The sequence below is a fragment of the Diospyros lotus genome, chromosome 13 (genome assembly GCF_014633365.1).
Source record: "Diospyros lotus cultivar Yz01 chromosome 13, ASM1463336v1, whole genome shotgun sequence".
NCBI classification, from domain to species: domain Eukaryota; kingdom Viridiplantae; phylum Streptophyta; class Magnoliopsida; order Ericales; family Ebenaceae; genus Diospyros; species Diospyros lotus.
In genome coordinates, this window is record NC_068350.1 from 7,065,318 (window position 1) to 7,171,764 (window position 106,447).

Below are 106,447 nucleotides of genomic sequence, written 5' to 3' on the forward strand. Positions count from 1 at the left end.
TATCAAATGATAAAAGCTAAATGAGCCATCCAAATGCGCCTTAAGGCCTAAGCTAATGAGTTATTCGTAAAACCTTGTTAACAAAATTTAATAATAATAATTGTTTGTTACCTAAAATAGTTTTAAATGATGCAAACATCCAAATTAACAAAAATAATTAAAGTGTTATGTGTAGGTTCTTAGGAGTGGATTTTATTTTATTATCTTTTTTTTTTTTCCTATTGCTTTTGGAGGTCTTTATCAATACATAACAAAAGTTTAAAAATAGTTTTTATTTATATAAATATTTCCAATGTAACGAGAATTTTATTCATTTTATTAGAGAATGATTAAGAAAATAAAATATTAGAGAATGAAATCGATATTTTAAGGGTAATCAAAGTTGTTAAAATCAATATTTTAAGTGAGATTAAGGAATGATCCATAAAATTGAATTGTAAACTCAAATAGTAAAATTGTAAGATTTTAGAGATAATTAAAAATACTCTTTAATGTATATAAATATATAATCAGAATGACATAATTTTATAAGAAAAATAATTAATATTATTTAATATGATTATCACAATTTGTAACTATATTATTTATAAATAAAATACATGTATGTACTTATTTTAAAATAACCTAATCTATTGATTTTAAAAAATATTAAATAATATAAAATTTATAAATATTAAGTTGATCATTTATCATTATTCATCCCTAATCAAAATTTTAAATATTAATTTACATATAATGTAAATTTCAAAATTTACCACTAAATTTACATTATTAAATCAACTCCTTTTATATGTAAATTTACAGTATTAAATTTACGGTATTAAATCACGAATTAACTCCTTTTATATGTAATCCAAGTTTATAAACAAATTAATTCATTTAAAATTACTTGACTCGTAAGCTCATACGAGTTGACTTTGACAACAATAAATATAATATATGAGAGTATGATTAATTAGCTAAAATTTTTATACAAGGCAGTAGGATTAAAGCTTAATATTTTTTCATACCTTGAAATGTGTACAACTGCTAATTTTGCAATTGTGTATCATACATTGAAATAACCACAATTACATATAGTTGAGGATACTTTAGCAAAATATTTAACCTTATTTGTGCATAAAATATTTTTATATAAAAAAATAATTAAACACCAGAAGATTGATAGTGATTTATGTGAATATGTGTGATTTTTTAATAAAAATAATATAGTTTTTTTTTTTCTCAATACCAACAATGAAACCCCCAAAAAAATACATTTAAACACAAAAAGACTTTCAAAATATTTTTCTTCATTTTTCCTGCTATCTAAACACACACAAAAAAAAAAAGAAAAAAAAAAAAAAAAAGAAAGAAGTAATCTGACAAAGCTCAAAAAAAGAATATTTTACCAGAAAAACATCTTACCTTTGAAACAAACAAAACCTTAATGTAAGAAACATAGAACATAATATTCTTTTCTTTTTTAACTGCCAAGTCAACATCTGAAGAACAACACATGGCAGTACCCTTTGCTCAACTTCAGCCACCGCGCAGTGTATTATTTGTGCAAGAAACAGAGAAAACTAACAAACAAACATAGAACTTCACCACCTACACTGAAGTGACTGAACAAAGCACATCAAAGCACCAAATCCAAGTTCTTTTACCTAGCAGCCCTAAGCACTAAATCCAAATTATTGCTGGATACTGTTGAGAGAGAGAGAGAGAGAGAGAGTACAGAACAGGGGCATAACCAGTTCAAATTAATCTGCAGCACAAATTATTTTGCTGCGGGAATTTTGATAGATGCGCCAGAATGAAAAAAGGATGTCCATATGCACGAAGCTTCCAGCCGCTTTGCAAGGGTCGGAAGAGGGGTTATCTTTGAGATGGCTTTATGCGCAACTGTAATTTCTTGAAATTAAAGTAACCGGTGGAACCAAAAAAACCAAAATATAAGGAAAAATTACATGTTATAATCATGAAGAAAGAGAGAGAGCTACACTTTAAAGCCACCATGCGGGATACAACTCAGCTCAAAGCCTCAAACTACACTATTGACAACACCAAGCTTGATCTTCCAATTACAGAAACAAGACCAAGTAAATAAATAAATGAAGGTTTGAATTTAGAAGATGAGATATTGAAAACCCAACAAAGCAATTAAAACACGGGCACCTCAACAAGTCCGCGATATAAAGTCAGTGTGACTACAGAATAAGCATATATTACCAAATTGTGTTGTTAATGTGCAGAAATTGAGCTACTCAACTTTCGACATAATGTGGTATAAACAAAATGTGTATATAGTGAGTAACATAACTCACAGCTCTCCCATAAAGCTTTCCCTTTTTCCTTGCAAAAGCAAATATATCTATATATATAATATAAAAGCTCCACCATTTTTGGCATAATAATAACAGCAGCAATATGGATGAGTGATGAGGCAGTAAAAATTTCCGTTAATAGAAAAGAAAATAAACCAGATACATTGTTCAAGGAGGGTTAGAATTAATTGGAGAGAACATCCACTTGAGTAAAAATACAAGATCCTACAGTAATGAAAAATAAAACATGGACAGCAGTGAACATATAAGCAGACTACAAGGCAGGAACCGAAGGGCTCTAATGCAGTCTTCATGTCGATGTGTTCATATACTTGTTCATTAAAAATTCCCCACCATACAAAACATAGAGTGATTACTATAGTTGCTATAAAATTATTCGGCCAATATTTCAGGTAAGCAATGAAATCAAGTTAATATATAACAAAGACCATTGGAATATAGTCATAAATGGTTAATCAAGCGACCAAACATGCCACTCTTCTTGTTTCCTAATTAAGAATTCCATACCATGCAACTGCATGACACCTGCTAAATTCAAAATACATCTATATCCAGCCTAACTTATGACCATAAACTGAACCTTTTTTCTTATAGGTAATGCTAATTGGACTCTAAACTCATATTGACTTTGGAAAATAACCTAAACCGCTCGGTATCCCATAAACCAGACTATATAAGCATTTCATCACAGAAAAAGAATGCATGCAGAAAGTCACCCCACTTTCTTTCTTATTCTGACGATCTGTGTTGCAACTGCCACATAAAAATGCACATAAACAAAATGGAAATTTCATAACTACTTCTTAAATATAAATTTTAAACGAATAAATTTCTAGAACGTTTACACAAAAAAAAGAAAGAAAAAAAGTCAGCAATATTATTGAGTCAGTGTTCTAGGGAGCTCTGAGCAGATCAGTAAAATTGAATGCACTCCTACTTGGACATATTTGCAAGCAGATGTTCAACTAATCCACCCAAGATAACAATGGGTTTATAAAAAACTATAACCACTGAATTATGTATAACTTTTCAAATACCTAAACAGAGGTGCATCAGTTATCAAGCAACACTTCCTTCCACAGATGTTGTGGCCTTCCTGCATTTCTTTGTTGCAGAATTAGAAGTTTTAAGCACAGGTGAGTAATCAAGGCGGTAACTGACCAATGAAGGCCCAAACATGCTGTATTTTCCAGTACTGCTGAAAGCAGTTTCAGCATCGGCACACCTCTTGAAGACCACCTTAACGAGGTGGAGTTTGCTCTTCTTCAGCACCACAGTCTCTGATTCCTCTAAAGGTCCATAACGGCTAAATATCTGGTTGAGATTTGGTATTGGAGGAACAGTATCCAAGTTTGTAAAGTTCAGAATTAATGCAGTTGGAATGCATTGTTCCTTACATTTCTCATCCACTGGACTGGTTGGTTTTGCCGCCAATCCAGAGTTCACAACAGCACTTTCCTGTTTCAAATTCAATTTTGAGTCCAACTCAAGAGCTGCTTCTGGTTCAATGATAGCGCTCCCCTTTCCATTTGAGGTCTCAAGTTCAAGTGATGCTTGCCCTTCAGTGTTGCTCCCCAATGTAGATAACTTTTTCCCAGTCTGCTTACCAGACACTTCTCTCATTGACTTTTCACGTTTTAACAAGGTTGAGTCCTCCAGGCAAAATGAATTCCTGAACTCAGAGAGAAAATCAACACTAGTACTCAATAAATGTTTCACTCCAATTGGATCTTTGGCAACAAGAAAGAGTCGTGAAAGCATCTCATTTGGAGGAGGACACTCTGCTAAAATGACCTGTCTTCTATTGGAAGATGTTTTGTTGCTTCCACCATAACCTGTTTTTCTATAAGTATTCTTTAGAATTGGAGTTGACACGGCTAGTTTCCGTGCAACCCTGGTTATGCTTTCTCCAATCCTTGAAGCATGTCTCGTGATCAATGGTGACAAAGAAGTTTTTCCGATCTTCGCCTTTGAGTCGTCAGGTATAATATCACCCGACTTGCGTTTCTTAACAGAAGAGTAAGTCAACTTCCTGCTAGCTTTCCTCCCAGGCTCACTCTCTTCATCTGACAAATTTTTGTGACTCTCAGACAGCAAGTCAGATATGCGCCTCTCTTTTTTGCTTGGGGACACACCATTTTTGGATATTTTTTTACGTTTCCTAAAAGAACTGTCTTGAGCAGTCAACTTTCCTTTTCCCATTGGAACTTGCTTGTTGCATGTGGGTGCACAAATTTCATTCCTATCCAGTCCCTCAGAACACTTCGTTTCACCTGTTAAAAGGGCGTTCGCTTCATCCTCCAATAAATCACCAAGCATTTTGAACTTGGGCAGCTGATAAAAACCCTTCCAACGGTTGAAAGCCAAGAGTTGGGCTCGTGCTGTGACAAATTTCAATTGATCAGTTCCATCAGATGGAGACTGTGCTAAAGCTTTCAAATAGTGGACAAGGTCAGTGGGGATAAAGGAGCCTGCACTTGAATTTTCATCCCCTCCATCTCTTCTACTTGATTCTTTCCGAACTCCAGCATTAACAATAATTTGTGTTTTGATGGATTTATACACCTCCTCTGACAAGCATAAACAAGCCAGGCCAAACTCAACCCGCCTCGAAACCTCTTCCAATGCACAATGCACAGCATGACAGAAAGCTTCCATACTGCTCTGTTTCTCCATTTTAGAAAAATGCTCATAGAATGGCTTGATCCGTGATGCTTCATTCCAAGCAAATGTCTCGTCCCCAAAATACGCTATCAAATAACGCTCCTTTTTGCAGTATCTCATTGCCTTTTCTGATGAATCAGCAGGATCAAAAATCTGTCCAGGCCACCATGGATGGCTCCTCACTTTGCCCCATACTAGGTCAGACGCATGAATCTGATTTTCATTTTCAGTCCAACATTCTTTCCCTTGAGTCTCCAGCAAACCATTATGTTTCAAGTGTCTTATCCCAACATATTGTGGCTGGTGAATGCCTCTTGTTGGTGCTTTAGTTACAACCTGTTGGTTTCCATCTGAACCAAACCCATTAATGTGAGGAGCTGCATCATCCACTAAATGAACTAATCTACTTGAGTCTCCTTTAATCTCAGTTCCTTCATTTTCTATGCTGCCACCATACTTCAAGTCCCCATCTGCCACTGCCAAAGACAGACTTCCATGTGGAAGTTGGTCAGAAAATTCTAAAACCCTGGAATTATCAGCTTTAACTCCACCATGTAAAGGCATCCTGGAAGAAACTGCCATGGGAACAGGGATCAAGCCCTCATACTCTAGATCGGAAAGTGCCACGCATCCAGCTCTCACGTTCATTTTCTCTTCAACAAGCTGAGAACCCTCATTCCTATCCCCTCCCTCCTCGGCAAAACTTGTTCCCCCCATTGCACCTTCTTTCCGTTCTACCTCAGAAAATGCACCAACATTCTTGCTCTCACGTTCTCTTTTCTCTGCTAAAGTCACATCCCCATCATCATTCCCCTCGAGGTCACTTTCAATCGATATATCAACCGCTTTAGCACCATTCACGCTATCTACATGTCTCGTTTCTGCTTCTTCCTCATAAAATGTACCAACATTCTTGCTCTCGCCTTCACTTTTCTCCGCTGAATTCGCATCCCCACCATCATCCCCCTCAAGTTCACTTTCAATCAACATATCAACCGCTTTAGCACCATCCACGCTATCTACACGCCCCGTTTCTGCCTCTGCTCCGTTCCGCCTATCTACAGACCCCAAGCCCTCGTCCACCGAACCCAATCCCGACGACCGGTCCGCTAGGGTTTCTGAAACGCCAGGTCCAACTGGTAATTCTGAAACGTTAGTCCCATTCATCTCGTCGTCCCGTCCAAGCGAAACGACGGCGGAGCTGAGGTCCATGCCTTCCTATCTCGCAAACCCTAACAAATACCATATACAATCACAACTCACTTCTACATCCAAGCTATCTAGATATGAATATCTGCATGCGTTTTCTACATAAATATTTACACAGCAAATATACGTTTTTGCGTGATGCAAATTAATGAATATCAGAAAACACAATTCGAAGAAGGAAAGGGAAGATGGATACCTGGTTTAATGAGCGATATCTTGCAGGAGATTTCGTTCGAGCTCAGAGCAATTGAGAAATAAATTGGGTTCTCTCTCGTTCCTTGCGAGAGAGAGAGAGAGGGAGAGAAAGAGAGAGAGAAGTTGCTGGTTTTGAACTCTTCAATTAGCTGCCCATCAATAAAAACCAACTGATGTTGGACGACACGTGTGTGAATCAATCAAGCTGGCTTTATATACCTGCTATATAAGCAGAATGTGATAAATTATTATTTTATCTTATGAAAATTTTAATAGATTTTTCTAGCCAGATTTCCATTCTTTTAATAGTACATAATAGCACTAAAATCAAACCATATATCTAGTTTTCATTTTTCATTGTGGAAACTAACAAAAAATTTATGAAATGCCTTGCAAATTGAAGGTTGTGTTAATGTTTGGATAATCTTAAATCAATTTATAAGTTTAAATGCATAATTTAGTGAATTAGCAACAGAATTCAAGTGGTGCGTGAGGTTAATCATTGCGTTAGAATGGAATATAAAGACTTATCGATAATATTACAAATATAACGTATTATGATATATCGTTAAATTTTGTTCACTCCTTTCCCCTTCTTTCTCTTGCTTTATAATTTTTTCGTCGCCACCTCACCTATCACTACCGCTGCATAGAGGGAAGGATGTGAAATGGCAACGATAAAGAGAATGTAATGGTAAAAGGCGAATGCTAAAGCACGAGACGAGAAGAAAGGGATATTTTGCAATTGAGTTAAGGGTATTTTTGTTATTTGAGTTATGTTTGTGCCAACCTATTAATTAGTCTTTATGTGTAATTAACAAAATTTTAATATTATTAGTTTTGTATTATTTTTTAATAAGTTAATATTTAGTCAACTTTAAACCGTTATTTAATAATTAATAGACAAAAGTAAAGTTAATTTTGGTATGTAGCAGTAAACACTGAAAATTAATGTACAGGTTTACATGATAAGAAAAATTATTGATGTGCAAACAGTTTCACTGTACGACCCAAGTGTTTAACTGACATCACATATTATTATTACTTTCGACGTTGAACCAAAAATAATTAAGTCCTTGTAAGGGGAACGTGTCGTGAACTCGTGATAAAGGGGGAAACTGAGGAAGGGGAATAATTACGATTGACAATAAATGGCAAATAAGTAATTTTGCGTCATGCATTAAAGGGTTGATGGTTAAATTCGATGTAAGCATTGCATCGGTACGATTAAGACATTATATATATGCGGTTGCATGGTGGATTTATTGAGACGCGAGAGGACAAATGATGATGTAAGTGCCACGCGTGCACTGTGGCAGTGTACGGGGATATAAGGGGGACACTGCACGTTCACATGATTTTGTAATTCCATCACTTATCTTCCAAAGGTGAAATCCTGGAGCTCACAGCTCCAACTCAAAAATTTTTGTAGGAGGAATTAATCACATAACTCAGTAGTAAGATTCGAATATTAAATTTTAATCAATTATATAGCTGTTATAGTCTAATGACTTTTAAGTTTCAACTCATGTTCGCCCTCAATAACTGAATCACGTGAGAGATTATAATTCATTATCTTAACTTATCAAAAATTTTACATGATATTATAACATATGTATTTTGATGACTCGCATCAATACATATAACAGTATCGATAGTTGACTTAATACCAATAATTATTTGATTTAAGTTAAGAGTTTGTAATCGACTCATGAATGTTGGATTGGATTTTATTTGTGTTAATCTCAACCTATATTTATGTATTTTTCTTTTTAATTTTTATTTTTTTTAATCAGCCTTGTTTTCTTAAATTTCAATTCAAATATGTTGCTTCAAATCAAATCTATAATTTAGTCCTAATTAAATTTATTTTAGTTGATCCAATACTAAAACTCACTAGATCCTTTATATTCTTTTTCTTTCTCTTCGCGTCACATATACCGTTCATGACTTCCTTCATGACCAAAGTTCATGCCTTCACCATCTCCATTTTTTTTGTTCAATTTATCATTCTCTATCATCCCCCAAATTCCCATCCCTCCAAAGGCATCGACGATTAGTGAGGGTTTTCAAATAATTATATAAAATAATTTTTGTTATATATAAATTCATTACATTAATTTTCTTAATTTATAACTTATACGCTCTAAATTATTGGATCTGCCTTTAATTAAACAATCAAGTAATGATAAAAATACTTGATTGTCAAATGAGATAAACTATTTGTTTTGGTAGTTTTAAACCGTTTCGAACATAAATTTAATCACATTTTGGGCACCACAACAAATATAATAAAACACTATTTACCATGCTAAAATTGAATAACAGTCAATTTTAGTTAATTTTAAAGGTAAAGTTTATTTGATAGGTTTTGATAATAATATTTATTTTTTTAATTTATTAAGTAAAAAGGATTTGGTGTTTGAAAAATTAATTATTATTTACAAATTATAAATTCAAATATTATTAATATAATTAATTTGCATGTTATAACCAAGATACATAGAAAATATTTTAAAAAAACACTTTATTAGTAAATTTCCATAATACAAGAACTTCATGTTTGTTTATATAAAAGTACAGATAATAATAAAAATAAATAATATAGAGATATAAGATATTTTACTTAAATTTAACGGGGACTCTAAAAATTAATAAATATGAAATAATTATAAAAAATAATATAAATTTATAATGCAACTACAATGAGACATAAGTGTTAATTTAGCTATGCAGTGTTTATTAATTAAAATATATATTAAAACAAATAAGATATGAAAAATATGTTAGGTAAAAATACTTTTAATTATGTTTGTTAAACTTATCTAAAAAAAAGTCATGTAACTTATTATCTTGAATTTTTCAGATAAATTGATATTTTCTTTAATTCAGATAAGTTATTTTAAATCTTATAAATAAATTATTTTGATATAATTTTATCTTGTTTAAATTAATAAATGTTATATTAAAATATAAATTTATAGGAGAGGCCTTGCGCGCATGTTAGTAATAACCAAGGTCGCTTCATAGAATACGCACGCGCTGGAGCATTACGCCTCACTTCTTTTCCTCGCAGCAATTCACTTCCTTCAGTTCCTTCCCGCCAAACAAGAGATCAATTTCAAGGGCATTTCTGAGACGGTGATTTTCCGCACCGATCGAGATGTACGGAACTCCAGGAGACAGCTTGATGAGTTCCCACTTGAACTCCAAGCATCGATCGAATCACACAAGCGACGTTGCGAGCATATTGGCTACGTACTTTCCGGATGTTGATCTATCAGCCGATGAATCGAAATCCAAGTTGAAGGTCACGTCCGATCTTGTTAGCCTCTTATCTACCCAAGCGGGACAACGTCTACTATCTCAGGTTATGTATCTATCTATATTTATGTTTATGCTTTATAAATCATTTCCTGTGGTTTGATGTCTTCAGAAGGGAAATTTCGGGTTTCTGAGTGTACAAACTTGTTGAATGATATTTGGTGGAAATTAAGTATTACCAAGGATTTCATGTTTGGAAATTTAGCCTGCGGACAAACTTGTTGAGTTGGATCAAATTAAGATCCTTTTATTGCATTGCTTAAAATGTACCAGCGTAGCTACATAGGAAACACATGCTTAACAAGCCTGTCTTCATGCTGCATTAGCTTGCATCCACTGTGTTTGTTCTTATTTTGCCACTATGTGCAGAATTTTAATTAATTTGTAGCGATGCATTCAATAATAGTTTTGTTTATCAGTGTCACATTCTGTTTTGTTAGACTTGATAATGTTGTGCCTCAAATGCATCAATTCAAGACCAGGGGGTGGGGGGACGTAAATGTACTATGGGGAAGAAAACAATAATCCACTGTTGATATATTGGATTACTTATGAAAAGGATACAATTTCTCATTGCCTCTTTCAATTTTTTCACAAAGATTTTGAGCCATGTGATTAAGACAAGCTAAATTGATCAAACCACTTTCAAGACATTCATCTATTGACATAATTTTCATTTAATGCACCAAATATATCAAAGTGGTAATTGCATATAATCAAACAACCATGAAATGGTGCTACCGTGAATACGTAAAAAGAGTAGGGGTTCCAACATGTTTTTATCATGAAACCACTTGCAAATTAGAGAAAAGTGTTAAGAATGGCATTTCACAATGATAGCTGTTGTTAGTGCAAGCAACAAGTATGCTGCTTGCTAAATTCTAAAATCTGTCACAATAGAAAACTTAGACGATGGTGGCTTCGCTTGATAGCAGACACCTACAAAGTATGACTTCTAGACTTCTAGATGTGGAATCACTTTACTTAAGACTTAATTCACTATCACTTTACTTAAGATTTAATTCACCCCCACTAAACCAAAAACTAAATTGGTGTGCATTGGGGTATCCTTAAATGGCCTTTAGCACAAGCCTATGTTTGAATGTGTTATGCACAAAATGTATTTCAAACCACTTGAGCGTTCACTAGTGACAACTTGACTATATAACGCTTGAAGATTATTTTCTACATTAAACAAAATTTAAGGATGATTTAGAAGTATCAAAATTTCTCTATATCTTTTGAACTAAGTGCAAACTCTATTTATAGGGTTTTTTTTTTGTTTTTATGTCGTTTTAGAAAGATTGTGACTTTTTGAATCATCACAAAATTAGCTATTGTAAGAAGTTAATAGTTGTGACTTTTTAAATGGTCACACTTCCCAACTACCAAATCTAGATAGTCCTAGAATATTGTGCATAAATGAGAATATCTATTTGATTTGAACTTCTGCATGGTGAAATTTAGCTCTTGTTGTTACTCAGAATTAATTGGTAGACCAAGCTTTGAACCAACCATCCTGTATTGACAAACATACACAATTCACACAAGATTGTTTGCACTAAAGATTGCTTAGGTAATCTGATGGTATTCTGGACTTGCGTCCATGTCCTTCTCATGCATGTTTAGAAGCTGAGTTTTAACTCTTTGAAGCGACATCACTTCACATTCACATAGGTAGACTTTATCAAAAGTTGCCCATGATTCAACACTCCACAGAATAATATTATAATGTCTATTAAGAGCATTACACTCACTCATCTTTTAACATCTGGATACCAAGTTTTTTTTTCCCACCTAGGGATGGAACTTATTTTATTCTAAGTGCTTGCATTCATTGTAACGATATACTTTAACTCATTGAAATCAGGGCTTGATGCTGTATCAAGTGCTGAGTTGAGGTTTCAGCATCGCTGGTCAGATTTTATGGGCTTGAGACCCATCCCTATGGATATGTTTAACATCACATCCTTGGCTAATCCTTTTGGCAAAGGATCTGCCAAATTCTTACACAACTTGACAAAGTCCATAGGGATCACTTGAGTTATGAGTATGAGTTGCTTTGCATAATATATTTAAGTTCAATGTCCATAGACTTCTTATTGTAGACCTAATGTCACAACCCAAGGGTTGGTATGTAATTAGATGGATATTAGAGGGGTATGGCCAGCTATTACAGGCTGTTATAACTGTAATAACCCACTTGGCATGGCAGCCTAGTTGGCACATGGCCACTTGGAGGTTCTAGAAAGTTAGTTAGAAGGAGCCTCTATTGTAACCAACTCCTATAAATAAGAAGCTGCTCATGAGGATGGGGATATGTGAAGATTATTCCACAAGTCCTTTCCTTCCAATCCTATCTCAATTCTCCAACTCTCCCTCTCTCTTTCTCTCTCTATTGCTCACATTTCCTTTCCCGCTACCTGTCTTTTCCTAAAATTCTAGAAATACAACTGGTCAGATCCATAGATCTGACATTTGGTATCAGAGCTAGCGACCTAGTGGAGGGTAGCATGGTCGACGGAACGCGAGCAAAGCAGGCGGAGGCGCGGGTGGATGCTATGGAAGCCGAGTTGCGCCAGAACCAGGCGCAAGTGGAGAATCGCTTGGAAACCTTGGAGTTGGGAATACAGAATACTCAGGAAGAGATCAATCGAAGTATATCGGAATACACGACCAATTTGGACCTGGTAGCGGGCGGAATTAGATCGGAATTCACTGGATACGCGACCAACTTCGATAGAGCCATTAACGGAATCAGGGAAGAGTTCGCCGGCTTAAGCCAACAGCTAAGCCAGCAGGTTAGTGCGGCTTTGGGTATATTTGCTCGGCAACCCCAGACCAATTTGCCGACTGACTTTCCCTCGAGGGCCTCTTCGGCGCCAATTTTGACTACACCGTGAGCTAGGCAAGGAATGGATGACCCAGTGGAGGTCAAGGATCGGGAGGAAACAAAGGATGATGTAACGAACCGAGGAGGGCGAATCAACCACTCCAATCCTCAAGGGCCGAGGATGGACATTCCCCTGTTTGAGCGTGATCGACCTCAATGGTGGGTACGACGTTGTGAAAGAGTCTTCTACCAATATCGAGTGGCGGAGGGGGATAAGGTAAATATGGCTGCGACTTACTTGGATGATGTGGCTGATGCCTGGTTCCAAAATTGGAGCAGGGGCAGAGAAGAGTTGAGTTGGCCTAGATTTGTGAACGACATATGCAATCGGTTTGGAGAGAAGACAAGGACTAACGTCATAGAAGAATTCAATAAACTCAAGCAGAAGGGATCGGTGGAGGAATACTTAGTGAAATTTGAGGAGCTGCGATCATTGTTATCATTAGCTCACCCCTCTTTGGACGAAGCTTATTTCGTGTCTAGCTTCATTAGCGGGTTGGACGAACAAATCCGTCCCACGGTTAAGATGCTCTATCCTACTTCGGTGGGTCAAGCCGCTAAACAAGTGTATTTGCATGAAATGGCGTTGGACGCCTTTGTCAAGAGGCATTGATTATTTCCTAAAGGGAGTCGGGAGGAGAATCCATATGGGACTCCCAGTAAGGGTAGCAATCCACCATGGCAGAAGAATGGGATGACAGGAAGACCTCAGCTAGCGCCAAACCTGACTAAAGATCTCACGCTAGATCAGAAGCGGCAACTGAGATTATGTTTTCGTTGTGGCGAGAAGTTCGGCCCAGGACACCAATGCAAGCGTATGTTACTTACGATGGAAGGCCTCCAGAGTGACGAGACGGAACAAGATGGGGGGGAGGACCTTCGGGCACCAGAGGAAGAAGACGAAGGAGGGGAAATCTCAATGCATGCATTGCAAGGTCATGCATCAGGCAGAGTACTAAAGGTAAGGGGAACAGCACGAAAGAGGAGTCTGGTGGTACTCATTGATAGCGGTAGCACCCACAGTTTCCTTGATGAGGAAACAACCTCCACCCTCCAGTGTGAACTGCTGGCAACTACCCCTTTGTCAATGATGATTGCAAATGGAAGCAAAATGGTAAGCCACTACAAATGCAGGGAGTTCAAATGGAAGATGGGGGGTCATGAGTTTGCAGTAGATTTAAGGATTCTCCGACTTGGGGGATGCCACATTGTGTTGGGTGTAGATTGGATGATGACGGTAAGCCCTTTGGTATTTGACTTCAACACCCTAGAGGTCACCTTTGACAAGGAGGGCCGCAAAATCACTTTAAAAGGATGTCAGGAGACAGGGGAGTGCAAGGCAGTATCAGGCAAACGATTACAGAAGCTGCTGGATCAAGGGGGAACACTGGTAGGGCAGCTACATTCCTTATACGCCCTGGAGAAGGGCAACTACTGCGGAGAGAGCATACTAAGAACCAGAGGCCAACCTACAGTCCACTCAACTGAGCTCAGCCATGACCAGGTACATTTTCTTGATCCTATTCACACATTGTTGATGGAGTTTGAGGATTTGTTTGCCATTCCTACTAGCCTACCCCCACATCGATTCCTTGACCACTCCATCTATCTCAAACCCAATGTTGAACCAGTTAACCTAAGAACCTACCGTTATTCACCTGTCCAAAAAGTAGAAATTGAGAAACTCATCAAAGACATGTTGAACAAATCCCTCATTCAACCCAGCCAGAGTCCCTTTGCTTCTCCAGTCTTGTTAGTAAAGAAAAAAGACGGAACATGGAGGTTTTGTGTCGACTATCGGCAACTAAACACACTCACCATCAAGAATAAATTTTCCATTCCCATCATTGAGGACCTCTTAGATGAGCTAACTGGAGCAACCATCTTTTTGAAGTTAGATCTCACCTCAGGTTACCACCAAATCCGAATGAACCCAAAAGACTACTACAAAACAGCCTTTAGGACACACCAAGGACACTATGAGTTCTTGGTAATGCCTTTTGGTCTTACTAATGCACCAGCCACCTTCCAAGCTCTCATGAATCACATTTTTGCTCCCTACCTTCGAAAATTTGTGCTGGTTTTCTTTGATGACATATTGATCTACAGCCCCAGCCTGCACCAGCATGTCAACCACCTAAGAACGGCATTTGAAATCCTCAAAAACCATCAACTCTTTGTGAAAAAGTCTAAATGTACCTTTGCAGAGCCAAGAGTGGAATACCTAGGCCATATAATTATCGGCCAGGGGGTCAGTACAGACCCACAGAAGGTGGCAACCATGGAGAACTGGCCTAAACCAAAATCACTGAAAGAATTGAGGGGTTTCTTGGGGCTCACTGGCTATTTTCGGCGTTTCATCAGGGGCTATGGGGTACTAAGCAAACCTCTAACTGTTTTACTTAAAAAGAATAATTTCCATTGGGGCTATGAGGCAGACAAGGCTTTTGAAGCATTAAAGGGTGCCATGACTCAAGCTCCAGTATTGGCCCTTCCCGATTTTTCGAAGGAATTTGTGCTGGAGACGGATGCCTGCGATGTGAGAGTAGGTGCTGTCCTAAGTCAAGAGGGTAGATTGATATCGTACTTGAGCCAAGCCCTTGCACCCAGGCATTTAGGCCTCAGCATATACGACAAAGAACTATTGGTGGTACTAATGGCAGTGGATAAGTGGAGGTATTATCTAGAAGGCAGGCGGTTCGTCATAAGGATAGACCATGAAAGCTTGAAGTTCTTGTCTCAGCAAAGGGCGAACAATCAACTGCAACGTAAAGGGATTACTAAATTGATGGGTTATGACTATCTCATCCAATACAGAAGGGGAAAGGAAAACTTGGTGGCGGATGCGTTATCCAGGAAGGAAGAACTGGACGTTTGCCACGCCATTTCAGCTTTGGTACCCGATTGGGTGCAGGAGATATCTAATAGCTATGAGAACACGACTTGGATTAAGGACAAAATCACCGGGCTGGCAGTACAACCTCAAGGAGACACGAGATACACCTTTCAGGGCGGCTTGTTGAAGTATCAAGGCCGAGTGGTCATAGGTGACAACGAGCAGTTGAGGGGCAGAATATTGCAAGCACTGCATGACTCTCCCATAGGGGGCCATTCAGGGTTACATGTTACATACCGCCGGGTAAGACAGTTATTCTATTGGCCAGGTCTCAAGAAGGACACCACTCAATATGTGCTGCAATGCCCCACCTGCCAAAGGTGCAAGCATGAGCAAGTTCCATATCTCGGCCTTTTACAACCATTGGAGATTCCCACCCAAGCTTGGGAACAGATCTCAATGGATTTCATTGAGGCCCTACCTAAATCGGAAGGATTTGACACCATCCTGGTCGTCGTCGATCGTCTAACTAAGTTCGGCTACTTCATCCTCCTTGCTCACCCCTTCACAGCCACTGAAGTAGCCAGGAAATTGATGGATAACGTCTTTAAGGTTCACGGGGTACCGAAAGCTATGGTTTCAGATCGAGATAAAATATTTACATGCTAATTTTGGAAAACATTGTGCCAGGGGCTCAACATAGGGCTGCAAATGTCATCAGCTTACCATCCGGAGACCGATGGGCAAACTGAATGCGTCAACTAGTGTTTGGAGACTTACCTAAGGTGCCTCTGTTTTACCAAACCCCGAAGTTGGAGCCGTTGGTTATCATTGGCCCAATGGTGGTATAACACCAACTTCCATACAACCTACAAAAGAACCCCATTTGAGGCTTTATTTGGCTATCCTCCTCCTATCATTCCTACACTCTAGTAGAAGTATCAGCTGACCACTACCTACAGGCAAGATAGGATGCTCTTCTGGTGATAAGGAGGGAACTCAGCATGGCCCAGCAAAAGATGAAACAACAGGCCGACAAACACCGCACTGATCGGACCTTTAAGGTAGGCGACGAAGTATTTCTGAAGGTCAAAAGGTTCCAACGACACTTATTTCACAAGGGACCTATCTCTAAAATTAGCCCCAAGTACTATGGTCCCTTCAAAATATTGGCTAAGATCGGCACTGTCGCCTATAAGTTGCAATTACCTGACGGTGTGGGGTTACATCCAATATTTCATGTGTCTCTTCTCAAGAAGGTAGTGGGAACTGCGGTTGATGCTAGCCAGGATCTACCAGAGCTATAGGATGATGCGGTTATGGAAGGTGAACCGAAGGTAGTGATCGATTGACGGGTCATTTACAGGGATTCCCTGCCCATCACCCAGGTCCTAGTCCAATGGACACACCTACATCCGGGCAATCCCACCTGGGAATACCTGCTGGCGCTCCTTCAGCGTTACCCCCAGATGATCGGCCTTCTCTAATTTCTTGAGGGCAAGAAATATTTTAAGGGGTGGGGAGTGTCACAACCCAAGGGTTGGTATATAATTAGATGGATATTAGAGGGGTATGGTCGGCTATTACAGGCTATTATAACTGTAATAACCCACTCGGCATGGCAGCCTAGTTGGCACATGGCCACTTGGAGGTTCTTGAAAGTTAGTTAGAAGGAGCCTCTATTGTAACCAACTCCTATAAATAAGAAGCTGCTCATGATGGGGATATGTGAAGATTATTCCACAAGTCCTTTCCCTCCAATCCTATCTCAATTCTCCAACTCTCCCTCTCTCTTTCTCTCTCTATCGCTCACATTTCCTTTCCCGCCACTGTCTTTTCCTAAAATTCCAGAAATACAACCGGTCAGATCCATAGATCTGACACCTAACTATACGCATTTGACAATGCCCATTACTATCAAAATGAATTGATATCAGTGACATTGATTTTGGCCACAAAAGAATTTCATACAACAAATCCTCAAGCCTTTATGCTTTTCTTTTTCTTTTATTGGGTAAAAGAAAACCATCATGCTTATTTACTTGCTAATCCAATGCTACAAATTCTGCAGCTACGGTGGAATATATTATACATGATTGTTTCTTGGATCCTCAAGAAACAATACCTCCATCAAACATGAAGATCTACCTGCTTGTTGAAGCATGATCTTTCAAAAGTTATGACTTTTTGATTAGTCACAATATTAACTACCTTGAATAGTTAGTAGTTGTGACTTCTGAAATAGTCACAAAATTAACTACTTTTAGTATGTTTCTAGCAATAGAGGTGTCTCTTAGGAAGGTTTTAGAAATTAACAACTTCTTAGTAATTTTGAAAATGTTCTAACAGCAGCCATTTTTTGCACTTCATGATACTTACATTAACTGACCTTTATCTTATTAGTTAATCCAACTGGCAGTCTGGCACCTGACTACTCTGATTATGACATTGTTAATCTTTCCCCTCTCAAACAATGGCTTCCTCTACTTTTGGATTGATCTCCTGCTGAAATCATCATTGAGAATCTTGTTTGAGGAATACTAAATTATGCTTACAAGATAATACATTGCATTCAAGTCAATTATTTCACTATAAACTGCCCCTGCCACTCCTTAAACCAAATTCAGACTAAGAACTTGCTAAATATGTAGAGAGGTACTTCTCAAATAGGTATAGTTTTTTTTTCTTTGCATTATATTGTGATAGCTGTCTCCATACCTTATTTGGAGTTCTATAAATACTGGCCAGCCCATGGATTGACCTGTGAACAAGGTAAACCCAATGGAACCAAAAACTGGGTTACCACGCTGGGTGGAAGATGATCCAAAAAGCAAAGGCTTGTCCAGCTAAAGGCAATACCTTTGGAAGATTACCTTATTATTATGAAATATTGCAATTGGTATATTTCAGTTTGGCCAACTTGGCCACTTAGGATCTTTCTTCCAAGTTCCTGCATAATCCTTCTCAAAGAATAATGAAGTGCTTAAAGATTAAAACAAGGATGCTTCTTGGAACTACCTACCAATCACCTAGCTGTAACTATAAATTACTAGTGGACAACAATTTTTTGTTGCTAAGGAATTATGATGTTTTTTCCCTTTAGATGGGCAATGTATGCTGTTGCTATTGAAGCCAAGGGAATCACTTTAGTGGTGTTCGTTCACTGAAGTATTTGTGTTTCTCATTTCCTTGCTAGTTTTCTAGTCTCCACTGCCCATGGTTTGTATTGTTGATATAGTCTCACTTATAGTTATTCTTCTTGTAATATAAAACCAAATGGAGGACATTAATGTTTACACCAATTTAACAGGTAAAGGATAATGATGGCATATGTTTTCTGCCCTTAGACTTCCAGCACTTCCAAAAAATATGTGAGCAGCAGGAATTGTATACAATGTTTGCGGAAAAGCCTAAGGAAGCTTTGTCATGCATGAGTGCTGCAGTTCACAAGGTACAAAGTGAAAATCGGAGGTTTTAATTAGCATTTCACACACTTCATCAGCACTATTCCTGCCTTGGTTGTTACTAACTCTGTACTGGAAGTAGGTCCTGTCTATTAAATTGGGGGATAACATGTTGGATGAAGACTCAAAGATAAATATCCGTCTCCACAACTACCCTGAATCAAGTATTACTTTGAGGAACTTAAAAGCAGCTTATATTGGTAATTCTGTTTTTTGGTTAGATTGTAGTTTTTTTCTTAAATTTGATGCTAGCTTCAACACAAGGAACTTAAAGTTGAAGAAATGAGGATATTTTTTGATCTGCTCGTATGACAGGCAGGCTTGTATCAGTGCGTGGTACTGTAGTAAAAGTTAGCACTGTGAGGCCTCTGGTCATACAAATGAGTTTTTCCTGCACGAAATGTGGAACCAACATTATACGTAACTTTCCTGATGGAAAATTTTCACCACCACCGACTTGTGTCATGCTTGGCTGCAAGAGCAGAACTTTTAATCCAGATAGATCTACTGCTCGAACCATAGACTTTCAGAAAATAAGGCAAGCATATTAATGCCATCTTTAATGTTTGCTATTCCTGCATTTTCCTTTCATTCAGTCTTTTTAATTTAATATAACAACTCATATTCTCTCTCTGTGTCTCTGTCTGTCTGTCTGTCTCTCTCTCTATATATGTATTTATATATTATAGGCTTCAGGAGTTGCTGAAGCCTGAACATCATGAAGAAGGCCGGGTGCCTCGAACTGTAGAATGTGAATTGACTGAAGATCTCGTGGATGCATGCATTCCTGGAGATGTAGTTACTGTTACTGGTATCATAAGAGTGATAAACAATTACATGGATATTGGAGGAGGTATAGAAAAATTATTTCTTCAATATTGATTTTTGCTGGCACATTGTAATGAACATTTATTTCAATTTACCTTCTAGGCTTTTATCCCCTAAGCAATGTGTTGACTTTAGTATTTGTATAATCTACTTTCTGCACCACAAGCAAATTATGTAGTCAACATTAATATACATGTCCTTAATGGTTTTGGCAAGACAACAGAGTATATTGATATGGAAATTGTTAGAGAATCCTGAATTAATGGAACCCAAAATTAATGGGATTGATATCAGTATTTTTGGTAGTTATCTTCTGGTTTATCTTGCCTATTGTATCCATTTATAAGTTAGGAATTATTTCCATTTTTCTTATAGTCAATATCCTAGATTAGGAAATGTCTTCTGTATATATTACAGCATCCTAGAGAATAATGAAATCAGTGTGAGTGTTATTCACCCTAAACCCTATCTTGTTCAGAAATTATTGCATTGCAAGATTGAGCAAAGAGAAGAACAGACTGCACCTTTCATCTCTTGCCTCTGTGCCATTGGGCTTGAGTGTTATGTCTGTTGCCATGGTACAGAAAAATATTTTGAGTCCCTATTATAGCTGGATGCATCTTTCACAATCCCATTGATTTATAATTTGATTTAAACTTCTGAATTGAAAATTATAAGCTGTAGTAAAAGTAACTTCAACAATGGTTGAATATTTCAGGAAAATCAAAAAGCAAGAATCAAGGATTATACTATTTGTACCTGGAAGTAGTTTCAATTAAAAATTCCAAGTCACAACATCTGCCTGGGGATTTCCAAGACGCCAATGCTGATGCTAGAGCTACAGAGCTGTTGGATTTATTTACATTTTCTCCAAGAGATCTGGAATTTGTTGTTAAGTTCTCAGAAGAGCATGGACCAGATATCTTCCGCCAAATTCTTCAATCTATTTGCCCCTCCATTTATGGACACGAGCTCGTCAAAGGTAATATATATAAAGTGTTTTTCTCTTATTGAATGCGTCCTCAAGCATTCATTTTTTCCTTACCATTTTTCTTGGTAATTGGTACAAACAAAAACATTGAAAATCAATCCTCTAACCCCTGCAACTTACTTTCTATGCCATACCTGTAATGTAGGATTGATGCTATTTCTAAAATCCATTGATACTTTCTGCTTTACAAAAGTCAAAATATAAACCATGTGGTGTTCAACTCTGTATAAGCCATTGTTCAATCAGCTGAAAAAAGATGATCTGATGCATTGATGCCAGCTTACTATTTTTCTTAACAGCTGGAATAACATTAGCACTATTTGGAGGTGTGAGAAAACATTCAATGGATCTGAACAAGGTCCCTGTCAGAGGAGACATCCATGTCATAATCGTAGGTATGCAAACTTCTTTTTCTTGTAAGATAATTGTTTCTTGACAACTACTTTACCTTCTATGCCAGTATGAGATAAATATCTCCATTCGTTCAGAAGTCAGCAACAACAGTGTAACTCTTCAACTGTGGTACTGTAGACAACACAAACTAATTTAATGATAAAATTTGCAATGCTAGGTGATCCTGGACTGGGCAAGAGCCAAATACTGCAAGCAGCTGCTGCCATTTCTCCACGTGGCATTTATGTGTGTGGCAATGCCACAACCAATGCTGGCCTTACTGTTGCTGTGGTGAAAGATCCTATGACAAGTGACTTTGCTTTTGAGGCTGGTAGTTGCTCCTTGGCTCTCTTTTCTTCTTTGATCAAATCATGATGCTTTGCCATCTTACTTCATATGAACTTTTCTGTTTGGGAAGAAATTGGTCTACTTGTGATTCCAATCATAATTGATTGGTGAATGTAGCAAGGAAACATTAAGAATAACAAAAAGGGCATCCCTAGTACATGAGGCTGGGGTTGGCAACAGGGCGGGGCAGGGGCGGGGGCGGGGGCGGGGGCGGGTGGGCCTACCTTGTCCCCAACAAACCGTGGGGCAAGGGTTTTCACCTCATTCCCCGCCTTAGTAGGGTGTGGGGAGGGGTCGGGGCACCTTGAACCCATTTTTCCACAAGATTTGGTAAGGGCTGGGTGGGGTGCTCCAAAGCCAAATCTATATATTCACATATAAAATATATTTATATATAGAAAATATATAGAATGGATAATATTTTTTTATATTTTTTCTATGTTAAATATAATAGATGAACAAAAACAAATAAAACCTAAGTGTAACTGCTAGAGAAAAGAGAAGTCTAATGGTTGGAGCTTTAACTATCGGGCTAAACATTTCAGCATAATCCACACCCGGAGTTTGAAGAAATCCCTTGGCAACCGGCCTAGTTTTGTACTTAAGTATAGATCCATCAGCATTATACTTCACCCAAAAAACCCATTTACAACCAATTAAGTTCATATTAGGAGAAAAAGAAACCAGCTCCCAGGTATCAGTCTTCTACAGGGCAGTGTACTCTTGTTCCATAGCCTTAGCCCATCGCGAGTCTAAAAGAGCCTCACGAATTGAACTAGGTTCAATGGAACCTGTTGGTGGAAAAAGATTTAAAAGAAGATAAAGGACCAGCCGAAGCCAGTCCTAAAAAATAGGAAAGGATCTAGTTGCATTATCTCCTAATTTTTAGGAGAAGATTTCAGAGAAAAATTCTCCAACTTAATTTGTTGTATTTTGTATTTCTAATTCCTAGTTTTTAGGAGATAGATGATAGAATTCTCTTGTATTTAAAGACAAATTCATAGAAGTATTGAATCCATTTGTAAAGTTTTCTACCATTATAGAAAACTTAGAAATCCCATTCTTTCAAGGATTTCTTCATCCTAGTTTTTAGGAGATAGATGATAGAATTCTCTTGTATTTAAAGACATGTTGTATTCATAGAAGTATTGAATCCGTTTGTAAGTTTTCTACCATTATAGAAAACTTAGAAATCCCATTCCTTCAAGGATTTCTTCAGAACCCACTAAGGCATTTGGCGAATGGGCAACTAGTTGTTTGGATTTAGATCTTGTGATCATAGGGTGAACAGAGGGTGCTGGGATAGGTTTAGTTTTTGGTAAAGAAACTGAAGGTGCTGGTAACTGATTAACAAATGGTTGGAGATCTGGTGAGACATTAGTGGGTGAAGCCAAATTGTCACATGTATCACTGGAAACAACACGAGATTGTGCTTGAACTGGAAACTGTGCTACTTGAGGACACCTTGATTAGGTTTATTTGTATTTTTCTTTATTGTAATGTAGTCCTATAAAATAGGAATGTAATATCTAAAATCTAGGAGAATTCTTAGGAAACTCTTGTATAAATATTTTTCGTTCGTATCAATAAAATATATGGGAATATCGCTTCCCTTTCTCCTTTTTCTATAGAAGGAGGAGGAGTAGAAAACAGAGTATGATAAGGAAACTCACTAGGATTGAACTGAACATGCCTAGATACATACAATCTCCCTGATGGATGCAAGCACTTATAACTAGATTGGGTGTGATTATAACCAAGAAAAACACACTTGGCAGAATGGAAGTCAAATTTATGCTTGTGATAGGGACGAAAGTAAGGAAAGCAAGCACAACCAAAGGGTTGAAGAATTGAATAGTTAGGTTGTTTGTGGTAGAACAATTCAAATGGTATACCAGACTTTAAAGCCGAGGAAGGGAGCAGATTAATAAGATGCACTGCTATTTGGAATGATTCAACCCAAAATTTAAGAGGAATATTAGCATGAGATAACAAAGTTAAACCCATCTCAGCTATATGTCTATGTTTCCTTTCTGCCACACCATTCTGTTGATGTGTATGTGGACAAGTAAACTGAGGTTGAATACCATTTTCATGAAGATAAGGCAAGAAAGCTTTAAATTTCCCTCCATTGTTAGTTTGTAATGCTTTGAGTTTAGTTTGGTACTGAAGTTCAACAAACTTGTGGAAAGTGATAAAGATTCTCAAGGCATCTGATTAAGTTTAAGGGGATAAAACCAAGTGTACTAGTGCATGCTTCACAAAGATTATGTAGTATCTAAATCCTTCCAGTGTTATTAAAGGCGCAAGGCGCACTAAAGCGCACAAGGGTCTTGGAGCCTGAGGGGCAAGGCGAGGCACGAGCCTGGTGGAACTAGGCGCAAGTTAATAAAAAAAAATAAAAAAATAGTTGAAGAAAAAGGTATAAAATAGGTCATAACTTCTAATAATATTTTAATAAGCATGTTATAAAAAAAACCACTCTAAAGACCAAACATTTCTATATTTTCATCATTAGAAGCATCATCTCTAATATCTTCTTTCACATCATCTACTCCTCTTGTTGGATGATTTCTATGGTTTAGAAGTGTGATGATAGTTCCATACATTTTTTTGGTAGGTAATATACTAGACTTGAATTTGCATCTTTCTTCGTTTTGGTGACTTAATATTGCATTTTGTTATTACATGCCTTGAATTTGTTCAATTCTCCCTATCCATCTTCATCTAGTTCAAATTCAATTGGAGCATTTGAAGTAGTAGCCTTTTTCTTTATTGTCAAATTTGTAGTTGAAGCAATAAATTTAAACCCTAAACAGTAAAAAATTAAATAAAGTAACAAACAGTGAAATAAAAAGCTTGAAAAACAGCTAAAAAGCCCAAGGCGCACGCCTTTGCCTAAGGCGCCTTGGGTTGAGGCGCGCCTTTTGGTCTGCGCCCTCCTGGAAGGCTTTCAGGCGCCCAAGGTGCGCCTTGAGCCTAGGCGCGCGCCTAGGCGGGCCTTTAATAACACTGAATCCTTCAACGGATTAACAGGGGTAGGACCCCATAGCTCAGAATAAACCAACTCTAGAGGTTTAATAACAGTGATTTCATGTCTAGGAAAAGGAAGCTGACTCAACTTTCCAATCTTAATAGAATCACAAAAAGATAGATCTGAAACAAAACAAGAAATATCAATTTTCTTCAACAGAAATTTGAGTACATTCAATGAAAGATGTCCAAGTTATTATGCCATTGCTGACAAATACTAATATTTTGGACTGCATTTACATCTCTTGGCAGCTCATGACAAAATGAGTTTTGCCATTTACATGAATCATGTTTATTACACGTAGTTAATGAAGGAAAAGCTGAAGGAACAAACGAAGATGATAGGGATTGAGCAGAGGTGCTATCAACAGTAGAACAAGGTGCTGGTGTCAGCCTATAGAGCCCATCCTTAAGATGCCCCTGAAGTAGCACCAGTCCGGAAGCTTTGTCCTTAATCAAACAAACATCCAAATGAAATTCAACCACAACATTATAATCATGAGTAAGTTGTGACACACGAATTAAATTTTTCTTCGTACTTGGGACATGAAGAACTTTAGGTAAGGAAAGAACTAAATTTGAATTAGGCTTGGCTTGTAAGTAACTAGTACCAATATGTGTAATAAGTAGTTGCTTACCATTACCTATCGCAACTTTGTCTCCACCGGTACAAGGAGAATGCAAGGAGAGATTGTTTAAGTTTGAAGTAATGTGATTAGTTGCCCCAGAATCAACAAACCAAGCTGGATCTGAAAAATTAGGTTGAGAAACAAAGTTATTTGGCATGTAAGGGTTAGGGTTAGAAGGACTACCATAGTGAGATCCTTGTATTGAACTCGTATCATTCATATAAGCTCCATTAGAATCACTAAAGGAGGTCATGTAAGCTCTAGATTCTGACTGACTTCCATTACTTGCTCTGCCAAAACCTTGATTAGGCATACGTTGAAAATTCCTATCAAATCGATGATAGCATTGATCCACAAAATGTCTTGGTTTTCCACATAACTGACAATAAACTCTCTTGTTAGATGCTCTCTTGCGACCTCTTCCTCCTCCTCTATTAACAAATTCACTCCCTCTTTGATTATATCCTCTTCTATTATTATTTCTAAAGCTGTTATTCTATGTAGTAGGAACTGACGCCACATTTACATGCATAGTAGACACATAATCAAAATTTATAGTAGTAATAGGTGAATTCTTGACCAACAATCTTTGTTCATGCATTAACAGTAAGAATTGCACCTTTTCTAGATCTATATCATCCATTTGGTAGGTTATAAGACTCACAATTGTGTCCATTGAGGATAGCGAGTAATAAATCCTTGTCATTTAACGATTCTCCAATGGTTGCCAAAGCATGCCCTATAATTTTAATCTTTAGTATATAGTCATTGACAGAAAGTGAATCCTTCTTTATAGATCTTAATTGTTGTTTCAACTGGAATGATTTTGCCGTTGTTTGACGAGAATACAAACTTTCTAAAGAAATCCATACCTCGGCAAATAATTCACAGTGAATCACCTATGCAAGCACTTCCCTATCAATGGTGGAAAAGAGCCATCCCAGTAGAAGCTGGTTTGATCGAATCCAGTTCAGATATTTTGGATTGACTACAGCTTCTTCTCCTTCGAATTAGGTAGAAACTTTAACGGAGGAGATGACTTATTGAGGAACGACACAAGATCAAAAGCTCGAACTGTGGCGAGAATTTTTGCTTTCCAGAAAATGTAATTACTGGAATCGAGCTTGATCAGGATGTAATTAAAGGCTTCGACTATCGCTGAAAATTCCGATTGAGTAGCGGTTGATAAGGAGGAGGAAGATCGAGCAGGAGAGAAGGAAGATGAGGCCATTAGGTTAGAGCAGATGGCTCTGATATCGTGTAAACGTAACCCTAGGGTTTAAGCAATGATAGAAATGAAATTGGAGAGAGAGACATAAGAGAGATTGTAATCTGAACTGATAATATTAAAACTGAATCAATGAGAAAGAGTACATGAGCTGCTTAAATAGGTAGCTTAGCACATTCAAAGGAGGCACTGCCTCATTACAACAATAACTAATTAAACAACAACAACATATAACAACTGAAAACATAAGATATAAAGACAAAAACAACAAGCAAACATTATAACAAAACTTTAGATGCTTCCACAGGAATCAATCAAAACTCATTGTTTGTATTGAATAAAGTCCTATATATACAGGTGAAGTCTATAACTTTTAACTCCTAATCCTATGAGATATAGACAAAGTTTGAATAAGTTACAGATAAACTAGGATATAAAAGACTTAATCTTCAAATCAGACTTATCTTCTTCTTTATCAGCTTCAGATTTATTAGGCATCTTGATTGGTTGTTTTATCCTTTTGTAATTCAAACACCAACACTCCTAATCCAACCCGGATCTCCAACACCCCTCTTCAAGTTGGTGAATAGATATCTCTTATTCCTAACTTTCCAATTAGTAACTCAAATCCAGGTCTTGACATAGCCTTTGTAAATATATCAACTCCTTGACTTGCTGTAGGTAGATAGGTTAGTTTTATGCCTCCTTTCTCAATCTCCCTTTGAATAAAATTCCTATCAATCTGAACATGCCTCATCCTATCATGCTGGATAAGATTGTTTACAATACTTATAGCTGACTTGCTGTCACTATAAAGTTTGGTTGGTAGTGTTATAGGCATTCGTAGGTCTTCCATCAACCTTGTTAACCAAACCAGTTCACAAATCCCTTGGTCAATTGCCATAAACTCTGCTTCAGCACTACTCCTTGCCACAACTGACTGTTTCTTGCTTTTTCATGTGACTAAGTTGCCCCAAAGTTTAGTGCAAAACCCGAATGTCGATCTACTGTCCATTATGGATCCTGCCCAATCAGCATCAGCAAATCCTTTAGCTCCTTTGTTATCATTCTTTTGAAATAGTAAGCCTTTTCCTGGTGCCCCCTTTAGGTATCTCAAGATATGGTAGACTGCATTCATATGTTGTTGAGTAGATGAGTGCGTAAATTGACTCACAATGCTCACGGCATATGCAATATCCGGGCGAGTGAGTGATAGGTAGATTGTTGATAATTATGCTTTAGTTGCTGAGTCATCCATGAGTTTAGGAGGTTGTTATTTTTTCTTCTGTTGCAGATTTTTTAGGAGTTTGTTATGTGCTTATCAAGTCAAGTTTAGTTGATTAAATTTAGCTTTCTGTTGAAAGACTATAGCTGATTATGGGAGAATTTGTAGCAGGTTTTCAGGATTAGCAGCTGATTTAGTTACAAATCTCTTGTATTTAAGCTTCTGTGCATTTAATAAAAAATGTGTATGAGTGATTTCAGCTTCTCATCAGTTTCAACAGTGGTATCAGAGCCGTCATATCTTGAGGGACCTTGTGAGTGTAAAAATGCAATCTGAGACATCCTTTACAGCTGCAACACCTCCTGTGTTTGGTGGAGAAAACTATCAAATGTGGGCAGTGAGGATGGAAGCCTACTTGGAAGCCAATGATCTTTGGGAAGCAATGGAAGAGGACTACGAAGTTCCACCTTTACCAGATAATCCAACAATAGCACAGATCATAAATTACAAAGAGAAGAAGCAGAAGAAATCCAAGGGAAAAGCCTGCCTTTTTATAGCAGTTTCATCAACTATCTTTACCAGGATTATGACTCTCAAGTCAGCATAGGCAATTTGGAATTTTCTCAAGAAAGAGTATGAGGGAAATGAGAAGATCAAAGGGATGCAAATGCTGAACCTAATCAGAGAGTTTGAGATGCAAAGAATGAAAGACTTAGAAACTGTGAAAGAGTATTCTGATAAGCTTCTTTGCATAGCAAATAAGATAAGGATACTTGGTGGTGAGTTTCTTGACTCTAGAATAGTTCAAAAGATTCTGGTTACTCTTCTAGAACGTTTTGAATCAACAATTTCTGCTTTGGAGAACTCAAAGGATTTGTCCAGCATCTCTTTGGCAGAATTGTTGAATGCTCTTCAGGCACAAGAGCAGAGAAGACTTATGAGGCAAGAAGGAGCTGTTGAAGGGGCTTTACAGGCTAAATTACAGATCAAGGGCAAGAAGAAGGAGGGGAAGAAAGGAAGTGCTGATCAGCCTTGCAATTCAATCACACCTGGGGGAGCAGACAAATCATCCTCCATGCCAGCACTGTGGAAAAAAAGGTCATTCTCCTTTTAAGTGTTGGAGGAGACTTGATGTGAAGTGCCACAAATGCCAACAATTAGGTCATATTGCTAAGATCTTCAAGAACAAAACTCAACAGCAGCAGGCAGGTGCACAAGTAGCAGATCAACAAGAGCAAGAGCAGGAACAATTGTTTGTAGCTACCTGTTTTTCCACTATCAGTTCTGGAGAAAGTTAGTTGGTGGACAGTGGTTGTACTAATCACATGACAAATGATGAGGAGCTGTTTCAGGAACTAAGCAAGTCAACTACCACTAAAGTCAGAATTGGAAATGGAGAGTGTATTGAAGTCAAAGGAAAAGGAACAGTTTCCATTGAAACCTATTCAAGTACCAAGCTTATACCTGATGTTTATTATGTTCCTGACATTAATCAAAATCTTTTAAGTGTTGGACAGCTGCTTGAAAAAGGATACAAAGTCCTATTTGAAAATAGGATGTGTTTGATTAAGGATGCAGAGGGAAACGAACTATTTCGAGTAAAGATGAAGAACAAAAGTTTCTCTTTGGATCTTATGAAAGAGGAACATGATGCCTATAATATTTCAGAACAGACAACTGAGTTATGGCACAAGAGGTTGGGACATTTCAATCAAGTAGCACTATTGCTGATGAGGACAAAAGAAATGGTGCAGGGATTGCCACCTCTGGTTGAGCATTTACCAAATTGTAGAGCTTGCCAATTTGGTAAGCAAACAAGGTTGTCGTTTCCACAACAGGCTTGGAGGGCAATGGAAAAATTGCAGCTCATTCACACTGATTTGAGTGGACCAAAGATAGAACCATCACTGAAAGGGAGTAGATATTATATAGCTTTCATTGATGATTTTACAAGGATGAGCTGGATTTATTTTCTCAGGTTTAAGTCTGAAGTTGCAGGTATTTTTTGGAGATTCAAGGCTTGGATTGAGAATCAAAGTGGATACAAGATCAAAGCCACAATGGGACAGAGTACATCTCAAACCAGTTTACTCAGTTTTGTGAAGAGGCTGGTATAGAGCATCAATTCACTGCTCCTTACTCTCCACAGAAGAATGGAGTAAGTGAAAGGAAAAACAGATCTATTGGTGAGATGGTGAGGTGCCTCCTTCATGAGAAGGATCTTCCTAAAAGTTTTTGGGCAGAGGTAGCTAGCACTGCTATATTTCTCCTCAACAGACTGCCTACAAACGCAGTAGAAGGAAAAACACCATATGAGGCTTGGTTTGGCAGTAAGCCTCAAGTTATGGATCTTAAGGTGTTTGGTTGTCTTTGTTTTACTTATATTCCACAGGCAAAGAGGGATAAACTGGATAGGAAGGCAGAACCTGGTATTTTCATTGGCTACAGCTCACAATCAAAGGCATATAGAGTCTTTCAACCTGAGACTGGAAAGATTCTAATAAGCAGGGATGTTCATTTTGTTGAGGATGAGAAATGGTGTTGGAAAAAAAAGGAAGCAAAGCAAACTATTCTACCTGAGCTAATTCCGGATGAAATTGTGGATGATCCACTAGTTAGAGGAACCAGATTGCTCACTGATATTTACCAAAGATGCAGTGTTGCAATACCAGTACCAGCAACTTTCAGTGAAGTGGAAAATGACCCCAAATGGAAGGCTGCAATGAAGGAGGAGATGTCAATGATAGAGAAAAATCAAACTTGGGAGCTGGTAGACAGACCTCAAAATAGAAATGTTATTGGTGTGAAGTGGGTTTTTAGAACCAAGTTGAATGTAGATGGCTCCATCAATAAACATAAGGCCAGGTTAGTAGTTAAAGGCTTTGCACAAGTACCAGGAGTTGATTTTTCAGAAACTTTTGCTCCTGTTGCAAGGCTAGACACCATTAGATTGCTTTTGGCCATGGCAGCTCAGAAACAATGGAAGGTATGCCAATTAGATGTCAAATCTGCCTTCCTAAATGGCTACCTGCAGGAGGAGATTTTCGTTGAACAACCAGAAGGCTTTGCAAAGAACGGGCAGGAGGATAAAGTATGTCTACTGAAAAGGGCATTGTATGGTTTAAAACAGGCCCCTAGGGCTTGGTACAGCAGAATTGATGACTATCTCAAAGAGCTTGGGTTTGCTAAAAGTCTAAGTGAATCCACATTATATGTTAAGAGTTCAAATGCTGGCATCTTGATTGTGTCCCTATATGTTGATGATCTTTTAGTAACAGGAAGCAATGTCAAGCTTGTTGAAGAGTTCAAAGAAGATATGAGGAAGGTTTTTGAGATGACAGACCTTGGAATGATGACCTACTTCCTTGGAATGGAGGTTAAACAAGATCAGCAAGGAATCTTTGTGAGCCAACAAAAATATGCTAAGGAGATTCTAAGGAAGTTTAAGTTGGAAGATTGCAAACCCATGGCCACTCCTATGAATCAAAAGGAAAAGTTATGCAAAGAAGATGGAGCTGAGAAAGCTGATGAACATAGCTACAGAAGTCTAATAGGCTGCCTAATGTACTTGTCTGTAACACGTCTTGATATTCTTCAGGCGGTTAATGTTTTATCCAGGTTCCTACATTGTGCAAAAGAGTCTCATCTCGAGGCTACAAAGCGTGTGCTAAGGTATGTCAAGGGAGCTCTAGATTATGGAATTCAATACAGTCATAATCAGGAGCTCAAGCTGCTAGGGTATACTGATTCAGATTGGGGAGGATCTGTGGATGACATGAAGAGTACTTCAGGGTACTGTTTCACACTTGGCTCGGGGATTTTCTCATGGTGCTCAAAGAAGCAAGATATAGTTGCACAGTCTACTGCTGAAGCTGAGTTCATAACAGCTACAACAGCAGTGAATCAAGCTTTGCGGCTAAGAAAGCTTCTAGTTGATTTACAGCTGGAACAAAAGGAGAGGACAGAGATTTATGTTGACAATCAAGCAGCCATATCTATCTCAAACAACCCAGTGTTTCATGGAAAGGCAAAACATTTCAATATTAACCTTTATTTCATTCGAGAAGTGCAGAAGCTAGAAGAAGTTATTCTGCTACATTGCAGAACCAATGATCAGTTAGCTGATATCTTCACTAAAGCTTTGCCCAGGGACAGATTTGAAACTCTAAGGACTAGGCTTGGTGTGTGCAGCCACCAAAGCAAGGAGTGTTGATAATTATGCTTTAGTTACTGAGTCATCCATGAGTTTAAGAGGTTGTTATTTTTTCTTCTGTTGCAGATTTTTTAGGAGTTTGTTATGTGCTTATCAAGTCAAGTTTAGTTGCTTAAATTTAGCTTTCTGTTGAAAGACTATAGCTGATTATGGGAGAATTTGTAGCAGGTTTTCAGGATTAGCAGCTGATTTAGTTACAAATCTCTTGTATTTAAGCTTCTGTGGATTTAATAAAAAGTGTGCGAGTGATTTCAGCTTCTCATCAGTTTCAACATAGATTAACCTCTCGACTAGCCTTTGATACCTTCCTTTATCAACAAAAGGATCCTTATCAGTTACTGCACACTTCCAATTTCTTTCAAGAGGTGTATAAGTGGGCTTACTCCCTAACATTCCAGTATCTCTTAGAAGATCAAGAGTATACTTCATTTGAGAGATTAAAATTCCTTGTTTGCTCCTTGCAACTTCCATCCCGAGAAAGTATTTCATTGTTCCCAAATCTTTAACTAACCTCAAATTCCTCCCTTAATCTGTGTTTAAGTGCAGTAATCTCCTGAATATCATCTCTAGCGATAATAATATCATCTACATACACAATCAAAATAACCCTCTTTCCATCTGCTCCATGTTTAGTAAATAAAGTATGATATGCCTCCCCTTGTTTGTACCCAAATTTGATAAGAGTAGAACTAAACTTCTTAAACTATGCTTTTGGTGATTGTTTTAATCCATAGAGCAATCAATACAGTTTGCAAACCTTGCCCACGTTCTCTCCTTTCTCAAATTTGGGTGGAATCTTCATATAGATTTCTTCCTCTAACTCTCCATTTAGGAAGGCATTTTTTATATCTAACTGAAACAATTCCCAATCAAGATTAACAACAAGAGATAACAATACTCTTATGGAATTTAGTTTTGCCACAGGAGCAAATGTCTTTTCATAATCTATTCCATAGGTTTGAGAGAACCCTTGTGCCACCAACCTTGCTTTATACTTGTCTATGCTTCCATCTGACCTATATTTGATAGAAAAAACCCACTTACAACCAACAATCTTCTTATTCTTTGGAGTTTCAACAATATCCCATGTATGATTTCCAATGAGGGCCTTCATTTCTTCTATAATAGCTTCCTTCCATGTGGAGTCTTTCATGGCTTCTTGAATATTCTGTGGGATTGCCACTTCATCAATTGTTGTGGTGAATGCCCTGAATTGGGGTGACAATCTAGAGTATGTTAAGTAGTAAGAGATAGGATACACAACACAAGATCTTACTCCCTTTCGAATAGCAATAGGAACATCTAGCAGGTCACTGTCAGCTTTGGTGCTCTCTTCACTTGTTGGACCATCATTCGGTTCCAATAATTGGCTTAGTTGAGGAGCAGGACCTTTTGGCCTTCTAGAATAGACCTTTATAAGTTTATTTGGGAGAGCTTCTTCTTCCAGATCAGAAACCACAGGTTCAGTTGGTTGAGTGATAGACTGGTCGAAAGAATAATTAGAAGAAGAGGTAGGTTCTGGACTATCTAATTGTTCGACTGTAACTGATGGAGGTAAATCAGCTACATCAAGGGTTAGATCAGCACCTAAGGAGGGTGAGAGAGAGGAAGGAAGAGATATATGCATAGAGACGGTGGGATCCCAATGGCCTCCCTCCATTGCTGTTTCCCTTTGAATGGATACACTTGAGTAATAGGGTTCATGATTAATAAATGTTACATCACAAGAGACAAAGAACCTTTGTGATAGAGGGTAATAGCATTTGTACCCCTTTTGGGTTAGTGAGTAACCAAGGAAGATACATTTAATAGCTTTTGGTTCAAGTTTATGATGGTTAGGCTTGATGTGATGAACATATATCGTGCAACCAAATCTTTTTGGAGGAAGGGGGCTTAGGATTCGAGCATGAGGAAAGATGCTTAGCAAATTATTTAGAGGGGTCTGAAAATTGAGTATTTTAGATGGCAACTGGTTTATCAAATAGGAGGCAGTTAGAATGGCTTCTCGCCAATACCTATTAGGAATGGAACTAGTGAACATCAAGGAATGGGCAACCTCAACTAGATGTCGATTTTTCCTCTTAGCCACCCCATTTTGTTGAGGGGTACTATAGGGGCAGGTACTTTGATGAAAAATTCCATATGTGGTAAGGTATTAGGTAAATGAATGAGAAAAGTACTCCCGACCGTTATCAGTTCTAAGAATGCTAATAGAAGACTGAAATATATTAAGAATCAGCTTGTGAAAGCTTTGAAACACAGCACACACCTCAGATTTTTCTTTCATAAGGTATACCTAACAAACCCTAGTGTGGTCATCAATGAAAGTAACAAATCAACGGGCACCAGACAAGCTTGAAACTCTTGTTGGTCCCCATATGACACTGTGGATCAATTAAAAGGGTTTGGATGGTGTGTGTGGATGAAGTAGATAGGTGTTATGTGTTTGTTTAGCAAGAATACAATGTTCACATTGAAGAACTAGCTTTTCTTTATTGATAAATAAACTTGGATACAAACGTCTTAGATATGAAAAGCTTGGATGGCCAAGGCGTTTGTGCCATAACAAAATTTCAGAATTAGAACTAACAGTAGTAAAAGAAGACTTATGTAGTAATTGATCTGTAGTAGAAGCCTTGTTCTTTAGAACCCAATAGAGCCCATCATTTTCCTCAGCACTACCAATCACCTTCCCTGAAGATCAGTTCTGAAAAACACAATGAGAGGAGGAAAATATTATGCTGCAATTCATGTCCTTGGTTAATTTGCTAACTGACAACAAATTACACTTTAAATTTGGCACATATAGGACAGATTTAAGTTGCAAACCAGACACATATATATCCCCTTTCCCCCTAATTGAAGTTGTTAAAAGAGAGTTTTAGGAAGAATAAAACTTGTATTTACCCATGTATGTTGCCGCCTATATATATTCAAGAGACATCCTAATAATTCTCCTAAAAACTAGGAAAAGATTACAACCCTAATTAACAGGACTAGATTACAATATTATCTCTATATTTTACAGATTTACATAGGAGATAAACAATAGTATAATCTTGACTTATATTTAGAATTATCTTCGGCTTCTTATCCCCTTATCTCAATCCTTTACTCGTTGACACTCCCCCTCAAGATTGAGAATGGACATCATCCACTCCAAGCTTGCTGGTTATCTTCTGAAATACGGTTGCGAGCAATCCTTTAGTGAGAACATTTGCAAGCTGTTCACAAGATGATATATATGGAGTACAAATTAAACCACCGTCAAGCTTTTCTTTAATGAAATGTCTGTCTACTTCAACATACTTGGTTCTATGATGTTGAACTGGGTTATGGGCAATGCTTATTGCTGACTTGTTGTCACAATAGAGTCTCATAGGTGTCACCAAGGCGATCTTCAAGTCATCTAGCAAAATCTTTAGCCAGAGCAACTCACAAACTCCTAGAGCCATAGATCTGAATTCTGCCTCTGCACTTGACTGGGCCACCACACTTTGTTTTTTGCTTCTCAAGTTATAAGATTACTTCCTAGGAAAGTACAATAATCGGACGTAGATCTTCTGTCCACCACTGATCCTGCATAATCTGCATCAGTATAAGCTTCAAGTGTCATTCTTTGTCCCTTTTTAAACATAATTCCTTTTTCCGGTGTTCCTTTCAAGTAATGTAGGACTATGGACTGCCCTTAGGTGAGATTCTTTTGGGCTATGATTGAATTGGCTAACCACACCCACTGCATATGCAATATCTGGCCAAGTGTGGGCTAGGTAAATTAGCTTCCCTACCAGCCTTTGGTAGGCCCCTTTATCCACCTTTTTATCCCTTGGAACTTCCCCTAACTTGTGGTTAGGGTCAATTGGAGTTTTAGCAACCTTACACCCTAGCAATCCTGTTTCTGTTAGCAAGTCCAAAACATACTTTTGTTGAGAGATAAAGATGCCTTCTTGTGAGTGTGCAACTTCTATGCTCAAGAAATATTTTAATCGTCCCAATTCCTTAATTTCAAACTCCTTGATTAGATATTCTTTGAGTTTAGTCATACCTTCTTCATCATTTTCGGTCACAACAATATCATCCACATATACAAGTAATACCGTTACTCCCCTTGTGGCCGAGTGATGAATGAAGAGGGTATGGTCTCATTGACTTTGTTTATACCCTAAAGTGAGCATCACATGAGAAAATTGACCAAACCAAGCCCTAGGGGATTGTTTAAGGCCATATAAGGCATTCTTCAATCGACACACGGACTGCCCTCGGGCAATGGGACTATAACCAGATGGTAGGTCCATGTAAACTTCCTTTTCTAGGTCCCCATGTAAGAAAACATTTTTTACATCATATTGAAGTAGTGGCCCGCCTAAGGTAGCAGCTAGGGATAAGAGAACCCGGACTGTATTTAGCTTTGCAACAGGAGCAAAAGTGTCTAGGTAGTCAATGTCATAGACTTGAGTGTTTCCCTTAGCCACTAGCCGTGCCTTATACCAATCTAGGGCCCCATCAGATTTGTACTTAATGGTGTACACCCACTTGCATCCTACCAATTGTTTTCCTTTTGGTAATTGAACTAGCTCCCATGTTTTATTTTTTTCCAAGGCTACAATCTCGACTTCCATAGCATTCCGCCAGTTCTCATCCCTTACAGCTTCGGAAAAATGGTGGGGAAGGGGAATGGCATGAAGGTTGGTTAGGAAGGCTTTGTGGGAGGTAGATAGTTTTGAATATGAGAGGACCAGGTGCAAAGGGTGTTGGGTGCAGGTCCTAGTTCCCTTTCTGAGGGCGATAGGCCATTCAAGGTCACTAGGGGAAAATGAAGGATCACTCTTAGCTTCAATGGGTTCTATTGTAGATGTAAAAGAATCAAAAGAAGGTGTACCTGTTGGATTGGCAAGAGGTCTGGCAGTGCTGGTAGTAGGTTCATGAGAGGAATTGGACTCCTGGTCGTGCATAGGGCTAGGAAGCAGCGTCTGCCTCTTGGAGTAGACCTTGAGAGGAGAAAGACTTGGGGGGATCTCCTCTGGAATCTTGTCTGATGCAGTCTGTGTGTGAACCAGATCCGAAGTGGATGTAGAATAAGGTGGAAATTCTAGATTAGAGAGACACACAGATGGCTCCCTATTAGAAATGACTTGGTGATTAGAAGATTGATCAAAATAAGGAGAATTTTCCACAAAGATGACATCAGTTGAGACTAGAAATTTCTTGGAAGGAGGGTGATAACACCTATAGCCTTTTTGGGTGGAGGAATAACCCACAAAGATGCACTTGAGAGCTCTAGGGTCTAGTTTGCCTCTATGAGGATTATGAACATGCACAAAGGAGACTGTTAGAGTTATGCCCCACAAGCCAATCATGTTTTATGTAATTGATCATACTTTACATTGGGATTCTTTATCTTCAATCAATTGTTATTGCAAGGCATTATGTTTTTATTTGTCATTGATGGTTGTCGTCATTATTTATTGCAATCCATACTTGACAAAGTCCATAGATCAAATAGGCTCATGGAATATGGCCGTGCATAGAGATGACGATCATGAAACATATTCCTTATAAGCCTTGATCTTAAATGTTCCTAGTCATAGAGTTATTAGGATTGGACACTAATAACTCAGATAGACTAACACATACGATGCATGCTCAATCAGGAGAATGTCTTGTTTCATGGACATCGGTGTGAGGACACTAGTGCTTATATGTGGGTGCTTATTATAAGAATAAGTACATTGAACTGACTCGCTATAGAATTCCTAATGGTTATTGTTTAATGTCGAATTGGAATTCCTGTGTTGCAATTATGCAGATTGATCCTTAGACTTGAGACATCATGGTAGTCTTATATTTGACTGGTTATGCTTTGGTGTTTTTTTGGATTCTAATGGAGTCATTGACAAACTATCACTGGGCGTGGCCTTATCACATATGAAGGCTTGTGAATGTCAAAATAGGATTCATCACTTATCGTTAAGATGAGAGGATGTCCTATGTATTCCGACGATTTCATGACTGAGGAAATCCTTGGCCAAGGAGAGGTGGAAATCAAAAGGTGTTTTGATTTCACCTATCAAGTCATAAATCAGGAATGGATACATAGTTATTGAATGATTAGGGTTTCGTCATAAAACCAAACCCTAAATTCAATCGGGACATAGATCAATGAAAGGATTTTACTGCACGGTAATTGCAATTGAAAAGGTTCGTGTTTTTTCATTGTTGGCTAGGTATTTATGACATGTTGCTAGACGTTAACCATGATATGTAGGGTTTAGAATTAATTTGATTAATTCTAAAACTATTAATTAAAGAGTTTAATTAAGAAGCCTATGAGATGTGTTAATTAAGAAGCCTATGAGTTTAATTAATCTAATAAGTTCGACCTTGATATAGCCCAATAGAATTGGCCCTACATCTAATCTAATGGTGGACCTAAGGGGTCACACATTTAGATCGAGCCCATTCTACAATTAAAAAAGAGAGAGTCGGCCCAATGTGATTAAGGGCCGGGCCTAAAGTGTTTAGGGTTTTTCCAAGGCACGATTAGGGTTCTTAAACTCTATTTATATGCCGCTTAAGAAGCTGGAAAAAAGGAAGAAAAATTTCGTATCTCTCAAAAGGCGCCTAGGGTTGCTAGCACGACCGAGGCGTCCGTGGAAGGATCGATTGTGTGGACCAACTTAGAGGAGATCGCGCTTGCGTCTCTACGGATTGAAATTGGGCAGAATTGAAGCCTACATGGTTGTGGTTTCCTAACAGAGACACACCCAAAAATCTTTGGTTTCCAGTCACTAGAGATTTGAGTTTAAGGAAAATGTTTGTTTAGGAGTTGAATAAGGCTATAGGACCCGAGATTTTGTGAAGGTAGTCTATTGATAAGAGTAGTGGTAGTCAAAATAGCTTCTCCCCAATAATTTTTTGGAACATTATGGTGGAAAAGTAGTGCCCTAATCATAGCCAATAGATGTCCATTTTTTCTCTCGGCCACTCCATTTTGTTGAGGGGTATATGGACAAGATGATTCATGGATGATCCCTTTTTGTTGACAAAATTGTGTGAGGGAATGGTTGAATTTTTTTTTGGCATTATCATATCTTAGCCTCTTGATTGGCACCCCAAATTGAGTACTAATCATGTTATAGAAGTTAGGAAAAATAGTGCTTACTTTAGATTTATTTTTCAAAAGAAACAACCACATTACCCTAATGCAATCATCTACAAATGTTATGAACCACCGTGCCCTAGAAATATTGGGAATAGGTGCAGGGCCCCAAATATTACTATGAATAAGAGTCAACGGAAGAGAGGTTCTTTTATTAGATGAAGAATAAGTCACCCTTTTGTGTTTAGCAAATTCAGAAATAGAGCAATGAAAATCCCTAATATCAACACTCCTAAATAAGGCTGGAAACATGATTCTAAGGGTAAAAAATGAAGGATGACCAAGACGATGGTGATGTAACCAGATCTGATTTTTATCGGATTGCACCAAACAAGACACGAGATTCACCTTGCCCTTGTTTTCCTGCTCACTTGATCCATCAAGGTAGTATAGGCCAACCCTAGCTTTAGCAAGCCCAATCATCTTCTTCGACTCTTGTTCCTGAATTTTAGTATTTTACAAAAGGTGGAGGAGAAGTTAGCACTGTAATTATTGTCTAGGATAAGTTTTTGAATGGAAATAAGGTTGGTGAATAGCTTAGGGACATGGAGAACATCCTTAAGAGTAAGATGTTTATTAAGAATAATGTCTCCTTGGCCAGCAACAGAGGTTAAGGACCCATCGGCCAAGGTTATCTTTCTAGAACTTGAACAAGGGCTATAGGTAATGAAATAATGGGGTAAAGGGGTCATATGATCTGTTGCCCCAGAATCAAGGATCCAAGAGTTAGATTGAGTTCCCGAAGCATGTACAATAAGAGAATGAGGGGATATACCCGTAAGTGCAAGTGAACATGTACCTTTTTCTTTCTTGTCAAGGGAATTTAGAAAATTCCTTAACTTCTCAATTTCTGCCCGATTAAACTCCAAGCCATCTCCTTGTTCCTTGTGTTCTACTAGTTTCTGCTCTCCTTGCTATTGGTTGCTGGCCATATAGGCTTGATTCTAGCTTCCCAGCTGTCTTCCTTTAGATGGTTTCCCATGTAGCTTCCAACATCTCTCTATGGTATGCCTTGGTTTTTTGCAAAAGGTACACCATAGAGTCTTGAGGATCTTTATCGCTTGCAACCTTATCCCCGGCAACCTTCTTTTCTTCTTGAGGACCTCGGTTAGGACCCTTCAATGGCACTAATGCTGATCTTTCCATAGGGACAGTGTCCAGCATTACTCCTCTTTGCCCTTCTTCAGCCCGAATTAGAGAGATTACCTCATTTAGGGAAGGTAGCTCCTCTTTACCAAGTATTTGAACTCTTATTGCATCAAACTTCATATTAAGACCAGCCAAGAAATTGTAGGTTCTTTCTTTCTCCACAAATCTTTTATGTAAGGCTGCATCTTCACTGTATCTCATCTTTAGGCATTGATAATGGTCCAATTCTTGCCATAGAGTTTGCAGCACATTAAAGTATTCAGTGATAGATCTTACCCCTTGTTTAGTTGCTACAATTTTAGTTCGAACCTCATAGATCTGTGCTGCATCTTTCACCTTAGAATAGGTAAGGTTGACAGCCTCCCAAATATCTTTAGCAGTTGTTAAGAACATCACAATATCACTTATCTCCGATACCATTGAATTCCATAGTTAAGACACCACTAAGGAATCCTCCTCATCCCATGCAGCAAACATGTGATCTCCTTCCTTGGGGCCAGTTCCTAAGAGGTGGCTTATCTTCCCTTTTCCCTTGAGAAAGGTTCGGATGAGCTGAGACCACTTTAGATAGTTTCTTCCGTTCAACTGGTAGGCCGCTTGAAGATATTGTAACTCTCCCCACTACTTGTACTGCTGGTTCCAGAGAATGGAACTTCTGAAGGGCTGCTCGTGTCAACTGCTTCTGGTATAGGACTATTGTTAGAGACGGTAGACATCTTAGGAAGATCTTGGAAACACTAATCGGGTAAAGAAAGAGGGCCAAAAACTGGCTGTAATCGTTCAAAAAACGGAACAGGAAAAACGGAATGGCACTGATTGCTGAAGTAGAAAAAAATGGCAATGAAGGCCGAGAAAAAGAAGCCTTTTAGATGGCTGGTGACATGATCCTAGGGCTTAACCTAGGATCAGTTTGGGAATCGGAAGAATCCGATTCAGCTAAGCCTAGAACAGAAGGGAATTAGGGAGGAAATGGGAAGAATGAGGGAGAGATTAGAGGAAGTTTTAGGGAGATTAGAGAACAGAAAAAGAGGGAGATGAAGATCAAGAAAGGGGAGAGAATTTGGAAGAGGAGAAAATCAGATTCACTTCATTAATTTCTTGGATAACAAAACAAACCATTACAGCGATCTTTTATAGGCATATTTGCCTTCTAACAGCCTAGCACATGCTTCCATGTGCTTCTAACCACTTGCTAAAATATCCCTAACAAACTATTTTATCCTATTACAATAATACCCTTTTATTGTTCATAGGGTCATGACAATTCCCCCCTCCTTAAGAGAGTTCTTGTCCCCAAGAACTTGCAACAAGTAGTCATGTCTCTTCATCCAATTCCAGCCTTTTCCATTTGGTTCATCCTTCTTTCCTTCTTCCTCCTTCTAGGTCTCTTCTTCTTCATTTTTAGGTTCTCAATTGAAACAAAAATGATAATCATTGCAGACAAGGCTGCATCTTCCTCCAAAAAGTAACATACTATTTCCCTTGGGTTTGTAATAGCTATCAAATTAAGATTGCTAGTACTCATAGTCTAGGGATCCAATATAATGCCAAAACCTGTCAAAGTGTCCACATCAAATGCCTTCAATGAATTTAGCCGCTCCTTGTCGCAGGTAGCAGCTGAAATCTGCAACCCTACAGCTTTCAAATGTCGATCATTCTGAAACTCTAACCGACCAACTACCACATATGTTCCCCTCTTCTTATCATCTCCAAAATTGGCAGCAATATGGTGGCATTGTTTAGGATCAGCAAGTCTTCCTTCTACTGGGGCTGTCTCCCTCTTATCGTTTGATAAAAATCCCTCCACATTATCTAATCCTTCAGCCTTCAATTGTTGTTGCTCCTCAACCTCAAAATTTACAGCAACATTGTGGCACATTTTAGGATCAGTTCTACACACCTTCACAACATTGGAAGATATTTCAGCTTCAAGTAGGCCATCTTCATAGCAGTTTTGCTTCTGGTTCCGCCTTTCCTTCACTTCTGATTCATGCTCCAACTCTTCCATAAAATGATCAATGCTCCTTGCTTCCTTGTTTGCTCTTTCTTTCAGCTTCTCCTCCTGCTGCTCCATTCCAAGGAATTCCTCCTTGTTAAAGTTTCCATGATAATCATCAAAATATTCCACTGGAAAGTTGTAATGATACTTCTTAATAAGTATCATTGCAAACTCTTGTAGCTTCTCGCGGAACATTCGACCGAATTCCTTGCACTCTTCATCAAACCCACTGCTAGTTCCTTTGTCCAATTGGCTGATCCCCTTCTTATGTTCCTTGTTGCTGCCAACTGAAAATGCAGCCTTCTTTGGCTGCCATTGAGGCTCCATTCCAACTGAAAATGCAGCCTTCTTTGGCTGCCATTGATGCTCCATTCCAACTGAAAAGGAAGAATTCTTCTGCTGCAACTGAGACTCCAATGGTCTCAGATATGCACTGCTACCCCTGGCTGAATTTTCACCAACAACATACTTCGATGGTGAAGGAATAGGAGTTCTATACATTCTGGATCCAACCCCTCTGCAAGCTAATCGGTTCTGAATTTGAATTGCCTCAAACTACACGGAATTACCGTCGGAAGCACTGGCCTACTCTCCTCCAAAAATTAGACAGAAATTCTGATCACTGGACCCTTACAGCCACGAAGATAACCTGGCTCTGCTGCACCTACCCGTTCACAATCGCTTGGCCTCGAATTCGCTTCAGCTTATGGCAAGTCAGTCATAGCACTTGCAAGCACCAGTCGGAAGCCTCACTGTCTGTCCACTCCAGTCACAATCACCACTATCACCCTCCCAAATCAGGTTGGAGTCGCTGGTGGTGCTCGCTAATAAACATCGAGGCCCTAGAAATTGTTGGAACTCCAGAGTTCGTTGGAATTAGCTGTTGGGAGTTGCTGAATTCACAACCAGGAAGCGTGGGTCACTGGACTATAGTGACCTAACTTAGATCAACTCCACTTATGCCTCCAATCCTCGCCCAATCGAATTGAACCCACAGAATTCCGAACGGGATGGCCGATCAAAACTGCAACACCATAGCCGCACTTGTAGGAAGCTTATCAGTCTGGGTCGGAATGGTCTTCCAACCTGGTCGCAACTCGCTGGGCCGTCCGCTTCACCTCCGACGGACTCACTCTCCCCTTGGACAATCGCACCCCTCTGGTCACCCACTCTAGTCACGACTTCCTGGCCTGTCCGCGTCAACCTTTGACAGACTGTCGCTTCTGGAATCGTCTGGGTTGCTCGCCTTCCTTGAGAGAATGCGATGCAACCAACGAAATTATGCAGAATTGAGAATTCGGTGGTTGCAGTAGCTTACGACTTGGCTTCCAAGTCCGTTGAAGCTGCGTTCCCTTCCACTTCGAGCAAGACTCACTGAAATTCGTGGCCAAGCGTCAATGGTCGGCTTCGTCTTCAAGACTCGAACACACTTTCGGAATTCTCAAGCCGAGAGTCACTCCTCTGTCGGTCTCACGGGAAGCTGAATTCGCTTAGCTTTGCTTCATCGTTCAAACAAGTCGGATCGGAATGACTGAAATGGTCTCCTCGTTTGATCGATGCTAATCTGGCTCGCTGAAAATCACTCGAGGCTTTGCTTCGATCACGCCTTCCTTCTCGCTATCAACTCACAATCAAAGTGACTTCAATATTACCAGTGGAGTTCCCACCCAATCACCGACCACTGGTTGGAATTCACCTGAATTCTTGAATCGGTCTTGATTCCTTTCGAATGTTTGCACTCGCCTATCACATCTTAACCAAGGAAACTCGTTGGAGTCCTTGTATTCACTGAAATCACTTAACAGGAAGAACTGCCGAGAAATGGTGGCTCTGATACCAATTTGACATGATCCTAGGGCTTAACCTAGGATCAGTTTGGGAATCGGAAGAATCCGATTCAGCTAAGCCAAGAACAGAAGGGAATTAGGGAGGAAATGGGAAGAATGAGGGAGAGATTAGAAGAAGTTTTAGGGAGATTAGAGAACAGAAAAAGAGGGAGATGAAGATCAAGAAAGGGGAGAGAATTTGGAAGAGGAGAAAATCAGATTCACTTCATTAATTTCTTGGATAACAAAACAAACCATTACAGCAATCTTTTATAGGTATATTTGCCTTCTAACAGCCTAGCACATGCTTCCATGTGCTTCTAACCACTTGCTAAAATATCCCTAACAAACTATTTTATCCTATTACAATAATACCCTTTTATTGTTCATAGGGTCATGACAGCTGGCTCTGATTCCATGTTAAAAGAGAGTTTTAGGAAGAATAAAACTTGTATTTGTTGGACCGGGAGGTGCTATGGCACACACTAAGAGGGGGGGTGAATTGGTTATTTTAAAAACTTGATAGAACTTTGAAATCCTTTTGATTGAAAATAAAAATTCAATGCAAGTGAGGATAATGAAATGCTAGTAATGATAAACAAATCAAATAACATAAACAAGAGAGAACATAAAGATTTATAGTGGTTCGACTTAACCCAAGCCTAACCACTACCTTAGCTCCTCACTAAGGATTTTTTAAACCATCCACTAAAACCCCCTACTTAAACCAAGTAGGTCCTCTAGTCCGAGACTAGGAAATTACAAAACCTCCCACTCAAATGGGCCCTCTAGCTACACAAGCTAGGAAAATAAAAATGATACAATCAAAGAGAGAAGCTAAGAGTTAACACTCTTAGTTACAAGATCTCTCACAATGAAAACAAGGCTTAAGAATATATTAACAATCATAGAACGAAGCCTTTGAGAGAAAAATATAACAATGAAAGCACAGAACATTGTAAGCTCGAATAAAATGATTTGTAATATTTAGATCATCTCGTTTCCGTCCATTTGTCGTCTCTTGATCCTCCTTGAGTTGTATATATAGGCTTCCCAAAAGATTGAAGAGAAATGTAGCTGTTTGTGACCGTTAGGATTTGAAAAACTAGCCGTTGGAAGCTTTCTACGAAAAGAGATAGTCGACAGATTCATAAATAAAACAAGGCATAGTCGACAGACAATAAGGCATAGTCGACTATTGTCTAACAAAAACTATTCATAGTCGACTATCACATTCACATAGTCGATAGATTCGAAAATATGAAGAAAATTTTGAATATCATATACAAACATAGTCGACAGAAGAAATAGTATAGTCGATTATCCTTACACAATAGTCGACAGAATGAAATATAGTCGACATAAGCCATACATAGTCGACAGAACAATAGACATAGTCGACTATTCTTAAGCACATAGTTGACTATTTATGGGCATAGTCAACAGATTGAAGCACAAAGTCGACAGATGAAAAAGATAGTCAATAGAATGAAGCTTGAAAACATTACAACATATTTACATTTTGTTTAATTTATATTTTACCTTCCATTTACTTTAATACATAAATGTAAATAAGAAAGTACCCCCCATTTGGATTCAATAAAAATATCTAAAAAATCAAAATCCATAAGAATAAGAAAGTAGAATTTGAGTTTTAGTACAAACTTAGGATTTTGCAATTTTACCACTCCAAGATATACACTTTCTATTTCTTGAAAAATTCGTTAAAAATCATTTTATCACTAATGAATGTTAGCTATTGAATTACTGGGAGTTAGTTTTCTAAAAAGAAAACATTTTCATATATATCTCCTTATAAGGTGCTAACCTTCTAGACTTAGAAAAATATGACTTTGAAATCTGGATACTTGAAATTCATTTGATTTTCATTCTCACAAAATAATACTTGATATTGAAATTGATTTATGTTGAAAACTAGAACCTTGATTAATGACTTAGGGATTAAATAAAATATTATTTTTCATCATCAAAACTAAGTATACAAAAGTAAAACAACAGTATTTACCCATGTATGCTGCCGCCTATATATATACAAGAGACGTCCTAATAATTCTCCTAAAAACTAGGAAAAGATTACAACCCTAATTAATAGGACTAGATTACAATATTATCTCTATATTTTAAAGATTTACATTGGAGATAAACAATAGTATAATCTTGACTTATCTTTAGAATTATCTTTGGCTTCTTATCCCCTCATCTCAATCCTTTACTCGTTGACAGAAGTCATAGCACCATCTGCCATTAGAACTTTCAATTCCTTATCATTGAGCTGGAGTTGATTGACTGTTTGTAGACCCGGTCATATGATCGGATGTACCTGTGTCTACCACCCAACAACTTCCCTTTAGTTGCTAGACCACAAAGAGTATGTTAGATTACCTTTTTGGGCCACTGATGCTGTAGGGTTGTTGGCTGAGGTATCTAACTCTTTTGCAATCTAGGAATTGCTTAGAAGATTCTGCAAAAAATCCACCTGTTCAGTAGTTAGGTTTAGATTTATACCTTTATTCATGTTAGGGGCTATTGCTGAGACATAAGCTGGTTTTTCCTTCTCCTTTTTACTCTTTGGCTTCCAGTTTTCTAGCTTCCCTTGCAATTTCCAGCATGTATCTTTAGTGTGGTAGGGCCTATTACAGTGTTCACACCACTGTTTTTCCTTAGGAGGATCTTCACGCTTGGTTGAAATCAGTGCTGAACTTGCTCCTGGTTCAATTGCTGCTTGGAGCATCACTCGCTTCCTACTTTCCTCCCTTCTAACTTCAGCAAACACTTCCTGGAGAGATGGAAGTGGTTTAGTACCCAGTAACCAGCCCTGGCCTTCATCTAGGTCAGCATTAAGGTCTTGGAGGAAGTCTAAAATCCTCTCATTTTCCAGCATCTTGCTGTATTTTAGGTTGTCTGTAGAACATGCCCAACTTAGATCATAAAAGAGATCCATCTCCTGCCATAATTCCATCAATGTAATATAGTATTTTTTAACCCCAAGAGTACCTTGTTTAGTGGCCCTTATGGCTGATCTGATCTCAAAACACTGGACTGTGTTTTCAAGATCAGAATAAATCTTTTGGATAGCATCCCATATTTCTTTGGCAGCCTGGTAGAATAGATAAGTGCAACCAATCTTTGGCTCCATTGAGTTTATAAGCCATTCCATGATGATCGAGTTTTCTGCCTCCCATCTTTGATATTCAACCGTATCTTTTAGTGGAGAACCCCTGATAGATAGCTAAACTTGCCTTTGCCTTAATCACCAGCTTAACAGATTGAAACCATTCTTGGAAGTTTCTTCTATTCAATCTGTGTTGTGTGATTTGCAGGCTGTGACTATCTGTTGATAGAGGAATAGCTGAAATTGTAGTTGCAGCTGGAACTGCTACAGGTTGTGGGTTTGGAGTAAGGGAGGATTCTGCAGTTGCATGAACTTCATCCTCAGGATTGGAAGAAGCCACAATATCTTGATTCTTGGCTAATAGAAACCGAGCTCTGATGCCATGAACAAAAACAAATAAAACCCAAGTGTAACAGCCTTAGGTATGGAAGGAGGATGGAATCAATCAAAACTCATTGTTTGTATTGAATAAAGTCCTATATATGCAGGTGAAGTCTACGGCCTTTAACTCCTAATCGTATGAGATATAGACAAGGTTTGAATAAGTTTCAGATAAACTAGGATATACAAGACTTAATCTTCAAATCAGACTTATCTTCTTCTTTATCAGCTTCCGATTTATTAGGCATCTTGATCGGCTGCTTTATCCTTCTTTTATTCAAACACCAACACTCCTAATCCAACCCGGATCTCCAACATTAGATAATATATTTATGTATAAATATAATATACACACACATATATAGAGAGAGGCTAGTGCAGGGTGGATTGAGCCAGGGTGCAGGGTGAGGTGCCGCCCCAATTGAAACTTAACTGAAGATTCCCCAAATCTGACCTGACCTCAGTCAAACGACCTTTGACCTCGCCCTGGGTTGGGGTATTTTGCCAACACTACATGAGGGTTTCTGCTTTGCGAGGGTCAAGGGAGAGATGTATTTATATGCAACCTTCCTTTCCTTTTTTGCAAAGAGGTTATTTCAACAGTGCCAACCAATGACCTTCCTGTAACAAAGGAACAACCATACTATTGCTATCAAGACTCATGCTCAAACATTAGGACATTGCTAACAACTTCTAAAGACATACAAGATGTGTCCTAAATTGGTTTTAAACCCAAGCATTACTCTGGATATTTTGGATGCAGAAAGGCCCCGCTGGGAACTTTATTCAGCTTAATTTTGATGTTTTGTACATCAAGGGTATTTTTGTCATTCTGTAAATGTCTCCTAAGGTTCTTTTGGTAACTCTAATTATGTGTTAGGGTTTTATTTATAGTGTTTAGGTTTTATTTATAGTCTTTTCAGTCTTGTTATTAATAATTTTAGATTTTGTTTAGCTTTCTAGTAGGAAAAGGATTTCCTAATCCTAGTAGGAATAGGATTACTAGAACTCCACAGCAATCACTGTTCTCTCTTTTCTCATTAGTGAATAGAACAATTCTTGGCAATTTTCTCGAAACATGTTATGCTTTCTGTGAATTGTGTGATGCAATTCTAAGTCTGATGCCCATGGAACCCTAGGTGTGACACCTAGAAGATATTTCTCTTTCCTCCCTAATCTTTCAGTTCCCACTTCTTATTTTCGTAGCCCTACTTCCAGCCCTGTTCTCAGCCCCCAAATTTCATCCTTTCGGTCATAATTCTACCTCTAAATTGCCTACCAACCTGTTAAATGCATATCCCTAGCCTTTTCAACAATTTCCCATAGCCAAAAAAAAAAAAGGGGGAAAAATAAAAGCCTAACCATGTTTCCATGGCACTAATGCTAAAGCGATTTTATTTTTTTCAAATTTACTTTATTTGCTTAAAGTGGAAGCTGCCTTTTGACATGACAATACAAATTAATTGCAATTTTTTTTGGGCCTTGGAAAAAGTTCAGATAGTATATCTGGTTCAGGTTGGGATATTTTCTGATCTGAGGTATTGACAGAACTATTTAATGGGCTAACAAACCAATAACCCAATAGGATCAGCTTTAAATTAAGCTAATCTGGTAATTGTGATTTGTGAACTACTTGAAATCTATGACTCCAATGATCCAACTTGGCTTTTAGGAGAAGCCTACGTGGCCTGTTCTCTACTTAACAATATTAATGATGCTCCAGTTGTTCTTTTCTTCTTTATAAATGCAAATACAATTCCTTAACAGTTTGTGTGAGAAACTGGAAAAACATACCGATAGAAAATTTTAATTTCTCCTGCACAGGACTATTTCTGACAAAATGATGATATATAATGGATTACCATGTTAGGAAATATGAAAAGAAACACCTGTTACCAATTTTCTGTTGATAGTCTATTTCTCATTTAGCACAATTTTTAACCACCAGGGAAAAGCATTATTCATCGAGCAATGGTTAATGACAAGTTTCTAATTTGAGAATATTTAGCTAATTTGAGATGAACATGCTTGTATTTGGATACTTAGGTTGCTTCCAGGGATGAGCCTATGCTTTGTCAATATTTCTAGAAAGTGCTGCATGCTGCTCTTATCTCCAAATTGATGTTTACATGCTCAAGAACCAATTCTGAATAGTGTGGTTGGACCGAGTCATTGCCTTTAATGAGCTTCAAATGTGTGTTAAACAACTCTAACCAAGTTGAGATAAAATAACTTGGTCATTTATGTAGTATGCTCTGGGATTGTTAGCTCCATGGAACCATGATTTGGATAGCATGATGCAAAACAATATGAAGCTAGGATTATGAAATTAGTGCTAGGTAAATAAAAAATGTTGAATTGTATTGTTTCAAAAATATTTGGAGAAAAATTCCTCATCATTTACATGGGTATTGACCCCTATACATACACATCATGTACAAGCCTAAATAGGCAAAGAGAGTAAAATGTGGATCTAAATAGGAGGAAATCAAGAGAGAGGATGGTGGATCTAGATAGGAGGAAATTAGGGGGAGAGAATGGTGGATCTAGGTAGGATAGTTGTAGATCTTAACACTTCTCCTCAAGATGGGGCGTAGTACATGCCCATCTTGTTTACAATACCATAAAACACTTTTCCCCTGAGACCCTTTGTAAGAACATCAACCAATTGGTTGGAAGATTTGACATATGATAGGCAAATTATTCCTCTATTGAGCTTTTCTTTGATGAGGTGTTGATCCACTTCGATGTGTTTTGTTCAATCATGTTGTACTAGGTTATTGGCTATATTGATAGTTGCTTTATTGTCGTAGTAGAGCATGAGAGGATGTTATGGCATAAGCCCTAACTCGATAAGAAGTCTTTGTGCCAAAGAGCCTCACATACTCCTTGTGCCATTGCCTTATATTCAGCCTTTGTGTTGGAGCATGCAGGCGATATTTTGATTCTTGTTACACTATGTCACTAGGTTACCCTTGACAAGGGTGTAGTGCCTAGAGGTTGACCTCCTATGATAAGGACATCAGACCCAATCTACATTAGTGAACGCTTCAATGCTTAGATGATTGTTGTAGGCAAACAACAAACCTTTACTTGGATAACTCTTTAGATACTGCAAGATACTATGCATAGCTTCTAGATGTAAAGTTCCGGGATCATGCATATATTGATTGATCACACACTCACAACATAAGCAATATGTAGATGAGTGTGATAAATATTTTAGTCTCCTAACCATCATTGATATCACTCCTTGTCAACTTGATCACTTGTATTAACCTGGAGTCTAATTTTGATTGATTGGGGTGTTAGCTAGCTGACAACTAGGCATGCATGTATCTCACAAAAGGTCAAGCACATACTTTTGTTGAGAGAGGACAATCCCCTTTGATGATTGCGCTACCTCAATGCCTAGAAAGTACCATAAATTCCTAAGATCCTTGATCTTGAACTCACATACTAGGCATCCCTTCAAGTGTGTCATTTCTGCCTTCTTGTTGCTTGTCACCTGTCAACACAACGTCATCAACATAAACAATTCAGTATTGTTACTCTTACCACTTCGGTACACATAGTGTGATCTCAATTGCTTTGTCTATAGCCTTGATTTAGCATTGCCCTTCGAAATCCATCGAACCATGCATGGGGGGACTGTTTTAACCCATATAAAGATCTCTTTAGTTATAAACTTTCTTGTAGGTTCTTTCATTTGTGTACCCAGGGGGCACATCTGTATATACTTCCTCCTTCAAATCATTGTGAAAGAATGGATTATTCACATCCAACTGCCATAGTTCCTTTGTAGCACATGAAATCAGTGTTCGAATTGTGTTCATTTTTAGCTACGAGAGCAAAAGTTTCACCGTTGTTAATGTCGTATGTTTGTGTGTACCTTGGGCTACTAACCTGTGAAGCACGGAAACGACTCGGAGGCGCTGTTTTGGCGTTTCCGAACCGTTTCCCGTTTCGAAAATGGGAAAAACAGCCCAAAACGTTATTTGGGTCGTTTGTGTAATTATTGAAAACTTTCGGGCCATTTCAGAATTTAATAAACGTAGCCGGAAACGCGTTTCCAGCGAGCTGCCCAGCGATTTCTTCTCTTCCAGCGATTTCTTCTTCGATTTCTGCCAGCAATTTCCTTCTTCTTCCAACGCTGTTAGATTGATATTATTCTTTGAATTGATTCTCTCTCTCTCTCTTTTGGTGACTTGTTCCAAATTCAAAATACAGGACAACCATGTTGGTGAATTGATTCCCTTTCTCTCTCTGTATGTATATTTATGTATTTATATATATATGCAAATTAACAGTATATGCAAGATATATATATGTGAAGTTATATTTATCATTATATATATGTCTCTCTCTCTATATATATTTCTATATATATTTTTAATACATTATAAAATTTATGTTTATTATTTATATATAAATATTTTTTATTTTTTATATTAAAAATTATATTTATAAAAAAACCCCTATATTTTTTAAATTTACAGTTTACCCCGAGTTTCCATTTCCTACTTGTTTAGAAAAATGCTGTTTTTGCGTTTCCGTTTCCTACTTTTTTAGAAAAATGCCGTTTTCGCGTTTCCGTTTCCTATTGGAAACGTCTTCCGTTTCCGTTTCCGTGCAACCTAGCCACTAACTTGCCCTTTAGGCCCTCCACTTTGCCTTTTGGTGTGTGGTTGATAGTAAACACCCATTTGTAGCCAATTGGGTGCTTTCCTATAGGAAGTGGAACTAGTTCCTGAGTTGCATTTTTGACCAAAGGTCTCATCTCCTTAACCATGGCTTCCTTTCACTTAGATTCTTGTATAGCTTCATTCCAGTCACTAGGAACAGTAATAGATGCCAAGGATCTAGAAAAAACTCTAAATGTAGGAGATGATGACTCAAAGAGACAATTAGTGATAAGATGATGAGTGTTGTAAGGGTTATTCTTATAATGAGTTGGTATTTCCACATTGCAAGAAGGTTTTCGTAAAGCTACAAGAATATCAAGGTGGAAGAGGCAACTTAGAGCTGTCGACAAGATTAGGTAATGGGGTATTAGTAGGATGTATGATGGTCTCATTGAACCTCCTTGTCTCACATATATCTTCAAAACTTGTCGTAAGGGTGCATGTTCTGTTGAATGTTGTCCATCCTCAACTATATTAACATCACCACCACCTTCATCATCTTCATTTGGGATGCCATCTATATCATCATTGTCAACATCTTCATTTGGGATGCCATCTGTATCATCATTGTCAACATCTTCATTTGGGCTGCGACCTAGTATCATTATTGGTGACATTATCACTCTCCCCCCCTCGACCAATGCCACTAAGGAAGGGCATGGGAGGGGTAGAGGGGACATCGAGCAACTGCTGTATTAGGGGTGCAAGATAATATGGCTTGGATTCCCTAAAGGCGACATTTGCTCTAATGTATATCTTCTTATCCGCTGGATAGTAACACTTGTAACCTTTCTCATCGAAGGCATACCCCACAAAAACACAATTATGAGCTCGTGGATCAAGCTTTTGGACACCCAAGCTTTGGTTTTGCACAAAGTATATGCACCCAAATACTTTCAGTGGGACCATAAAGGAAGTGGATCCCTGAAGTATTTTGAGTGTGAAATTGTAGGGTGTAACATGTGATTAATCAATTGAACAATAGTGCACATAGCTTATCCCCACAAAAACTTAGGTGCATGCATAGAAAAGAGTAAAGAGCGTGCTACCTTTAGAAACTACCTATTTCTTCGCTTAGCTACGCCATTCTGGGTAGGAGTATTGACACGTGTAGTTTGACGTTGTATCCCATGGTTCACCAAGTACCTTTAAAAGTCACCAATGGTATACTCTGTTCCATTATCCAAATGCAACGCCTTGATCTTCACTCCAAATCTTGTTTCCACGATTTTGTGAAACCGCTTGAAATAGGAGAAGACTTCACTCTTAGCTTGCATTAGGAACACCCAAGTGACTGCTAAAACAGTCTATAAATGTCACAAACCAACGACACCCAGAAGTTGAGGTAATTTTGGTAGGACCTCACACATCGGAATGAACTAAGGCAAAAGCACTAGAAGTTTTATTACAAATACTAGGAAAAACAAGTCTTGGTTGCTCACTGCCTGAGCATCCTTTTCCAAATAATAGAGCTTATCATGCATCTTACTGTACCCACTCACCTTTCTCGTCTTCAGCTCTTGAAAAATACAATATGTAAGATAAAAAGGTGAGTTTTCACTGTAAGCCATTTACTAGAAAAATTTGGAACATGCAGGACAGAACATAAGTTTAATAATGATGAGCACTGGATCTCTCCTTTCTTGAGATGGGAGAGAAAGAGTCATCTCCAATGCGAATCTTTTCTGTACCAGATAATGGAGTATAGGATGTGAAGGAGGTTGATTGGCCAGTCATATGACTAGAGGCCCTTGAATCTAATATCCAGGACTCAAGATGCCTAAAGGATAAATTAGAGGCATGTAAGAAAATGCTGGACTGTGCAAATAAAGAAGTAGGAGAGAAACATGAACCAGAAGAGTCAACAGAAGCCTGTGGTTTAGAAGTATTGAGCACGGCCTATCTCCAGACTTCCTCGGCTGAGAGATGCACAACCTTGAATGTTCCTTAAGAAAGATTTGCCTGAGGCCTCTCAATACCTTTGCCATTCTTGACTCCTCCATGAACCTTACCAGGCTTCCCTTGGAGTTTCCACAGGTCTCCTGTGTATGATGGGGCTTCTGATAGAAGTCACACCATTGTGCATGCTTTCCAACTGCCGGGGGGGGGGGGGGCTTTTCCTCCAATGAAGGGATCTGACTAATCATGACCAACCTAACTTGAACAAGCACATCATCACACACTGTTGATCTGCGTCTTGTTGTACCAAGGCAAAAGCCTCAGGATTTGGTGTTGGGGATCTCCCCAGTATTTGGACTAGAATTTGATCAAAATCTTGATTGAGCCTGACCAAGAACTTATATATGTGATCACACTCCGTGTGCGTGGCATATATTACTGCATTGTCTGTGCACTTTGCTGAAAAAGGGTCATAGAAGTCCAAATGCCGCCATATGCTACTCAACCCTCGTAGTAGCTAGTGGTAGTCAACTCCCCCTGACAAAGGTCCCATGCCTTCTGTTGCAGCTGGTACACCTGAGCATAATTACTGGACGGCGAGTATGTCTTGGAGAGTGCAGTCCAGACGTTCTCCACGTTATCAAGCAAAATATACATGGGAGTTAGGGCAACATCCGTAGAACCAAGGAGCCAGGACATCACTAAGGAGTTCATTTTTGTCCATCAGATGAGTGCAGAGTCACCCTTTGTTGGCTTGCCTGCAACTTCGATGAGAAACCCATCCAGTCCTTGTGCCTGTGTGTAGAGAAGGCACTGTCGAGACCAGACCAGATAGCTAGAAGGGCCATCTAACTTGACTGAGCTAATCTGGACAGAGGAGCTCGTGAACATTTAACTATCACAAGAGGAACTAGTCATGGGGAGAACTCCCACTAGTTGTTATTACCAAAAAAACTTGTGAACTGTGTTGGAATAGCAGCAGCAAAATCGTGACAGCTGCAAACAGTGAGTAGCAAGCCATAGTAGAACAGCTGCAATTCTTGATGGCTGGCAGTGTTTTCTGGTGGCAAAGCAGCAGTCATCGATAGTGTGCTCTCCAGCATGAAAGTGGCAGCAGCAGTGGCGTAAGATGGGCTAACAATGACTGAACTAAGCAGGATAATGTGGCTCTGATACCATGTTGAATTGATTGTTTCAGAAATATTTGGAGAAAAATTCCTCATCATTTACATGGATATTGACCCCTATATATATACATCCTGTACAAACCTAAATAGGTAAAGAGAGTAAAACGAGGATCTAGACAAGAGGAAATCAAGGGAGAGAATGGTGGATCTAGATAGGGTAGTTGTAGATCTTAACAAAAATTCTCACCAATTTGTTTTCATTCTAATTATTTTGAAATCATCTTTTAAAGTACATATGTATATATATAATGGCCTGCTTCCAGTCTAACAATGACCCCATGTGCTATAACTAAGCCTACCCTCTACATAGCAGGTATTGCGTCTCCATACCAATACCCATTCTGTGTACTAGAACAAACTGTGAACCGGTCACATTGGTTCAAAATTCATGTGTTTAGATACTAAGCCATGTTTGGACGAGCTATTGATGAGCTGAATATCAGTCGAGCTTGATTAGCTTGTGTTGCTTTATAGCCCTAATTAGAAATTTTTATGCAGTTGTTCTATGTTCATGAAAAATAAAATATCAATTTTTGATATTATATGTCCAAACAGGTGCCATGGTGCTTGCAGACCGTGGACTATGCTGTATTGATGAGTTTGATAAAATGTCTGCAGAACACCAGGTTTTTCCAGACAAATCGATGAATTTGCCAATTATCCTTTCTAAGTTCCAAGACTAAGTTTTACTAATTTCTGTATTATGCAGGCTCTACTGGAAGCTATGGAGCAACAGTGTGTCTCCGTTGCAAAAGCTGGATTGGTGGCAAGTTTATCAGCTCGAACTTCTGTTTTAGCGGCAGCAAACCCTGTTGGTGGTCATTACAAGTACTGTTTCAGTTTTTTATTCAATTGCTTTATTTCTATTATACATGGCCTCCCTAATAATCATTGTTCAATTCCTTTGCAGCCGTGCAAAAACTGTCAATGAGAATTTGAAAATGAGCTCTGCTCTTCTCTCACGATTTGATTTGGTTTTCATATTGCTTGACAAACCTGATGAGTTACTGGATAAGCAGGTCTCTGAGCACATTATGTCAGTAAGTCATCATCCCTTGCCACTTTCAATTGGTAAACATACTCTTAGGCATGTCTGATGCGTCAAGCTGGTACTTGCTTCAGATTAGCAACAAGATTGTAAATGTATGTATAAACAGTTACTGAGAACGCTTGCCTAACAGTTATTGTAACAAAATTGTGGGCTTAAGAGTTATTTGCAACTGATCTGCATTGTGGGCTACTTTACTGGAAAAATCACTAGCAGATCTTGCATGAATACGATTGATACATCTTTTATGAACTATGGGTGTTCTTTAAAAAGTTGGACAACCTCATGACTGCACTAGGAATAGGACCTCGTTCTTTACCACCCCATATGCTTACCATCATGGGGTTATATAATAATGGCATGATTCTGCATCTTGTAGTATATTTCTCCAAATGGATGAACAGTTGACATGTATTTAATTTTCTCATTTCTTTTGGTTCAAGTATTTTCCCTGGTTTATGAAAAAGGTGCGCCATTCTCTGGCCTATGTGCATTTGATATAACCATGTATGTAAGCATTTCAAGCTTATATCAAGGACATGGCAAACATGTAACTGGGGCATTTTATTTACAGCTTCATGCTGGGTCTGGAGATCATTCACCAGCTACAAAAAAGTTGTGTACAGGTGCTTTTTTACTCTTGGAGAATCAATTCTGAATTGCTTGAGGAGTCTGTAACAAATGGACCTTTAACTTACACAATGCAGCATCGTCAAATGGTCGAGACACTCGCACTAGCATACAAAGTGATTCTTTAGTGTCAAAATTGAGACTTGACCCTAAGAAGGATGTTGATTTTGCTCCATTACCCGGTTCGCTACTTCGGAAATATATTGCTTATGCAAGAACTTTTGTTTTTCCCAGGTGATTTGGTTGGCTATTAAGATCCAATGTCAATTCTCAGCAACTTTAGTTTGATTTACCACCCATATATTGTCTTTGTTGTGTCAGGATGTCAAGGCCAGCAGCAGAAATTCTACAGAAATTTTACTTGCGATTGAGGGACCATAGCACATCTGCTGATGGTACACCAATAACAGCAAGACAACTAGAAAGTCTAGTAAGGCTGGCTGAAGCTCGAGCTAGGCTGGACTTAAGGGAAGAAATAACTGCCCAAGATGCTCTGGTTAGTTATTCTTGCTATATTTGGGACTAATATTACTTTAAAAGAAATTAATCTCCTATTTTCAGCCTTCAACATTTACAACACCAGCCTATTAATAACCTGTGTTAATGTCCTGCAATTTTGGAGCTGGTAAGAATTGATGCAAATGCAACATTCGTATGTCTAAGCATGCTTAGATGGATTTTCAAAGATAATTCCTTTCAAACCTACTATTGTTCAATACCCTTGAAAAAAATTACATCATTTATTTTATATCGTTGAGTTCTCTTAACATGACTGATAATTTCTTGGCAGAATTCTGATTTCTGCAAAATTAGTTTATCAAAATTACTTTATCTGTATGGTCAGGATTACGTAGTCTCATTCATGTACATATTGTTTTGAAGAAGAGCCAAAAAGTGTTCATATTTTATTCATGTATATGACTTAGGAAAGCTAATAATTAAGTACAAGGCTAAGCATGCACAACACTGTAAAGCTAACACTCCCCTTAAGCAGGAGTATATATATCATATGTGCCTAGCTTGGTACAAATTAGTCAAGTCGTGGACCCTGTAATGCCTTTATGTGAAGATCAACCAGTTGGCGATTAGAGCCAACAAATTAGGTACTAATTTCTCCAAAAATCAACTTTTGTCTCACAAAGTGACAATTTTTGTGTTTAGTTCACTCATGAAAAATTGAATTAGAGGCAATATGAAAGGCTACCTAATTATCACAAATAAGCTGCATAGGTCTTGAATCTTCTAATCTTAACTTCTTAAGAAGTTGTTTGAGCCAAACCAACTCACATCTGGCTAAAACCATGGCTTAATACTTTGCTTTTGCGCTATATCTAATTAAACATTTTGTTTCTTACTCTTTTAAGACACTAAATTACATCCAACCATGACGAAATAACCCCAGATAGAGCACCTATATGTAGGACAACCAACCAAATATGCATTAGTATGTCCAACAATCTATTGGTTTTTTTTTTTTTTTCTCAAACAAGTCTCTACTTGGAGCACTCTTAATGTATCTCAAGATAAGCACTCCACTGGCTATCAAAAGGGGTGTCCAAGAATTGACTCACCGCACTAATAACAAAAGAGATGTCGGGTCATGTAATGGTTAGGTAATTAAGCTTCCCAACTAGTCTCCTATATCGCTAAGGATCCTCTAATAGCTCCCCTTGTCCTAGTACAAGCTTAACATTAGGAACCATAGGAGTACCTAGGCCAAGAATCAAACATACTAGTCTCCTCCAAAATATTCAAGGCATACTTTCGTTGAGAGATGCACACACCATGTATGGATTGAGCTACCCCCATGCCAAGGAAATACTTTAGCCTGTCCAAATTCTTGTTTTGAAATGAGAGTGCAAGTAAGTCTTTAATTGCTCAATGCCAACCTCATCATCACTTGTAATAACTATATCATCTATATACACCACCAAGAATATTATACTCCACCAATAGAACGATGATATAACGCAAAATGATCAACTTCACTTTTAGTCATACTAAAGGACTGGATGACAAAATTGAAGCGACCAGACCAACATCAAGGAGACTGCTTTAGACCATATAAGGATTTTCGTATGCCACATACCAATCTTGACTCCCCCCTTAGCAACGAACTTGGGTGGTTGCTCCATATAGAGCTCCTCTTGAAGGTCACCATGGAGAAAAACATTCTTGATATCCAATTGATAAAGAGGCTATTGCTAAATAGCTGCCATAGCAAGGAAGACATTAATAGAAGTAGTCTTAGCCACCGGGGAGAATGTATCACCATAATCAAGGCCAAAAATCTGAGTATAGCCTTTTCTAACCAACTGGGTTTTCAAATGATCAATAGTGCCATCCATACCAACCTTCAAGTAAATACCCACCGACAACCAATAGTAGACTTTTTTGGAGGGAGAGGAACAAGATCCCATGCTGCGTTAGCGAACAAGATCCCATGTTGCGTTTGCTAGCAAGGTAGACATATCCTTCTCCATAGCATTGTGCCACCTAGGGTGAGAGAGAGCCTTTGCATCTGTCTTAGGAATAGAAATAGAAGAAAGAGCAAAGACAAAATCATAATAAATAGGTGACAAACGATGATAACTCACAAAAGTACAATTGGGATGAGGATTTTGAGGGGGTCATGTATGGCGACTAACAGGAGCATAGATAGAAGAACTAGAGGGGATTGAAGAATGACACTATTTGGAGGAACATCATCATCTGCAATAATAGTGGTGGAGGGCCTATAGAAGACGCAGATGATGGCTTAGAATGACATTGATAAGTTTAAAGAGGAGAATGAACAATAGGAATAGGAATAGGAATAGGGAGTGGGACTAGAGAAGGAAAAGATGGGAGGAAGAACCTCATGAAGAGATGAGGAAAAGACATTAGATAAAGAAAAGAAGAGGGGGTAGACTCAAAAAAGGTGATATTAGAAGAGAGTATCTATCAAGATCAAGTGAATAACACTTGTGTTAGAATTATTAGTATATATTATAATTATTATATGTGTGTTTGTAATTAGATTAAGCCCATAGGTTTAAGGCCCATTATGCTAATTATAAATAACAAGTTAAGAGAGGCTAGTCTCTTAGATTTTTTCTCTCCTAATTATTTTCTCACATGGTATCAGAGCCATCGATGAGATAAAAAACCCTAGCCATCGCTGTGTATCGTTTCCAGCTATTTTTAAACCCTAACCGTCACTGACCAGACCAAAACCCCACTGTTCGGCCACCACCTCACCACACCGCCACCACCCTTGAGTTTGTCGCCTCCAGATCGGCCGACCACCGAAGAATCGCCGCCGCCGGACCAGCCACGCACTGCCTTCGCCTCCACGCGCCGGAGCGTGACAGCGCGTCCATTGGTTTTCTTTCGCTAGATTCTCCAGATCTGACCGCCTTTGACCCCTAAAGCTATTTTTGGTGTCAAAGTCTTCGTCATGTCTGACTTCAGTGACGCGGTTTCTGCCGGTACTACTCCCGCTTCGGTTTTTGCTGTTGCCCCTATTGTCTCTCAATCCTTTGTTGTCTCTAATCTTGGGACAACCAATATTACCACTATCAAGTTGATAGGGTCTGCCAATTGTCTCTCATGGGTAGCCTTTGTCAAAATGTGGTTCAAAGGGCAAGGTCAAGCGGATCATCTTACCATGAAGGCTGAAAGTGTGCCAGAAGCTAATCGGGCGAGATGGGAACAAGTTGATGCCTAGTTATGTAGCCTCATATGGCAGTCTATTGATCCATCCATCATGCAACTCTTTCGCCCATTTGAAACTTGTGTTGATGTGTGGAAGGAAGTTGAAGAGTGTCAAGTTTTGATGTGTGGAAGGAAGCTGAAGAGTGTTATACAAACGACATCTAACGTTTGTACACTGTGGTCTCTAATATCAAGAATCTCAAGCAGGAGTCGTCCATGGAATCTTATCTAGGGCAGGTTCGGGCTCTCATGCAAGAATTTGGTGCTCTTCTTCCTCTTACTACAATCCGCACCGAGCAGATTGCTCAACGAGAGAAGTTTTTTATGGTTATTGCTCTCTCCGATCTGAAACCAGAGTTTGATGCCATCAGACATCAAATCTTGACCAGCTCCGCTAACCCTACCATGAATGACTCTTTCAAAAGGTTGTTGAATATGACAGGTGCACATGGTATGTCTTCTTCTTCTCATGTTGTTCCTCCAACCGAATCTTCAGCTCTTGTATCTCAGGCTTCCACTGTTGGAGGAAATAGAGGACGCAATAATAATCACTCACATCCACAGTGTAATACCCCGAGAAGTTAGTATATATCGAGGATAGTGTAAGAAAGGAAACAATACCAGCTAGATACCTTTTGGGCTGAATGTTGGCAAAGAACTCCCAAGTTAAGCGTGCTTGCCCTGGGGTAATCCAAGGATGGGTGATCCTCCTGGGAAGTTCGCGTAGGCTCATCAGGGTAAGTTATCCCGGACCTTCCTATGGTTCAATGCAGGATGTTATAGGTGGTATCAAAGCCGACCCCAGAGCCTCTGAGCACGATGGTGGGGCAAACCTCAGCGAGAATGCTGAGTCCCCAAGGGGGGGTGCGTGTAGGCACCTTAGGCGAATCCCACATCGACCATGCAAAGGGGGGAGATCTGGGACCAGTTGTAAAGTCGCATGACGAGGACGTCATGTGCTTAAAGGGGGGAGAATGTAATACCTCGAGAGCCCAGAGAGGTTAGTATATATCGAGGATATTGTAAGAAAGGAAACAACACCAGCTGGATACCTTTTGAGCTGAATGTTGGCAAAAAACTCCCAGGTTAAGCGTGCTTGACCTGGGGTAATCCAAGGATGGGTGACCCTCCTGGGAAGTTCGTGTAGGCCTATCAGGGTAAGTTATCCCAGACCTTCCTATCGCTCGATGCGGGATGTTACACACAGTGTACCTTTTGTAAGAAACTGGGTCATCTTGAGGACAAATGCTGGAAGAAACATGGTCGGCCAGCTGCTCCACCTGCATCATCTACTAGTGCAGCTCATGTATTTCAGAGTGATCCTAGTCTTACTCAATCTCCACCAGGTTCGCAATTGGTACCTATGTCTGTAGTTGAGTATGATGCCTTCCTGAAGTTCCAGGCCACCTAGCCTTCTTATCCTGGTAATCCCGTTGCTTGTGTTGCTCAATGCTCATTTGTTAGTCCTTGGATTATAGATTCTGGCGCCACTGACCATATGTGTGGTAATGGGCTTCTTTTCTCCTCACTTACCTATTCTGATACTTTACCTACTGTTACTCTGGCTGATGGTACCAAAACTGCAGTTAAAGGGATCGGCCAAATCACACCCACCTCTTCTTTCTCATTAAATTTTGTTTTATATGTTCCTGATAGTCCTTTTAATTTGATTTCAGTTAGCTAACTCACCAAAACTCTTAACTGTTATGTTCTCTTTACTCCTACACCTGTTTGTGTTCAGTAGGGGTGTGCAATCAGTTATAACTGAACCGAATCGCCCAAAAATTACTAACCGAACCGACCAACCCCACTAACCGAACAAACCAAAAACTAAAACATGGTAATCGAATCGAACCGAAAACCAAACTAACCTAGAATACCGAAGAGACTGAACATCTGTTGTCACTGGCCACCAGGTGGCCGACCGGTGATTCCAATGATCGGAACTGATCATTGGATTCCCCCTAACCACAGTGATTCATATATCCAAAAATAAGTTTGATTGGACGATTGATTTTTTGTAGATCTAAAAATCTATAGTTAAAAAACTCTCACGTTTCTGGAAAAATAGAAGTTGCAGAGCAGAAAACTTATCGAAGGGCGACTGGCGAGCACGGTGGTGCAAATCGGAGAGAGAGATGCACTCGTAGGCGTTGAAGTCGGCGTTCTTGTGTTGGCGTCGACGTTAGAGCAGAAGCGTCAGAGGTGGTTGCTTCGACGGAAACAACAGTCGGCGTCAGAGACGATGGGGGCCGAGCAAACGGAAGGACCAAGGATCGGTTCGATCCTTCTGCCTTCTGGGTCTTCTCAGTCTTCTCTCTGATCTACCGTCTACGAAGCCTTGAAGTCGAAGAGCCTTCGTCTTCGTCTTCGCTAATGGTGACGGCGAGGGATGGTGGAGGGAGATCTTCAGAGAGAGAGAGAGAAGGACGAAGAGCGAAGGAGAGATGAAGAGGGAAGGAGAGAACTCAGAGAAGGACGAAGGCGATGGTGGAGGGAGATCTGGGGACCTGGGGTGCCATGCCCGCGTGCGCTAGGGAGGGGGGGTTCATGGTTCGGTTTGAGTGCGAGGGGGGGGGGGTTATTAGCCTCCACGGTTCGGTTCGGTTTTCAGTTATTTTTACCAAAATAACCGAACCGAACCGACTAACCGATTTTTTGCTAAATAAGTAACCGAAACCGAACTGAACGACCGAACCGATCGGTTTGGTTAAATCGGTTTACCCGATTTTTTGCACACTCCTAGTGTTCAGGACTAGGGTACGGGGCGAACGATTGGCGTCGGGCATGAGTCACAGGGTCACTATCATCTTGCTGTGCCTAGTTCACCGGTAGCTTGCACTAGTGCCGCTTCCCCAGATCTTCTCCATTATCGTCTCGATCATCCCAACCTCTCTAAATTAAAGAAATTAGTTCCTAGTTTGTCGTCATTGTCCATATTTAATTGTGAGTCGTGTCAGCATGGTAAATATGCTCGTCATTCTTTTTCTCGTTGGGTCAATAATAGGGCTGAGGCTCCCTTTTCCCTTGTGCACTCTAATGTATGGGGGCCCAACCGCGTCCATTCTACTCTTGGTTTTTCATATTTCATTACTTTCATTGATGACTTTTCTCGTTGCACTTGGTTATTTCTTATGAAGAGTCGGTCCGAGTTGTTTTCTATTTTTCAGACATTTATTGCTGAAATAAAAACACAGTTTGGAGTTTCTATACGTACTTTACGTAGTGATAATGTCCCTGAGTATTTTTCTTCTCCATTTACTACCTTTATGACTTCTAATGGCATCTTGCATCAATCATCTTGTCTTACACACCTCAACAAAATGGTGTTGCTGAGCATAAGAATCACCATCTTATTGAGACTGCACGGACACTTCTTTTACATGTCAATCTTCCCACCAAATTTTGGGGCGATGCTGTTCTAACTGCATGTTATCTCATCAATCGCATGCCATCCTCAGCATTACAGGAGCAAATTCCTCATTCCTTTTTGTTCCCTACTCAACCACTTTATTCTGTTCCTCTTCGTGTTTTTGGATGTATCTGTTTTGTGCATTCTTTTTCACCTGGACAGGATAAGCTTGCTGCAAAATCTCTCAAGTGTATCTTCCTTGGCTATTCCCGGTTGCAAAAAGGTTATAAGTGTTACTCTACTAAGCTGAATCGCTATTTTTGTCTGCTAATGTCACATTCTTTGAACATCAGTCCTTTTTTTCGATTGCTCAGCCTGATTCACAGCGTCTTCACTTGGTTTTGCCTGTTCCTTTTTCTTTTCTTCCGCTATCCTCCTTGGATCCGCCTGTCTCCTTTGTGGTGCCCACCCTACCGTTTTCCGGTCCACCTACCACGGCTCCTCCACTTCTTACCTATCACCATCGTCCTCATCTCGCTACCGGTGCCGGCATTCCTTTAGCCCAGGACTCTCTTGACTCGCTCTCTCCATATGTTGTCCCTTCTGCCCCGAACCCTGAGCCCGACAATCTCCTTGTTGCTCTTCGCAAAGGTACACAGTCTACTCGTAATCCCCATCCTATTTATAACTTCTTATGCTATGACCGTTTGTCTCCTTCTTATAGTGTTTTTGTTTCGAGTCTTTCCTCTGTTTCTATTCCTACAACCACAGGTGAAGCTCTATCCCATCCTAGTTGGCGCCATGCTACGTTCGATGAGATTGACGCCTTACATTCAAATGATACTTGGGATTTGGTGTCTTTACCACCAGGAAAGACTCCCGTTGGTTGTCGTTGGGTATTCACACCCAAAGTGGGTCTTGATGGCCAAGTGGAACATCTTAAGGCCCGCTTGGTTGCCAAAGGCTTTACACAGATCTATGGCCTAGATTATAGCGATACTTTCTCTCCTGTTGCGAAAATAGCCTCTGTTCGCCTCTTTCTCTCTCTGGCTGCTACGCGTCATTGGCCACTCTATTAGCTTGATATTAAAAATGCCTTTCTTCATGGTGATTTGCAAGAAGAGGTATATATGGAGCAACCACTTGGTTTTGTTGCTTAGGGGGAGTCCAATGTAGTCTGCAAACTCAAGAAGTCTCTCTATGGTCTGAAACAATCTCCACGAGCATAGTTTGACAGGTTCAACACTGTGGTTCAAGTCTTTGGTCTCACTCGAGGTGAGGCTGATCATTCGGTTTTCTATCACCATTCTTCTTCCTTACGTATCTACCTTGTAATTTATGTAGATGACATTGTTATCACAAGGAGTGATCAGGTTGGAATACAGAAGCTGAAGGAACATCTACATTAGCACTTTCAGACAAAGACTTAGGCCGACTTCAGTATTTCTTAGGTATTGAAGTTGCTCAATCAGGAGATGATATCTCAATTTTTCAGAGGAAGTATGCACTGGACATCTTAGAAGAAACTGGTATGGTGAATTGCAAACCAGTTGACACCCCAGTGGATTCGAATGTCCGACTCTTGCCAGGACAGGGGGAGCTTTATTCAGATCCTGGAAGGTATAGGAGACTGGTAGGCAAGTTGAACTATCTCATAGTCACTCGTCCTGACATTGCTTTTGCTATGAGTGTAGTTAGCCAGTTTCTTAGTTCACCATATGGTTCACACTGGGATGCTTTTATTCGGATTTTGAGATATATCAAAAGAGCACCAGGTAAAGGTCTACTCTATGAGGATAAGGGTTACACAGATATTTGTTGTTATGCAGATGTAGATTGGGTAGAATCTCCTTTTGATCATCGGTCAATTTCTAGGTATTGTGTTCTTGTGGGAGGAAATCTGGTTTCTTAGAAAAGTAAGAAACAAAATGTAGTAGCTAGATCTAGTGTAGAGGCAAAGTATCGAGCTATGGCTAATGCAACTCGTGAGCTCATCTGGTTTAAACAACTCCTGCAGGAACTCAAGCTTTGTGAAGTGTCTCCTATGAAGCTTATTTGTGATAATCAGGCTGCCTTGCACATTGCTTCCAATCCAGTGCTCCATGAGTGGACTAAGCATATTGAAATCGACTGTCATTTTGTTAGAGAAAAACTTGTTGAAGGTATTATTGTTACAGAGTTTGTTAACTCCAATGATCAACTTGTAGATGTCTTCATCAAGTTTCTAAAGGATACTCGAGTGGAATATATTTGTAACAAGTTTGGTGCATGCGATATCTATGCTCCAGCTTGAGGGAGAGTGTTAGAATTATTAGTATATATTATAATTATTATGTGTGTTTGTAATTAGATTAAGCCCATAGGTTTAAGGCCCATTATGCTAATTATAAATAACAAGCTAAGAGAGGTTAGTCTCTTAGGTTTTTTCTCTCCTAATTATTTTCTCACAACTTGTAACCCTTCTGAAAATGAGAGTAGCGCATGAACACACATTTGATTGAGCAAGGAGACAACTTGTCACGACTAGGGGAAAGAAAATGGACAAAAAAAATGGATCCAAAGACATGAGGGGGGATAAGATAGATGGGATCACGAGAAAAAAGTAAAGTATGTGGAGTGACCCCATTCAAAACAGAGGATGGCATATGGCTAATTAAATAATTGGAGGTGAGAATAGTTACATCTCAGAAGGAAACAAGAACATGCATGTGAAGAAACATCCAAGCAATCTCAATTTGATGATGATTTTTATGTTCTGCCACCTCATTTTGCTGCAGGATATAAGGTAAGAGAATTGATGAATAATAACCTAAGATGAGAGGAAAACCTAAAATATGGTAGAACAATATTCTTTAGCATTATCACTTTGAAGAATCCAAATTGGATGACCAAATTGAGTAGAAATTTCGTTGTAGAAAGAAGTGAACAAAGATTGCAATTCAGTTCGATCTTTCATTAAGTAAAGCCAAGTCCAACAAGAATGATCATCAATGGATGTAACAAAATAGAAGAAACCCGCTTGAGTCGATTCTACTAGGACCCCAAATGTCGAAGTGTACAAGATCAAAAAGAGCGCCAACTCATTTATTAAGATGACTCGAATAAGAAGTGCGGACATATTTTCCTAATTGACAAGACTCACATTCTAGAATAGTCAATAAGGACAATGAAGGGAGCATCTTACACAGAGTGGATAGGTGAGGATGACCAAGTCTAGAATGAATTTGGAGAGAAGCCCTCGTAGTAGAACAAGTTGATGTTGTAGATGATGGCAAAGCAAGATAGTAAAGTTCCTTGAACTCACGTCCCGTGCCAATCATTTGTGTTGTACCCTGGGCTTGCACAAAAAGGGAATCAAAATCAATAATGACATGACAATTCAAGGATTGAGTGAGACAGTGGATAGAAATAAGACTATACGAACAACTAGGAGCATGTAAAACATAATTAAGAGAAATAGATGGAAGGGGATCAACCCTACCAGATCTTATGGGAATGGTTTTAGAACCATTAACTATAGTTATAAGCAAGAAGGAGGCAGATGAATAAAAAATGAGAAAATAAAAATTTATTACTAGAAATATGTTCTAAAGGGGCATAATCAAGAATCCAAGGACTAAGTGGAGCATGAGTAAGGCATATATGAGGATTACCAGTAGATGACTTAGCAGAAGGAAAAGATACTTGGGCTATAGAAGCTATAGGAGAAGAAGCTTGTGGTGTTGCCTGCTACTGATGATAATCTGCTAACTCCTTTGCAAATATCATGTATGTAGGAGTTGGTTTCTCAGTATGAGAAGAAGTATTAGGTCCCACTAACTGTGCTTCTGTATCCCTAGGAGCTGCAACATTAGCCTTAAGAGGTTAACCATGGAGTGCGTAGCAAATATCCTCATTAATGAGCAGTGTGACGATAGTAGTTACAGTAGGGTTGCTTACCTTGGCCACACCCAACACCCTTATCACGACCACCTCCAGATTCAATTTGGAAAGAAAATCCATGAGTTTAAGAGGCAAGTATGGATCACTAACCAAAACATCAGGAGAAGTCTGTGTGCTACGTAGAATTCGAGCAAACCCCTTTTCCATAGTAGGTATAGTTGGACTACTCAAAATATGGGTATGAACACCCTTCATATCAGCCCCAAGACCTGTTAGGGTAAGCACCGTAAATAGTTCGCCCCCTTATTTCTTTTGCTCTATAAGATCAGTTGTAACGGGGAGCATTGCATTAAAATCTACCACAATGGACTAAGTATGACCCAAGTATGTAGCCACATCTAATTTTCCTTTCTGAAGATAGAATAAATTACTAATGATATTGTATAAGTGTATAATATCATTAGTTAACAATTGTTGAGCACGAGATATGTCAAAACAATTCTTAAAAACACGAAATAATGAGATTAACACATTTATTCACTGCCACAACAATATAACCAACTGAGCATCCACATGATCCGCACAATTCTATTAAACTCAGTGATGTCAGAGAGCTTCATGGTCAGATGGTCACTTGCACCATGCCCTCGAAACCACATGTGAACAGAGCCTGACCATGATAAATAGTTCTTACCATTCAATTTTTCAGTGGTAATGGCTGGAGTACCAGAAAACGACAACACAGTCACAGGAAGATCTACAGGTGAAGTTGAACTCACCACTCTAGGATTTGATGCACCAGGATTGGACAATGTCACATCTCACAAACTGTAGCAACCATAATAACTAACCAAAAACAAACTCGAACTAGATACGAAGGAAAAACGACCCGAGACCATGATTGACTGAGCCAAATTTGAAGGTTGCAGACAGAGAAAAAGGGATGAAACGAATCACAGGTTGTAGATCTAGAAGTCACAGATTTGGTTGATGGGTCGCCAGATAACACAGTACAAGGGGTCGTTGAGTTAGAAGAGGATATTTGGTGTGTAATATGGCTTGAGAATAACTCACAGCCTTCTTAATTATATATATTTACAAGAAACTCAATCAAGTCCCTTAATTTTAGGGATTAATTGATCTAAATACAAGTAGTATCATCTAAATACGACAAGTAATCAGCTAATTACAAGGAATATTTATAGGAAATATTAACGCATATCAACACTCTTCCTCAAGTTGGTGCATATATGTCATATGCATCTAGCTTGTTACATATATATGACACTCTCGATCCCCTAAGAGATTTAGTAAAAATATCCGCCAATTGATCACTAGAGTTCACAAAGGAAGTAGTGACTTCTCCAGATAAAATTTTCTCACGAATGAAGTGACAATCAATCTCTATATGTTTGGTCTGCTCATGAAATACTGGATTGAAAGTAATGTGTAAGGTTGCTTGATTATCACAAATGAGCATAGGGTCTATTTTGCAGAACTTTAATTAACAGTTGTTTCAACCAAACAAGCTCACACATGGCAAGGGGCATGGCTCGATATTCTGCTTCTGCACTTGACCTGGCGACCACACTCTGTTTTTTGTGTTTCCAAGATATGAGATTCCCCCCAATGAGAACACAATACCTAGAAGTTGATCTCTTATCACTCAGAGGGCCTACCCAATCTACATCTATATATGCCATAATATCAGTACGGCCCATATCTACATAAACTAAGCCTTTGCTAAGGGAGCCCTTAATATACCTCAGGATTCGAATTACTGCATCCCAATGATTGTCACAGGGAGAATTAAGAAACTGACTTACAGTGCTAACAACAAAAGATATATCTAGCTTGGTCATAGTGAGGTAATCTAGCTTTCCCACCAGCCTCTGATATCTGCCAGGGTCTGAATAGGGCTCCCCTTGATTCGGTAGAAGTTTAACATTCGGATCCATGGGAGTATCGACTGGTTTGCAATCTAGCATCCCAGTTTCTTCCAAGATATCAAGAACATATTCCTTTGAGTAATGGCAATGCTTGTTTTTGATTGGGTTACTTCAATCCCAAGAAAATAACGCAATCGTCCCAAGTCCTTAGTTTGAAAATGTTAAAATAAGTGTTGTTTAAGACATTTGATGCCTTCATGATCATCTCTTGTAATAACAATATCGTCCACATAGACCACAAGATAGATACAGTGATTTGAAAACGAGTGTTTGTAAAACATAGAGTGATCTGCCTCAATACGAATCATACCAAATTGTTGCTTAACTTTATTGAACCAACCAAACCATACCCGGGGGGACTATTTAAGACCATAAAGAGACTTATGCAATCGACAAACAAGACCTAACTCCTCCTGAGCAACAAACCCAAGTGGTTGCTCCATGTAGACTTCTTCCTCCAAGTGACCATGTAAGAAGGCATTTTTAATATCCAATTGATGAAGAGGCCAATGATGCATGGCAGTCATAGAGAGGAAAAGATGAACAAACGCCATCTTGGCAACCGGGGAGAAGGTATCACCATAATCAAGGCCAAAGATTTGTGTATAGCCTTCAGCCACAAGGCGAGCTTTAAGGCGGTCGATCTGGCCATCAGGGCCCACTTTGGCTGTAAATACCTAGCAACAACCAATTGTAGACTTCCCAAGAAGGGATGGAACAAGAGTCCATGTATGATTGGAATCCAAGGCCACCATCTCATCAATCATAGCCTGTTGCCAACCTGGATGAGAAAGTGCTTCTTGGACAGTTTTAGGAATAGTGAAGGACGACAAGGCAAACACAAAGGCATAATGGGATGATGATAAACGATGATAGCTAAGGAAATTATAGATGGGATGATGATTACGAGTACAGCATGTACCTTTACGAAGAGCAATGGGCAGGTCAACGAAAGGCTCAGGCAGGTCCAGAGCAAGTGGAGATGCTAGAGCATAAGATGAATTAGGTGGATCTGGAGAAAGAATAGCCTCTGGACGTGGATGTTGTGATCGACGTTGATAGGTGATAATTAGGCAGGGTGAGGACTATCTTGGTGGAGTCGAGGATTCAGGTAAATGGGGACTTGAAAGAGTAGAGACAAGTAGACTAAGGCAAGGAATTGGTAAGAGTTGAGAGACGAAGTCAGGTTCCACTAGTGAGGTGAGGTAGGGAGTACTCTCAAAGAAGGTGACATCTGCAAACATGTAAAATCGATGCGTGGAAGGAGAATAACATCGATACCCTTTCTGAACCCGAGAATACCCAAGAAAGACGCACTTGATAGCACAAGCCGACAATTTATCAAGACCTGGTGAGAGATTATGTACAAAACATGTAGAACCAAAAATACGAGGGGGAACAATGTAAAGGGGCTCCTGAGGAAACAAAAGAGAATAAGGTACTTTGTTATTTAACACAGAGGATGGCATGCGATTTATTAAGTAGTCAGCAATGAGGACAACATCACCCCAAAACTTTAAAGGAGCATTAGCATGTAATAAAAGAGTGCTAGCGGTTTCAATAAGAGAAACAAAGTACCGATAACTTAAGACTGAACTGACACGACTAGGACCCCAAACATCAGTATGAACAATGTCAAAGGGTGCTTTACTAGACTAACCTTTGCTTGGAAACGATGCCCGAACATGTTTTCCACGCTGACACGACTCACACTTTAAGGACTGTAAATGAGAGAGATGAGGGACCACTTCTTTAGCTTATCTAGACTCGGATGACCCAGACGATGGTGGAGCAGATTAGGAGACTCTATGAGAGCACATATGGCAGAGGATGGAAGTTGTAGATAATAAAGTCCACGTGATTCAGATCAGTGTTCTAAAAGGCGGCCTAGGTGGCCGCTTAGGAGTTAGGCTGCCCCTGGCCATTGCGATTAATTGCTGATCGGCACCCTTAGGCGTTGGGCCGATTACTTTGGCCAAATTGGCGCCTAGGCGATGCCTAGCCGCAGGCGTTGTTTGCAGCCGCCTATCTACCTGGGTCACAAGCCACCTGGGCCACCTGGGTCGTCTCTCGTCGCACACAGCCTGACTCGTCGCTTGCTCTCTCCTTGTCGTCGCCGCCGCCACTGCAAATCGTCTCCCTACCATTCTCGATCTTCTTCCTCCGGTATGTACGACCATCATTTGGGTTTGAAGTTCCTCCGTTCTCGATCGTCTCTTGTAGTAGCTGTTGTAGCAGCTGCTGGTTCTCGATCTTCTTCCTTGGCTAAGTGTTTTTGTTGCAGCTGCTTGTATTTTGTTGCGTTCTTCTTCCTCCGCCAAGTGTTGTATTTTGTTATTATGTCTTTATTTGATTCTATTATTTCTAATGCCTATAAGTTGTGTTTCACAAAGTCAAGAGTCTAAATGCTAAACTTAATAATCTATATTAATATTTCATAATCTTTGTTTAATTTATGTGTATTTGGAATAATATGAATTTTAATTTGTATGTACATTTAGAATAATATGAATTTTAATTTAAAAAATAACAGTTTTTCTAGGCTTCGCCTAGTCCCTGCCTAGGCGGCCTAGGCGCCCCAGCCTAGCGCCTAGCGCGTTTTAGAACACTGATTCAGATCTTGCGCCAATCATTTGTCTCGTATTTTGGTCCTGTATAAGAAAGGAATCAGCAGTAAAAGTTATGGAGCAGTTAAAGAGTGCGAGTAAGTTGACTAACATAAATTAAATTAAAGGGACAACCAGGTATAAAAAGAACATAATTTAAGGATAGAGATGAGATAGGTTTGGCTTAACCAACACCAGTGGCCTTAGCTTTAGAGCCATCGGCAAGGGTGATGTGATGTGGTGTCTTGGGAGATAATAAATTTGAGAAAAGGGAAGGATTACAGGCTATGTGATCAGAAGCACTAGAGTTCAAAATCCAGGAACCAACAGACGAAGAATGAGATAGACAAATCGTAGAATTACCAATATGAGCTACAGTAGCCAAGGGAGAAGCTTGATGTGTTGCCTTAAGTTGAAGGTATTCCTTAAATTCAGTGTTTGTTAAAACATTTTGACCATCATTCCCAGTCTTAGTCTTCTTCTCATTACCCAACGCTTGAGATTTAATCACATTAGCTGATTTTTCTGGGAAGCCATGCAAAGAATAACACCGGTCTTGAGTGTGACCCATCCGTTTACAATAGGAACATTGTGGACGATTACCAGTGCCACGACCACCTCTACCATTACTGGGACCACGACCTCAACTTCCACGTTCAACCAAATTAGAGACAAAGGTTGAGGATTTTGAAACTGTTTGAGAACCAAATCCCGATGTTGCCTTCGGAGAAGGAACTCGAAATAACCAATCAATGAGGTCCTCCACCATAGGGATATTAGGATTAGTCAAAACTTGGTTTTGAACAGATTCAAAATCTTTTTGAAGACCGTGGAGAACAAAGACCATATACATTTTGTCAAGCTTGTCTAACACCTTTTTTAGGGTATCTTCTGTCAATCTCAATTTGATCTCTTCAATAATAGATTGTGCTTTGTTCAGATATGAAGGTAAGTCATGGTTTGTCATCTGAAGCGTTGTTAGGTTATGAATTGAGTCATACAGACGCTGTATGTCATTAGAGTAGACGCTTTGAGCTTTCTTTCATATATCATAGCATGTATTATAAGACTGGAAGTGAACCAACAGTTTGGGATCAATGGATTGCCATAATAAAGAGACTAACTGATAATCAACCCGCTGCCATTGTTCTCTCTCATAATCAGGAATGTCTTCCGCTTGCTTAGTATGGTGTTCAAAGAGTCCTTGGCCCAAAAACTAAATATCAATAGCAGCATGCCAATCCAAGAAATTCTTTCCATTGAGTTTTTCTGACGTTGTAGTGGGATTACTAGAGAAGGCAAAGGAAATGAGTCCCTTCTTTGGTGTTTCAGAAGTGACTGATGAAGTTTCTGATGCGGAAGCCATGGGAGGAGATGATGGAGATCTGACCCACGAAAATGGAGACCTACGATTGGAGATCTAACCCTTGGAAGATGACCAGGAGGTGCCGACGAGTCAGACGGGACCAACGGTGTGGAGTTCCGGCAACGGGAAGGCAACGCGTGGCTCTCATGTGCCGACAAGAGAGGAGGCACGTGACGGTGTGTGGAGGGTTTTTCGGCGATGGAACTTTGGTGGGTCGATCGAAATCACTAGGGTAGATGACCGAGACCTTCACTTGGACAATTGAAAGTGTTTGGGTAGCAGATCTAGCCTTGGACAGAGGTTAGTCGTGCATGAGAGATGAGGGAGACTGGCTGTTGGGGATTTTGCAGCCCCAATACGAACTAGCTCTGATACCAAGTTAGAAGAGGATATTTGGTGCGTAATATGGCTTGAGAATAACTCATAGCCTTCTTGATTATATATATTTACAAGAAACTCAATCAACTCCCTTAATTTTAGGGATTGACTGATCTAAATACAACAAGTAGTATCATCTAAACACGGTAAGTAGTCAGCTAATTACAAGGAATATTTACAGAAAATATTAACGCATATCAACACGTTGGACAGGTCACTGTTGTAGATTCAATCGCCAGATAGATTGTCGTTGCAAATGGGTGCCATTGTTGTAGATCTAGTTGCCGGATGGGTGTCGCAAATCTGGTCACGATTGACGGCAAAAGAGAGAGCGCAAGGTGCAACATAGACGTGATTGGTCGGAGAGATATGGATGATTGATGATGGATAGTGGTGGCGGTGGCGCGATGATGATTGACTAAGGATTAAGGTCTGGTCATTAGCGGGGAATGGTGGCTGCGGCAGTGGCTGCTTAAGAATTGGGGTTAGGATTCTTCTAGCTTTAGTGGCTCTGATAATATGTTTTGAAAAGAGGTAAAAAGTGTTCAATATTTTATTCATATTTTAGGTCTATATACAACTCTAAAAGGTACAATTTAGGAAAGCTAATAATTTTGCAGGATTTTGTTCTGTTGCCCAATGCGGGCAAAATGAGAGGGGGGCGTGGACCCCATGGGGGGTGTGGGATCCACACACGGGCAAAATGAGAGGGGGCGTGGGCCTATGGGCTATGTGGGACCCATCCACCCACCCCCCTGCAAGCTGCATTAGGCAACATAAGAGTTGCCCGACATGGGCAACATAACGGGGCCCTAACTATGTATGTATAAGGCTAAGCATATACAACACTATAAAGCTAACATAGATAATTCAATGATTAAATGTCAAAATCACTACACCTTTAAATTTTATTGAACAAAGCTGGTTCTGATTGGTGATCTTTCTCAATTCTCTGTTTCTCTTTATGCAAGTAGATTTCTTCCAAAAAAAATCTGAAGTTTCTCCTACATTTTGGATGACCAATGAGCATATGAGGTTGTTAAACTAATGGAAGAATTAACAACCTATCAACATTATCAATCTGCCCTTCTCTCATGGGATGCAGGTTATGCCAATCAAAAGCAATAGGGAAATTATTTAAATCCCACAGAATGTAGGTTATAACAATCAAAACCAATGGGGAACTAATTGTGTCAATGAATTAGCAAGAACACGACTAGATAGCATGGCTGTAACTTGTACGCTCAGTAATCTTACGCAATATTTAGAACTGAAATTTTTATTCAACTTGCTGAGATAACCCAAAGACATTCTCAAGAGCGTCTGATTTTCTCCATTTCACATGCCATGATTAGTACAGACCTTTAGTTATGCAGATACAAAATGCACTTTTTTCACTGAGCTACAAGCTTGACAGTTAATGGTGACTACTCCTTTCATGTTTGGGTGATTTCGTTTACCTAATCCAGTAATTCACATTGCATGGGTACAGGATGTTGTTGAAATAATGAAGGAATCCTTGTACGACAAGTACGTAGATGAGCATGGTTTTGTGGATTTTGGTCGGAGTGGCGGAATGAGCCAACAGAAGGAAGCAAAACGATTTTTAAGTGCCCTGAATAAACAATCAGAGTTGCAGCAAAAGGATTGTTTTTCAATTTCTGTAAGCATACTTGCTTTTTCTCTAATTTTTCTGAGTTGATATCACAGCCAAAGCACTAAATTCATCTCAAATTGTCCCCCCAGGAAATTTACAGTTTGGCAGATAGGATTGGCTTGAGAGTTCCCGATATTGATACATTTGTGGATAATCTAAACAGCGTTGGTTATCTGCTTAAAAAGGGGCCAAGGACTTATCAGGTACTGTGACATGTTACTTTTTGACTCCCTGACAGAGCTTAAGTGCAACCAACCAACCCTGACTGAGCATGCCAATAATATGGTATTCATGATTACACGCATATTTGCAACTACACCTATTGTTATTCTAAAATTCTAAATGCATCTTGTTTCTTTTTGTTCTGAACTTTTCTCATAATATATGTGAAGATAATATTACTTTTGGTTGTGCTTATTGAACTTATAATAAAGCCATGATACTTTATAATTGTACCTATCATGATGGGATTGCCATTGCTATTATTTTTCAACTGACTGAAGTGATGGCTCTATGAAATCACTCAAAAGCAGAAAAGAAAGGAATTATGAGACTGGTAATCTTATGTTTATGGTTAAAATTAGAACATTGTAATTTATGAAACATTTTACTGTCTTTTTTTCTTTCTTTTTTACTTTTTTTTTTTCTGTCAACTTTTCCATAGTCTTTGTAAAACGTACTCTGCGGACAACTATGTGATTATAGACCTATTCTGTTTCTTAGTTTGGAAGCAGATCTGTCCGTTAAAATTTGTTGACAGTTCTTTTGCAATATAAAAAGATCTTTGATGACATGCTGGCTTGCAGTTTTCAAATACAAAATGCTGATGAAAACAGCTTCAATTTTAATTCCTGGAGTTGCGAATTTTGAAGTTCTTTTTCATGAGGGGTTAAGTATATCCTTGCAAATCATTTTATGTCAGTGTCAGGATTTTTCATTAATCGTACATGTGTAGGAATCAACCAATTATACAACTGGATGCTAATATGAACCATCTCTTTGAGCCTAGAAATGATTGATAAAATGACAGCAATGTTTATAAGAGAAGTCGGCTCTTTTCAAGCCTATATCAGTTAGATTATGAAAATTTTCTCGTGCAGGTGCTATCATCTTCTTATTCAAGGAGCCAGTCTTTAAGGTGAAGGGGCTAATTTCGCCGCACTGGAGAGTTGGTATGGCATGGTTTAAATGGCTTCTCCTCTTTTCCTTAGTATGTTTATAGGTTCATAGTCACATAAATTCCCTACTCTTACCAATTAATTACATTTCTCCACGTTGGATAAAACCAAGCATCTCTGCAGTCATTTGAATAATCTGATGTAAGATATCGTACCCTTCTACCTTGGCTAAAGAATTATAGCATGTATGCGGGGAAATTGATCTGAAATTTTTTTTGCTGTAAGTAATTTGAAGGTTAGCTAAAGATTTATATGTTTTCTCCCTTCATTCCGTTCCTTCTCACTTGCTTGACGTGAGGCATTCATGGTAGGGCGCATTCTTAATGTCCACCAACAGTAATGTGGTGGTTTAATAATGTCCTCCTCACAAGTCAAAACAAAGGCTTTCCTTTCAAAGAAAGTAGCTCTGAAACTTATTTGTTGTAGGATTCAGTGTTATTAAAGGCGTGCTTAGGCCCACTAGGCCTTTAGGCGTAACCTTTGGCCTAGGTTCTCTCGGCTTTTTTTTTAATTGTTTTAGGGGTTATATTTACTATCTATTATTTTATTTAATTTTTAACTGTTTAGGATTTATATTTATTGCTGTAACTTTTTTAAAAATTAATTATATCTAATAAAATCTTAAAGGGAAAATGGCTACTACTTCAAATGCTCCAATTGAACTTGATGAAGATGGAGAGGGAGATGATGTGGAAGAAAAGGATATTGGAGATGATGCTTCTAATAATGAAAATATGAGAATATTTGATCTTGATGATGAAAATGATTTTTAGATTATTTAAAATGCGTAATTAGTTAATCTTAATTAGGATTTAAAATCTATAAATTGTTTACGATTTAATTTAAATTGACATAAAGACTTTTAAATTGCATCTTTTGATATTTTTTTATTGTTCTTTTCATTATATATATATATATGTCAACAATAGATTTTAAAATTTCTTACAAATCTCTTAACTTTTGTGATGCTTACATTCGGGTTGTTGAAATATGATGGCATGTGTTTTTCTGAAATTTATAGGCATATAACTTATTTTAGTATTTTTTTATTTAGTATATGTTGAATTTTTTAATTTTCTTGATAACATGCTTGCGAATATGTTATTAGGAATTAAAATTATTTTATATCTTATTTTTCAACTAAGATATATATATATATATATATTTTAGTTAGCATGCACCTAAAGCTCCAATACCCTTTGCGTCTTAATGTGTTTTGTGCCTTTAATAACACTTATAGGATCAACCAACACTTTGCCCAGCTCCAGTAGTAGGTGAGAATTGTACATGTTTTCATTTTCACCAGATAGCTTCCCTGCTGTCCGAAAAGCAATCTGGCAAGGAAGCCAGAGTTAACACAATTCCTCTCTCTCCTGGAATATGGCCTGTGAGAAGCGGGAATATTGATACATCCCCTTCTTAGAGTTATTACAAGAAAAAGATGTACATCGTTTGGGGGGGGGGGGGGGAATCAAGCAAGGCATACGGCTTTTAGTGTTGTACATTTGACACGATCTTTTATCATTTACTCAAACATACGTTGGGTTGTGCAGGTTCCTCTTTCATTCTGATGCTAGGTGCCATCTAGTTTCTGAAATGAATAATTGTCATCAGGAACTGTAGCCGCACCCCACTAGAAAATGTCTGCTGTTTACATCTTTTCCTTTTCCTTGTTAATTTCTGCTATATTCATACCGCTTAGTTCTGCTGCACTAAACAAATCCTTCATCTTTGGTTTTGCAGATTTCAGGAATCAACCTACCGATCCAGTTGTTGATACATGTTTTGTGAGTATAATCCATCACATGTACTTGCAGCTTAGAGAACCTTAAAAATGTAGCATTGCATGTGGGCATTTTGGAAATATAATGCTCATGATAATAGGTTGCTTTCTTTCCTGTTTTTGTAATATAGGTGTTTATTTTCTGATGGCCAGCCATCCTTTGTATTATAGGTGTTTATTTTTGGATGGGTCAAAAACTCTAGCAACTGGTCTCTGATTGTCACCAAATTTGGGGAATGTGAAGTGACCTCTACATGCAAAGACCACGCTAGTGGTGCAATCAGATTTAAGTTTTGACGAGTTCGAAAATACGCACTTGCGCGCGTCAAGTTGAACTCCCAACTCCTAAATGATGTGGCAAGAATAGATAGGGGAGTTTGGGGTGAAGGTTAGTAAGGTTTTAAGAGAAAATGGGACAATCTATTGGAAGGATTAGAAAAAAGTACAAAAAGATTCCGTTGCCAGTTATAGTAAATTCTTTTGTCTGGGACTTACCCAAAATGATAAAAACTAGGAACAAATGGGATTATCCTGGTTTTTTAGGGAAGTAACGAGAGGTGAATTTGGTCCAATTATGGCTCAAAAGTGGGAAAATGCACTAAATGGGGTGAGGAACCTCAAACCATCCTTCAAACCATTGGATGATAGCTGTCTCCAAATCAAAGAAATTTAGTGGACAAGAGGGGGGCTCCTATTTGATAGACGCACGCCCATGAAGAAAATGAAGAAAAAGGTGGATGCTTCTTAACAAGGTTGGAAAATGCTATTGATATACCAATTTTGTATATCTTAAGAAATATAAGGGAGTATTATGAAAAAAAAAATTCCTCGTGAGACGTATAGAAACGCTCAGGATTTTTTTATCATAATACTCTCTTATATAGTCCAAGATGTACAAAATGAGTGTACATCTAGCATGATTCAACAAGGTTTATACATTTTTGGCATGCAGAAGAGATATGGGAAGACATTGTAAATTATGAAAAAAAAGTCACAAAATTTGTCAAGTAGATATCAGAATATAAACCCTTGATTGAAAAAATAGCATTGATGGGAGAATGACAAATTCATGATTTATGGAAAAAATAGGCATATAAAAGGATTTAAGAAAGTTTGGAAAGAAATGAGAATTAAATAGTCAAGAAGGTTTAAGAAATGATGCCTTTCTTAAACCCTAAAAAAAAAATGTGTAATTGTCCTCCTGGAGTGTTTTGAACGGGGTAAGGTCCTTACCAGTTACCGTTAAAAGACTTATAGTGGCGATAATTTTAGGCCATTTGGACTTGATTGCTAAAAGGCAGGGCTTGGGTTTAGTCTTTAATGTTTTGTGTATAGAAACTAACATTAAAAATGCATTTGGGCTTAAAATCTCCCCACTTGGTCTGGCAGTTAACTGGAGATGAAAATTGGATAATCCAAGTGAGCAACCCAAGGTTGGAAGAAACCTATCCTAGAGTTATGTATATTATAGAATCAGGGTACATATCTTGAGCTAATCACTAGAACTAGCAGAGTTAGCTTGTTTGATTTTCATGCTTAATTTTTTGATTTCGTTTCACTGCCCCTTCCCCCTTTTTTCGTCGCAAAAAATGAAAGAAAACACGGTTAGGTGAATTATTTTTGTTTCAAAATGAAAAACACAACTTTCATTTTGAAGAAAATGGTCATGTTCATATTTTCACTTTCGTTGGATTGAGTCGTGAGGGAAATCTTTGCAACTGTAAAATAAATTATACTTTTGAAGTTTAATGTGGTATTAATTGATCTCTTTCATGACTTCATGACCGGCAGCTATCCTTAATGGCAGTCGAGACCCATTCTGCATGAAGCAGACTCGCCAGCCAACCAAACTGCTTTAACATAGAAGCGTATTTGGTATCTTGGTCTCCTGATCATTTGTGTTTTGTGGAACAAGGCTTGATTTAATAAGATTATTATCTTGAACAACATATGCTTGTGTTTTATAATATAGTCCTACAAAAAGGTGAGAAATGGTTTTTGTATACGTGGCATTTATATAGCATTACTCTTTTCAGTAATCACCTTGGATAAAATTGAACCTTAGAGCGAACTCAAGCCCGTGACCCAATCACCGTGCATGCACATCCATTCGAGGGTCTTGAGTCCAATCACCTTGCACGGCAATACACATCGATTCAAGGTTTCAAGGATACCTAGGTCCAAAATTTACTCACTAAAGGGGCTGTTTAATATAATATATACCATATATTGCCACTAAAGGAATAAATAAAATGCCCACATGGACAACCACATAAAAAGGGGGGAGGGAGGGGCAGATATTATGCAATCAGTTTCACATTCATTAACACATTTGCATAGACTAGGATGCTGAGGAGAGGAGAGGAGAGGATATCTAGCAACTAAAGCCCTGTACCCAACTCTGTACAAGCAAAGAGTTCCAGGGAAGGCCTCATCTATCAGAAAATGATCTATTTCTTTTTCCTGTACATTTCATCTCCATAAGCTTAACCATTTCATATTTGCCTGTTATTTACACCCCCCCCCCCCCCCCCACCCACCGCCCTACGGTCAGCTTTAACAGGAGGTTACTTCTGTTCCACCTGAGTCGACTCCTCTTTCCGATAGTATGCACATGGTCATGGCAGTCACCAAAGCCCCCAGTCAGTTACCTACACCACCACCACCTAGTCTGAAAACTACGTATTATGTTTATGTACCTGCTGTCTGTTCAGATCAAATAACTCAGGAGAGATGGAATGATCCTTGTCCTTCTGTGATGGCATACAAAAGCTTCTCTTTCATCGTCTCCTGCAGAATCACAATTGCGAAAAAGTATAGGTTACACCTGTGTTTCTATTTGAAAAATAACTTTAATCATAAAAAATTAGCATATAGGCAAAAGGGGGGCCACTTTTGAAGAGTAAGGCGGCAGCTTCAGATAGTTAGCACAAGTCATCACGCTGGGCAGGTCAGCATCGGCGCATCTACTACAATGCTGTCCAAACATCCAGAAAACAGCCGGCAACAAAGTGAGTATAAAACAGCCGGTAGCAACCATAAGGTCGCGCAAAAAAGCAAAGGTAAGACTGCACATAGATATGGCTTCCCCTAACTCTCACAAAAAGGGAGTCTTGTGTGCTGAAGATGCCCTCCTTTAAAAGAAAATGATGGAAAATTGTAGTTCATACCTTGCGGACAATTGTCAATTTTGGATTCAAAGATGCCAAACCACCAGGAGGAAGCCTAGGCGCCCCAGTCACAAACTGCAAGAATGCTCGTTGTTGTTCTCGATCAAACTCCCGAATAATTTGCAGTAGCTGAAGCATGTAAAGTGTAAGGGAACAAATAGAGATTTCATTGGGTATGTTAACATTGCAAAGAAATATGAATAAGACTGACATTGATGATGGGAGGACTGCTAGCCGTGTATCCATGATCAAACTTGATATGATCCAACATCTCATTTGACTGCTAAAAGGATGATATCAATGAAGCTTAGTTAGATAGTTGGATCCATTCTATTCAGATTAATCACTAGATAACATGGACACATACACTGCAAAATTCACGTTCTCCACACAACAGTCGCTCTAATTCCTCTTCAGTGAACACCTGGAGATGTTGGATGGAGAAAACCTGAAGAATCAAAGAATAAGTGTACTAGTTATGGAAAAGCAAACTCTAACTGACTGTATTAGTTATGAGTACTAGCTAGTAGCTTCTATAAAATTGAGACAGACAACTCGTTAGACAGATTCAAAAATCTTACAATAACAAGCAACTCTGTTCCTTGGCATTGGATATTTTAGTAACCAAGGTAATGACAATCACAAGAAAAAAACAGCTCAATCAATGGTTAAACATGGAAAGAAAGGACAATATTCAAATCCTTCAAAAAAAGAACAAAGACAAATTCTTCAGTGACGCATCCTACCTTACATCACTGTTTGTCACACAGCCTCCGAGAAGGAAAGCATATTGCTAATGATCAATTTCATGCTATTACATTCTTTATCCCTTGTAGAAAAATTGTAAATTATCGAGTAAATAATTATATAGCAAAGTAATACTTCTTGCTGGCAATACATAAAAAGTCTTCAGAGAAGAAAAAGCAACCAATATTCTCTCCAGTCTCCATTCAAGGTATTTGTTTGTTTGACATATCCATTCAGTTAGGAGAAGATCAACAAACACATTAGCAGGGTACATAGGGAGAACAGACCTGGTTAAACCCTGATTTGAAAGCTTCTACTTGTCTGCATATTCCAACATTTATAGTTGCATCCACAGTGGCTAAAACATATTCCTCCAAGTTTTCCATAGTTACCTAGAAGGGATTAAATGAAATAACTTCCACATGTACTTAGACTGGATGGTAGATCTCTGTGGGTGGAAGAAAACAAAAGGTAAAAGACGAGGACTACTTACCAACTTTTCCTCTGGTACAACAGTAAGAACATAATCAGGATATCCAGGAAGAGAAAAATCAAGGTAAAGATCTTCAATTGTGGCATTCCGGAAGCATGGGTCAAATTTAAACGTTGAATTTTCTCCTCCAGCTGATTCCAAAACTCTTTTTCTTTCAACAACTGCCTGAAACTCTAGCAGCACCCTAGCAAGCTCAGGATCAAATGAGTGGATGTCATACACAGTGAGTTCCTAAGGAAATGAAGAAAGAACATAACAGCAACACCAAAATTAACATTAGATAGATGAAAAGATGAATGCACAGCTCATTCTACCTAATTTAATAGTGTGGGAACCATACCTGCCCAATCATCAGTTTGTAGAAAGCTTTGGAGAAGGGGATATCCAAAACTCTTCCATCTTGAAGGGCCTTTGCTACTACCTGTCCCAGAAGAACAAATTTTTTCTTAACTTCAGAGAATTCTGTGCCACATAATGTACTCACTGTAGACAACCATGGGCGAGGGAAAAGCCCACAAGGTGACCTCACAAATTCAGAATCTCCAGCCTGCATGCCTGTTTTATGTAATAAGGTGTGATCTTCCCTCCACATGCTGAGACCAGTTTTCTGAAATTCATGACTAACTAGGGTGTAAAATTCCAGAGTTGGTCCAAGACCAGTACCGACTTCTTCATTATATTCCACTTCAAGGATAGCTTTTTGACGGGCATATAGGTCCATCATCTGGGTGGCAGACTCCAGAATGTGATTCCGGCATACTGAAAATCTCTTACGTGGCAATCCACTAGCATTCTGCCTCCTTCCATTTAGGCCTCCTGAATCATTATGAGATATAGGATGTGGTGGAGATTGCTGCTGGCTGAATGCTGCCAACCGGAAGTACTTGCATCTGACCTCAAAAGCAAATAAGAATGGGCATGAAGTCATTAACTGGCTACACCACAAAGGCAAGCTCCCCATGGAGATCGCCAAAGGATCCCGCATCTGCTGTTCTAGTTTTTCGGTCAATTTACTGCTCACAAACTCATTTTGTGGGACCCCCAAGACTGAAACTTGTAAGTCATCCAAGTTATCAGTTCTCCCTTCTGCAAAGGCATGCATCCTTTGACGAGTCATCAGATGAAATGCAAATCTGTTCATGCATTCCAAACTCTTGAGGAAAAATAATACATCATGAACAGGAGTTGAAGTTTCCAACCCAGATGCAATCTTGGAAACAAACGTGTCAGAGAAAAATGGTGTACACTGCCAATATCTCCCCATAATGTCTGACACGGAAGAATCACAAGCTTGATGCTGATGATCCTGAGAGCAACTTTCTGTAGATTTAACATCTCTTCTATATGTTATTTTGTACACTTCCCTCCATAGCTTTGCACTGTCAACAATTTCACGTCCAACATTGAATTGTTGTTGGAGAATTGCTTGATAAAGTGATGATGCTTGGTCCAGCTGTTGCCCTTCTAGGAAAAATAGCAATTTCGGTGAGATGTCTTCATTGCTGGAGTATCCAGAACTCTCAGAAGTCTCAGAACTCGTGCTACCATCCTCATGAGAAGAAGTATGTTGCCTGTTCTCCATGTGGCCCTGCACAGGGTCCCAAAAAGTCAAACACAATATACCAAAAACTCCACAGCAATAATCACATTGAACTTAGCATCACCAGAGTTACCCAGCCCCAAGCCAGAAAAAAAAAAAAAAAAGATTGGGCTTAATACCCCATCAATTTCAAAATAACACAAGAATAAACAAATATTACTAGTGCAGGAAGAACAAGGGATAGTATATATTTGGATTAAATGAAACTTGTTAGTAAAATTTAAAGGAATATTTTCTGATGATAGGAACCTGGCCTGGTTCTGCTATTTCACTGGTGGTTTGTCTTAAACTGTTCCCTTCTTCAGGTGCAGAACGTAAGATGTCAGGTTTGTCCTGCATAAAACAGAGCTAGGAGTAAATTAACTAGTATGTCAAGGAGATGAAGCAGCAAAAATATTTATTTTTGTTGTTCCTTAATAAACGTAGATTTTGTAGTTCAATATTTTAAGTGAACTGCACAAGAATAACCTCAAGTTCCTTCACATCTGAAGATATGATTTTAGATTCCATATGATCTGGACTTCTGCATCCAGGAGAGCTCTTATCTGATGGTAATTGAGAAGAACTTTCCAATCCACACAGAGCTTGAATAGCTGCTGGTTTTATGTTTCCTGTTCTGTTTTTGCTAACTTTTGGCCACAAATATACTCCAATAGCGTCCATAGAAGAAAATGGGTCTACAGTCAGAACATCTTCAGAGTAATCAGATAGGCATGTTTCCCCTTCTCCCCTCATGAACTGAGCTCTGAGACAAGGATATGGTGTGCATCGGATATGTGGAACAATAGCATATGAGTTCCTTTTCTTGTAAGAATGGTTCAGAATAATAGGAAAATTTTCTACAGAGGACAGTGCAGTTAGCAGTTTCCGAGCTAATGCTAATAGAGGGAGATCCTCCAAAGGTGCATCAATGGAAGATAAAAGTAATCTTCCAAACAACAGAAATCTTCTTTCTACATTGTAACTGCAATCAAATCCACTGCTAAGTTCAGTATTTTCCCTCAGATATTCTCCATTTGATAAGTATTTCACTATTGCTTTCACAATTCCACTTTCTATAAATTCAAAAGTTGAAATGGGATCTTTTCCATTAAGCTTTGCCATGATTTCATGCAATATAGTATAGAACTCTTCATGCAGCTCAGTACCATCTTTACCCATGGACATATTAATCAAATCTGTTAGCGCAGCAGCCAAAGTTCTGAGTTTCTGAAGTACATCTGTTAATCCTTCCTCAGTCTTTAGTACTTCGGTAGCAAAGTAATTGGTGCTAATCTGCTTTGCAAGACTGTGAACAGAATCTTTTTCAAGCCGGCAGGTCCCCGTTTCTGAAGCTGATGACAGACCAGAATCAAAAGCATAACACAAGCATCTAAGATTTCTTGTGGCACATTTTTTATTTGAATCATCTGAGAGCTGGATGCCACCAAACAATGGAAACAAAAACTGAGAGCACTTCTCTGGTGTTAGAAGTGCATCAACGGCAAAATAGACACCTTCCTTTAAGAAAGAGTTCAAGAAATTATCAGAAAGCTTTGAAAGGATAGTAGCAGCAATTTGTAGGGCTAATATCAGCACATGGTGATCCTTCCGAGTGAATACTCCAGCCAAGAAGCTGCCATAAGATCAAATGAAAATAGATACTCAAAAGTACACTCTATGGCTATAATTTCTCTAAGGAAAGGAAGCCCGCTCACCTTGAAATGTTGGTTTCCTTGAGCAACTCAAGCAGCATTACTGATTTGCTGAAATAAATGAATTTGTTGATAACAGACAGACTGCCATAACAATCATATAAATTTGCACCAGAATTAACCACCTGCTAGAGAATAGAGAGCAAATATTATAAAGCTGTGAAAGATTTCGAAGCAATTCAGCAGGTACAAAGAAGAAAACCAACCTGGATCAAGACGGACAGCAAATCCATCCCAAACTTCTGCAGATTATCAGGTTTATTGACAAGAAAAGCTTCCTTTTCCGTGTTCAATGGACCACTGTGATCTTCAGTTATATTAGGGAGAAGCTGATTTAGCAACTTTAAAATTTCGTGCATCTGAGATGAAGCATAGGGCAGTTAGAATATAGTCAATTAATCTTTAAATCTGTTCTTAAGCTTCTTCTTTTTTTAAGAAAAAAAAAATTTACATCTGGTGGCTTATTTTTTCTTATTCACGAGGATGCATAAATCTGAGAAGCTAAAGAGGCTGATAAACAATACCATTGTTGAAATATATTAGTGGATGGATGGGTGGTGCAAACAGGTAAGCTTTCAGAACTAATTCTACTGACAAGCACATAGCCTAGCCAGTAACTCATGGCCAATGTGATGTATCCAGCCTCAGATTTTTCTGTGAGACAACAACATTTATATACAAATCCTATAAGTGGACAAGGTGGAGTTCATAGCAATCTACAAAGTTCTTGACTTTTGCAGAAACCAATCCTGAAGAACAACCCCCCTTCCACCATAGTACTAACCTTCAGAAATCTAATGCCATAGTCCATACTCTATTTGTCTGCAGAGCTTCATCTCGGGCTGCACACTTCATATCACCTATGTGAACCTTCTTTCTTTATAGTGGCAAGTAGCAATGGTATCAAAAGTCATCATGTCTCAGAACCACCTCAACTTGCAGTGAGGTACACCCTCTAAACTTACATACCAAGCTATAGGACGCCTTTATGACCATAAGCATCAGCCAGTATATCATATTATACAATGTTCAACGTGTCTCAAGAAATAAAGATCCACAATCCATAGAATCATCATTAGCAAAAAAAAAACACTAACAAGTTCAATATAATTGTATCAGAAAAAATCAAACAAAAAATTCCAGATCCTTACATAATTGCATTTCTTTAGAATAAGTGGGGCAGTACAATAAAGGGTACATACCTGATTACAATGTCCATCAACCATCATATTAGGAGAGACCATTCCTTGAGATAGATCATAGGTAGACAAGACAGCCTTCAATATGCTGCTTACTCTGAGCTCAAAAAGAGTCCTGAAAGCTAAAATTGAACCAGAAGCAAGTTTGACAAGCAGCCCAATCAAGCCCTGAGAAACCATCATTGAGAACACACAAAAAATAGAAACAGTCAGCACATGGAGGACATTTCATGCATAAAACTAAATAAAAGAAACTGCATACAGTGTAAAGGGGTTGGCATAAGGTGGTTCGACACTTCACGTCTATAAGATGTACGGCGTGATGGACCAACTCATGTTTACAAAGTTCATCCAGCATATCAGAGTTGTCTTGTACTCGTTCAGCAATTTTTATCAAGCTAGTTGCTACATTTTCAACAAGCTGAGGAATCACATGAAAATTTACTGTCAAACAAATATTCCAGTGAAGTAAGTCTATGCTTGCAAAACACACTGCATACCTGCCTATCTTCATACCGAAGAAGATTACACAATATTGGAACTGCCTCCATGAAAGGTGAAGGGCATTCGGAAGGAAGTTTCTTACAGATGTTGACCACACTTGAAAGTGCAACTCTCTAAGGCATGTTAAAGGAAAAAAAATAGCAACATTTAGTCTGTTGACTCTTTTAACACCAAATATAAGTAAATAAAACATGACATGGAACTTGAATAGATAGTAATTCCCTCAGTTCCTAAACTAAAACCAAACTCTATTATCATACCTGGATACTAGTTGAGAAAAAATCAATATGAGTTAAAACAGCCATAATTGCTCCAGACTGTAAGCACGCAAGTGGTTCCTCATGTGATATTTTCTCTAATGCTTGCAAACACTATTATAAACAGAAAATAGAATTGGATCAGTAACTAATAAATAATTTGTGCTACTAAAACACAAAATCATGCATGCTAAAACATGCTTATATGCACAGGGGCAAATGTACTTATTCCAGCTTTCAGCATACTTGTTCAGCTACATCAAGGTACTCGACAGCAATTAATCTCTGACAAAGAGCAGGAACTGCATCGTGCCGAACAAGAAAACCCGAGGACCGAGGATGCACATCGCATAAGTAAGTTATAGCCCTTATAGCTAGAAGCATTATATCAGGATTGCTCTCATGCCGTGCCAATTTTACAAGAATTGGAGATAGTGAGTCTGCCATCAAGCTTGACAATGCACCATCAGCACAAAAGGATAATAGTTCACAAAGCTCGGTAAGGGTGGCCAACGTCTCAGATTCATCAACCACTTGGCCTAAACTCGTCAAAACCTGATTGAACTTCCCTTGATCACTTGAGGATCGCCGCCTCTGGTAGTCATGTAGGATGTTTTGCCTCTGTTCCCCGTCTGAATCACATGATCCATACGCAGAATCCTTATCACCTTCACCCTCTGATCGAGTGGACCCCGAGGCAGACGATGAAGTGTCCATGTCCCCATCAAGGCCTTCAGGCATCGAATTTCTGGAGTTCATTGGGTTTGATGAACTAGCTCTGAACTCCAATGAGCTACATGCTCGCTTATCAGCTGGAAATTCGTCAACCATTTCAGGTCGTTTCTGGCCTCGATTCCCCATCTAAAAATGAAATACTATTTTATAATCTCCTGCATACATAAAAAGAGACTTCAAGTTAGCACTCCTATCATTCAAAACAGTCTTAAAAAGACCAAATAAATCGATCGACGCAAGAACTAGAAGTACCGACCAATACTTGAAAAAACAAAAGATGAAAACGATTCAAAATCGGATGATATTAACCGGTTCATCGGTCAAAACCAGTCACTGTAACAAAAAACAAAATACGAAATGAATTTGATCAGCTTCAAAGCTAAAACAAAGAGCATCACAATAGTCACACGAAGATGTACACATACTGAACACCACCAAGATACGCATTAAAGAGGATAATCAAAACACGCCGTCACAAAATCACCTCGAAAGGAAAACCTCAACAAAATCACGAGGAAAAAACGGAAAAGAACATCGCAAAAAGCTCCCGAAATCAACAAACAAACTAATTGATTATTAAGTTGCAGACTCATATTAAAAGAACAATCAATTGCGTCCGACTTTTGTACCTAACAGTGGTATCGTTCAGCGATCTTCGAGAGATTCGAAGAGCGAAATATGTACAGATAACCTAGGGCTTTTTCAGTTGCTTCCTTTTGATTGCTATATGCTCATTGAGCATATATACATAGATGCGCATTTGATTTGTGGATGTAGAGAGAGAGAGAGAGAGAGAGAGAGAGCAAAGAGAAGAAAATTATATACAGAGACGGCAATCTAGAGAGAGAATTTCGTAGAATTTGCGTGCGTAGGCTTCTCGTACTATAGTCGTAAATCTTGTATTAATAAGGATGATTATGCAGCATCTACGGTGATGCGTTCGCTTTAGATAACTCAAGCGGTGCGGGGCGGTGATGATGATAAGGAGATTATTTCTGATCGAGACGTTCGGGACACGTGTACGGTGATGGAGGGTTTCGGCACAAAAGAGGGGAGGCCTTGGCATTTACATAGGCCCTCGTGATGAATCATGATTGTGTCCGTTCAGCCGTATGATTTCGCATTTCATCCGCGTGATCATGTGAATTCAGCCGTCGACTTGGTATTTTGCTTTCCACGCTGAAAAGGGTTTAGAAGGGGAGAGAAGCTTTTGGGTAACTGGTAATTGAGGTTGCCTTGCTTGGATGGATTCGGGGGGTGGAATATATGGAAGCAAAGTACGGTGATGCTATGTTGCCCGCTGGCGGGCAACATAGCATTGCTGAGCAAAGTAATAACATACGTACGGTGCTAGTTTAAAGGTAGATAAGTATCAGACTTGATCATTTTGTACGAATTTTAATTCTATCCCTGTTGATTCAATTGAACCAGCAATGGATTGATCAAACTACACAAATAGTAAGGTTTATTGGACTCATTGTCTTGAAATTGGTCGATTAATAATAAAAGGGCGGTCGACAACGATTACAAAGTTATTTATTTATTAACTTGTACATCATCTTTTATGTAATGTCATAAATTAAGCATAATTATTTAAATTTTTCATGTCAATAGCAAAGAAGTGTTGTTGACGATGAAATGATTAATTTTACTACTCTACTTATCATAACTTCGCTAGAAATTCACCATCACTCTCAATTTTACAAATTGAAAACATTAGACATGTTCAACAAACTAAACCAAGAAATCCCATTAGAAATTTTATACAAACTTGAAACAAATACTAAGTATGATAGTAGCAATCAAATAGAACTTACCAAAGTGATTAAGCTTGATTAATGAAAAATTTGGAAACACTTAGCTAGCACGATGATGAAGTACAAGGAGAATCAAAATCTACCATCAATGAACACCAAAGTCACCAATGAGTCTCCCCTGTTCCAACAACAATGACAATTGGTCTTCTTCAACAATAGCAACTAGGTCTAGCAATCTAGTCACATCTTTGATGACAAAAATTACCTTTAACATTAGGTTGTCTTCCTAATTGATGGTTGCAAGTAAATCATTAATGGCTCTTTATCATTTTTCATTGGCTTTAGTTCAATAATTACAGATTTTCTGTATCCATAATAATGGTTCATTTTTCATAAACAACAAATCTGGATAAAAGAGAATGGATAAAGGGTAAAGGATTATAATTATATGAGAAATGATGGGAGAAATGAAAAGGTTTATAATACATGATAATTCTATAAATGTTTAAATTTTTATAAATATTTTAATAATAAATTAATTACAAAACCACCCTTGGGAGTCACAACTAAAAACCCAAGCAACACTATGTTCATTCTAACCATTAGTGGTGGTTGACAAGAATGTCAAACAAGTCACTTGGCTTGGCCCCAGTGCCTAGCTTGTTTTTGGGAAGAGGTTTGACACAAATTAAGAGCCCAAGTAGGCTTAGGCTGTTCCAACCCATGGATCTTGATAGGTCAAGTTATTTTATTTTATTGTTTTTAAATTAGTATACATTTTTTTTTATTTTTAAAATGCCTTTTCTCTTAAATTTTAAATTTTAATTTTAATTCAAATTTTTTAAGTGTTTATATCTATTCTAAAATTTCAAGGGTTACATATTACAACTTCAAAATGTTGCCTAGAAAAATAACTAAAGAGAAGGGTGAATTGAATTTGTGAAAGTTTAAGGATTTTTCTAAAAAAATTTATTTTAATGAGTTTGATTTCAATGTGATTTGTTGATGAAATGATTAAATAAGTAGAGAATAAATCAAGTACAATTATCATATAACACAAAAATTTATAGAAGTCCAACTATAAGAACTAACTTTCTCTTTTTTTCAAACAAAAACTTGAAAGTTCAACTATAACAATATAAACTTTAATTTTTATACAAGAGTTAAAACCTCGCATAATAATTCTGCATGTTAAAGCAAGTTACACACATTCATAAAGGTTGCAAATGACTCAAGTTATTCATGAGCTCTTCGATATTCGACTCGACAAAAAGTTGTTCAAATTTGTTCGCTAAAATAAACGAGTCAAACTTGAGTATAAATTTAAAATTTGATTTGTAAATGTGTCGAACTTGAGTTTAATAAAACTCAACTCGTTAAAATTTACAAATATATTCGATTGGAGGCTCGTAAATATACTCGATTAGAAATTTGTGAATATCTCGTGAACAACTTTTTTTTTATAAATACATTAATATATTTATTTATAATTTTATAAATATATTATTTAATATGAAATTATCAAATTTTAAATTATTATAATAATATAATTAAATTAAATTTATTTAAAATTATTATATATATTAATTTAATTATTTAATATAATATAATATATGTATATATAATAAAGTAAAATAAAATTTTAATTTAAGTAAAATAACAAGATTTAGCTAGCTCGAGCTCATTGGCAAGCCTTTGCTTAAGTTCATATCTTGAGCTCGAGCTTGGGCTTGCTAGCAAGTGCTCAAGTTCATGTCAAGCTCGAGTATGAGCTACTGAGTCGACCAAATTTCATAAATTTATTTGAATGATGCAAGGTTTATTTATGAAGCATTTCAAAAATATTAAAATGAAAGGGAATTTTGAATTTTGGTGGTTTCAATTTTCAAAAGGCTTCAAGAAATTTTAAAAACGTTAACCTTTTTTTCAAAAATCAATGATTGTCTCACAACCTACTTGTTTGAAATTTAAATATTCACATCAATCTATTATTTAAGTATATATTTAAAATTTGTAAGAAAACTTTGAGATTTGAAGTTTGAAAAAATTCAAACTTGAAGGTTCAAATTTCAATCCTCAATAATCTTCAAATCTTGATTTTTTTGTAATATCACAATAATCTTCAAATCTTGAATTTTTTTTTAATATCATAATAAAATTAATCGTGAGATAGCTAACGATACCATAAACGAATTTGTTAAATAAATTAATTTATGAACCATTAATGATTTTTTAATTATATTATTTTTAAACTTAAAATTAGTTAAGTCAAGTCAAGTCATGAGGCCAAAACTTTAGCCTAACATGACCCAAGTTTGTAGGTCAAGTTAGCTTGATTTATTTGAACTCTTTTGAGATTATCGTTCTTGTGCGACCCGCTCCTCGTGTCTTCAATTTCGACAAAAGAGATAAATTATAAGTAGAGATTTTTGTCTCACCGTGTAAAGTAAGAAGTCGAACCCATGAACTACTAACATGAATCCTTACTTATCATAAGCCAACCACTTAACCTATGTACTGTGGGTAATTTATTTGAACTCCTTTGTAGTTTATGACGTTAATGAGTTACTGCTAGATTTTTTTTATAATTTTTTTAAATTTTTTTATTTTTAAAGAAAAAAAATATGAAAAAAAATGACAATCCCACATTTTCTAGAGACCGGAAGGAAGGAAGAGAGAAACAAAAATAGTATGAAGGGTGAATGCAGAGGGCATTTTGAATATTTAAAAAAATTAAATGATTGTTGTTCATAACAAAGGTACTGTTGATATGGCCTTTAAACCTTAGGGGCATCAATTGTAATTTTTAAAAGTCAAGTGATATTAATTAGGTCTTGGGGTAAACCCTTTAAAAATCTAATATAATTTTGATTAGCTCCATTTTGATAGAATGCATTTTGATAGAATGTGTATTTTTTTCCAAATTAAACTGAAAATCTAAATAGAAAATTTTTGTAGACCAAAACGCATTAATAGCCTAATTTATTCTAAACTTAAGGTCATTTTGTAATTTTATCTTAATTTAAAAATTATTTCAATTTATCATTGTGCTTTAACATTAATGTCAATTTTATCATCAATCGATTTGGTATGTAGCCCAATTTACATGACAATTGAGGTGACGTGCATAATGGATACATCAACAAAAACATCGTTTTGTTATGATGTTGCTACAAAGCACAAGACAAAATGATGTCGTTTTGTTTTGTGCATTTTGAAGCCAATGTTTGTTGTCACCATTTCATCATTGTTGGCGTGAGTCGGTTTCATCTCCGTTGTTGTGAGCCAATTTCATTTTCGTTGTCGTGTGTCGTTTCTGCCTCTATCGTCGTGCGTTCGTTCTATTGATTTAGCTACCATCAAGACTATCGTTGTCGTCGTCATCGTCGCTTCCTTGTCGTGCATCATCTTCCCTTTCCCTTCCATACGTCATTGTTGTCGTTGGGTTCACCATCTTCCTCCTCTTTTGAAACTCTAAGTAAGAATTACTTGGGGTTTCAAAATGCACAAGGCAAAACAATATCGTTTTTCCTTGTGCTTTGCAACAATAGTACAACAAAACGATGATGTTTTTGCTAATTTGTTTATCATTGGACACATCGACGTTAACCGTTATGTAAGTTGAGTCATAAATTGAGAATAAAATTGACATTAATATTAAAATATGATAACCAAATTGAAATAATTCTCAAAATATAATAAAATCAAGATAAACCAGGCTATTAACGCACCAAAACAAAACAATACTAGTTTACCTAAAAAATCAAATTGAATTAAATGGAATTCATTAATTTAATCGTAAGAATTGTTGGATTCATTAGTTATTTTGCTAAACACGCAATTATGAGGTATCGTACCCTAATTATTCTAGTGTTTATATAAAAGACTAATAATTTGACTGAATTATCATTATTCATTTATATATCATTGTTGAATTTTAGTAATTATATATGGTGATGTATGAATTTTATGTTTCATATACCTTAAAACTTGTTCCCTAGGATAAAATTATCCCACCTAATTAGTGGGATTAATATATATTCTAACTACAATGAACAATTTTATCCCTCGCGTATAAAAGCCATAAAATTTTCTCTCTTCCAAACCCTTTCTCGTCGACTGTGGGGATGCCTATAGGAGTCGCTATCAAATCCTAGCTCATCTGGTGGGAGATTTGTCTTTCTCCAACTGCAATCTCGAAGTCATTAATGAGTGGCAACTTCAATGGTAGGTTGCTTAAGTCATCGACAACCACGAGTTGTTACCAGTGGCTCCATTTGGTTAATTGGATAAAATAGTCAATTGCCAATTTAGATACCAGTGGCTACATTTGGTTAATGGATAAAATAGTCAATTGCCAATTAAGTCTAAATTGTTGCACATCAAAGCAAGTTATATTCTTATCAAATGATTGAAGATATGTCTATTGAAAGGTATTTAACAATTTTTTTTAAAAAAAATTAATTTAAAAAACATAGAAATTAAATAAAATGATGAAAATTTAGATTTAATTTTGTTACGTGCTTTGCTAATCTTATATTAAACTTTTAAAGACACCATATTCTATATAGGCGAGAGACTCTTACCCTAAAAGAAATTTATGATGTTTTGTCCTCAAAAGAAAAAATTGATAATCAATTATTAAAAAATTTAGAAAATCAGTGAGAAGGTATTTTAATTAAAAGGAGAACACATGATTCAAGTTTATAAAAAAAAAAAAAAAAACCTATAACTATTGTATGGAGAAATAAGATATAAAAAAAAATAATAATCTGCAGAACAAACTTAAAAAATCAGAATATGACTTGAAAGGAAAACATCCAAAGACTTTAAGCTAACCCAGTATTGCTAAAAATAACAGTAGTTATGGGAGAACTTTTAGTGGTAATTAATGACATTTTCAAATCTTGTAAAAATTGGATTCTTGATACAACATACACTTTTCATATGTTCTCTAATAGGGATTAATTTTTGGTATATAAAACTCTATCTACTGGTGATGTGTTGACGGGAAACAATTATTCTTGTAATAGCATTGAAACAATTAAAATTAAAATATTTAATAATATTGTTAGAAGTTTAATTAATGTCAGACATATTTCTGACCTTAAAGGAAATTTTATTTCATTGAGTACTTTTGATTTAAATAGATATAAGTTTATTGGTAGAGGTAAAGTTGTTAAGGTCAATAAATGTACTCTTGTTGTGATGAAACGTAAAAAATAATATGAAAGATTATATGTTCTAAATGGTTCTATTGTTACATATGATACTGCTATTACTATTTTTTTTTATTAGATATTGATATTACTAAATTGTGGCATATGTATTTTGAACATATAAGTGAAATGAGTATAGCTAAATTAAGCAAAAGAAAACTTTTAGAAGGGTAAACTACTAGAATATTAGAGTTTTATGAACATTGTGTCTTTGGCAAACAAAAAATGAGTTAGATTTAATAAAAACATTCATAATACAAAAGGGACACTAGACTATGTCTATTTTGATATATGGGCTTGCCAGAATACCTTTTAAAGGAGGTGCCAGATATATGCTAACTTTCATTGATGATTTCTAAAAAAGTTTGGGTATTTTTTTTGAAACAAAAGAATTGTTTTTACTACTTTTAAACAATTGAAGACTATGACTGAGAAACAACTTGAAAGATACATTAAGTAGGGATGACAATTGCAATCGAAATTGTGGGGAACCGAACCGAAACCGAACCGGTCAACGCGGTTAAAAACCGTTTGACTGGTAATGGTTTGGTTCGGAAAAAAATTGAACACTGTTTTAATGAGTATGGTTTAGTTATGGTTTTCACTAAAATCAAACCAAAACTGCACCGAACCAAATATATATATATATAATATAATATGTATATATAATATATATTATATACAACCCCACCCACCTGAGCCCAGCCCACCCCAACCTAGCCCACCTTAGCCCATTTGCCTTGCTTGCAAACCTTTCTCCCCTTCTCTTCTCCTTCCTCTCTCGACCTCGCTGCCTCTCGCTCGTCCACGCGCCCTCACCCTTGCTCTCATTGGATCTTTCTTGCTTCGTTAGGGCTCGGCCCCTGCTCTGGTTTGCCCTCGATCTCTCTCACCCTTTCTGCCTCATTTCTCATGCTCCTCCGCGCGAGCTCGCCAGTCGCCCTCTGCATCTCTCATGCTCTCACTCACCCTCGCTAGATCTCTCTTACTCTCACTAAGGCTCGACCCCTCTTGCTCTCGCTCGCCCTCGATCTCTCTCACCCTCACTGTCTCTCGCTTTCTGCCTCATCTCTCTTCATATTAATTTATTTTTTATATTTATAATTTTATTAGATGGAGTTGGTTCATTCATTTCAGATGAATATGCATCAATTTACGAAGAATATATTGATGTTGTTGATGAAGGTATTAACTTTTGTAACTAATTTTTTTTAGCTTAAATTACAATTTAATTATGCACATATTAATTTATTGATCTTAACAATTGTAGGTTTGGAAATGTGATTTTATATCCAATAAGTTTTGTTACTTTATGCAAGAATAAGGTAACTTTATTAGAATTTATCTTTGTTTGTTGTGAAATTATCAAAAAAAAATTATGAATGTTATTTGTCTTTGTTTGTTGATATGGATTAAACTAAAAAAACCATGGTTAAATTGAAACCGAACTGAAATCGAATGATTTGGTTATGGTTTTAAATTTTTAAAATCAAATGGGTAATGGTTTGATTTTGGTTTTAGTAATTTAAGTTTAATTTGGTTTAGTTATGATTTTGGCAAAAATCGAAACCAAACCGAACCATTGCCAACCCTAACATTAAATATCTTTGCACATATAATGGTTTAAAATTTTATTTAAATAAATTTAATAATTTCTAAAAAAAAAAGGAATTTTAAACTATTTATCAATTCTTGATACACCACAATAAAATGGTATAGCTAAGCAAATGAACAAAACCTTAATAAAAAATGTACGTTATATGTTGTCTAATTCTAATTTACCTAATTATTTTTGGGCTGAGACTATAAACATGACATGTTTTATGATTAACCGATCTCCTTCCACCGCTATTGATAAAAAAACTCCATAAGAGGTATAGTCTGATACTCTTATAAATTATTCTAATTTAAAAAATTTTAAATGTCTTGCATTTGCACATGTTGATGAAAAATTTGAGCAAAGGCCAAAAAAGTGTGTTTTTTTTTTTTTTGTTATAAAGCTAGTGCTAAGGGCTATAAGTAATAAAATCAAAAAACATCTAAAGTTATAATTAGTAAAAATGTTACATTTGATAAAATTTACTATGCTTCACAGTTTGTATCCAAAAGAATTTAACTCTACAGGTCAATAGAGTTCTAATATTCAAGTAAAGTTTGAAATTGATAATAGTTATACATCTAAGTATTCGTCTCAGATTAAGTCAAATTCAAAGTCACATCCAAAAGAAAATATCAATCTTTCACAATACTGTATTGTAAAAGACAAACCTAGAAAAAATATTAAACCCCCTCAAAGGTATGTGTGTTGAGACAAATCTTGTTATTTATACTTTTAATATGGCTAAAGACATTGACTATAATACTATAATAAGTATTATGTGGATTTGATTGATATTTATTAAGAAAATTAATTTTTTGTGATTTTGTTGAAATAAATAATTTCATATTTAAATTTTATGCTAAAGTAGAGATTATAATAATTGTGACTCAAAATTCAAATTTTACTATGATTGAAACACATGTACAATTAAAGATTTATCTTTTTCAAGGATCATCAAGATTTATCTTCTTTGTGACTCTTCTAATTAGAAAATGTATTTATTTAAATTATTTTTTATATATATTTATAGATGAATGATATATTTATAAATAAGTGTTTAATACCTTAAAATTATTGTAACAAATCATCATAATAATATTTTATTCTTTCTCTCAATTTGAACTTTTCATGTAAATTTTTTGTGTTCGTTTGTGTATTTAATAGTTTGATTATGGTTCATTTTTTAACCTATATCCCAACAAATCACATTAAGATTTCTAGATTTTTCTAAATCCTCAAGGAAGAAAGTGATGCATAAATAAATAATCAATACACCTTGTGAATATACATTCACAAAAGTGTTGTTAAAGTTCAAATTCAAAATAAATTGTTTTAAGGTTGCATTTGACTATTATTTGGAATTTAAAATTTAAAATTTATTATTTACATATATAATTGTTGAAAGTATCTAAATTTGAGATAAATAGAATAATTTAAAATATCATCACTTGAAATCTCTCTTTCCACACCAAACTTAAAAAAAAAAATTAGATACTGAAAAGCCAACTAAATGGGAAAATTTTTAAAACCACTTTATATTGGCAAGAGGTCATAAACCAACCACTAGCCCTTGGAGGCACAAAGAAAATATTGTAAAAGTAAGTAACTTATAAGCCTCAAATGTCATTTTAAATTTCTTGAGAAAAATTCACCCTGAGAAAGAATAAAAATCTATATTTTAGATTGATTTTGACTAATTCAAAGATGATTGAAATAGCTATATGATAAATTTTATAAACACAGAAAAAACAATTAGTACACCAAAACTCAAAGTAGATTCTTGCAATTGTCCCTTAACTTAAAAAGGCAACATATGTTGATATTATTGAGTTAGCGTTTACTGAAATGAGTAAGATAAGATTATATTAAAATAAAATTAAAATATTTTTTAAATTAAAATATACAATAATTAAAATAAATCTGAAAAGTATTCTAAAATTTTATAAAACTATTTGTTAAATTTTTTTGAATATATTAAAAGACATATGTGTTATTTTTTTCTTTTTTGTAAGATTCAAAATATGCTTATATAGAAGAGATAAGAGATAAGTATATTTAAAAAATAACAGATAAAAAGTCACGTGACTTCTTTTTTAAAAGTTGTCAGATAAGTTTAACAAACACATTAGAAAAAATAAAAATCTTAAATATTTTTCATATTTTTTTTTTCTAACTTATATCTTAATGAAATAGTGTTTGTTAATCAAGATATGGGGTGAAAAAAATCAAATATGAAAAGCATTCCAGATGTTTGTCTTTTCCAATGTGTTTATTAAACTTATCTAGTGATTATTAAAAATGAAGTCACATGACTTTTTATCTTAATTTTTCGAGATATGCTTATCTCTCTTCTTTTAAAATAAGCATATATTAGTTCTTACAGATAAGAAAAAAATTAGTATTTGTGTCCTCTAGTATATTTCAAAAAATTTAACAAATAGTTTGATAAAAATTTTAAAATGCTTCTCAACCATATTTTAATTAGAAAGATATTCTAATTTTATCTTGATGATCTTTTATCTTGGTCATTCCTAACAAATACTAATAGAATATATTCATCCTAAATTAATAGACCACAAAGAAAATGAAAGATGAGCAATAAATGCCACGTGAAGATTTCACCATCCATCAACCATATGAATGGCCACAACGTGGAGGCCAAGGAACAAATACGATTGTCGATTGGCTGCAGCCTAACATAAAAGAAAAGCAGCAAGCGAACGTGGGGTCAAGCCTGCTTTATGGCTTTGTCTATTTATTCGTTCCCCACAAAGAAGAAACCTAACTAAACTGGGGAAAAGATGGGATTTGATTCAGACATTTTGCAATGAATGGTTTCCAGGAGGAGGAAAAAGAAATCCAAGATATCAAGCACCAAGACTGGTGAAAATTGGTTCCAGAAGATGGAAAAAGAAATACAAGACATCAAGCACCAAGACTGGTGAAAATTGGTGCACCGTATATACAGATATTAAGGTCATATTCTCTTCGTGTTTTGATTTTTAATTTTAAATTTTAAATTTATTTTTAATTTTATGTTTTGAGTATCTGTTTTAAAATTTTTAAAAACATATTTTTTTTGTCATTTTGAAAAACTCTTTCTTGAAACAAAAAATTAGAAAACATGTTTATTTTGAAATTTTGAAAAATATTATTTTATAATATTTTATTTAATAAATTTAATTTAAAATAAATTATAAATATTTATTAATAAATTATAAATTAATAAAAAAAATATATTACATATCATATTACATTTTCGTATTCAAATAAAACAAAACAAAAAAAAATCAAATTAAAAAAGAATTCAAAAAACAAAAGCCAGAATGGATGGGTCTCGCACGGAAGAAAAGTGATGATGGTGGACACAATGCAAGGGGAGCGATGGTGGGCGGTAGAAGGTGACTCGCACGGTCGGTGAGCGCGATTGACAGCGGTGGTCGCGGTGGCAGTGGCTGATACAGTTGACGGTAATGGCGGAGGCAGTGCTGTGTTTTCGAAATTGCGATTTTTGGATGTTTTGGAGAGAAGAGACGAGAGGAAAAGAGAGAATGGATGGGGTCTGCTAGATTTGGGGAGAGATGGGGGCTGATGGCGGCTTTCGACGGTAGCAGGCGAGGTCGACGACAACTTTGATAGTGATGGAGATGGCGGACGCGGTGTTTGGTCAAGGCTTGAGAGAGAAAAAATAAAGGAGAGAGAGAAGAGATGCAAGAATGGAGGCTGAGGCTGGGGTAGAGGGAGGGGAAGACTGTCCATTTTTCATGTTTTGATGTTTTGTATGTGTTTTTACAAAAAAAAACACCCAAAACAACAAATGTTATTTTGAATTTTCTTTATAATTTTTTTTATTTTTGAAAATAGAAAAAAAAACATTTTTAGTATTTTAAAAAATTAGAAACTTAAAACGAGTTAAAAACAACAAAAAGAAAAAGCCCTAAGTAATTAATCATCAATGCAAAATTTATAGAATCAAAATATGATTTCTTTTTTTCAAGGGCCTTAAAAAAGATTCATATATAAAAATAAAATGGTTGATGGGATAAAATTTGTGTACCTAACTCACATACCTAGATGTAATGTAATTCAACATGATTGGGTGAGACAGCATATAATCTCTTACTGCAATTCAAGAATGCATTAAAATATCAAGAAAATGATTGCCAAACATGCAAAACAAGAGAAGGAAACAGGAACCCCATATTACTGCTGCTTGGGCTTTACGTCAACAAAATTGGAAACTGGGGAAAGTGGGCAATTAGGCGAAAGGAACACAAAACAAAGCTTCTGTTTCTAAATTTTGTTTCACCACTTGTTGTTATCGAAATATAATAATAAATTTATTTAATTAAAAATATCGACTACTGTTTGAAAATACTGTTTATCCAGGAATTACTTTGAGAGAAAGGAAAATACTGTTCATCCAGGAATTACTTTGAGAGAAAGGAGTATGCAGGCAGTTTTGTTAAGTTGGGCTTTTATCTGGCACACTCCTTTCCCGAGTCAAAGATGCTTAGCGAGTCGTCCCAGGGACATAGCTAGGTGACAAAAGAGAGGGGTTGTAAAGTAATATTAGAAATTGCCAATGTGAGATCGATTGTTGTGGAAAACAAAAAATTTGCATTCTTCTGAAAATTGCACTTGGTAAGTGCCAATGAACATAACTTTAAAAAAAAAAAAAAATTCTGATCATCCAAACACATCCCTGATTTATAAGATTCGTGATAACCTGAGACGGGTTCAACATAGACACGAGTGATAATCTATAATCTAAAAAAAGAAAAAATGCCGGAAGTCCTTTGATGACTTGATTTTTTCATTCAAGCCTACTGATAGTGCGGACTCCGTTAACTGGCACCAATACGAGCTGTGTGCCCAGAGCCCAAATTGGTACCTCAATGTGTCCTTAGTGGATAACTTGGAAAACCTGACAGGTCCGTGGGAGCCATATGAGAATGGTTTAGGAGCACCTAAGCCTATTGGCGCCCCCTCAGATTTGGACGAGACCCATGATCCAGTTCCATCTGCAGTCCCATCCCTATCAGGCCCCACTGATGACTGACCTGAGTTTGCTTCCTATTTTTTACGAACTTCCTTAGTTGTATGAGTTTTGTACGAGTTGTATAGAACTTTTTCCATTTTTTCCTAATATGATGGTTCTTCTTTTGTTTTTCGTTTATTGGGAATGAATGGATGATGTATCTTGCTGATGTTTACTTATTGCTTTGTACGCGTTGTTTGCGTCGTATTCGACGACTGTTGCTCCCCAATCCTTTGGCAGAACTAGGTCTGTCGGAGGACTCATAAGGCGTTTGTCATATTCTTGGCATGGCATCTTGCCGCTCCCCAGTCCGCTAGGGGCCTGATACAATTGCAAACCTTTTATGATGTTTTGGAACGAGAGAGAATTCAAGAGGGAACATAGGGATTCTTTTATTCAAGAGGGAACATAAGGATTCTTTTATTCCAAAGATGCACCGAGAGAATTCAAGAGGGAACATAGGGATTCTTTTATTCCAAAGATGCTTCTCCTATTACACCAGCCTTCTTATTAATTATAGGCTCTCTTCTGACTAACGTGCAACTCCCTAACAACATTAAACTACTCTTATAACTCCCTAACATCTTACAACAACACCCCTTATAATAGTTATTAACCCATTTGTCCCTTATACCCCTAGGTTCGTAACACAGAGCTTCTACAAATATCAGATAGAAATAACAAATACGTACATTTTCTAAAATAAATATTTGATTATTTGTAGAGAAATATGAAATAATCCTAAACTTATTTGGTTTAGAATTTTTAGTAAATGTTGCTTATTCCGACATTCTAATATCTTATTAAAATTATGATTTTTAATATATAATATTTATTCTTCCTATGAAAGAAACTCGATACATAAATTTTTGACAGAGACTGACACCTTTCTTCCGATAACCTACGAGCACTGACCGAATCGGGCAGTTAAGCTAGGTTAAGTAAATTTGGGTCAAAGACTTGTACACGTGGCCCTTGTAGCAAATGCCATATCTACTGCGCTAGTTTAGAATTCGAATACGCAACCTTAGTATAAGGAGTTTTATAAATATCGGAGTTGTTCAGTTTGTATAATGTGTGACCCTGCAGGGTGATGTTTAGGAAAAATTATCTGGGCCAAAGACAAGCTCTCGTTATGGGTTTTTGGGCTGACCCAATTTCTTGGGCTAGCGCAGCTTATTTTTTATCATCATTAATTTTATTTTTGTATGGTGTCATATCACGACCAAGTATCTGTTCATTCCCCAAAAGTTGTTGGTCTGAAGTCTTCTCTGGGTATCTAAATATCTAGTGCAAAAATTCTCTTTCCGTCTCTCTACCCCTGCAATTACCTAACGTTAAGAGCAGACCTCAGAGGAATACAACTTACTCGTCACTGTTGTATGCTCCAGAGAAAACAGAAGTATATGATAAGAGGGAGAGGATTACTTGTGTTACACTAAGGGGCCAAATAATTAAGGGTGATGAAAATAATTGAGTTTATTATAAAATCAGTGATAAACTTGTATGAAGCACTTGATATTTCAAGATATTAGATATTATGCTTAGTAGGAGTAGTAGCACCAAGAGGAACATAATTGTAGAGTTCGAAAGGTAAAGGAGCTACAGAATCTCGATGAATACAAGATTAACATTCCAGGCTTACAGGTACCATCACAGGTTACACAAATCAGTGGTTGTTCCAGATGACTCAAAGAAAGATTCTTCCAAATTCCCAGTTTCCAGACTTCTGATTTGAAAGAAAGAGATATATTAGTTTACCAGGGATTTGTTTTATTTTCTTATGAAACATGCAATTAATGGACCATCCTGTTGATAGCCAGTACCATACTGGGAATAAACACATTTTATCTGTTTAAGAGTACAATAGCACTCGATTTTACTGGTTTTCCCTTCTCAACACAATAGATTTATGGAAATACTTTTGCTCTAGGGATCAATTATCAGGATTATTATTTGATATGCAAATACATCAACCAATCTTCTCAGGTCCCTCAGAATTGCAAGAGAAAGAAATTCAATCGCACATTATGTGAGTACAGTTGACAGTGAGGGAGACAGAGAGACTAACACAGACGTATATCGAACACAAAGAAGAATTTTAAAGATGTCGGAACGAATTTGAAGAAGACGGTAGCATACCTTCATCTGAAATACACCGTTCCATCCGGGACAGCAATAAACAAAACCAAAAGAATTACCACTCAAAAAGCATAACCAAATTAAACATCCAGAAGAAGCAAGGGCAGAGAGAAGGGGAAACGCACCAATGAGAGGATCAATGGAGTCTTCGAACTATAAATCTCGATTGGCGACATCGGATGATCCCTATTTGATCGTTTTTCTTCTTTCCTTCAAGCACTTATTGCTCCTCCTTCGAATTCATTCGGCAAACAACATTAGTTAATAATCGCAATTACGAAGTGGTAAATCAATTGCCATACTTGCCGGCTGTGAATGTGATGAACTCGGAGAGTCGGGGACACACTCCAGGGCTCCTAGGAGACTTTGGACAGGATGACTGGGCAATGATGTGGGTCTGCATGGCAAGAATCCTCTAATAAGTTCTAGAATTGTCCAAGCCATTCTAGATAATCCTTTTGTTTCTTATGTTCTAGATTATTCTATAAGAATGTAGTAAGATATATTAGCAATGGAAGGTATGGGAATGTAGGTAGAAGCCTATACGTACCTCCATCTTTCTCATTTTATAATTAATTTCCTTCCTATTAAAATCAAAGTTTTTCTTTTATAATATTTGTTAAAATAAGTAAGATAAAATAATATTAAGATAAAATTAAAATATTTTTTAAATCAAGATATTGAATTATCAAAATAAAACTGAAAAACATTCTAAAAGTTCTATCAAATTATTTGTTAAATTTTTTTAGATTACTTTAAGAGTTGTACTTTTTCTTTTCATATGTTTGTTAAAATACATATGATAAAAATCGAGATAAGAATTTTTTTACCAAATATCCCTCTCATTATAAAAAAATGTGAGGGTTTTATGAGATGAGTGAGTATATGATTTTTTTCTCTTATTTATATAATTTCAAATAAATTTATTTAGAGATAGAAAGAGATTTGCTTATTTGATTTTTAACAGAAAATAACTCACGTGACTTCTTTTTAATGACTTACCAAATAAATTTAATAAATACAATAAAAAATACTTTTATTTGAAATGCTTTTCATATCTTACTTTTTTTTTCATCTCATATCTTATTTAATAAAACACTACTTAAAAGTGATTCTCCTTTTAAAGGATAACTAGCTCATGGGAAAGAACACTTGAGAAAAATGTTGACTTAGCACCACGAAGGTCAAGGTTAGTCAATAATTGCTAAGCGCTAAGGCCCAAGATAATTGGGTGCATAACAAATAGGCCCAAGATAATTGGGTGCATAATAAATAGGTATAACGAAAAAGATGGTTTAGCTATTTAATTCTTAATGTAGAGGCAATATATATATATATATATATTTTTTTTCTCAGTTAATAAATTTGTTGTTTTTTTTTAAATGACGATAAAATGATGGAATTATGAGATTGATTGGCCAATTTTATCTTTTTGTCTTTGAATCTTTAGTGGGATTTATGATGGAAGAGAAAAATAATAAAATTAATTAGTTAATATCATATTTCAACTAATCTTTTTGATCACTTTATCAGGTTCTTTATT

General features: G+C 37.6%; 3 protein-coding genes across 9 annotated transcripts; 1 reads left to right on the forward strand and 2 right to left on the reverse strand.

Annotated features, from left to right (window-relative positions):
• Window positions 1–2,391: 2,391 nt before the first annotated feature.
• LOC127789301 (PWWP domain-containing protein 5-like) lies at window positions 2,392–6,545 on the reverse strand. Its single transcript, XM_052318183.1, has 2 exons — window positions 6,400–6,545; window positions 2,392–6,226 (listed from the first exon to the last, which is right to left on the reverse strand). Exon 2 carries the CDS (start codon window positions 6,204–6,206, stop codon window positions 3,390–3,392), a length of 2,817 nt encoding a protein of 938 aa, XP_052174143.1. The 5' UTR covers window positions 6,207–6,226; window positions 6,400–6,545; the 3' UTR covers window positions 2,392–3,389.
• Window positions 6,546–9,460: 2,915 nt separating this feature from the next.
• LOC127789302 (probable DNA helicase MCM8) lies at window positions 9,461–79,076 on the forward strand. 4 transcript variants are annotated; one of them, XR_008020527.1, is made up of 20 exons: window positions 9,461–9,768; window positions 18,762–18,902; window positions 18,998–19,115; window positions 19,231–19,453; window positions 19,605–19,768; window positions 20,462–20,725; window positions 21,034–21,129; window positions 21,306–21,458; window positions 55,777–55,847; window positions 55,931–56,049; window positions 56,132–56,261; window positions 56,844–56,895; window positions 56,977–57,133; window positions 57,221–57,395; window positions 75,621–75,791; window positions 75,875–75,988; window positions 76,886–76,957; window positions 78,517–78,605; window positions 78,707–78,750; window positions 78,918–79,076. XR_008020527.1 is itself a non-coding variant. In XM_052318184.1 (18 exons), the coding sequence occupies exons 1-17, from the start codon at window positions 9,562–9,564 to the stop codon at window positions 76,925–76,927; spliced, it is 2,397 nt and encodes a 798-aa protein (XP_052174144.1). In that variant the 5' UTR covers window positions 9,461–9,561; the 3' UTR covers window positions 76,928–76,957; window positions 78,707–79,076. The 4 variants fall into 4 exon arrangements, 1 of the variants encoding a protein (XP_052174144.1); XR_008020526.1 differs by having other exon boundaries at window positions 78,707–79,076; XR_008020528.1 differs by lacking the exon at window positions 78,517–78,605.
• A 2,187-nt stretch (window positions 79,077–81,263) lies between these two features.
• LOC127788600 (E3 ubiquitin-protein ligase UPL4) lies at window positions 81,264–90,018 on the reverse strand. 4 transcript variants are annotated; one of them, XM_052317071.1, is made up of 19 exons: window positions 89,775–90,018; window positions 89,402–89,478; window positions 88,657–89,300; window positions 88,414–88,524; window positions 88,150–88,266; window positions 87,912–88,070; window positions 87,653–87,817; window positions 86,657–86,809; window positions 86,454–86,575; window positions 85,225–86,371; window positions 85,006–85,089; window positions 83,497–84,744; window positions 83,157–83,387; window positions 82,951–83,055; window positions 82,284–82,364; window positions 82,128–82,199; window positions 81,917–82,045; window positions 81,640–81,723; window positions 81,264–81,536 (listed from the first exon to the last, which is right to left on the reverse strand). In XM_052317071.1, exons 3-19 carry the CDS (start codon window positions 89,269–89,271, stop codon window positions 81,471–81,473), a joined length of 4,689 nt encoding a protein of 1,562 aa, XP_052173031.1. In that variant the 5' UTR covers window positions 89,272–89,300; window positions 89,402–89,478; window positions 89,775–90,018; the 3' UTR covers window positions 81,264–81,470. The 4 variants fall into 4 exon arrangements, with proteins under 4 accessions (XP_052173031.1, XP_052173030.1, XP_052173032.1 ...); XM_052317070.1 differs by lacking the exon at window positions 89,402–89,478 and having other exon boundaries at window positions 89,775–90,017; XM_052317072.1 differs by lacking the exon at window positions 89,402–89,478 and having other exon boundaries at window positions 82,128–82,196; window positions 89,775–90,016.
• Window positions 90,019–106,447: the final 16,429 nt, after the last annotated feature.

Excerpts from the sequence above, each read along its gene's own strand:
- LOC127789301 (XM_052318183.1), bottom strand. The coding sequence starts at position 6,206 with ATGGACCTCAGCTCCGCCGTCGTTTCGCTTGGACGGGACGACGAGATG.
- LOC127788600 (XM_052317071.1), bottom strand. The coding sequence starts at position 89,271 with ATGGGGAATCGAGGCCAGAAACGACCTGAAATGGTTGACGAATTTCCA. Across the intron at positions 88,267-88,413 it reads TTTTCTCAACTAGTATCCAG|AGAGTTGCACTTTCAAGTGT; the intron begins GTATGATAATAG and ends AACATGCCTTAG. Across the intron at positions 86,576-86,656 it reads TGCTGTCCGTCTTGATCCAG|GTGGTTAATTCTGGTGCAAA; the intron begins GTTGGTTTTCTT and ends ATTCTCTAGCAG.
- LOC127789302 (XM_052318184.1), top strand. The coding sequence starts at position 9,562 with ATGTACGGAACTCCAGGAGACAGCTTGATGAGTTCCCACTTGAACTCC. Across the intron at positions 19,769-20,461 it reads TTACATGGATATTGGAGGAG|GAAAATCAAAAAGCAAGAAT; the intron begins GTATAGAAAAAT and ends TGAATATTTCAG. Across the intron at positions 75,792-75,874 it reads AGGATTGTTTTTCAATTTCT|GAAATTTACAGTTTGGCAGA; the intron begins GTAAGCATACTT and ends TTGTCCCCCCAG.